The 117,020-nt window shown below is 46.8% G+C and overlaps 2 protein-coding genes across 4 annotated transcripts; one reads left to right on the top strand and one right to left on the bottom strand.

The window, feature by feature from the left end:
- Nucleotides 1-1,177: 1,177 nt before the first annotated feature.
- On the top strand, nt 1,178-16,880 carry RAB35 (RAB35, member RAS oncogene family). 2 transcript variants are annotated; one of them, XM_055405597.2, is made up of 6 exons: nt 1,178-1,412; nt 6,686-6,736; nt 9,844-9,967; nt 14,919-15,043; nt 15,136-15,260; nt 16,372-16,880. In XM_055405597.2, the coding sequence occupies exons 1-6, from the start codon at nt 1,361-1,363 to the stop codon at nt 16,498-16,500; spliced, it is 606 nt and encodes a 201-aa protein (XP_055261572.1). In that variant the 5' UTR covers nt 1,178-1,360; the 3' UTR covers nt 16,501-16,880. The 2 variants fall into 2 exon arrangements, with proteins under 2 accessions (XP_055261572.1, XP_088684368.1); XM_088828242.1 differs by lacking the exon at nt 15,136-15,260 and having other exon boundaries at nt 1,222-1,412.
- Nucleotides 16,881-19,413: 2,533 nt separating this feature from the next.
- On the bottom strand, nt 19,414-105,588 carry BICDL1 (BICD family like cargo adaptor 1). 2 transcript variants are annotated; one of them, XM_055405594.2, is made up of 10 exons: nt 104,404-105,588; nt 98,084-98,299; nt 46,927-47,043; nt 43,816-43,962; nt 37,355-37,534; nt 36,505-36,723; nt 35,403-35,546; nt 30,103-30,233; nt 23,282-23,402; nt 19,414-20,555 (listed from the first exon to the last, which is right to left on the bottom strand). In XM_055405594.2, the coding sequence occupies exons 1-10, from the start codon at nt 104,839-104,841 to the stop codon at nt 20,394-20,396; spliced, it is 1,875 nt and encodes a 624-aa protein (XP_055261569.2). In that variant the 5' UTR covers nt 104,842-105,588; the 3' UTR covers nt 19,414-20,393. The 2 variants fall into 2 exon arrangements, with proteins under 2 accessions (XP_055261569.2, XP_055261570.2); XM_055405595.2 differs by lacking the exon at nt 35,403-35,546 and having other exon boundaries at nt 104,404-105,586.
- Nucleotides 105,589-117,020: the final 11,432 nt, after the last annotated feature.

The raw sequence follows: 117,020 nt of genomic DNA, 5'->3' as shown, positions 1-117,020 counted from the left end.
GGGTGGGTCTGAGGGGGAAAATGGTGACTTGTACATTCTGGTAAGCTTCTGTACATTAAAAAAAAACAAACTCCACAGGCGTTACTTTGTATAAAGTCAAAATAAGTTTGGGAAAACAAGAAGAAATATCTAGCAAATCCTTGACTAGAAAGGGACAGAGCTATACAGAACTCATCAGTAACTGACATTTTCCCCCTGCAATTCTACAAACGAGGATGGCAGTAGGAGCAACCTATTTTTAGTGCAGGTAGGAATTTAAACCCGGAAAACACACACACACACACACACAAAACCCCCTAGGGCTGATGATAAACTGAACACCGCTTAACGTCGGCGGCCCAGGTCTTCCTACCACACAATCTGCAGAAGTTGGATCTGTAGGTGGGGTGCAACTGAAGCTGAGGGCGCTGCTGCTATCTCTCAAGGGTGCATCTTACACACGGGGGCATTCATCTCGCAGGCTCAGGGTCAAGTTGGAAAGCGACCCGGAATCTGGAACTTCTCGGCCCGCTTTACCAACGGGGCATCTCAGGCTCCAAGAGGTCGCGGGGCTGGGCTGTGACTCTGCCCCAGCGCTGCCGTCAAAGGCCACACTGCTCACACGGTAAACTCACACTGCTTACACGTCCGGTAAAACTCCCGCAGCCTCCAGCGGCCCTCGGCGTCCAGTCCACGGGCCCCGGGACACGGTGGGGGGCCCGGAGCCAGCACCTCGTAGGCGGCGTCCAGGCAGATGGGGGCGGAGTGTCCCGAGAAGCCTGGAGCTCGGCGTAAGCCCCGCCCCGCGGGGTCACTGCGTGCCAGTCGGTCCCTCTCCGCAGCGCCTGCGGGTCTTGAAGATGAAGCAGCAGCAGCAAGTCCACCGAGGGCCACGGCCCGCCTCGCCCGGCACTCCGGGATTCTTGAAGCTAGGGCCTGGCCGCAGCTGCGCTCTCAGAGCCCCCCGCGCAGCAGGCCGCGGACGGCGGGCGGGCGGCGGCGGCGGCGGCGGTCGCTGAAGAGCCACGGGCAAAAGCAGCCCGCGCCCGCGGGACCCCGACAGGGCGCAGGCGCCGCGCGAGAGCGCGGAGAGGGCGCGGCCGGCCGCCACTGCGGCTGCGCGGAGGCGGGGCCCGGCGCTGCGCCTGCGCAGTGGCGGGGCGGGGCGGGAAGGAGCGAGGCGGCGGCAGCGGCGGCCGCTGCCGAAGAGGAGGAGGAGGAGGGGGAGCGGAGGGAGGTGTTTCTGTCAGTTCCGGCTGTTTGTTCGGGAAGTGGATCCGCCGCTGCCGGAGCAGCCCGGAGGGAGCCGCGGATCCCGAGGCCAGCACCGACCCCGCCCGCCCGCCCTCGCGCGCGCGCGCGCGCGCCTCCCCCGCCCGCCATGGCCCGGGACTACGACCACCTCTTCAAGCTGCTCATCATCGGCGACAGCGGTGAGGGCCGCGGCGGCCGGAGGCGGCGTGGGCCCTGCCGGGCGCGGCCCGCAGGGGCCTCGGGGAGGGCAGGCGGCCGGGCGGGCGGGGAGGTGCCGGCCCGCGCCGGGCAGCCGGGCGGGGCGGCCGGGCGGCCCCAGGGGCGCGCGGAGGTGCTCCGGGGCGCGCCAGGGTGAGGCCGGGGCGCGGGGCCGCGGAGCGGAGGGGCCGGGCGCGCGGGGTTCGGGGCCGGGCTCCCGGTCCGCTCGCCGCGCCGGCCCCTCTGCCCCACGTGTGACCTTGGTCCAGTCGCGCGATCCTCTGGAGTTGGAGGGAGCCGGGTTCGAGTCTCGGGACTACCAGATTCCTCACCCTGACCTTGGGCGAATTGTTTCGCCTTTCCGAACCTCGGTTCTCTCATTTGTGAGGTGGGGACTTGCTTCTCTGGGTAGTGCGTGAGTCTTGGGTGAGATGAAGCTAGAAAAGTGCTTCGCACTGGACCTGGTGGAAAGGGAGCTCCTGGTGTATACTTGTCAGTAGCGTTTGTAAGCCTGGGTTTCTTCCTGGGGAAAGTGGGGCGGGGGGGATAATCTCAGAACCCGCCTCATGGGATTCCTGTGAAGTTTAAATGAAGTAAGACAGGTAAAGCACTCCGCGCCGGGTCTGGCACATTCCTGCTGAATTATTCTCTCTGTGGATCCTTGTCTTCATCTGTAAAATGGAGCAGTAGTGGGATCCGCCTCGCTGGGCTGATGGGAGTGTTCAAGGAGATAATGCACGCGCAGTGTGCAGAACCGGGCACATAGTGAGCGCTCCCTGTGTGTTTGCTCTTGCACACTGGTCTGCTGGACAGAGCTGGAGGTGGGTCAGCCAACATTACAAAAAGTGTATTCTCCTGGAGAGCTCCTAAGTCCCTCTCCAGTGCCTGGCACCCAGTGGGTGCCATATGTATGTATTGAATGAATGGATATCCAACATCTTCAGAACAGATAGGCTTGTTTCTGAGAAAGGGTGGAGGGTTGTAGAGGTGTTTGGAGTGTGGCAGGTAAGCAGGTTTATGGGGTGACCAAGAGGTCAGGGAGGCAGGCCCTGGGAGGTTTATAGGAGCATAGCTGAGGTGCGGGGGTTTTACGATGGGGAAGGAGGCTTGGGAACGTGCCAGATTTATAGACCAGACCTGAGTTGAGTGCTGACAACGGTATCATGTGACTGGAGGCAGAGGCCAGGTCGGAGGTGGAGCCTGTGGATTGTTAGGGAAAGCGGGGACCAAACCAAGGGGTTGTTAGACCCTGAAGTGGGAGCATTGTGTCAGCCCAGGCAGAAGCAGGCGAGTGGGTGGGTCGTGGTCTCACTGTGGAGATGGATTGCGACGTGGCTGGTGATTCGGATCAGGTGAAGGATGGCTGAGGTTTCTGTGGTTGCCCATGGAAGGGAAAAAAGTTTAAGGGCTAATGAGGGAGATGAAGTGTAACTGTGGCCACAGGAGCATGGATTTGTCCTGGTGTGAATGAGAGAAACCCAGACCAGCTGTGTAGCCTTGAGACCAGCATGGCCTTGGGCATTTCCCAGGGTCCTGGCACGCTTATGCCTTTCGAGCTTCGTTCTCAGCCCTCACCTCGGTTCTGGAGGGGCTGGCCCCAGGGTGATTTTCTGTCCTTTCGGAGTTAAGGTCAGCTTACCATGCTCAAGGTCCCTATCCCTTTGCAAGAGGCTTGGGGCCTGCGTGTAGCCCCACAAAAATGGAAGGCATAAGCTTAGCCAGAAGATGCACCTTCCCCCCAGTTCTTCCCCCCAGTGAAACCCAGGCCATGGTTTGGGCCTGCTTTTTCACCATATTTTCTGCCTGATGTATTGATTTTTCACTGTGAAGTTAGTTGTGGGAGAAGACTCACTGGGTCAAGGTTTATGGATCTGGCTCCCTGGTGAGTCTGAGCATGTAGACTGTTGGCTAGAGGAGATGTAGGCTTTGCAGTTTAACGTTCCCTGACAGTGGGCTGACACTCAAAGCCCAGTGGTTATGAGGCTGGGAGGTGGTAGCCTTGGAAGTTCAGGCTAAGCTCTGGCAGCTGAGCGAGGTAGACTGGCGTCTCGCCCTCCCCTGAATCTGGCTTCTTATGTGATGCTTCCTTAAGGGTTTTCAAACAGTTTCATAGACACTCATTTGGTTCTTACCCGTTGCTTGTGTGGTTTGTCAAATAAGGAAACTGAGGCTCAGGGTAGCTGACTAGTGGAATTGCCCCAAGTTGCACAGCTCCTCAGAGGTAAAGCCAGGAGGGTTTTTTTGTTCCAACAAAGAGCAAAATAGTTTAATAATAAACTTGTTTGTTGTTTAGTTGCTAAGTTGTGTCCGACTCTTTGCGACCCCATGGACTGTAGCCCACCAGGCTTCTCTGTCCATGGGATTCTTCAGGCAAGAACACTGGAGTGGGTTGCCATGCCCTCCTCCAGGGCAAAACCAGGAGTTAATGCACATGATGCGTTATGAGCAGCTGGTGTTGGGCCTGGCAAACAGTAGGCCCTCGGTGAATTTAGTCCCTTTCCCACTCTGCCACGTTGCACTTGCTTCCCTCAGCTTTTGCATCTCTTTTCCGTGCCTCAGGTTGCACGCTGTCTCTCAGGGGCTTCTGACGTTGGCTCTGTAACAGCATTTCGTCCGGTCCAGGGGGCCGACCAAACTCATTCTTAGAACCTGCAGGCTGTGTTGGAGATCAAGTTAAAGCCTCTGACTCCACAGCTGAGTGAACTGCGGCTCAGAGAGGGGAGTAACTTGTCTGAGGTTGTACAGCGAGTAAGTTACTGAGCCAGGATTAGAGCTGGGCACACTTTACTCAAAGATCTCGGGGTCTGCAACAGTCAAGAACTGAAGCGAGCAGTGAAGGTGCTGGAGCGCACGGGAGGAGCACGGCCAAGGCGGGGCCTGTGGTGGAGGCTTTTGAGGACAGAGCATCTGTGCAGGGCGAGGGGCAGAGGTGGGGAGGGCTGGGGTTTGTTGGAGATGGAGAGTAATGGGTCCGTTTTTTACAGAATGAGTCTATGTTTCCCCGCTTCCAGAAGGCATCAGGGGCCGGGCTTATACTCCCTGCGGGGTCGAGGGTGATGACACGGGGTGGCTGTGGGGAGGCTGTTGACTTCGGCTGAGGTGAAGGCCAGTTGGCACCCTGCGCTTTCCTGCTTCTGTGGGTGCTGCGTGTGTTCCCAAGGCTGCCTCTTCACGGACATTTAGGAAACGCGTTTCTCAGGGTGGGTTTCCCTTCCTTCCAGAGGGACCAGCCACGCCAGAGGTGGGTGTTGGCCTGAAGTAGCAGTTGACGGGGTGACTGTAGTGCTTTTGAGCAGTTCTGCAGATGAGCTTGGGGTGAATGAAGCCCCACCCTTCCCCCTCCCCCACCCTCCAAGGCCAGGCTGGGGGGGACGCTGCTGCTTTCCTGCTTCATGCAGAGGGCGTACCCCCATCCCTTAGGCTTCTGCTCCCCCCGGCCAAAGTTTGAACACCCGTGCCTGGGCTCCTCTTCCTGCTGCAGCTGTAGCATCAGGTGGCATGGCCGTCTGTGATCGGCCCTGGTTTAGTCACAAGTTCACCGAACAGTGTTCTGTTGGCGCCTACTAAATGCTTCCAGCCCCAGGGCCATGCAGGGCGAATGAGGCGGGATCCCCTTCCTGGAGGAACTTGTGGCCCAGACACAAGGTTTTCGCTGAGTAAGCGGGCCAGGAAGCTCTGGGAGGAAGCAGGGAGCCCGTGGGGCAGAGTGCCGCCACGAGGGGCCGGCCTAAGATCTGCTCTCCCCCGGCCCGGCCGGCAGGAAGCCTCGCGGGGGCAGCGATGAGGAAGTGGGCCCAGCGCACACAGGGGCTGAGCGGCGGGCCCGGGGCCGTGGCACCTGTCTGCTCAGAGCAGCGACGGTCTGAGCCCGGTTCGCTCGTGAGGCCGACCGGTTCTTCTGGGCATCGCTGGGTGACTCACCCAACTGGGAGAGGTCCCCAGAAGAGATGGTCAGAGGATGCCTGGGTCAGCTGGGGAAGGGGCAGAGGCCGCACGTTCTGCGGGTTTGGGGAACACGCGCACGTACTCACAATTAGCTCTGAGCTGGATGTGCAGGGGCGCCGTCTGAGACCCTGGGTGAGGAGCTTTTCACGTCTAGCTTTTAGCAGTGCTGATAAAACTCTTTAATCGGAATGAGACAGAAGAGGCTTTGGGTCCTTTAAATAAAGAGACTTTGGGTCTCTTTATTTAAAATATTATTTACTTGGCTGCACCAGGTCTTAGTTGGGGTATGTGGGATCCCCGACTAGGGATTGAACCTAAGGCCCTGTATTGGGATTGTGAAGTCTTAGCCCCTGGGTCACTAGGGAAATCCCAGGTCTTTTTATTATTCCACTTCCTGAAGCAAACTCAGGAAGACTCCCAGAGCAGCCTGTATCAGCAGGACTCAGGTTCAGCACCGTCCCCCCAGCCCTGCCGAGGCCTGAGACCAGCGTGTAGGTCTCAGAGCCTCAGGTGCCTCCTCTTAAGAGATGTAGCCGGGCTCGCGGGCATGTCTGCGCTGGCCGCACTTAGCGCACTGTGTGCGTGCGGGCTTCCTTCTGTGCTTGGCTGACCCCACGGGCCTCGGGGGTGGGAGAGGAGGGCACAGGACAGGTGTACCTGGGGGCTCATGCTGCCGGGGGTGGGTGTTGATGGGATTTCAACAATCCTTATGAGGATTCTGTCCATCCTTGGAACAGGAGAGGCTATGGTAAGTGAAACGGTCTGAGCACTGTGAGCTGTCGGACTGAGGAGTGTCAGGCGGACGCCCCCTCCCCGCCAGTGGCATCGGCCAGGGGGCAGAGTGGCCAGCAGTGGCTTTGAGTTGTCTGGGCCTCCCTTTCCTCGCCTGCAAAGCGGCCCTGATGGTCTCCAGGGTGCTTTGCAGCCGTGCAGCCCCCTGTCTCACCAAGCTGAAGGGCTGCATGTGCTGTGTTTTCTCTGGACGGTGTTCTGGACGCACCTCGGGGCCAGGAGCACTGGGTCGTCTTTCCTCGGCCCCATTCCTGTTGTCGGGTCTCCTCGAGGGGTTGCTGGACCTGGGCATGGGCCCCTTTCTCGTCTCTGGCTTGGGGGCAGCTTGGGGCTTGCCCTGAGTTGGAGGGCAAGATCAGAGGGGGAGAGGGAGAGGTGTTCCGGTGGGAGGCTGGCTGGGAGGGAGGTGGGTGCTGTCATGCGTCTGGGGAGCCGGGACCCGGACTGTCTCCCTGAAGCAGGGTTGGGCTTGGAGCGGGGACCCAGGCCGCCTCTCACCCCTGCTGTCTCCCTGCAGGTGTCGGCAAGAGCAGCTTGCTGTTGCGTTTCGCAGACAACACTTTCTCAGGTGAGTGTGCCCCTGGGGTGCTGCTGGGTGTTTTGGTTTTAAATCCTTTCCCCTGGCGCCAGTACACCCTGGTCTCTGCCTCACCAGACGGAAGCGGGGAGTGGCGACCAGGTTTGAAGTCTCCGTAGTCAGTCTCCAGCTATCTCCTTAAAAAAAGAAAAGCAGTTGCAGGCCCATCATTTTTCTACTCAGGGTCTTTTTTTGTGCCCCAACATTGAAAAAAAAAAAAAAATCTGACGCTTAGGACAGGCCCATATAAAAAGTCAAACAGGAAGACTGAACAGCATGGAAAGAGAAAGCTGCTCCTGGTCCCCTGCCCCGCACTGACGCTCGGGGTCTCCCCCTCACCCCCACCTGCGGTAGGCGGCCGCTGGCCTCCCCCCCAGCACGTCGGGGATTGTCCTTGCATGTCGACATGCAACCCTGTGGTTCTTTCAAGTGGCTGTTCAGCTTCCTGGGCTGTGCAGGGGTGCACGTGGTTCATCAACAGTGTTCTTGACACGCGCTTACTTGCTTTCTGGTAGCCTCTCTCAAATGGTGTCGCATTTCTCGGGACACTGTTTATTCCTGTATAAAAGCAGTTTCAAGGTCAGGTTTTCACAGGTCCTGCCAATTGGCCTTTCACACCTGTGTGAAGCTGAAGGGCTCAGAAGAGCTCCCTGTCGATGCTGATCACCGCAGGGTCTCAGTGGTCTCCATTTTTGTTCAGCTGATGGGTGGAAAGTGCCACCGTTTGATCTTGCTTCCCCGATCCCGGTGGGCCACGTTTTTATTGGTGGAGCTCATCGGTTCAGTGCAGAAGCTTCAGGTTGGCCTGGCCTCTCTGACCGAGGACTGAAGGAATGCCCTGCTTTGCTGTGAAGGGGAGTGGTTACGTGGCAAGCATCTCTCTCTCAGGGGAGAGGTGGGTTTCTCCTGACAGCGGTGGTGTGACATTGGAAAGAGTTGTCTTCTTCGCTTCACCTGAGCGTGACTGAGTCTCAGCTCATCTTTAAAAAGGAGCTGACGACCATCCCTGCCACGCAGAGTTATTGCGAGGATGGCCCGGGACTAAGTAATCTTTCAGTAAACATCGCTGGTTTGTCCTTTCTGTTCAGGAACGGTAGCCAGTGGGCACTTGCCATTGTGCTGGGAAACCTTTCCCTCCTCCCTGTCAACTCGGAGCTCTCAAAGGGCTCTCTGCTGCAGCCCGTCTCCTCCTGTCCACTCTTACTACCAGCTCAGACTGTGATTGGTTCTCACCTGAGGCATCCCAGCAGCTCCTGCCCACCCCATGCCAGGCTGCTGAATTCGTCTCGTCTCTGGCAGGGTCTCTTCTGTTTAAAACGTCAGCGGACCTCTCTTAAGTGAGTCGCGCTCATAGCAAGTTCTCTCCGCTTTAGGACCACGGACACTCTGGGCCCTGCAGTTCTTTGTTGTGGGGGCTGTTCTGTGCACAGAGGGGTGCTGAATACCCCCATCCGCCACCCCCCACCAGCTGTGACATGAAAATGTCTCCAGGCATCACTGGGCATCCTGGGGGCGGGGTTGGGGGGCCTCAACTAGCCCCTGCTGAAGGCCGCGGGCCTTCGTCCTCTGTCCTCGGCTCCCCATCCAGCTGCCTTCCTCCTGCTGCCTCGCGTCCTCCTGTGTGTCTGCCCCGCTCGCGCGCTCAGCCGTGTTTCAGGGCCCACGGCGCTGGGTGCTGGGCCGCTCTCCTTGGCAGGGCCAGAGGCCTCCTGGGTCTCCGTGCTGCTGCCCCTGCCCTTTCCTCTGGCGAGCATGCCCTTCCCCAGCCTGGCCGCAGCCTTGGAAACCGTACCTGCTCTTTCAGGCCAGGCCCAGACGTGACTTCTGCCGCAGAGCCCTCCCTGGGTTCCGCCGCTCCCCGCTCCCCACGCAGCCAGTGCGCGTGTCTTGTCTGCGGCCCGGGTTGCCCGCCAGCTCCAAGCGGGAGTGAGCGCGGGCCCCTCCCAGCAGCGGTCCTCGGCGTTCTGGGCACCAGGGGCCAGTCTTATGGAAGACGGTTTTCCCCCAGGCTGGGCGGGGTAGGGGTTAGGGTTTCAGGATGATTCAAGTACACTCCCTATATTGTACACTTCCGTCCTGTTATTAGGACATCGACTCCACCTCAGATCATCGGGCATTAGATCCCGGAGGCTGGGGACCCCTGCTTCCTAGCATTCGGGCCTTTGAAAGCCTGGACAAGACTGTTCTGTTGCCAGAAATTTTCTCCAGTGCCATCTTTCACACAGATGCCCCTGGAGAGCTGTTTACAATGCCACTCATGCTTGGGTTAAACCTTCAGTGCCTCCCTGTCACACACAAGAGAAAGTCCAAGCTCTTGAAAACGGCACAAAAGCCGAGAGCTGGCTTGGAACCCCCACCCCAACCTGCCTACCGACCTGTGCTCAACCTCACATCACCACCCCCTCCACACACACACACACCCCCGTTGCTATTTCTGCTGCTGTCTCTTCTGCTGCTTCTGCCTGGAGCAGTTTTTCAAATTGCAGGTCATGACTTGTTTGTGTGTATGTGTGTGTGTGTTTTAAATTGGGGTATAGTTGATTTACATTACTGTGTTAGTCTCAGGTGTCCAGCACAGTGAATCAGTCACACATATACATATATCCACTCTTCTGTAGGCTCTTTCCTAAGCCATTACAGAGTACTGAGTAGAATTCCCTGTGCTATACAGTAGGTCCTTACTAGTTATCTATTTTGTATACAACAGTGTGTGTATGATTTGTTTATGTTTTAGAAAGTTAATTTTGTGGGTCGTTTAAAATGTTTGGAATGGAGTAGAAAAGAGAAACCCAGAGTGTGTCGTGGTCCCCCACAGTTCCCGGGCCACTCTGGTGGAGCATTTCCCGCTGCAGTCATGGCCCCCTCTCTTATTTCCTTGCTGGCTTCATTGCTCTTGACATTGTCTTCTTTATCACTCTGTTTCATTGTATCCTGTCTCCTGCCCTCACCTTGGGGCTCACACTCTTTTTCATCAGGGGCTGTGTCCTCCATGCACTTGGAGTGAGCCAGGCGGGGTGGAGCCCAGGGTCACCTGGACTGTTGAGGATGCAGGCTGACTGGGGCAGCCCTGGGCCGTGCTAACGTCCCTGTGTGTGCAGGCAGTTACATCACCACGATCGGAGTGGATTTCAAGATTCGGACTGTGGAGATCAACGGGGAGAAAGTGAAGCTGCAGATCTGGGACACGGCCGGGCAGGAGCGCTTCCGCACCATCACCTCCACGTGAGTCAGGCCGGCCCAGCCCGCTCTGACCCCGTGCCCCCCTTAGACCACCCACCCCGACTCAGACTTCCGCCCCCCACCTCAGACCGCTGGCCCCCGACATTGGGAAATGGCTCTCGGCACCCCCAAGGCTGTGGGGAGGTGCGCTCCTGGCCGAGTGCAGCTCTCCCTCTTGAAGACCCGAGAGGACGGGGCGTGTGTGGTCCCTCCCGTGGCAGGCAGTGGCCTTGCGCCTCCCTCCAGGGCTGGCAGGGCAGCGTGCGTCAGTCAGCGGAGCCTCTGGCTCCTTTGTCTTTATTGTTATGTTTTAAAGGTTTCTGTATGTGTTTATTTTGCCTGTGCTGGGTCTTGGTTGCGGTCTGCAGGGCCCCCCTTCTGTGGAGCACGGGCTCAGTGCTTGGGGCTTCATGGAACATGGGATCTTAGTTCCCCAACCAGGGATTGGACCCGTGTCCCCAAGATTGGAAGGCAGAGCCTTAACCACTGGACCACCAGGGAAGCCCCTCCTTTTTCTTTAAAAACGGGGTCACAGTGGTGGTGCTGGCCTCACCAGGCGGTCAGACACTCGGGCAGCGAGGGTGCTCTTGTTCAGTGTCAGCTCGCCTGCTGGAGGTGCTGGCTCCGTCACCACCCTGCGTGGAGGGGGCGTCTCTCTGTTGGGGGTCTGGAAGGAGCACTGGTAGGTGGGAGGTCCCCTCCTCTGCCTCCCAAAGCTGTTGACTGGGGACCCAGCGCACCCTGGAGTCTTCCCTGGTGGCTTAGATGGTAAAGAATCCGCCTGCAATGCAGGAGACCTGGGTTCATGCAGTCCCTGGGTCGGGAAGACGCCCTGGAGGAGGAAATGGCAACCCACTCCTGTATTCTTGCCTGGGAAATCCCAGGGACAGAGGAGCCTGGCAGGTTATAGTCCATGGGGTCGCAAAGAGTCAGACACGACTGAATGACTAACAGACCCAGCTCACCCTGAGGGTCGCCCTCCTTTGCTGCCGTAGGACCTTTGTGTTCTCCGCTGTAAACGGGAGGAAACCTGGCTGGAGCACCAGACTGTGTGCTGGGTCCTGTGGAGTGGCTCTTGGTTCTTGGGCTGTTATTGGAACAGGTCCGGGAAAGAACAGGACTTCGAAGGCAGGCAGTTCAGAATTTACATTTCTGCTCCCTGTGTGACCTTGGGCAAGTTGCCTAAAGTCTCCGTTCTTTAGTTTCCTGGGGGGCTTGTCTTTGGGGTTTACATTAATGCGAGGTCCCGTGTGCTTGGGCTTCACGTAGACGCTTCCGTGGAGCTCCCTGCGGTTGGTGTTCTCATCACCCTGCTTTTATGGACGGGGGAGCTTCTGAGGGGTGTGTGCAGAGTAGGAGCCGGGCCCAGCCCGGAGCGGCTGCTGCTCCCCCTGGCCTCTCTTCTGCCTCCCCCAGTGGGTCCTGTGTGGGGGACTCTTGGGGAGGCGCCACAAAGTTCCCTCTCCTCCCTGCGGGGTGGAGGCAGGCGGCCCCCAGGCTGGCCACCCATCGGGGCTGCCGAGCATCCCAGGGGTGCGAAGTGTGGGACTGAAGAGCCCCCAGGGTGGTGGCTGGGAGTGCGGGACAACCCAGGGGGTGCCAGCTGAGGGGGTGGGGATGACAGACCGGTGGGTGGGTGACCCTGATGAAGGGGGCTCAGGGGCCAGAGCCTGAGCCACCCTGGAGCAGGAGGGGTTCTGGTCACAGGGCCAGCCCTGAGACGAGCACATGCGCCGTGGTCCATGCCTCCCTGAGAGCCCCAGGGTCCCCAGTCCTGGGGGCTTCTCAGGGCAGGTCTCTGCAGCTACCTCCCGATGAGCTGCCTGAGCCCCCTTGTGTCAGCGGCTGCCAGCAAGGCCCGAGCTGAGGGGCAGCTGGAGTCAAGGCTCCCAGGGTAGTCGGACGCTGTGAGCCTGGGCTGCCCAAGCTTCCAGGCCTGAATGAGACCAGGACCTCTTGTCGGAGTCGCGAGGTGTGGGCACTGACCAGGGGCCCTCCTCTAGGCCAAGACTGTCGCCGAGGACTGTGGCTGCTTCATCTCATTTAATCCTGGTAAAGAGTCCTGTGGTTCTCTCCAATGTACAGACAAGAAAACTGGGGCCCGCAGAGGGTGGAGGGACCTGGCTTGGTCAGTTAGGCAGGAGTTGAATTGAGGTCTGCCTGATGCCAAGACTCTTGCCTTTAACTCAGCTGTCCCCCAGTCATTTTGGCACCAGCAACCAATTTCGTGGAAGATGGTTCTTCCTTCTTCTGGGGGTAGGGGGGATGGCCTGGGGATGGTTCAAGCATGTGACATATGTTTTTTTAATTAATTTATTTATTTGGCTGTGTTGGGTCTTCACTGCGGCATTCGAACTCTCAATCGTGGCATGTGAGATCTAGTTCCCTGACCAGGGATTGAACCCGGGCCTCCTGCATGGGCGCAGTCTTAGCCACTGGACCAGCAGGGAAGTGCTGCACACGACATTTACTGTGCACTTTATTTCTAATCTAATGGCCGCTTCTGATCTGACAGGAGGTGCTGGTCCGTGACCTGGAGGTTGGGGACCCGCACTTTAATGGGTCCACGGCCCTGCCCTCTGCTGGCCCCTCACCCCCAGGGACCAGGGCTGAGCCAGCAACAGATGCTGTGGTGGCTCTTGTGGGTTAAAACAAGTCGAGGATGCTGGGCCTGTGGCCACAAGAGATGCTCCAGGCTGGGCAGCGGGCTGGGGTCGGCTCCCTCCAGGGCAGCAGGAAGGGGGTGAACTCCTCCTTCATCATTTGGGGGGACTGGAGTTCTTCGGCCACCTGAGGGCAAGCTGGGTTTGTCCCACGAGGCTGGAGGCGGGGTGCGCTGCACTGGGGGGGGGGCTGGGGGAGTGTTGCTGAGGGAAGGAGCTGGAAAGAGGTCAGGGGTGGGGCAGTCTGGGGGCAATAGCGTGGCCCTTTCTGATTCAGGGCTCTAGAAGAGAAACTAAAACTGCCCGCTGAGAACGAACACCCTGTCATCCCCTCACTGATTCTTGCCTGTGGCGGCTGGGGTTCGCTGACCCCGAGCGGTGGGGCTGCAGGCGCGGGTCGGGTGGTGGTGGGAGAGGCCGAGGCAGGGAAGGCCCGGGCCGTGGCTTGCAGCAGGTCCTTCACCCAGCCTCCCGTCCTTGCGGGGACGTGGCGGCCTCCTGTCTGTGGTACTGGGTGAGCGGAGAGCATCGCGGCTGTGTTGACAGAGCCAGGCTGTGGCACGTGGACGTGGTGCCTGATGGCGGAGGAGCGACAGGCCCAGCGCCCGAGCTCCGAGGCCCAGGCTGGTCCTCCCTCCACCGTTTCTCAGCATCTTCGGTTGTCTTCAACAAAGGAGGGTTGGGAAGCACAGTCCACTGTCCTCATGTGCGTTGCTGGCAGGGGACAATTGTCTCCCTCCTCTCCCCGTTTCCTGGCTTGCTCTTCTGCACTGCTGAGGTGGGCGACCCCCAGGTGGACCCAGGTGATGATCTGGGGTGGGGGCAGGGTGTGGACGGCTTGATTGTTCGGGCTGCCCAGGGCAGGGCTTTGTCCCCAGAAAGGCAGAGTTGTGGGCGGATGAAGCCCCGGGGGTTGTCAGCTGGGGTCTCAGGGTGGAGAGCGAGCCGCCCTGGTGGCCAGCCCGAGGGAGCTGCCCTCACCACCCTTGGTTTTCTTCTGCCTGTGTCTGGGGCCCGGAGTGTCACTGAAGGGCTGTTAATGGTGATGATAAAGAGCTGGCCCTCGTGAAAACGTATTATCGCCTTAGTCATACAGCCACCCCCAGAGTTACGTCCTGGTACCCCCGTTTTACAGTTGGGGGAACCAAGGTGCCATGAGGTGCGTGCAGTAACCTTCCCAGGTCCACACCACCTTTCAGAGATGGAGCTCGGTTGACTTTGTCGCGTGGTGGGGCTGTGAGGAGTCTGCCAGAGTGCTGCTGGGCGGGTGGCTGAGAACGCGGTGCACGTGCTGCCCGGCCGGCTCTGTCTTCGCAGGGCCTGTGTTGCTTCAGGACCGCCACCGGGGAGGGCCTGCTGTCCTGTGGGCCCAGGAGGTAGAGGTGCTTCGGGCTGGCTCGGGGAGGCCGCTGTCCACCTGTGAGCCCGTCTCTTGCGGGCAGTGGGTCTTCCCTTCCTTCTCAGAGGCTCCTGTGAGTGAGTGTCTCCATGTGCCGGGTGAGGTGACATGTTGGCCGCTGGGTCAGAGCTGGCTCTCTGGAGGAACATAAGGCCCGTGCTCCCCGTCTGTCCCCCTGAGCTTTTGAGGCAGCCCCTCCTGCCTGAAGCCCTTCCCGCTGACCTCAGGCCCAGCCTGGACATGCCTGGAATGGCAGGAGGGCAGGTGCCCACCCATCCCCTGGGGTGTGAACAGACCTTGGCAGGCCTCACAAGTGGCGCCTGTCCTTGAAATGGCATTTTACTAAGACAGATTTGAGGACAGAAAAACTTTCTTAGATGTTAAAGAGCACAGTGATAATCTGCTGTCGAATGTAAACCTTGCCTGAGTATTTTTTCGTGATTACTATGCCAGGTCTTGGTTGTGGCGCAGAAGACCTTTAGTTGTAGCAGTCGGGGTCATATTTGCGGCTGGTGGGATCTAGTTCCCTGACCAGGGATCGATCCCAGGTCCCCTGCACTGGGAGCTCGGGGTCTCAGGCGCTGAACCATCAGGAAAGGCGCCATTGCCTGAACTTGAAAAGGAAACACGAACTTAAGTTTCATGCCGTCGGCTGCCTTTGAACAATCTGGCTGACCCCGCAGGCTCGGGCGCTCCCTCCGCACTGTGCCCGGGGAGCGGGGTGAGCGGCAGTGCTGACCAGGCCCCGACCTCCAGCTTGAGGCCTCTGGGCTTGGGGGGACGCACCGGCCCCTCGCCCTCCCCACCCGCTGTCCGGGTGCGGGCCGGCGGGTCCTGCGAAGGAGCTGCCCTTGTTTACGTCCCAGCTCTGACGCCGACCCTGGTCCCACAGGTATTATCGGGGGACCCACGGGGTCATCGTGGTCTACGACGTCACCAGCGCCGAATCCTTCGTCAACGTGAAGCGGTGGCTTCATGAAATCAACCAGAACTGTGACGATGTGTGCCGGATCCTAGGTGAGGCGGGCTGGCCGGGGGCGGGGCGGGGCCGGTGGGCGGGGCCGGACGGTGGGCGGGGCGGGGCGGGCTGACTCTGCCCTGCCTTCCAGTGGGGAATAAGAACGACGACCCCGAGCGCAAGGTGGTGGAGACAGAAGACGCCTACAAGTTCGCCGGGCAGATGGGGATCCAGTTGTTTGAGACCAGCGCCAAGGAGAATGTTAACGTGGAAGAGGTGAGGCCCGCGCCGGAAGGGCTGGGAGCGCGGGCACGGCTTCCCCTCCCCCCCGCCCCCCACTCTGCCTTGGCTAGCCGGGGCGGGTAGCCGACAGCATCGTCGTAGCGGCCACTGATTGAGTGCCTGCTATGTGCGCCAGGCTCCGCGCCCGGGCATCCCCCTGCTGGGGCCACCCCGTACCTCAGCAGCCCTGAGGTAGAGGCTGCCTCAGATGTGGGCCTGCCCCCATAGCCGGGAGCGTGTCCGCTCGGTCCTCCGCGCCCCGCACTGTCCCCTCCCCCCGGGCCTTGGCCTGCAGAGCAGCTTGCTTTGCTATGGCCTCCAGAGCTCCGGTGGGTGTCCAGGCCGGCCCTGAGTACACCCCAGGCGGGCTGAGTACACCCGAGGCGGGCTGAGCGCCACATGTGCCAGGGCAGCTGGAAGTGCTTGGGAGCTTTCGGGAAGGTCCTGCCCGTGGGGTTGGAGCCCAGAGGTCCAGGGAGCTGATCACCCCCTGCATCCTGGGACACAAGCCGCCCAGCAGTGGGGACCCCGGGCCCCTGCGTTCGGCTGGGGTCACACCGTGGCCTTTTCCCCAGGGGCCCTGAGCCCTTTCCAGTCTCCCCCGTTCTCGTGTAGGTTGGGGTGGGGTGAGCCCTGCCCCCTAGGTTGTACTTGATTCCTTCCCCAGGAGTGGAAGGAGCTGGGGGTGGTCTTGGGTGGTCTGGGAAAGGTTCTCAGTGGGACGTGCGGTGAGGTAGCATGGAGAGGGCAGACTCTGGCTGCTTCTGGTTCATCACCAGTGCAGGGGCACCTTTATCTGTCGTCTGAGGTGTCAGCCGAAGGAAAGGAGCTCTTTATCCTTTCACAGAAAGGCTGGAAAATCCCTGAGGCTGACTTCCCTGAGACACAGCTCAGAGGTCTCTGATGCTTTTCCTTTCTGACCTCTGTAGTTCACAGCCTCCTTCTAGATGGGGCTTGAAGACAGATGTGCAGAAACAGCCCCCAGTGGACTGGAAGGCTGGGCCTGGGGAGGTGGGAGGGGCTGCGCTGACCAGCACTGGGGTGCGCAGCTGTGACAGGGCCTCCTCCCCGGTCTGAGGCCGCCCTGCATCCTTCACCCTCACAGATGTTCAACTGCATCACAGAGCTGGTCCTCCGGGCAAAGAAGGACAACCTAGCGAAACAGCAGCAGCAACAACAGAACGATGTGGTGAAGCTCACGAAGAACAGTAAACGGAAGAAACGCTGCTGCTAATGCCCCCAGCCCACTGCAGAGACTGTGCTGCTGCCGCGCCCCCCGCCCCGGGCCGGGGGCTCCTCTCCTGGGGGACAGTCTCAGTTCTGTGCCGTTATTTAAAGAATTCTCTCCACGTTTTTGTACCGGGAGGTGCCGTCGGGACTTCTGCCCCCCCCTCGAGTGCCAAGAAGGTGTGGGACGGCCTGCCCTTCCCTTCCGGCGCCCCTGTCCCCCGGCCGAGCGCCTGGGCTGGTGAGGACGCTGCCAGCCGAGCGGACTGATTAACCAGAGTCTGTACATAGTGTATATCGCTTTAACCAGCGCGCCGCCCTCGACCCGCTCCGGCTTTTGCCTCCTTCGTGCCAGCCTGCTGCGACACCCCCTCCCCACCTCACCCCTACTTAGCGCCAGCAGCTTCCGGAGGGGATAGGATCACGTTCTAGAACACGTACCTTTTGCCAACCTGGGCTGGTGCCGTGAGCGCCATGGGACTTATTCTCTCTCGCCGGTGTCAGCGTCTCCCCTGCGTGGAGGGCCGGCCCCCACCCCTCCCCATCCCGCCCTGTCACCGCTCCGGCAGCTGGGGGATTCCGCCTTGAGGTGGGCCCCGGGGTCCCCCCAGAGGTCTGGTCCTTCCCTTCCAGAGGAGGGATCATTCCTGTCCTTTGGCCCACAGATTTCTTGTCCTGCCTTCCAGACACCTCAGCTACAACCCAGGGGAGCCGTGGCTTCTGACATATATATACCAACCTGTTTGGGTTCCAACAGAAAGGTAGGGCTGTGTTTGTGCACAGATGGGCTTGCCGGTGGGGGGGCTGCTAAGGAGCGTCATTTTAACAGATAAAAGTGAAGCCAAATCAAATGAATTAAGTTCCTCATACTTTTTTTCCTCTTCCTGAGGCTTGGTTGGCACAGCAGCAAAAGTTGCAGCCTTCCCATTCTGGGTCCAGTGTTTTTAGAAAAAAATGAATGGCTTCCAGTCGCCATGGAGCTGGGCTCCTGGCCATTTGTTGGTGGGAAAGGAGGGGCCTCCCTTGGAGTCCCGGGTCTCCGATGAGCACCCGGCACCCCTCAGTGTGGGGGAGCGGATGTTGGGCCGCTGGGCCCTGGGGATGGTGCCTCTGAGCTGGATGCAGGCAGCCTTGGGTCCCGAACGGGACTGTTTTAGTACAAAGGCAGCATGAGAATTTCTTGGCGGGTGGTAAGGAATGGCTGCCTGGGCTGGGCACCAGCCGTGACTCGCCCTGGTGCCCTTGGAGGAACGACCAGGGTCTTCTGCACTTGATTACGGTCACCCCCTTTCCCCCTCGAGACACTTCACTCACCTTTCCCCTAAAAGATCATGTAACCTGGGAATAATTTATTTCAGTACCATAATGTGTTTTACTAGATTTCCTTTCCTAGGCAATTTCCAGGTCAAGCCTGATTGGACAATCACATCACAGATTCACCGCAGATTTCCCATGTCACTGTTGATGGGTTTTTAATCAATAAAAACTGGGGGTTTCGTCTGACCTGTCTCTCCACTTCCCCCTAGACTGCTGAAAGCCTACAGTTCTGGGTGACAGGCCTTCCTCAACTCTGGAGCCACGGGACGAGGTGGGGGTGCTCCGGGCCTGGGGAGGCGGGGCTGGGGGCTGGCAGTAGGCAGCTGTTGGGTTGGGTGCGCGGGGCCACAGCGCGGTCTCCGTCTTCAGGACTGTCCCAGCCACCCCGGTTCCCAGGAGGATGTGGAGAATCGGGGCTCGACCCTGAGCGTTCAGGTGACGCTGGTACGGCAGAGCTTGCAGATTTAGGCGATAAGGGGGGGTCCTGCAAGTTTCCAGCGTGGGTGAGAAGCCTCCGTGGCTTCCAGCTGCTGGACGCCCAGACCCAGGTGGGGGAAGATTCAGTGATGGCAGCGTGCCCGTCCACGGAGTGAGTGTCTCACGCATGAATGGGGGGTGGGGGGGGGACTCAGGGCTGGACCAGTGTCCTGGTGGACCTGATGTGAACTTCCTGTCAAACAACAACACTTTTAAATGGTTTGCTAGGATTATTTCTGTATTGAAAGTTTCTAATTATGCTTTTTAAAAAAACTACTAAAAATAAAGGTTCAAGCTGCCAAATTTTCTTGCAGGGTCTGTTTGCTCTCCTCCAGCTGTGTCCCCGGGTGCGCGTGGCTGTTCCCCACGCGTTGCATCCAGCCCTTGTCTGTTCTGAGTCCCGCACAGGTGTCCGTCGAGGCCCAGAGACACTCTCAGAAGCAAGGGTGGCTCTGTCTGCAAAAGGTGGGTCCAGGTTGAACTCCCCCTCTGACTGCAGCACACTCGGTAAGATGCCAGGGGAAGCGCCGTGTTTCTTCTGGAAGGATGTGCCTCTAGTGGCTTCTACCTGCCTCGAGGTTTCTGCTGAGCTGTTGGGCCTGCCTGGGGCTTGGTCAGCGGCACTGGCGGGCCTGGTGCCTGGAGCCGGGCAGCTGTAGTGCTGGTCGGGATCCCAGGGCCAGGATAGACGTGGCACCTTGGGTCACAGCTCACAAAACAGCTGTCACTGATGCCTGCCTACACCCTCCAGGTGGGGGTGTGTGTGCGCCTCTTCCTGGCTGAATCCACTGACTTGGTACCAACGTATGAGGTGACCTCCCAGGTGCGTGAGGGACTCTGCCTTTGCATAACCAGCCAGCAGACTGAAATTGTACCCTGCCTTCTGCCCAGACACCGCCCCAGGTACCCAGTGACTGAGGCAGGAAGCTCTGTAGAAATTCATTTTATTCTTAGACTATTTTTCAAAAGAAGCAGTGGTGTGCTGTTTTTCTAAAAATATGCCTTTATAGATTCATATATAATATGTATATTATAAAATCCATACATGTATGTACATGGTTGCTACATACAAAATTACAGCACTGTGTCTGCACAGCACTGTGTCTGTACATATCTGTAGGTACATTCTTTCCACTCATCCCTGCTGTGCTTTCCCCGCGAGGGAGGGAGATGATCCTTGTAAAGCAGCTTGAGGGCGGCCTCAGCCTGGTGCCTCTGAGTCCGAGTTGGGGCCTCAGCAGAGAAGGTGAAGCAGTTGCTGAGGACGAGCAGGAGTGGGAGGTCGCTGGGGTGACCTTCCGTGGGCCTGGTGGGCAGTTTCTGGAGGCGTCCACCCTGTGGAGCCGACGCTGCCTGGTGGCGTGGCTGAGCGCAGACCCCTTTGGAGCCATCCTGTGGCCTGGATGGAGTATGTGGGGAAGGGCCGGGGGGCTGGAGCGCCCTCTGACTGGCGCCAGGAAGGGGAGAGGGCTGAGCCCGCAGAGGGCCCTGCCGAGGAGGAAGGCCTGCAGCAGAGCACGGGGAGGCAGGCCCTGCTTCCTCTGAGGCTGGGGGCAGCCTCAGCCATGGCCGGGCCCGCTCTGGCCAGAAAAGCCAGCTGTCAGGCCCACAGGCCGGGGCTCCGGGCCCGGAAGTGCATGCACGCGGGTGAGGGGCCGCCTCCTGGGCCGGGGCTGTGGGAGGACGGGGTCCAGGCCCGGGCCTGGTGCCCAGCGGGATGAGGCCCCCGCAGCGGGCAGCCGGGGGCCTCAGGGGCACGCAGAGTGGGCCTCTGCTTCTCTCCCCGCTGCAGAGCAGAAGGGTAGCAGTGCCTAGAGCCGGGTACGGCAGCCGCTCGGGAAACAGCCTGAGCCCTGCTCTGCGGGGGTGGACCCCAGGACAGGCCCAGCAGTGGGGACACAGCTCGGGCCGCCCCGATGAGAACCGCCTTCAGAGGCGGCAGGGCCTCCTGTGGACGCGGCCCCCAGACGAGTGGGCAGTGCGGCCGCTGAGCCTGGCCCAGCGTGGCGGGACCAGCGGGCACATGTGCTGCCCTGGGCCCCAGCCCATGCCCCCATTTGAGTCGGCATCAGTATGCCCGTCCTCGCTGGCCTGACTCCTCCCGGTTTAAATCTTCCTGAAGAACGAGAAGAGCCGTTTGCCTTCAGTGGGGCTGGGCTCGTCCCCACGCCCCAGGCCTGGGGCCCGGGAAAGGGCGGCAGCAGGCCGGCTCCGTTCCTTGAGGTGCGTGTCCATCAGCTGCCGGTCAATGACCCTGTGCATGTCATCCTGCGGGCAGATGGGTGGGGTAAGGATGCTGACCCGGCGCGGGATGGGCTGGGGAGGCGGCAGATCAGGGCAGCACGAGAGGAGAGGATGGAGGGGGACATGAGTGAGCGGCTGCAGCCACGGCTGCCCTGACCCGAGACCAGGAAGCACTGAGCGGAGACGCGGCAGCCGCCCTCCTGGTCTCCCAGGGCTTGGCTGGCTGCGCGCTGTTACTCCTGGGTCGGCCCGGGAGTGTGGCCCTGTGGCCCTGGGAGCAGCCGCTTCTGGTCCCGTCTGTCCCCAGCCCTGCCCAGCCTGCGGGCAGTCCCCTCGACCCTGCTGCCTGTGTGTCTCGGGGCGAGTGCTCCCCGCTAACCTGGCCCCCCTCCCGCAGCCCCAGGGTGTCCTCGGCCGCCAGCCCTCCAGCCTCACAGCCTGGCCTCGGGGCTTTTCTCACCCCTCTGCTCCCTTCAGACTCCTACCAGCCCGACCCTCTGGTGCCCATGCGCCCCTGGGAGGCCCACGTGCAAGGTCAAGGCTCCCTGGTACATCCTCACCGACCACCATCCACGCTCGGCCCCCACGGATGGGGCCCCTGTTTGGTGCAGGCTGGGGCGTCGCCATGTTCAAGGCTTGTCGTGCTCCAGCCTGGGCGCTTCCTCAGTGAGGTCGCGCCTCTCCCTCCGGCGAGCTAACGCTGCAGAGGAGACGTTCCCTCCACCCCTGCTTCGCCTCACAGAACCAGCTCTTACCCCATGGCGGCTGCTGGACAGAGCGGCTCCGCTCTCCTTGCTGGACCAAGTCTGTGCAGGACAGAGCCGCTAATAGACCATGAAAAGTCCTGGTTTAGAAACAAGCAGCCCTGTCTAGTAACATCATCTGGAAACAAGCATCTGCCCAGCTGCTTTACCCTAAAGCCAGGGAGGGGTGGGCTCTGGGATGTCCTGGTGAAAAGACCCAGCTGCGGGCTGAATGCTGGAGGCGTCAGCTGCCGCGTCCATGCGCACAGACACGGAGGCCGTGCCGGGCGGGTGCTCCTGAGATGGGAGCAGCCGCTCCCTCAGTGAGCACAGGAAGTGGGCCTGCCGGGCTGCTGGCTGACCAGCTTGTCCATCACCTCCCACACTCTCACCTAAGCTCGCAGTCACTCAGATGTCTTTGCAAGTTTCAAGTGTGAAACTTGGGGACTTTCCTGAACGTGTCACCAGGTGGCGGCGGGCAGACCCCTCACTCACGTCCTGCTCTCCTGCCTTCCTCCCCGCCCCTCCCTTCTTCACATACAACTTCCTACCTACACCCCCTCCTCCTCAAGTGACACGGTCCTCACTTTGAAGGTCCCAGTGTCAAATCCTCGGCCCAGTGCTCTGTTCTTGGGACGTGTGCCATAAGATCTATGTTAAATGCAACTTTAGGAATGTCACAGGGTCCTTCAGAGAGAAACCCTTTCAAAGCTGCCAGTGTTTTTTCTGGTACACTGCAAACTGCATTTTTGTATACTGTAAGATTCAGCAACCATGAAATCTATCACGTCAAAACTTGATACACACACAAGCTGCTCCTAACTCCACGATGGGTCACGTCCATAAAACAACTCACTTGTGAGGAGGTGGAACCAAGAAGCCGGTGTCGGCCGGGCCAGCCTGTCAGGACCGGGCCGTGTGCTGCCGCGCTCGCGCTCACGGACGTGACGGTGGAGGGAGGGGGAGGCCAGGGCGCGATGGCATGGCACACTGGACGAGATGATGCCGGCACCGACACACACGACATGGTGACCACGAGGGAGGCAGTGGGGCGGGACCGTAATGGCGGGAGGGGAGCAGTGAGGAGATGAGGGCTTGATGAGCTCACCTCAAAGGCAGGAGGGGTGTACAACTAAAGCTGTTGATACGGGAACTGAGAAAGGCCACTAGATCAGAAACCAAAGGAGCCAGATAGTAAAAAGCCCTGAGGAAGCAAACTGTAGCCGAGAGAAAAGAGAAGAACAGACGCAGTGAGCCGGGACACGGCGGGTGGGGAGCAGCTCTGAGGGTGGGGGGCCCCGGTGCTCCTGCAGCCAGCTGGGCAGGGCCCTGGAGGAACAGTCACTTCTAAGCTGCCCCCTGCGAGGGGCTTGCCTGGGAAAGCTGCAGGGGCCTTTTCATCTGTCCAGTTAGGATTTCTTGGGGAGAAACATGAATGGTTACACCCATATCCTGAAATCATACTTCCCTAATCCCGTTAACAAAAAGCAAGTTGTGGCCCTGGCCCAGTGGGGAGTGCGTCGGGGCCTGGGACAGGGCAGGCTGACTGGACTCTGACACCCGTGGTGCTAGAGACGGACACACTGACTCACTTTCCCCAGACCTGTGCCAGGATGGTGCTCTGTGGAAGAAGGAAGCTGGCCTCTGAGAAAGGGAAGAGCAGCGGCCACTGACAACCCGAGGGTTCCTGAACGACATGCATCCAGTAACAAGTTTCCAGTCAGTCGTACAGGGCTTCCTGGGCCCTCAGCGTTGACAGCAGTATCTTTAGAGCTAATTTCAATAAAGCCAAGGCAAGCGGCTGAAGGAAGCCCCTGTTCAAGCCTGGAGGTCGGCACAGCCGGGTTCCTCTCTCTTGAGAGCGGCTTCCTCCAGGCACTCAGGGCTTGGGGCCTGGAGCCCCGACTCTCACCCAGTGAAGATGGATCACTGCTCACCCACACACATGGGACCCTCCAGTAACAAACCCATCCTTAAAACTCAGCCTGGATTCACAGACTCCTTTACCTGCCAAGCCTCAAGCTGCTGCGAGAGGTTCAGTTTCTGCTGAATGGCATCCAGCAGCTGGCTGTTGAGAGACATCATGTCCATCTTGCACTTGGCGAGTTCCAGCTCCACAGCGTTCTTCCTGGAAACACACAAGCTGGGGTGAGTGCCGACACCCTGTGCCAGAGCATCAGGTCCTCTGCCTGGGGCACCTGGCATCCATGGGATGAGGAAACAGTCTCTGACCCCAAACTCACAACAAACAGTAACTGTAACTACAGTGTTACTTCTAGAGGCCTGGAAAGTTGTGCAACATGCTTTCATACACATTTTCTCAACTTTCATAAAACAAGCTGTAGGTGAAAGGATTATGTGACATCGCCATCTTGAAGTGATTAAGAGAGGATACTTTAATCAGGACTGGGACCCAGAGATCAAAGACCTCTCATAGCACTAAGGGGCTGCTGCCTTCATCTTTCCCCGAAAAGGCCAGTCCCCATGGAAGTTGGGCTTAACCCGCTGGTGCCCCCTTTCCACTAGCAACCCCCTCTTTTGAGGGTGTGTGCAGTGGCAGCCACACGGTGCTGCACAGCTCAGTTCATCACTGTAGCCAACAATTAGGGGACCCGTGGCAAATTACATGATGGAATACAGTCACCTCCCAGGAGCAACCACAATGTTGAATATTTACTGACAGTGGGGAAACACTGGTGATTTATGCTGAGTGTAAAAAAAGAACCAAGAGACGAGGTCACATATGATACTAGCTTTGTACAAGAAAACCTGCCACTGTATATTTTAAGGTCACATCCAAAAATGCCTACTTGGTTCTCTTGGGATGATGACCATTGATGAGTAATTGCTCCCACACTTCTGCATTTTGTATTTTCACATTTTGATGTGTTTTACATACAACTTTGTTCACCTTCCCCAGAATTCCTAAACCATGGTGGTTCAATGCAAAAGGTTACTGCAGGGATGCCAGGTAATGGGAATAAAGTGGCAGAGCCTTAGCTGGGCAGCTTCTATAAGGTGGCAGTGGTTGTCTAGCTGCCAAATGAGTATTTAGCCCTTAACGGGCTGATACCTTTCATATTAAAAGGGCAAAACTAAGATGGCTCTCATCACCTAGGGCCGTCTTGTGAGGACCCACCCTCAGAGGTTGCCCAGCCCCCGTCAAAGCCAAGCTCGACCAGAAGGCAGTTGGGGTGAACTGTTCGGGCTACCGCGCGACCAGCACTTCCTCTGTGGCCTCAAGCCCACCGAGCAGTTGGTCACTTCCCTCGACACCCCGTGTCTCCAGGCCGGCGCCCCGCCTACCTACCCACCCCGGACTCTCCAGACCGCTCGCAGCAGGTCCGCCCACCCGCACTGCGGCTGCTGGGACAGGAGCCGAGTCTGGCCAATGAGCGCCGGTGTCTCAAGTGCAGCAAGCTGCTCCCGTCACGGCCGCTGCCACTGGCTGGTTGGAACGGCGGAAATCCTCGCCTGGCGCCGGTTGCCACGGACGCCCGGCTGGCCCACCCCACGGTCCTGGAAAGTCAGTGCAAACCGCCGGCGCCCCGCGGCAGGGAAGCCTCCTGAGCTTACAGGCGTCCCCCGGCAGGTGGTGCCACGAGCAACCCAAGACCCCAGAATGTGCTGACTAAGGCCACTGCCGGAGGGGCACAGATCCAGGGGCAGCTGCGGCCCACCGGGCACAGAGGGGAACCCTTTCCTTCCGGAAAGCCCTCGAGCTGGGCCCACCTTGGGGGCCGAGGTGTCAGTCACAGCCTGGGACGGCACCCTCGGAACATTTGCTCAGTAGGGCATCTTGGAGCTTATCATTCATGAGAAAGCACAAAACAAGGAAAACAAAGCTGCAGAAGCCCCCAATACATTAGTCAGTTTTAAAAAGGGATATTTCAAATGGTTAGGCGAATTCCTTGTATAAATGAAACCACTAGCAACTGAGCCCTCTGTCTGTGTAAGGCAGATGCCAGCCTGGGATTTGTTTTCACTGAGGACCTTTCACCTGCAAGGAGATAAAATCTGTTAACTTTTCTGAACACCTTAAGGTTTTTGCTGTCCAGTGAAGAGAGAGAAATTATTCTTCCTGGAGGAGAGTCTAACCTTATTGCATATTAGAATCATGGGGTGGGAGCTGCCCCAAACCCAGAGGTTCAGACTGAAGAATTGTTCTGGAGAGGGCTGGGGTTTGGGGCGGGGAAGATTCTACAATGCAGCCAAGATCAGAGATGATGTATATAAAACTCTTACAGCCCTACACAAATGTATGGTTGCCCCACACTTCAATGATTCCTTAGGTCTCGTCTGAATTCTGTATACCCAGAATTTCATTTGCAAGGGACAGGAAAAGAACCCTCCTGGAGTGATCTAACAGGAAGGACAGGGCCTCACTCCAAAACCCTTCCGACTCAGGAGGGAAAACTCACAAATCTGTTCAGTCAGGCCCCAGGAGGTTGACTCGGCCTCCGTGGGCAGCAGGCGAGGGCATGCATTTCAAGGTTTCATGGAGACTTGGTAATTTCCTGTCACCCAGGTGTTGGAGCTAGATGCACTCATTTGAATGGAGGGGACTGGACAGCTTGTTTCTTCTGCTCTCCTACACCCTGGCACTTTCTCTGGCTGCATCCCCCACTTCCTGTGCAGATGATAAAGGGTGGTCAGAGCCTGATGGCAAACTCTCTTCTGTTTCTCTAGCTGAGAGAAGCTGACAAACCAGACTCTACTTCTAACTTACTGGGCTTCCACAATTAGCACCCTAATTTTACCATTTTATTCCCTAATTGTCTGACACAGTTTCACCCTTTGTTATTCATAATAGTATGGTCTCACTCCAAAATACCACACTGCTATTCAACAACACAAGAGACGACTCTACACATGGATATCACCAGATGGTTAATACCAAAATCAGACTGATTACATTCTTTGCAGTCAAAGATGGAGAAACTATACAGTCAGCAAAAATAAGACTAGGAGCTGACTGTGGCTCAGATCATGAACTCCTTATTGCAAAATTCAGACTTAAATTGAAAAAAATAGGGAAAACCCCTGGGCCATTAAGGTACGACCTAAATCAAGTGCCTTACAGTGGAAGTGACAAACAGGTTCAAGGGATTAGATCTGATAAGACACAGAGCCTGAAGAACTATGGATAGAGGTTCATAACACTGTATAGGAGGCGGTGATGAAAACCATCCCCAAGAGGAAATGCAAAAAGGCAAATGGGCTGTCTGAGGAGGCCTTGCAAATAGCTGAGAAAAGAGAAGCGAAAGGCAATGGAGAAAAGGAAAGATACACCCATCCAAAGGCAAACTTGCAAAGAATAGCAAGGCGAGACAAAGAAAGCCTTCCTAAGTGAATGATACAAAGAAATGGAGGAAAATAATAGAGTGGGAAAGACTAGAGATCTCTTCAAGAAAATTAGAGACACCAAGGGAACATTTTATGCAAAGACGGGCACAATGGACAGAAATGGTATGGACCTAACAGAAGCAGAAGATATTAAGAAGAGGTGGGAAGAGTACAAAGAAGAACTACACAAAAAAGATCTTAATGACCCAGTTAATCACAATAGTGTGATCACTCACCTAGAGTCAGACAGACATCCTGGAATGTGAAGTCAAGTGGGCCTTAGGAAGCATCACTACGAACAAAGCTAATGGAGGTGATGGAATTCCAGTTGAGCTATTTCAAATCCTAAATGATGATGCTGTGAAAGTGTTGCACTCAATATGCCAGCAAATTTGGAAAACGCAGCAGTGGTCACAGGACTGGAAAAGGTCAGTTTTCATTTCAATCCCCCAAAAACGCAATGCCAAAGAATGTTCAAACTACCATACAATTGCGCTCATCTCACACACTAGCAAAATAATGCTCAAAATTCTCCAAAGCAGGCTTCAACAGTACATGAACTGAGAACTTCCAGATGTTGAAGCTGGATTTGCCAAAGGCAGAGGAACCAGAGATCAAATTGCCAACATCCGTTGGATCACAGAGAAAGCAAGAGAGTTCCAGAAAAACATCTACTTCTGCTTCACTGACTACACTAAAGCCTTTGACTGTATGGATAGCAGCAACCTGTGGAAAATTCTGAGAGATGGGAATACCAGACCACCTGACCTGCCTCCTGTGAAACCTGTATGCAGGTCAAGAAGCAACAGTTAGAACCGGACATGGAACAATGGACTGGTTCCAAATTAGGAAAGGAGTACATCAAGTCTGTATATTGTCACCCTGCTTATTTAACTTATATGCAGAGTACATCATGAGAAATGTCAGGCTGGATGAAGCTCAAGTTGGAATCAAGACTGCTGGGAGAAATACCAATAAACTCAGATGCAGATGACACCATCCTTATGGCAGAAAGTGAAGAGGAACTAAAGAGCCTCTTGATGAAGGTGAAAGAGGAGAGTGAAAAAGCTGGCTTAAAACTCAACATTCAAAAACCAAAGATTATGGCAGCCAGTCCCATCATTTCATGGCAAATAGTTGGGGAAACAATGGAAACAGTGATAGACTTAATTTTCTAGGGCTCCAAAATCACTGCAGATGGTGACTGAAGTCATGAAATTAAAAGACCCTTGCTCCTTGGAAGAAAAGCTATGACTAACCTAGACAGAGTATTAAAAAGCAGAGACATTCCTTTGCTGACAAAGGTCTATATAGTCAAAGCTATGGTTTTTCCAGTAGTCATGTATGGTTGTGAGAGTTGGACCATAAAGAAAGCTGAGTGCTGAAAGATCGATACTTTTGAACTGTGGTGTTGAAGAATCTTGAGAGTCCCTTGGACTGCAAGGAGATCAAACCAGTCCATCCTAAAGGAAATCAATCCTGAATATTCATTGGAAGGACTGATGCTGAAGTTCCAATACTCTGGAACTGATGCAAAGAGCCACCTCATTGGAAAAGACCCTGATGCTGGGGAAAGACTGAGGGCAGGAGAAGGGGACGACAGAGAATGAGATGGTTGGATGGCATCACATGACTTGATGGACAGGAGTTTGAGCAAACTCTGGGAGATGGTGATGGACAGGGAAGCCTGGCATGCTGCAGTCCATGGGTTGCAAAGAGTCAGACACGACTGAGCAACTGAACAACAATTCAAGTATTCAGTAATTACATCCATTGGAGAAAAGATTGTGGGGAGAAGGGGACAGCAGAGGATGAGATGGTTATATGGCATCACTGACTTAATGGACATGAATCTGAGTAAACTTGGGGAGTTGGTGATGGACAGGGAGGCCTGGTGTGCTGCAGTTCATGGGGCTGCAAAGAGTCGGACACGACTGAGTGACTGAACTGAACTACAATCATCAGGAATGGCAAAGATAGTGTAGGTTTGTGATTCTCACTGAGGGTAATTCCAAAATGAACTGGAAATTGAAAGACAACTTGACAGGGGATTCTGATCAGACAGAAAAGGGGACCCAAACGTAAAACCAAAATGGAAATGATGGAAATGACTGAAGAGAACAGAAGGGAGGGACAATAATATGAAAATGAAAAGGGGAAGATGTGGGAAATTTTAAAGTCAGAAATTAAAATGTCATATTACTTCTTTAAAAAGTCAAATAGTATCTGTTTACAAATTCTTTTAAATAAGCTCCTTTTAGCTTTCTGCCAAGTGGCCCTGAGGTAAAGGGAAAGGAGCCTGAGACTGAGGTGAAGGCCTGTGATCAGCACTGGCTGTGATCCTGGGGAAATGCCCTCATCTGTAAAATTGGGATTAAAAAGCTCTACTTCTTGCTGTGGCGAGGAGGATTACAGGATCCTTTGTAAGCAGTAAAGTGATGCACAAATGTTGTTATTACTGTGTTATAAAGCCTGCAAAGCAGACATAATTTTAGAACACTTTATCTCCTTAGACTCAATAAACAGGACAGATTGAATGTGTGACAAAGATAATTTTCAGGAGGATGGGAAATAAATATGGTCTTTGCCTTTGTACTGCCACATATTTTGAATGCACAAGAACGCATTTATACATTTCTTCTCTGCCAGAGAAAGCCCAAAACATGGACTTTGGTATCTGATTCTTATCAAGTATAAAAAGACATTTATGGGACAACTGGGGAAATTTGAACACTGGATACTAGATGATATTAAGAAATTGAAGTTTTTTCACATGTGATATTTCTGGCGTGTGTTTTACAATAGTCTTTCTCTGGTAGAGATTTCTGTGAAAATGTTTATGGACGAGATGATATGTCTCGTGATCCACCTTAACATGGTCCAGAAGGGAAGGGGGAAGAAATGGATGGCTACAGATGAAACCACGTAGGTCGGAATTCGTCTTATGTTTTCTACTTTCGTGTAGGCTTGAAAGTGTCTATGATGAATAGTAAAACAAAAACAACAACAAAAATTATGTGTGTGTGTATATATAAAATGAGATTGGCCCACTCCAGTATTCTTGCCTGGAGCATTCCATGGACAAAAGAGCCTGGTGGGCTACAGTCCATGGGGTTGAAAAGAGTCCAACACGACTGAAGCAACTGAGCACGCATCATGAAACTGGAATGCTAAGATATAAGTGAAAACAAAAACCAAAAAAACCCACGTAGAGAGCATCATCTCACTGATTTTTTTAAAAAGTCCTCAAAAACTGTATTGCATATACACCTGCATACACATATGTAAAAAATCTGCAGAAAATGCATACCCGACTTAACAGTAGTGTCTGTCCGGGAAGAAGAATGGGATGGGGAGTGAGAAATTCCCGAGTAGCAAGGAACTTTGAGTTTCATATTCTTCTGGATTTACCACCTAAGACTGAACACATTCTCGTGTTATTAACACCCGCAGTTAAAGTTAAACAAGTTGTGCCCACTCACTTTGCAATGGCCTCATCCCGGTCCCTGATGGCCTTCTGAAGCTGCTCCTTTGGTTCCTTGTCCTCAGATGTCACTCTGAGTCGGTCTCTCTCCTCCTTCAGGGCAGTCATCTCCACACTCAGAAGTGTCACCTAATGGGAGACGAAGGGGATGAACACAGCGCACCACTGCTGCCGGCCTGGGGTGTCTCCCCCACTGAGGGAGACGACCCAGGCGGGCTCAGGGCCTGTGTGCAGGGCAGGCTGGTGACTTCCTGCTGCCCCCTGCTCCAGAAGGGAGGGGACCACACCTGAAGCTGGAGCTTGGTGGACGGGGGTGCTCAGTCCTGAGCTGCAGCCGGGGGCCTGGTCCCCTTGTGCATACCACGGCGTCTCCTTCACCTGCAGGCACTCTGGGAGCTGCTGAGTGAAGGCCACGTGTGCGCCAGGGCCGCGGAACACATTTAGGGGGATAGGGACTTGAGTTTTGTTTCCAGTCATCTTCCACTCGACATGGAACACTGCCCTGTGCCCCACACGGGCCCTGGCTGACCCCAGAGCCTGGGACCTGTTCCCATTTCTGTGATAGCACTGGACACAGACTGGCTTTCCCATCTTCTTCCTTCAGCTCCCCAGGTCAAAGCCACAGGGAATTTAGGCAGAAAAACAACATCGTCACATTTCACTTCAAGCCTCTCACCTTCCCTGTGGTCCAGGCCTCTGTAAATGGCATCAGAGTCCACTCATAGGGAGTCAGCCTTCGGTGAGGCGCTCCTCCCAGTGGCTCCCTCGGCGACCAGTTTACCCCACCCTCTGCACACAGCGACCTCTCGCACACCTTGTGCTCTGCCGTGGCAAGAAGCATGTCCTATCCATCTGTGTGTCTCAGAGCCTGACCAGAAACAATGCTTAATCCCCAAGTGCCTGTGCAGTGGACAGTTGTCATTTTGGCCAAGCGCCCAGAATTCCTTCCCATCTGGGGCATTCCTAGTTGCATAAGCCTCAGCAGGAGACAGAGCATGCCCACCCACTAAGGAAGCCAAAGGAAGAGACTTCCTTTCCAAGGTTCCTGGGCCCCTACCTGGGGCTAGTTCTTGGGGGTACAGCAAAGCCACTGGCCAGAGGGAGATTACTGCATGGACAGCAAATGGTTTTGTCACCCCACTTCCCATGGCTCCTTCTTGTTTGGGAACTCAGTTCTCCAGCCTGCCTATTGATTCTGTGACGTTTCAGATTTAATTCCAGTATATTATTTTTCTGCTCAAGTTAAGCAGAGTGAGTTTCAGTTGTCTGCAACCAGAAACCCTGCCTGGTAGAGCTTTCAATAAATATTTGTTGAATGAATGGAAGGCAGGGACCCTCCTTCTCACAGTCGATAGGATCAGACTGGAGTCAGGATGCCTGACTGCCCTCTTATTAACTATTACTCATGCCTTTGACATTTTTCCAAGGAAGGATCCATCCATCCGTGTCTGTCCCTCCCACAAGGGGAAAGACATCACCCTTCTGCTCTTCGAGGCCCAGATCTGATCACCTTGACAGTGAAGCTGAGCAAAGGCCCCAGGACTGAGGCTGATGGTCAAGCTTCTCTTGAGATACCTTGGGCTCTATAAGCTGAGACAACAGAGTTGCCAGCTCGTGGGGCAGCAGCCACTCAGAAGCAAATCAGAGGACACACACCAGTGAAGAGGGATATGGGACAACCTGCCACTACATGCAGTGGACTCTGCACTCTCAGCTGCACGGGAGTGAACGTCAGGGCCTGGCGCTCTGTGCGTCCATGATGGGGACAGCTCCGGTGATGAGCCTCAGGGTGCTGCGCACCCGCAGAGGCCAGGGCATACAGGTGCAATGAGCTCTGAGGCAGACAAGACATCAGGTGAGAAACCCAGCCTCACCTTATTCTTAGCAGGTTCTGCAGTCTGGTAGGCCAGAACCCAAGACTCAGAAAACACCTGGCAGAGACAGCCAGCCTTCCTCAGACCAAATGAGCCCTGACATGGCCTCGAGCCAGCCAGGTGTTCTGCCAGCTGAGTCAGCAACAGATAAAACTACACGCTAGGCAGGAAATGTCAACATGTCATAGTTTCCAGATAAAACTCCACAAGAACTTTTTGCTGTGGCCTGGAAAACCTGACCAAGGTAAAGACTGCCAGCTTAGGAGTGACAAAGGATTTACCCTCTCTGAGCTGCAAGTGAATTTGATAAAAAGCAGGAATAAAAGGAACTATTCCCCGCCATCAAGTTGTTGTGAGGATCAAATGAAATAACATCAAGGGCCCAGCTCAGAGCGTAAGCGCCACCCCTTCTCTCCCCGCCACCGAGGACCTTCCAGCTAACAGCTGGTTTATCCGCTGACTTCGGTTACAGCCACCCCTAAATCCACTCTTCCCCTTGGGTGTCCTTGAAATTGAGCAGTGTCAAAAGAACATCCTGAGGTCATACATCCAGGGCTGACAATCATCTGAGTGCCTGCTCTAGGAAAGGCACTGCACACACTGGACGCTTCAAGAGAAGACAGAGGGGTGTCCGACCTGGAGCCAATCCGTGCAGATGGCCCACTAAGGCTGGACTGGGAAGGCGAGAAGGGAGTGAGGTAACCATGACAAAGGAGGCAAGGGAGGCAGAAGTGAAACCTGATCAGGAACTTGAAGGATGAGGAGGGCTGTATGTGCAGGGGAGAGTCTTCTAGGGAGAGAGAAAGACTGGGAGAAAAGACCCAGCTGTGGGATCGCAAGGGCAGCCCGTGCCACGCCCATCTGGAACCCACGTTCAAATCTGCTAAAGCAGAGGCGGTGAGAGGGAAACAATAGGAGCAGAGGCTGGACGGTGGGACGCAGCTAGACCGTGGGGCCATGAGGGTTTGAGAATATTGCAAGGGGTGTCCCACCTTAAAGTTGTGCTTCCAAAGATCACTCCAGACCATGTGAAGGGTGAGTGGCTGGGGAAGTGATGACCAAAGGTAAGGTGTAAAAGAATGAAGTTCTGAGGAGGACAGTGGCTGAGAGGATGGAGGAGACAACGTGCTGAGATTTCAGAGGAGGCGGCACCCACACCTCATCAGTGAGAGCCTCAACTGCTCCTGGCTCATGCTCCCTGAGTGTTCACATCCCTGGAGTAACTGGCATGTACTTCAGTCAAGCATAAAGGAGCCAAATGATGGGGTGCGGCTGCTTCTCTTACTGTGCCTCCCAGGACCTGGTGTACTGGCCTGGGAGAACTACTTGTCATGTTGCCCGGCAGGTCCTCCTGCCTCCGGGCAGCAGCTCCAGACCCCACGGCCAGCTTTCCTGGGGAGCTGCAGGGATGGGGCAGAGGGGGCCAGGCACAGCCAGCACGAGGGCAGGAGCAAGTCTGCAGGTCTGGCTATGGGGCTTTGCCTCAAACAGGTGATGATCAATTAAACCTGGGCTCTCTTATTTTAGAATTTGGGTAGGCTTCTGAGTGGTGGGGAACTGTGGGCACTTCACCGTCAAGGTCCCACACACCTTTTACCTCTGGCCTCGTTTCCAGGAGAGAAGAGAACACTCAGGCAGGAAAACAGCGGGAGTGGAGGTGGGACTGTCCGCTGGTGAGGCCAGATCTCAGTCCCACGCCACCTGTCTGAGCCGGGCTCAGGGTCTCAGGGCACAGGCACGTGCTGAGCCAACTGCAGGAGGCGCCCCCGCCTGCCCTGATGGCTGCCACTCTCACGGCCCCGGCAACTCCCCCTGCGCCACCCGCTGCTCTGGGAGTCAGCGTTCCTCCCAAGGGACGCTCCTGGAGGGCGCAACCTGGCTGAGAGGTCTGCGGCTCTGACCAAGCCTGTGGGGAGTGAGGAGCCCTGGCAGAGGCCCAGCTCTGTATCTTAAGTGGGAGTGAACGTAACCATCTGCTTGATGGGTTTTTTTTTTTGAAAGAGAATCCATAGAAATTGACCTAAAGCAGTTATCAGTTGAACTTTTAAGGAAAATTCTCTGGTAGAGATGGCTTCCTAAGTATTAATTGTTCCATAGTAGACTCTCAGCAACCTCTATCTTATGTTTCTGGGTCAAATAATGCCCTCTTGGGCTTCTAGAAGCAACAAAGCGGCTTTTATTAATCCAAATAACTTTAAGGCCCACTTTCTTTTGCATTTTATTCTTCCCGTTTGGAAGGTATGATCCTTCCTGCTGCCAACCCCTCTGGCCAAATGACCACCAGAGGGTCTTAGGTTTTAGGCACAAGAGTGTTGCTGGCTGCCCAAACCTCCTCCCCAGGGCTCGGTCAGGAACAAGATACAGCTTTCAGTAGCATCCTTCTGCCCTTCTTAGCTGGTCACTCACAAAAAGAAGAGAGCATGATGACTTGTCTCCCAGTATCTTCCAAGAGAATAATACCAGGAAGTCTAATGGCTACAACCCAAAGGCAGAAGTTTATTTCTATAAATTCCTTTACATTTAAGAAATACTGAATGAAATGAAAGCCCAGCTTAAATTCCATCTTTCAGCAACCTCTTCCTGTAGCAGGAAGGGAGGACTACCTTTGAACAAGGAAAGAAGGGGGCGGGGTTTAAAGGGGTACCTGTCTGGTGTCCCCCGCAAATGGGACAGAACCTCCATACAGGACTCTAGTCAAAAGGAAGAGCTTTTATTTATCTCCTAGGTAGATTTTAGAAGCTCCTTTTTGGGTGGGGCCGCTCCTAAGCCCCTTAAAACTTTTCAGATGAGAATACAGATGTCCTTCTCCAGTGTTCTCAGAGATGAGGTCACAATCAAACAGGAAGGGAACAGCGAGAGCAGCAGTAAGTGCCTCGAAAGCTGAAAAACAGGCTGGCAGAGGTGACAGCACTCACAAAGAGAGCTCAGGCCCTCAAGGATCAACTGTCCCCTGGTTTGCAAACTTCCTGCTCAGAAGCTGCTGGACACACATCTAAATATGTCTTAGGAGCTGTGGCACTCTAACTATCGGAGTCCACCCAGTTATTCAGGCTCTGTAGAGGGCCGGGAGTCCTGGAGGAAATGGAGGGCCAGCTATTCTCAGTTGTGGCGGGATCTTTTCAGTTGTGGCATAAGGGATCTAGTTCCCTGACCAGGGAGCAAACCCAGACCCCTTGCATTGGAGCAGAGTCTTAGCAACTGGACCACCAGGGAAGTCCCTCGGCTATTCTCATTCCTAATGATTTCACTGTGGTCTAAACCTGAGGACTGACTTCTCTTGAAGACACCCAGCTCATCTCAGCTTCAGGTCCGACCATCAGAGGAGAGCCCTTCTCAGAGAGACATGGAGAGGGGGACTCACGGGGGTCCCAGGGAGCAGGAGCCCCTTTACATCCTGCACTGGGCTGAGGACGGGGGTGCTCACCTGACTGTGCAGCCGCTGCAGCTCTTCCAGGCTTTGCCTCAGTTTACCCCTCTCTCCCTCCATGAGTTCCCTCAGGGCTCTCGAATCCTCACTGGTCTGCCTTATCTGTTCTTCTAAGGAGTCATCGTCAATTCTCCGGGTGCTCTGACAGCAGAAGAGTCAGCCGGCCAAGTAGAGAGGCGGTGAGAGTGGAGAGGAGAGGGGAGACGGTTAGTGGGAGAGATGAAGATGGGAGGGGAGCAGGGAGATGGTTAGTTTGGGGACGAGCAAGGTAGGGGGATGGGAGAAAAAAAGAGAAGCAGAAGAAGGAAGAAACAGAGGTTAGAGAAGAGAGGCTGTCTTGCTCAATTTCAACATGCAGACAATAACTAGAAGTTTATTTTGTTTCAGACTTTGGAGAAGGGAAACTGGCGCCAAGAGCACACCTCCCTCTGCCAGCTCGTTTTCCCATGCTGACCCGGCCTCCCCACTACAGTGTGTCCCACAAACCACCTGGGCAGGACAGCCACTCTTTCACCTAACTTCACCTAATACGGGGAGAGAGACGCAACCATCCTGCAGAAGGAACCTGAAGAGAAACAATAGCCCGCGAGTCTGGCAACAATCTGATACAAAGCTGGAAGAAAGGCCTGTCTGCCCATGGGAACGTTCCTCTCCTGCACCAGAGGAGCCACGTCTGGAATTCTACAAGGCCCAGCTGTTGATCATCTCAACTTTCTGTGCTCACATCTAGCCTTTGAGCAGAAGCTTCAGATCTTTTAAGTTTGCCTGTTCACCGTTACCTCCACCACCAGGACCAGTGGGCAACAAAAGAACAACTTGCAGTTTTTACCAGGATCCAAATTTCTACATTCATAGCCTCCCAGGAAAGCGCACACACTCAAGGCCCCAAGGCCTCATCCACAGCCTGAGCCTGCAGGGACTCTGGGGGCTGATCAGACCCTGTGCCTGCTCCCCTGTGGCAAGTGCACTCTGACAAGGGCTCAGAGGGCATTCTTGCAGACTTTATTAGGTTCCGGGTTCCAGGGCTAACCTCACCCTCTGGACTTGGTTTCAGCCTCCAGGCCCTGTGGAGCCCAGAGCGCTCAGTGCGGCCTCTTACCGTGGGCTCCATGCCGTCCACAATGCTCTGGATCAGTCTCTTGAGCTCATTCAAGGCAGTGCGCAAGCTGCCGGCTGGCACGTCCTTGGCCGACGACGTCTCTGAAGACTCGTCCATCGAGGAATCCGTGGAGACGGCCGAGTCAGCGCTGTCGTTTCCCCGCAGGTGGGAGCAGAGATAGCGGACCTGGCAGTAGGCTTCCCAGAGCTGCAGTCTCAGCTGTCCCACAAAGAATTATTCCTGGTTAGGGACTCTAGAGAAGATGGCCAGCAGCCGTCTTTTTCTAGTATACGAATCCAAGAATCTAGTTCTAGGAAAAGTTTTTTTTTTTTAATTACTTGTCCCAAGAAACATATACTTATCCTGGGCCCCGTACAATAGCATGTGCTTAGTTGCTCAGTCGTGTCCGACTCTTTGCGACCTTATGGACTGTAGCCTGCCAGACTCCTCGGTCCATGGGATTAATTCTCCAGGCAAGAACAGTGGAGTGGGTAGCCATTTCCTTCTCCCGCACAACTGCACAGACTCCCAGTTCTTATATCCCCTGTCCTCAGGTCCCTCCCAGTTGCACATAAAGTACTTCGTGATATGGTCAGTTACTTTTGGAGGAAGTCCCCGTATAATTAGGGGAATGAATGGTTATGGGTAATATGATAAGAAGCTAATTAGGTGGATCACGAATGCTCCAGAATCCTGTCAATATCAGAGTTCTGAGACTGATTAGTCAACAAGCATTCCCTAAGAGGCCACCTCAGGACATCTCTAGCCAGCAGGCCGAGGGGCTCGCACATGTGCAGACCATGGCACCCCAGGCATGGGGTGAGCGGGAGGGCCGGGGGCACGCCAGCACCTGCTCTCTCTCCTGCTCCAGCTCCTCAGCCTCCATGCTTTGCTCTATCTCGGACAGGAGGGACGTGCTGGTGGCGGCGGAGCTCTGCAGGCTCCTCTCCTCGGTCAGCTCCTCCACCTTCACCTGCAGCTGCCGGTAGCAGAGCCGCACCTCCTGCAGCTCTAGCTGGCTCTGGTGCAGCTTTCGGGGAGACAGCAAAGGGGGGTGAGGGGGCTGAGTCCAGCAGACAAACCCACCCCGAACCTGACCATGCTTCCGGAACCCACCACCAATTTACAGGAAAATACAGAGCGGGGAGTAACAAGCTAGATGGCATTCAGGGTATGCGGTCGGTAAAATCCAGATTTGGGAAACTACAGGACAAACAGTCCAGCTTCTTCAACAGATAAATTTCAAAAAGAAAAAGATAAAAGGGGAACCTACAGATTAAAAGAGACTTAAGAAACATATGACCCAACTGCCACATGCAGGCATATTTTAATTTGTATCTTGCCTCAAAATAAAAATGTGAAAAACAATTAGAATATTATTAAGATAACTGAAAACTTGAATGCTGACTAGATATCTGATGATATTAAAGAAATATGGCTAAATTTTCTAGGTGTACTAATCCTGTATTTGTTTTTTAAAGTTCTTATCTGTATTCTTTACTTACAGATGAAATTACAAAAATTCTGGGATTTATTTACTTCAAAATCATATGAGATGGGAGCAAGTGGATGTCATGAAGATAGGGTGGGGCTGGCCAGGGATGGATGGTGTGTAGATCTGGACAGTGGGGTACATGAGATGTCATTGTACTAGTCTGAGTTTGTCTGAAATTCTCCAGAATAAAAAGTTAGACACACAAACCTACAGGTATACAAAATAAGGCACCATTAGACTCTCACCAGAATGGCCAAGATAAATAACAGTAACAGAATAATAATATCAGGTTTTGATGACGATGTAAAATAACTAGGATTCTCACTGCTGGTGGGAGTGAAAGATGAAGTGCACCTCTGGAAAACTGTGCGGCAAGTTTCTAGTGAGTGAAATACACATGTATCCTTTGATGCAGGTGTTCCACTCTTAGGTGCAGACCCAGTAATAAATGACTGAAAATGTACATGAAAGACAAACAGGGTGTTCACAGCAGCATTATTCATCAAAGCCACACACAGGAACAACCTGAACACCAACAGAAACAGGATGGATATGTTCACACCCTGCAATACTGCGCAGCACGCCAGAGAACACAGAAGAGCGCACCGCTTCTCTCTGCCACAACGTGGATGGACTTTTTAGACACTGATGTTCAGCAAAAGCCAGACACAATGCAATTTATGATGTAACATTCTCTTTATAAAAGGTTCTAAAACTTGAGATAAAAGAGAGAAAAGTTACAAGAGAGGTTTGCTTTTGAGGAAGAAGCAGTGCGTTGACTGGGAGGGTGCAGGAGGAAGACTTGTGGGTGCTGACAATGGGTTGTCTTGACCTGGATGGTGGTTACACAGGTACCGATAAAAGCTTCAGTGGGCTATACACCTAAGGTCTGTATGCTTTACTATATGCACATTGTACTTTACTGAAAACGTGAAGGGGAAAAGGGTCGTTTGGAAAGAAGCTAGAGGTGGAATCTGAAGTCACATCTGGGCAGTAATACCAACAGTTCCCAAATTCACGAGAGAGGCAGTCTCACCCTACTCACAGATTATAGGTAAGACCCTTAGCGGGGAACAGATTTTAGGAGCACGCGTGTGACAGATTTCCACAGCACGTGCGGCTCAGAGGAGGAGAGCGATGCCAGTGTAGAGGGACGGCAACACAGGCATCACGATTCATGGGCCAGGGCTCCTTCCCTGTCTTTCGCTGCCACTACCTCACCCTTCTCTGCATTCTCTGCGGCCCCTTCCCTGTGGAGTCCAAACAGGGCATCTGCCACCCGATGAGGTTATTACTGCTGAATGTAAGAGGAGACTCCACCACGGCTGCTAAATGCCACACTCTTACTGGTACACTCCATCACTGACTTATTTCACCACAACAAACCTGAACTGCAGAATCAATCTTTTTGCTAACTGCTATGCACATGATGTGAGAGTTGGACTGTGAAGAAAGCTGATCGCCGAAGAATTGATGCTTTTGAACTGTGGTGCTGGAGAAGACTCTTGAGAGTCCCTTGGACTGCAAGGAGATCCAACCAGTCCATTCTAGAGGAGATCAATCCTGGGTGTTCCTTGGAAGGACTGATGCTAAAGCTGAAGCTCCAATACTTTGGCCACCTCATGTGACGAGTTGACTCACTGGAAAAGACTCTGATGCTGGGAGGGATTGGGGGTGGGAGGAGAAGGGGACGACAGAGAATGAGATGGCTGGATGGCATCCCCGACTCTGTGGACATGAGTTTGAGTGAACACCAGGAGTTGGTGATGGACAGGGAGGCCTGGCGTGCTGTGATTCATGGGGTCGCGGAGAGTCGGACACGACTGAGCGACTGAACTGAACTGAATGCACATGTCCACATAGTACGTACAGGAGTGATGTTTCCTACTCCTGTACTTGAGGACTTCTCACCCCCCTATTCCCTGACTGAAAATATATTTTGGGAGGTGGGGATGGGGAGAAGAAATTCCTGGGATTTAAATTTAGTTACTTTAATCCTTTAATAAAACAGCATCTTCGGTCACCCCTGTTCATTAAAAAGAGGGAACACCGTACTCTCTTTTCCAGACTGTCATCAAGGTAGGCCTGTGGCTCCTGCAGAGATGCGGAGCTCCAGGGGCAGCAGGCAGCAACTCGAAGCTCTGCGGTTCTCATGAATGGAACAAGCTGCCTTGCAGAGCCTTCAGCTATCCCTCTGGGTGCCCTAGGAGCCTCTCCTCTGCTGGTCAGTATCAGAGAACATTTGGCAAATGGCACTAGTGGTCTCAGTGTGCCTTAACTAGGAAGGGTTTGGAGCCTGGATGCTCACAGAATGATAAAGGACTTGGCAAGCCTGCCCTGCATGGTTTCAGTGGGAACTCCTCCAGCTCTGGTTTTGAAGAAACTCAGAAAGAAGAAATTAGGTTGATTTTTTTTCTTTTTTTTTAAGATATGCCAAGGAAGCCTTTGACACAATTACAAACGGCATATTAAATTGACAAAATGCTTTGCAATTATTTTCTAGACAACTTCCATATACGTCTCAGCAGGGGAAGTTCAGCACTGACAAGTACAAGTTCTTAGGCACTGGACAACATTAGTTCAATTACTCATGCACACTCAATGGTGCTTAATTAATTGTAACAGCAAGAGAACAAACACCAGGACAGGTCTGCCCTCCCTGGTCAATAACTGATCCATAAATAAATGCAGAAAAACCAAACCAAAGAGGAGTCTATTAAATACAAGAACCTTTTAACATAAGAAATATCACCCTTTATAGAACAAAGATGAAACTAAATGTGATTTATATGTGTGAGTGAGGAAGACACCAAATGCCTTGTGTTTGAAGAGTATGTGAAGTTCAACCTTACAACACTCATGCCCTTAAAGTGGGCAGAGGTGGGGGCACTCTCTCTGTCTTAGGCTGAGGGAACTGAGACGGCTGATATTAAGTGATGTGCCTAACGGCACATACCCAGAGTCAGTGAGGTCTAGACTACAGGTCATTTGCTTCCTGGGTCCCCACAGGGAGCAGGGCCTGCGTTCTCTGCTGATGAAAGCCACCTACTCCTTGGGACGAGGCCCTTATACACATCTGTAAGACGCTCACTGGGTATGAAACAGAGCAGTTAAGTGGCCCTCTTGAGGGACAAATCCTTTACTGGGTATTAAGAGTTTAGCAAAATGCCTGCTTTTTAAATTTCCTGGGCCCTCAATAGTCATTTTTATCCCTCTCAGACCGAAAAAAAAAAAAATCAGAGCTGGATTTGATCAGTGTTTTAAAAAATCTGTTTTTGACAGCAGAACCCCAATTACAGAGTGAGCCAGATCAAAGGGGGCTACTCTGTTTGTGGCAGCCTTGTTGCCCCGCCCGCTCAGCCCTTCTCTCATCCCATGTCTGAGGAAAAAGATTAAAACCAGGGGATTAGAAACATTCCAAGGCCACTAGCTCTACAGTCTACAAGTCTGATTTAGGACCATTCACCTTCTCCCTGAGTGAGCTGAAATTTCTATTTCTCTATCAGTACAGGTCCGTCTAGTCAAGGCTATGGTTTTTCCCGTGGTCATGTATGGATGTGAGAGTTGGACTGTGAAGAAAGCTGATCACTGAAGAATTGATGCTTTTGAACTGTGGTGCTAGAGAAGACTCTCGAGAGTCCCTTGGACTACAAGGAGAGCCAACCAGTCCATTCTAAAGGAGATCAACCCTGGGTGTTCACTGGAAGGACTGATGCTAAAGCTGAAACTCCAATACTTTGGCCACCTTATGTGATGAGCTGACTCACTGGAAAAGACTCTAATGCTGGGAGGGATTGGGGGCAGGAGGAGACAGGGACGACAGAGAATGAGATGGCTGGATGGCATCACCGACTCGATGGACATGAGTTTGAGTGAACTCCGGGAGTTGGTGATGGACAGGGAGGCCTGGCGTGCTGTGATTCATGGAGTCGCAAAGAGTCGGACACGACTGAGCGACTGAACTGAACAGGCCATTTCAGCAACAGAACTAATAAGCAACACCTTAAACAGAGTTTTATATGACTAGAGGAGGAAAAAAAATTACAAATAGTTGGGAAAGAAGAGATTTCAGTCCATAATGCAGCTTTTCCCAATGTAGAGGTCCCAAGGTGGGGCCTCCCTGACCTGATGCAGGCGCTGCACTCCCATTCTTGAAGGAGCCCAATCGGGAGGCAGTGCGTGCGTGGGGGGCAAGGATGTGAACGAGGTGTGGCTGGGGCCTCCGGCTGCCGGAGAACATGAGTTCCAGCCAAGCACTACATGGTCTACACTGGTCCTGGCTCTTCCTCACCTTGGGTCTCCAATTCTTGATCTGAAACAAGGACTTCTCACTTGTGAATTCATGTGGAACAGAAGTTTGGTTTTTTTTTTTAGGCAGGGCCATTTCCCCGTTTTTCTGTACTTCTTTCTCCTTCTCCTCTCCATACTCTAGCTCGGCAACCCTCAGGAGAGCACCTGATGGAGTAATAAATGCCGGTGCAACACTGACGTGGAGAGGCAAGTGACTCACAGGAAGTCATCGCTGAGAACCAAGTAAAGCAGGCAGCAGGGTCCCCTTCTGGATTCTACCCAGGACTTACTACACGACTTAGGACAGAGTTCACCTTTCTTAGCCTCAGTTTTAGAACATCTGCAAAAACACTCTGTTCTGTGCAAAGCAGCCGACAAATGTCCATGGCTGTATCACCATAAACTTTAAAATAAGAGCAAACTCCTTTCCATTTTGAAAACTGATGTGAGGCTTTAGCCAGCATCATTTTCTGTTCCACATTTACTGAGGCCCCGCTTTACACAAAGTTCCAAGCTGAAGGTATAAAACACAGAAAAAAATGTTAATTTGCCCTTAAAGAGGCTAATCACTCAGAGGGCTGTTTAACTGATGGTTATCACATGACCTTAGCCTAAGATGTCTCCTCATCCCACGACCCAGGACTTTCCTCAACAGCTGACTGCTGAGCCCACGGGGCCTTCTGCAGCCTGGTCTTTGGGCAGGGACCCACCTGGCACAGGAATATCCCCGGCTGGCCACCTGCACACGAACAGCACTGCTGCAATTGGCTCTGCTCCCTGGCACACTCAGAGGACACCCCAGGGAAGCAGGGCCCAGAGCCCCTGGCCCAGTGCTCCCAAGTCAGCAAGGCAAAGCTTTCTTGGTAGCAGATGCTGCACTGTTTCTGGGGAGGCTGAATGTTTAAGAGGTTGTTTCCTGTCAAGTGTGAGCTTTGGGATTCAGCTGAGGCCTGGTGGCAGTTCCCAAATAAGGACAAATATAGCCATGAAACAATTTCTTTTAGCAAGGAAGAAAAGGCTAATTAGGCTCATAGAGGGGTTGGCCTGTGCTTTTGCTAGCAACTGGCAGAATCAGGATATGTCCTGCTGCGTTCAGTGGGCAGCTTCTGGGCTTCAGCTCGGGGCCATCCCACTAAAGAAAGGGGCCTGGGGAAGCAGTAGCAGAGAGCACTGCGAGTCCAGGACACAGTCACGGGCTCCCTCTGAAGTCTCCCACAGATTCCACAAACCCCAGGAGGCAGAACAGCACTGCGGGTGCTCCAGTCATGGTAACAGCCCAGAAAGAACTCCGTGAAACTGCTCCTGGGGCCAGTGGCTCAGAACAAATTGGAAGGACGACCTGCTGGAGCAATGCACTTGTTCTTGCCAGTGAAAGACCAGCGAGTTAGCCACACCTGAGGAGACCCATATCTGGCCCGAGGAGAGACCTCAGCGTTACCCACTGCCCGTGTGCTAGCCTCTCCTCGAGGCAGGGCAGCCGAGCAGCCGAGTGCGCCTGGCCCTGAGCCCGTCCTCCGCCCCTGCACCTGGAGGTCCTTGTCGTGGCCCTGCCTCTCCAGGATCAACACGCGGTCCTGCAGCTCCTCCACTGTCCCCTGGAGCAGGTCGTTCTCCTCCAAGGTGGCGCTGAGACGGTGCTCCAGCTCCCGCTTCCGATCCGACAGCATCTTGATCTGAAAGCGGGGAGAGAGCCACAGGGCGGTGTGGGGTTACACCTGGGCTGACGAGTAAGGCGGGAGGGACCAGTCCCGGAACACGAAGGCAGGCGTCTCTCCAGAGCTCTGCCCTGGTGCCCCCACGCCGGAGAGAACAGCTGTGGACTCTCCAGCTGAGGAGGAAACCCCTCCCCTTCGCAAACCAGTCTGGGAAGGGGTGGGAGTTAAGCTTTGGGGAAGCTGGAATGTGGGGTGCCAGGCAGAGGCAAGGAAGGTTAGTGCTCTGGAAATTCCACAGATAACACAGAAAAGGGCTCCACCTTGCTGCCCACAACATTTTTTGTTTTTTGGCTATGTCATGCAGCATGCAGGATCTTAGTTCCCTGACCAGGGATCAAACCTGTGCCCCTCTGCAGTGGAAGCGTGCAGTCTTAACCACCAGACCGCCAGGGAAGTCCCCTGCCTACGACTTTACTCCAACCCAACAGCTGGTGGGGTAGTGGAACCTAACCTGTGGGACCCTTCTCTCTCAAGTCCTGAGCGTAAGACAAGGCCCAGGACAGCCCCTGGGGCCACTGCACTCTCATATTCTTATCTCTCTCCTCTGTCCTTCCCCACTGCTGGCAGGTCTGGCACTCGAGGTCATGGCTCAGACCCAGGGCCCCAGGTGAATGGGGGAGCCCCAGGATACAGAAAACACAGCACTGCCTGCATCAGCCCCTGCCCTGGGAGGGAACAGGACACTGACAAGTAAATAACTGATTTTACTCAAGGTATCTTCTGCTTCAGCGAGAAACTTGTGAATAGAAGCCATCTTTCTCCTTTTATTAAACAGGCTGATATGTTGGTATACCAAGTATCTAGCCAGCCGCAAGAGAGATAGACTTTCTTTTAGGAAGGTCTGTTCTGTCTCTTCTGTTTCAGTGAAAAAACAGAGGAAAAGAGGAAAGAGATGCCAAGTCTTTTGTGGCCTCAAGGTTTGCAAGGTGAGAGCCACCCAGCATGCCCCCAGGCCAGCGATGCTTCAGCCCAGGAACCCTGCCCTGCTCAGGGGGCTGCAGGAACCTTCCCGAGTCCCCTCGACTGCCAGTGGCCTTGGGGGACTTCTGGAGTCCTGCAGGTCCCCCGGCTCCTGCCATTATCAGTTCCCTGCTAGACTGATCTCTCACCCCATTTCTTGTGAGCATTCTGGCGTGGTTAAGATGTGCTCCACGCTCTCTAGTCTAGCATGATGACAGTTCACTAAGGGGACCAACCACAGACCGTTTCCAGGAGAGATCTGGAAATGAACGTCACAAGTCCTCTGAAACCTGCCTCCCCTCCGCTCTTTGGCTGTTCTCATACTGCACTAGAATTCTTGCTCAGAGGGCACGACTCTTCCCTGGCCACCTCCCCCTAGTTGGATGTGATGCCATCCCGGGGAAATGAAGTATGAGGCCTTTGTCCAGAGGGATCAGGTATCCAGCCAAACAAAGGAACACTGTCTCTCAGGTGTGCACCCGGGGAAGGACCGGCAGAGCAGCCCTGTGAATGGCCCACTCTTCTCCACACTGGAGCAACGCTGCCCACATGAAGGGAGCTCTTACTCTAGCTGCATTTCATTTAAGTACCCTCCGACCTTCACATTTTCCTTCCCGTGGATCCCTTTGGTTCCCAAGTTCCACTCAGTGAAGTCATGAGGTAATCTGGTTCTGATACACAATCCCGCCCCTTAATAGAAAACAAACAAACTCAGAAGTTCAGAGCTACGTGAAGTGACTTACTGGAAATAAACAATTTCATAGCTTGGCTTTTAAACGTAAAAGTGTTACTAGATGAAGCAGGGAATTGGCATTAGGTAGCCAACTCCCTCATCCAATCCAACACACCCTGAACCTGGGACCCAATCTGGCCACAAACGTTCCTGGGCATAACCCCGTGTCATGAGGATCTAGGCAGACAGGCAACTTGAGGGAGCCGGACCTTGGCAGAGGTGGCTGAACAAGCACATCATGCACACAGACCACCACAGACAGGCATGCCAAACCCACCAGAGCCAACTACTTACTTCAAGGACCTGCTGCTCAATACCCATAGGAATTCCGAGGGAAGGGAGGGAGGAAGGGAGTGAGAGCCAGGAGAAAAGAGAAGATATTGACATTCTTTAGGAAAAACATCGTTGCGTCATGCATGAAGCAGGGGAGCAGCCATCTTGGCCTCTTGGGTCTGGCCACGCGGGCTGGTTCCTTTACCATGGTGGTGGCACTGGACTGTCCCTCAAAATGTAACTGAGTCAAAGGGCTGTTGTTCAGACACTTGGCTGAGGGGTCTTGGGAGCAGAGGAGGCGGAAGCCGCCCCAGCACAGAGGCCCCATTCGGGCTGGGGATGTGCCCCTCCCCGCTCCTTGCCATCCCACCCTGCTTCTGACAGATCCGTCCCCTCAGTGCAGTTTCCTCCTCTGGCTAGCTCAGGGCCATGGACCCTGCCTGGCCTTTCATGTGCTTTCAATAGCACTACTTTCTGCTAAACACCACACAGTGCTTTCCATGTGTTAACTCATCAAAGCCTCTCATCAACACTATGAAGTAGATTACTTCAACCCGATGAAGTAGATATTACTCTAGGTTTATAGGTAAGAATAATAGGTCCTATTTAGAGGGACTGAACCGGACCCAAATGGAATGGAGAAAGGGAAGATTCTCTTTCCAATCTTCCATTTAGGATGTTTTTGGAGGATCAACATACTCAGTAAAAAGTAGGTCATTCCTAATTTCAGCACACTCAGCAGTAACTCTGAACAACCTTACTTTTATAGACAACAGGCTACCCAGAGGAACATGGTCAAGTGATCCCCATTCAGTTTCTCACAGACATAGAGCTCTCTCCAGAGATGTTAGACAGGGCAGGTTTTTGTTCAGAGGACTCTGTGTCTAAAAGGCGAGGCACAGCTCCCGCAATGAGAAAAGTCCTTCGGCCCAACATGGCTGCTCAGGGAGGCTGACCTCGGCCTGAAGGCTTTCAAGCCGGATGATGTGCTGGTTGGTTGACGAGTTTTTCTCCCGAAAGTCTTCTCTGAGGGCGTGTACTTGCATGGAGAGTTGTCTCTCAACTTCTGATGCCTGTAAGCAAAAGAGACCATGGGGCTGATTCAAAGGTTGTACAAAGGAAGGCCGTTCAGAATTTTGCCTTTCATTTCTCAAGCATCTCTTTGCAACTCTATTCTCCAGGAAGTACAGATGAGAAACAACCAGTTTCCTACCCCATTCACTTTGTTCTCTCATGCCCAAACAAGACTAACCCCTATCCCTACCTAAAGCATGAATGACTCTGTCTAGGACTAAGACCACTTCGCTGATCAGAGGAAACAGGCCTAGAAAATAGATAAGTTCTCAAATGTTAGTTATTATCATTATGACTCTGCACACAGCAGAAGCTCCACAAACATCTACAAAATTGAGAGACAGTCTCATTATTTTACAAGAAAGAATAAGACCAATATACCTAAACCTTAGAAATTCCTTTATCTCCCCCATCCATTTCCTTAGTGGGGGCCAGGCAAATAATCTGTCTATACCTCTTACTCCCAGTCAGTGTGGGCACTATTTAAAATACCCTGTCATGTCTGTTAAGATTTTTGCTGTTCATTTCTCAAGAATGTTTTCTGCACCTCTCGATTCTCTGGGGAATGCTGGCCGAGGGGCTTCTTTTATTCTCTAATGTGGAAACCCAGCAAACACCAAGTACCATTCAGTGTGTCAGCACCTTCTCTCGAAAGTGCAGGAGAATGTTTTGAAAGAATGTGCCCCTGGAAAGATCGGAGTCCTGTCATCCCCCTGAGGGTCCAGCCAGCCCAGCATGCAGAGGAGAGCCCTGAGTGCTGCCCTGGGGAGGGTGGCCAAAGGACAGGGCAACTCACTGCCTCAGTGCTTCTCGGAGGCCAAATGGGGTCAGTAAGCTTTATGGGTTCTCAGGGGAGATCACAGTGTGCAGAAATGGTGAGGGAAGGCTTTCAGAGGAGGCGGGTGGTAATAATCTTGAAATGGTAGGTGAGCTGTTCAATGAGGCTTTCACAGTAATGGTCACACGTTCAATAGTTCCTTTTATCTTCAAATGCTATGTAATCAATTGTCCATCTTTTTTTGGTCCCATAGATTCAACAAACACGCCCCCCTCCCCGCCCCCAGACTACAGAGAATCAACCCACAGTGCTAATTTTTAAACAATGACAAGACACACAGCAAAAGAAAAGTCAAACCATCTCTTTTTTCTTATTATTCTAAATTTTGTTTTAGACACTACCAGCTTATTTTCAAATCACTTAGAAACATATTAGTTGCTCCTGCCTAAAAATAACATGAGTATTATTTACCAAGTGCTTACTATGTGCCAAGAACTGTGCTAAATGCTTTATCTCAGTTGTCCCAACCAAAGTGGGGCCTATCATCCTCACCCAAGGCAACAAGCTCAGGGAGGTGAGAGAACCTGCCCTACATCTCAGTGAATGACAGCATCAGAATGGTCAATTTGGGGCTATCTTACTCTGAAATTAGGACTTCAATACTACCTTCTTATATAGTACCTTGAAGTAGTTTTTCCTCTTTCTGTCACTCACTATTGAAACCAACTTTATGAGTCCAATTTAGACTTTTTTCTTTCTTCTTTTTTTTAATACTAAGCAATTTTACTAATGATTCTTGAAATTTCTTTGAATAGAATTTAGGGCACATAAAGAAAATTTCCTCTTATAAATGTTGCAGTTTGGTCACCTACATCAAATTCAGTTGACTATCAGAGTTTCAAATATACTGGAGATTACAAAGCACTGGGTAATTTAGGCAGCTGGGACCTTATTCTGAGCATCACCATCTTGACATGAATCATGAGACAACCAAGCCTAAGAGATGCACTGGGGACTACAAATACAGCCCAGTTGTTATCAGAAAGGCTCCTGTAGACAGTCTCCTCTCAAAGCAACCTTCCTAGAAATAAAATTTGTCTCTTTCCTCCAGGAATCAGGACACTAGAGTCTCAGCTCTTAACCACTATGTTATAATGTCTCTTTAAAATGTCTGACTCCTCAGATGTGCCCAAGGATATACTGTTGACGAAGGCTTTTAATCTACAGCTCTCATTGAACCTCCAACAGCCCAAAGAAGCAGGAATTGCTGGCCTCATTTTGCAGACAAGGAGGTGGAGGCCGAGAGGGAGTGGCACTGCCCTGGCCTTCCTGGTTCTGCGCTCACCCACAACACCCTGGCCACCTCCAGCCAGGCGGCCAGTCACCAGCCTGTGATGGTGATGGAGGGGAACACATCGATCAGACACATATGCACCATTTGCAAGGAGCTAATGCACCTTCCAAAATATATTATTTCCTTCTCTTTCAGAGCTGGAAATTGGCACAGATATTTTAGATCTAACAGAATGAGTATTAGCTGTTTCTGCACATAAATGAAATAATGATGGCTGAAGTTTGTCCATAACTCTAATGTTCTAAATGCTTTCTAAATAAAGTATCAGAAAGATTATAAATCAGTTTTACTTTTATAATGAACACAGTACACTAGTCCTTGTCAGTGCTGGAGCTGGGATTTGTACCCAGATCTGCAGCTCCTACCCTCACATTCTCAGCGCCAACACACAGCACTCCCTTTCTACTCTCCTTTGCTCCCTTTCAAAAAAGCTTACAAAATGAAAGTGACATCAGAGCAACAACCTTGAATTTATTCTAATTTAAGACAAAGGGTGAACTATTAAAAACCATTTGTAATTTACTACAGTTGAAAACTGTTGCATTAGGACATGAATTTTAAAATAATTAAATTAATTTTAAATTTCCTATTTTTATTTATTTATATTTTTTGGCCACACCATGTGGGATCTTAGTTTCATGACCAGGGATCAAACCTGTGTTCCCTGCAGTGGAAGCGCATAGTCTTAACCACTGGACTGCCAGGGGAGTCCCTATTTTTCAATTTTCAATTTCTGTAACAGAACCCCATTGCAAAATATGGGTTTGTTTTCAAAGTACATTTTGTTTATTTCTCCCCAATCTTTCTGTGTGTATGTACGTGTGTGTACAATTACTCATGATCATATTGCTTATATAGGTTTTTCTTTTTTCACTTAGCATCAAAACATCTGATATCAAAAACAAACATCAGGTATCAAAAACATTTCCATGTTATTTATTATTGTGTGTGTGTGTGCACTAAGCTGCTTCAGTCATGTCCAATTCTTTGCGACCCTATGGACTGGAGCCTTCCAGGCTCCTCGTGTCCATGGGTTGCCATGCTCTTCTCCAGGGGATCTTCCTAACCCAGGGATCGAACCTGCGTCTATTGCATCGACCACATTGGCTGGTGGATTCTTTACCACTAGCGCCACCTGGGAAGTCCAATTATTTATTATTACACTTCTTAGTCATCACTTTAAGGGCTTCATAATATTCCCTCAAGAAGATAAGTTATGATTTCCTCTAGCACTCCCTTATTGTTAGGCATATGGGATTTTTCCAGATTGTGCAATTATATACATGTCACTGTGATGGTGGTAATAGAGCTTTCCTACTAATACAAGTAGAATGAAAAACCTGAGTTTTCCAGTGGAATGCAAAAACTGAAAAAAGTAGATGATTATAGTTTAGAGGAGGAAATCTACACCAATTTGAACCAAAAATGGGTTTATGATTAGCCTATGATTCATGGGGTTGCCGGAGAAGGCAATGGCAAGCCACTCCAGTACTCTTGCCTAGAAAATCCCATGGATGGAGGAGCCTGGTAGGCTGCAGTCCATGGGGTCGCTAAGGGTCGGACAAGACTGAGCGACTTCACTTTCGCTTTTCACTTTCACACATTGGAGAAGGAAATGGCAACCCACTCCAGTGTTCTTGCCTGGAGAATTCCAGGGATGGGGGAGCCTGGTGGGCTTCCGTCTCTGGGGTCACACAGAGTCGGACACAACTGAAGTGACTTAGCAGCAGCAGCAGCAGCATGGGGTCGCAGAGTCGGACACGACTGAGCAACTGAACTGAACTGAACTGAACTTATGCTTAACTGGAAATTTTAGTTAACCAAAAGTCTCTTATTTTCTTATTTTCAAGGTCTTATTGTTCTTGATAAAAACTTTCAAATTTGTAATGGGTGCCATCAGCCTATTGAGAGCATATTATATGATAAGTCTCCTTTTTACTGTCTTGGGTATTTATAGTGCTAAAAGCAATGGCCATTTACTCAACAGTAAGACCAGTCCATTCTAAAGGAGATCAATCCTGGGTGTTCATTGGAAGGACTGATGCTAAAGCTGAAACTGCAATACTTTGGCCACCTCATGCGATGAGTTGACTCACTGGAAAAGACTCTGATGCTGGGAAGGATTGGGGGTGGGAGGAGAAGGGGACGACGGAGAATGAGATGGCTGGATGGCATCACCGACTCTGTGGACATGAGTTTGAGTGAACTCCGGGAGTTGGTGATGGACAGGGAGGCCTGGCGTGCTGTGATTCATGGGGTCGTGGAGAGTCGGACAAGACTGAGCGACTGAACTGAACTGAACTGAAGTAAATGCAAAAATGTATGGTAGTCTTTTGTTCTCACTAGGCTTCAGTGTGCCAATTCCTCTCAAAGCCTTCCAAAAATAAAACTCAGAAGTTAAATTTGTTATGTATTTATATTTTATTTAATGTAAAAGATAGTTAGATTTTTACCAATACCTTTCCAAAGGGAAGGTTTCATTTCTGGTAATAGGTTAGGTTACTTGGACTGACCTTCCTACTGAAAACAGCTAAAAATATTAGATAAAATGGAAAAGACTTCTTAAAAGTGTCAAAGAGCTGACAAGATAGTGATGGAATCATAGGAATGCTTCACACAGGCACATTATTACAACAAGCCAATGGGACACAAACAGGAACAAATAAACCTAACTACACCGCAAATGAACAGCAACACCACACGCAAAGTGGGTGGAGAAGAAAATAACTCAGCTAAATGGCTTTGGAAAACAATCCTGTGACTGGGTATTATAAGGTTCAGGAAAAAAGAACTACACAGAGCTACTGCACTGTAGGTCATGACTTGTTTCTCACAGATCTATGGGTTAGCAATTCTAACATTACTGCGTTTAATAGAATTGAACAAATAAGTAAATGTTTCATGGATAATGAGAACCAGGTTCTCCTGTGGAAAAAGAAGTTACAAATAAGGAAAGAGGGAAGGCTAACATGAACCTTGTGGTACTAGATTAGAACTGAAGACATCAGAAGGAACTTAACGGTCTTTAACACACACACACACATATATAAGTGGAGGGATTGAGAAAATGATTATATGCATCTGTTAGGCCTCTTGATGAAAGTGAAAGAGGAGAGTGAAAAGTTTGGCTTGAAGCTCAACATTCAGAAAACGAAGATCATGGCATCTGGTCCCATCACTTCATGGGAAATAGATGGGGAAACAGTGGAAACAGTGTCAGACTTTATTTTTTTGGGCTCCAAAATCACTGCGGATGCTGATTGCAGCCAGGAAATTAAAAGACGCTTACTCCTTGGAAGGAAAGTTATGACCAGCCTAGATAGCATATTAAAAAGCAGAGACATTACTTTGCCAACAAAGGTCCATCTAGTCAAGGCTATGGTTTTTCCCATGGTCATGTATGGATGTGAGAGTTGGACTGTGAAGAAAGCTGATCGCCAAAGAATTGATGCTTTTGAACTGTAGTGCTGGAGAAGACTCTTGAGAGTCCCTTGGACTGCAAGGAGATCCAACCAGTCCATTCTAAAGGAGATCAATCCTGGGTGTTCATTGGAAGGACTGATGCTAAAGCTGAAACTCCAGGACTTTGGCCACCTCATGTGACGAGTTGACTCACTGGAAAAGACTCTGATGGTGGGAGGGATTGGGGGTGGGAGGAGACGGGGACAACAGAGAATGAGATGGCTGGATGGCATCACTGACTCGATGGACATGAGTTTGAGTGAACTCCGGGAGTTGGTGATGGACAGGGAGGCCTGGCGTGCTGTGATTCATGGGGTCGCAAAGAGTCAGACACGACTGAGCGACTGAACTGAACTGAACTGATGAATGAGGTAAGTTTTTACACACTCATTCCCTAATTCTGTCTTCTGAGAGGACCTAAAAGTAATGACATCTTAGTGCACACATCGGTTTCTATTAATCTCTAAGAAATGAACCAAACAAAGCTCCTTGGAGAAATGGCTTATTCCAGGGTCGGAGGAGGAAAAATACAAGATGAGCCTAAACCATCTTAGGATGCCAGAAAGAAAGGAAGTGCTCAAAAAATGAGAGCAGTACACTGAATGGACATAGAACTCAACTTGAAGGAGTTCCCAATGGCTAAGGCTGGGACCATTTGATCAATAAAACAAATAATGACGGTAATGGATTGAAATGCAGAGAATAAATATTCATGAGTCCACAATGGTAAGTAAATAATTGGATAAATTAGTTAATGAGGGAAAAGAAGCAGCTCTTCCTTACAGAGAATTCTGACTAATAAATGTAGAAGGAATGCTGGAAACAGAAAATCACCAGCAGGCAAGCATCACAGCAGCAACTGTTGCAGGCAAGAGCTAGAGGATGGATGCTAATAACTTGTGGCAAAAATTCGACAAGAAACAGGGTTATTTATACAGTCTCAAAGTATCTCCCTGTAAAGCTTACTAATCACAAAGAAGAAAAGAGTAACTTCACAGTGGAGAAGGCTGGTAGATACTACCTTAGAAGTTAATATGACGTGTCCTCAATATGAACACTGAGAAGGGCACAACTGCACTTCTGTGCTACCTTGCAAAATGGCATAAACTAATCATGACAAAACATTAGACAAACCCCAAATTGAGGGACTTTCTATAAAATAATCCATCATTACTCTTCAAAACTACCAACTTCAGGAAAAATAAACCAAGACTGAAGACTGAAGGAGACAAAATAAACATGACAATTAAATACAACATGGGAGGCTGAACTGGATCCTGGGCCAAAAAAAGGACAAAGGTGGGAAAGCTGGCAAAATCCCAGCAGGTATGTGGATTAGCTAATACTGCCTCAATGTTGGTTTCAATAACTACTATGGTTACATAAGATGTTAGCATTAGAGGAAACTAGAAGAAGGGTATGTGAGAATCTCTATTTTTTTCCTAACTTCCCTGTAAGGCTAACATTGTTTAACACAACAATAAAATACCTGATTGGTAGTGCCCCTAGACACTTGGCAGGAGAAAACGAGTTATCTCTGAAGGATGGTAACATCATTCAAGATCAAATAATCTCCATAAATAATGTTCTAATAAAAATAAGCAGATTATAGTAAAGCAAAACAAAAATACACATGGAAACAAAGATTCATGAGCAAGAACCAGCATAAGCAACAACAGAAACAGATTCACAATGACTTCAGATCCTAGAATTACCAGTTACAGATTATAGGACAACTGTGATTGTGTTTAGATAAATAAAAGGCATGATTAAAAATATCTCTATGGAACCAGAAAATATAAAATACAACCAACCAGTCTGAAAATGGCACAAGGTGTCTAGCGATAAAAAACAATCCTTTCAGTTCACATAGCACCCTGGACACATACCTCTAGCAGAACACATACTACACTTCATTACAGTTATTCATTTGCATCCTTCTCTCTCACCACATGTTAAGCTTTTTAAGACAGGGGTGATGGTGTCTAATTCATTTTTGTATTGCCAGTGGATAGCACAATGCCTGGCATATGATAAGTACTCAAAAAATGTCTGAACTAAGTATCTCTTTCATGGCTGTTAGAAATTGCCCTTGAGCAATGAAAAAAGAATCAAGTCTAAATGTATAGTAATATAGCTGCTGCTGCTACCATGGGATTAAAAAAAAAAAGTAAAAATCTCCAAAGAACCAGAGTAGACACACACATCCCCAAATTAAAGTCAAAATGTTAACAAAGTTTATTCAGCTTTTAGAGTGGCTAGACTTATGCTACAAACTAGGGATACAATAGTGAGGAAGACAGAAAGTGTTAGTTGCTCAGGCTCAGTCAGCGTCTGTTCTTTGCAACCCATGGACTGTAGCCCATGAGGCTTCTCTGTTCATGAAATTCTCCAGGCAAGAATACTGGAGTGGGCAGCCATTCTCTTCCTCCAGAGGATCTTCCAGACTGAGGGATTGAACCTGGGTCTCCTGCACTGCAGGCAGATTCTTTACTGTCTGAGCCAGATCTGGTCTCTAAAAATCTCAGAGCTGGAACCCTACTAGAAAAAAGAAACCAGTTACTGAACTCCTTCACTGCACACACGAGGAAACTGAGGCCCAGAAGGAATCCATAAGGATCACATAACACGTAACTGAAAGGTAAAACAAGTGAGATACCAATTTAGGGAGAATGACTTTTGAAAGGATGCAAAAACAAATCACAAGAAACAGGAACTTGAATTTTAATAGCAAGGCAGTTGACAGAGAAAGGTTAGAGAATGAGAAAACAAAACCAAACCTAATTCTGGCTAATATTCAAAGAAAAACATTTTCTTTTCCTGGTCTCTCATCTTGAATTTCAACTAGTTTGAAGTATAATTTACTATTTTAACCTCTCTTCTGCTAGACTTTGAGCCCTAGTATCCACAACATTATTTAGGACATCTGCTGCTGCTGCTAAGTCGCTTCAGTCGTGTCCGACTCTGTGTGACCCCATAGACGGCAGCCAACCAGGCTCCGTCGTCCCTGGGATTCTCCAGGCAAGAACACTGGAGTGGGTTGCCATTTCCTTCTCCAATGTGTGAAAGTGAAAAGTGAAAGTGAAGTCGCTCAGTCGTGATTTAGGACATCACTGGTTCTTAAAACATATTTGCACAATGAATGGTTCATATTTTATCAGAAAATCAGTTTTCCTATCAGGTTTTATTTTTCACTTTAGAATACAGAATATCCTCTCTAGACGAATATCCTCTCTAGACTATACAAACCACTACTTTTTTTTGTTATTGGCCAAAGCAAATACAGAAACAAATATCTAACAATTCTTTCAAGTGAAAAATTCAAGATTTTAACAAAATGAAGATAAATTTCACGTTGATCAAGCTTTTCTTTTTATTTTAGCTTAATGGGAATCTTAGTTTTCCTGAGCAACCCAAAGTTCCATACCCGTTGCTGCTGCTGCTGCTGCTGCTGCTAAGTCGCTTCAGTCGTGTCCGACTCAGCGACCCTATGGACTGCAGCCTACCAGGTTCCTCCATCCAGGAGATTTTCCAGGCAAGAGTACTGGAGTGGGTTGCCATTGCCTTCTCCATCCATACCCGTTACAGGTAGATATTTGCCCGTCTGATCATGCTGGGTTATTGGGTTCTTGCAAATTTATGGTATTACATGATAATGCTGTGGTTATACACATCTGCTGTACTATTTTGCTAATTAATACTATCTTAGTGCAAGTATGTGATGCAGACAGATGAGATTCACTTTGTACTCAAGACCTGTAGAACAATGTTCACTGCAGCATTGTTTGTAAAAGACTAGAGGCAACCAAAGTGTCCACCATTAGCAGACTGTATCAGTGCAATCGAATGCTATATAATCTACCTGCACCAATACAACAGGCAAGAATTCTACCAGTGAGTCGCCCATGTGTCGATTACTTTGCCTTAATGTGGAAAGATTTCAACAATGTGACATATTTTAAACAGCATATTTGATCCTATTTACAAGCAAGTATGTGTATATGTTTATTTAGGTGTGCACGTGCACAGAACGCCTGGAAGGCTGTTCATCAAAATACTGTCAGAGATCACCTCTAGGGCATGATATTCCCAGCAATGTCTGCCTTGGAAAGGAATTTTTTGTAAAGTTGAAATATTCAACAGTAGTATGTATTATCTTTAATAATGAGGGAAAATAAAGTTATTTATTTAAAAATAGATAAATTCATAAAATATCAACCTAGGGACAAAGGTGAAAGGAAAAAAGTGTATTATTAACATCAAATAAAGATCAGAAATTTTAGTAATAATGAGGCTGGGGAGAGTGATAACAAACCTCAGACAGCATAAGCTTAGAAAGCCTGAGGGGGAAGAGCATTTTATTTTTTAAACTTTTAAAGTTTGAAAATTTACAAAGTTTCATGTCCCTATGAAGTATACAAAAAATACAAGACACAATCTCCACCCTCAAGCAACTGAAGGAGAATGAGGTGAACGCTCATGAAGAAAGCCAATACAAGGTACAGAATACTGGCACGCACTGACAGGTGATATGCGATAAATGCACAAACAGCGCAAGGCAAAATGTGGTAGACGTCTTAAGGAAGACATCCTGGGGAAGGCAAAGCATACAGTTGAGTGATCTGGAGAAAACCACACAGCCACTGTACTCCATTTCTTCACCTGAAAAGTGGTGAGTAAAAGATCTACCTTAGCATTAAGATGAAATAATGTTAGGAAACCATGGACTGAAACCTACTGCCCTGACCAGGGATGAAAACAAACACTTGCACAAGTTGTCTCTCACGAGAAGGTTCCGATAAGGAACAAGGAAATGACAAGCTGCTGCCAACCCGAAGAATTTGGGAAGGGCCAAAAAGAGGGAGGAGATGCCAGGCCATAGTATGTCCTGCCAACCTCCCAGAAACTCTCATGCTGGAATCTGTCTTCACTGGGAGACTCGCATGCCACCAGGAAAAGCCCTGAGTCAGACCATATATGGACACAAGCCAAGGTGATGGGGCAGTGACAACCCAGAAATTAACCGCTCCTACGTAAAACCCGAGACCGTGAACCAAGAGGCAGAGCAGCCCTCCTGGGTTCCCTGACCTTGCTGCTCTCCACTCAAGTGGCCCCTTTTCAATAGTGTCTTGCTTCATCAGCAAGCATGTCTCCTTGGACAATTCATTTCCAAGTGTTAGACAAAGCCCCTCTTGGGGCCTGGAAGGCATCCCTCTCTAGTCACACTAATGTAGATAAAATGTTAGTTCAGTCAGTTCAGTTCAGTCGCTCAGTCGTGTCCGACTCTTTGCGACCCCATGAATCACAGCACGCAAGGCCTCCCTGTCCATCACCAACTCCCGGAGTTCACTCAAACTCATGTCCATCGAGTCGGTGATGCCATCCAGCCATCTCATTCTCTGTCGTCCCCATCTCCTCCCACCCCCAATCCCTCCTAGCATCAGACTCTTTTCCAGTGAGTCAACTCGTCACATGAGGTGGCCAAAGTATTGCAGTTTCAGCTTTAGAATCAGTCCTTCCAATGAACACCCAGGATTGATCTCCTTTAGAATGGACTGGTTGGATATCCTTGCAGTCCAAGGGACTCTCAAGAGTCTTCTCCAGCACCACAGTTCAAAAGCATCAATTCTTCAGCGATCAACTTTCTTCACAGTCCAACTCTCACATCCATACATGACCACGGGAAAAACCATAGCCTTGACTAGATGGACCTTTGTTGGCAAAGTAATGTCTCTGCTTTTTAATATGCTATCTAGGCTGGTCATAACTTTCCTTCCAAGGAGTAAGCGTCTTTTAATTTCCTGGCTGCAATCAGCATCCGCAGTGATTTTGGAGCCCAAAAAAATAAAGTCTGACACTGTTTCCACTGTTTCCCCATCTATTTCCCATGAAGTGATGGGACCAGATGCCATGATCTTCGTTTTCTGAATGTTGAGCTTCAAGCCAAACTTTTCACTCTCCTCTTTCACTTTCATCAAGAGGCCTTTGAGTTCTTCTTCACTTTCTGCCATAAGGGTGGTGTCATCGGCATATCTGAGGTTATTGATATTTCTCCCAGCAATCTTGATTCCAGCTTGTGCTTCTTCCAGCTCAGCGTTCCTCATGATGTACTCTGCATATAAGTTAAATAAGCAGGGTGACACTATACAGCCTTGACATACTCCTTTTCCTATTTAGAACCAGTCTATTGTTCCATGTCCAGTTCTAAGTGTTGCTTCCTGACCTGCATACAGGTTTTTCAACAGGCAGGTCAGGTGGTCTGGTATTCCCATCTCTTTCAGAATTTTCCACAGTTTATTGTGATCCACACAGTCAAAGGCTTTGGCATAGTCACTAAAGCAGAAATATATATTTTTCTGGAACTCTCTTGCTTTCTCCATGATCCAGTGGATGTTGGCAATTTGATCTCTGGTACCTCTGCCTTTTCTAAAACCTGCTTGAACATCTGGGAGTTCACGGTTCACATATTGCTGAAGCCTGGCTTGGAGAATTTTGAGCATGACTTTACTAGCGTGTGAGATGAGTGCAATCGTGCGGTAGTTTGAGCATTCTTTGGCATTGCTTTTCTTTGGGATTGGGATGAAGACTGACCTTTTCCAGTCCTGTGGCCACTGCTGAGTTTTCCAAATTTGCTGGCATATTGAGTGCAGCACTTTCACAGCATCATCTTTCAGGATTTGAAATAGCTCAATTGGAATTCCATCACTTCCACTAGCTTTGTTCGTCGTGATGCTCTCTAAGGCCCACTTGAATTCACATTCCAAGATGTCTGGTTCCAGGTGAGTGATCACGCCATTGTGATTATATTGGTTGTGAAGATCTTTTCTGTACAGTTCTTCTGTGTATTCTTGCCACCTCTTCTTAATATCTTCTGCTTCTGTTAGGTCCATACCATTTCTGTCCTTTATGGAGCCCATCTTTGCATGAAATGTTCCCTTGATATCTCTTAATTTTCTTGAAAAGATCTCTTTTTTTTTGCTATTCTGTTGTTTTCCTCTATTTTTTTGCATTGATCACTGAGGAAGGCTTTCTTATCTCTCCTGGCTATTCTTTGGAACTCTGCATTCAGATGCTTACATCTTTCCTTTTCTCCTTTGCTTTTCACTTCTCTTCTTTTCACAGCTATTTGTAAGGCCTCCTCAGACAGCCATTTTGCTTTTTTGAATTTCTATTCCATGGGGATGGTCTTGGTCCCTGTTTCCTGTACAATGTCACGAACCTCCATCCAGAGTTCATCAGGCACTCTATCTATCAGATCTAGACCCTTAAATCTATTTCTTACTTCCACTATATAATCATAAGGGATTTGATTTAGGTCATATCTGAATGGTCTAGTGGTTTTCCCTACTTTCTTCAATTTAAGTCTGATTTTGGCAATAAGGAGTTCATGATCTGAGCCACAGTCAGCTCCTGGTCTTGTTTTTGCTAACTGTATACAGCTTCTCCATCTTTGGCTGCAAAGAATATAATCAATCTGATTTCGGTGTTGACCATCTGGTGATGTCCATGTGTAGAGTCTTCTCTTGTGTTGTTGGAAGAGGGTGTTTGCTATGACCAGTGCGTTGTCTTGGCAAAACTCTATTAGCCTTTGCCCTGCTTCATTTCGTGCTCCAAGGCCAAATTTGCCTGTTACTCCAGGTGTTTCTTGACTTCCTACTTTTGCATTCCAGTACCCTATAATGAAAAGGACATCTTTTTGGGGTGTTCGTTCTAAAAGGTCTTGTAGGTCTTCATAGAACAGTTCAACTTCAGCTTCTTCAGCATTACTGGTTGGGGCATAGACTTGGATTACTGTAATATTGAATGGTTTGCCTTGGAAACGAACAGAAATCATTCTGTCGTTTTTAAGATCACATCCAAGTACTGCCTTTCGGACTCTTTTGTTGACTATGATGGCTACTCCATTTCTTCTAAGGGATTCCTGCCCACAGTAGTAGATATAATGGTCATCTGAGTTAAATTCACCCATTCCAGTCCACTTTAATTCACTGATTCCTAGAATGTCTATGTTCACTCTTGCCATCTCCTGTTTGACCACTTCCAATTTGCCTTGATTCATGGACCTAACATTCCAGGTTCCTATGCAATATTGCTCTTTACAGCATCGGACCTTGCTTCTATCATCAGTCACATCCACAACTGGGTATTTGTTTCGCTTTGGCTCCATCCCTTCATTCTTTCTGGAGTTATTTCTCCACTGATCTCCAGTAGCATAGTGGGCACCTACCAACCTGGGGAATTCCTCATTCAGTATCGTATCATTTTGCCTTTTGATACTGTTCATGGGGTTCTCAAGGCAAGTATACTGAAGTGGTTTGCCATTCCCTTCTCCAGTGGACCACATTCTGTCAGACCTCTCCACCATGACCCGTCCGTCTTGGGTGGCCCCACACGGCATGGCTTAGTTTCACTGAGTTAGACAGGGTTGTGGTCCATATGATCAGATAAACTAGTTTTTTGTGATTATGATTTCAGTGTGTCTGCCCTCTAATGCCCCCTCCCAATACCTACCGTCTTATTTGGGTTTCACTTACCTTGGTTGTGGAGTATCTCTTCATAGCTGCTCCAGCAAAGACTAAATATGTAGTAAGTTATACCTATTACTCTTATCTATGATTAAGTGAAAACTCCAAATAGAATACTGACATTTGCTTAAAGGAAAGCATGCAATTTCAAAGTTGAAACCTCAGAGACTACCTGGTCCTAACCCCTTATTTGGTGGTTGATGGAGGCCTGGGTCAACAGAGTGAGGCCTTTGATGTCATCTGAGTGAACCAAAGTAAGGTCTTGCCTAAGACCACACATGACTACCATTTTCAGTTTCTTTCCATTTCAATACCATTTTTTTCTTCTTTTAAACAATAACAAAGAGTCACATATTAGATGCTTTTCAAGGATGCCAAAAACTCATCCTCTAGAATGAAGAAAGTCTGATGGCACTACCAGTGTGTATTACTCATGAGAGGGAATGCCTTCTTACATGAGACACGTGGAAAGCTGCTCCTTGACATTTAGAAGGCGCACACCCACTAGATAGGGGCCACATCTAATTCTGTTTGAACTAACTTTAAAATTAGAGCACAATAACAGGTTTATTGTCATCCTTTTAATCACTGCCAAAACGTAATCCCTCGGTATCAAAAGCCAGCAACTCTGGCAGCACAGGCTTTTAATTGAAAAAGAGAAAAAGACAAACATCAGTCTGCTTTTGTTTCTGGAGGAAGGCCTTTACTCCATGTCAGATCCCTACTGCTCGTTAAGTAAAAAATATTTCAGCAGTCAGAGAAAAGGATTTTACATTTTAAAATGTCTTACGAGGACCCATACCATAAAACAAGCCCTGGGTATTCCCAACACACTGCACTCACAATCAGAGCTTTTGATTCACATAGAGCATTTTTTTTTTTATCTTTTTTTTTAAACCAAAATGACACAATCCTCTGTCTTCACTTAATGGCCTGGTGCTTTGCACTAACTCCAACATGGATGAAACACTTGCTTTCCATGCTTTTAATTGAGGATACAGAGATGAATAAGACTCAACTGTTGTGGAAAAACTGTCTTCCGAATTTAGGCTCTGAAAAGAAGTTTTTCTTCTCTACCAATTACAGTATTGTGTAACCTCAAGCAAAACTTCGCAATGCTTTGAGCCTCAGTTTCCTCACTTGTAAAATTAGGATAAAGTGTAGCTCTCCTAATTGCTGGTCACTTCCCACCAACATAAAAACAAAATTATCGGGTTTAAATGTAAAAGAGGGCGGGTCTCAACAGCCTAAGAAAATGCAGCAGAGACTGATGGCGAGAAGGACAGCCGGAATTGAGGCCGAGCTGCAGAGAATCCAGGCGCTCTCTTTTACCCATGGATGTGGTGTGGTGATCACAGAGAAACCTCAAAGGTCTCAGTGGTAAAAGGGGCGAGGACACGGACCTGAAGCTAAGCTAAAATAATTACTATCCAGCTAAACTGAACTGCATTGTCTGCAAGAACATGTCTATCCTGGAACAGGCTTCCCTGTTCCCTCAGAGTTGAAAACACCGTGAGCACTGCAGATTTCCCAGAATTTGAAATGTTTACACTTTCAAAAGATTACATGGAGGTACTTGGAAGAGAAACTGAGAACCTTTTCATAATAAACAGGAAGGCTGAGGGGGAAGACAGATACTTTGAATGACATTCTACTTAACAAACTTTAATTTAGGTCAGTGATGGGAATGGGCTGGGCTAAGTAAACACTAGGAGTCCTTCACAGAAGACCAGTGGTGTCCCAGGGTCACACTCAGGATTCCCTCAGAAAATAACTGTCATGGACAGCTAAAGAAAGAAAATTCTAGTATTTTTAATGTTTTTTATTTCTTTTGGTCATATGACCCACCAGGGGATTCATTTAGACCTTAAGAAAGGTTGGAATGTTCCAATGTTACTGTTTGGAGCTGGAGAAGGATTAAGGAAAATCTGCTCTCCTAATTGGTGATCACTTCCCACCAACATAAAAACAAAATTATCAGTCTTCCCCAGTAGCTCAGTGGTGAAGAATCGCCTGCCAATGCAGGAGACATGGGTTCGATCCCTGGTCCGGAAAGACCCCCATGCCACAGAGCAACTAAGCCTGTGCACAACTACTGTGTAGTCCACCTGCCTACAGCCCGTGCTCCGCAACAAGAGAAGCCATCATAATGTGAAACTCAAGCACTGCAACTAGCGAACAGCCCCCGCTCTCTGCAACTAAAGAAAGCCTGAACAGAAACGAAGATCCAACACAGACAAGAAATAAAATTATTTTTAAAATTATCAAACTATGTCTTTTCCTTTTTCCTCTGTACATGCCTCTATGGTTCTGCTTATGGCATGCTCCCTTTTCGGAATATCTTTCCCTGAAAATTTTCACCCGATAAATTCTTAACCTTAATGACTCAGTTCAAAGGTGACCCTTATATCACTTTCATAATCTTCTAGGTTAAAATGACTACATTATTTGCAGTTCTGTAATAATGTTCTTTTGAGTATTACATACTCTTTTTTGTTTGCTTACTGCATAGTCTGTTCATTTGTTTACATGTGTGTTTTCTTTCTTACACTGTGAAGGACTTAAAGACAGGAATTGTATCTCATATTCATCTTTGTTTGCCTACAAACATACACAGCACAGAGAAGGTACTCAAATGTTTACTGTATGAGATAAAATCTGAATACCTTAAGAGTGTACTTTTTGAGATGGTCAAGCTAAGGTTGGAGGAAATAGAAGTGGGATTAGGCTAAATCCCAGAAGTGTCCCTTTAGCAAATTCCCAGCAGGATCACCAGGTAATTAATAAGATAATTCCCTTGGATTTAAATAGTCCATCCTCAGGAAAGGGCACTCTTTTCCCCATAGGTCATCACCATGACTCAGGCGGATTTACTTCCACTTTGATGTAAATTACCCGTGACTGATCTGAGGATTTGCTGGTTGGTGCTTCTACCTATACCTTCAGTCTGCCTGTGTGTGTGGAATCTAATACTCAGAACCCACAACTTCTTCCCCTGTGCCTTCTATAAACCTCACAGAAGTCTTTTCTTTTATAAAGTTATTATTGATTGATAGGAAATAGGTTCGAATTAAGTCCTTTTCGGAGCTTGTCATTAAGTAGGCACTCCCAAGAGAACATCTGGGGGTTTCCCAGGTGGCACAGTGGTAAAGAACCTGCCTGCCAATGCAGGAGACACAAGAGATGTGGGTTCAGACACAACTAAGCACATACACACACTTGGGCTTTATATTAAAATTTATTTATTTATCCTGAAGAGAAGCTCATGTCCTGTTAGTTTGCATTGAATGCAACAAACTAAACCTGAAGAAAAGGAAGATAATGAGCATTTACTAAGCACTTTCCATGTCCAAGCACCGCTCCAGGTAATATACGTTATTTCAGGATATGTCCTGTTAACCCTTTTACAGAATGAAGAAAGTGAAGCTAAATGAGATTAAGTTACATACTTAGTCACTTAATTAGTAAATGACAGAGCTAGTATTCAAATGCAAGTCTGATGTGAAAATTAATAAAAATGTCACTCTATAGCCACACCCACAGGAAAAGGCCCCTCAGACCAACGACCTGGGGTTAGGTTTACCTACTCCACATGTCCAGCTAGATTACTGATTGCATCTCAAACTCAATGGGCATGAAAACTGAACCCCCGATTCTAGGGCCTCCACCAAACATGCCTCTCCTGCATCTCCCCTTTCTCAGCAGATGGCAACTCCATTCTTAGGAGTTTTAGCTCCAAAGGAATTAGCCCACACTCCTCCTTTTTTCACTTCATCCAATCCATGTACAAATCCTGTGGGCTGTACCTCTGAAGTTTACCTCAGAGGGTTGTTATGAGCATGAATGAGTTGATGTTTTTTAAAGCACTGTTAGAACAGTGCTCGGCATAAGCATCATGAGTACTTACGGAGCAGAAGAAACACCCAGCCTCCTACTGTTATACTCGCTGTCCCCTCCACCACTCTAGGTTTGGCCAGCATCATCGACCACCCGGACTACTGGCTGCAGGAAGTCATCACCTAAGCGGTCTCCTTGCTTCCAGCCTTGTCCTCCTTGAGCCTACTCTCCAAGCAGCAATCTTTTAAAAACCCAAGTCATATTATCTCACTGCTTAAAAGCATCTAGAAGTTTCCCATCTTACACAGAATAAAATGTAACAAAGTCCTTACCACAGCTTATAAGACTCTACCCTCTTCACAGATCACATCCTTGTGGCTAAGGGGCTTGTATAACTCAATGAAGCTACGAGTCATGCTGTGCAGGGCCACCCAAGATGGACGGGTCACAAGAGAAGAGTTCTGACAAAATGTGGTCCACTGGAGGAGCGAATGGAAACCCACTTGAGTATTCTTGCCACAAGAACCCCATGAACAGTATGAAAAAGTAAAAAGATATGACACCGGAAAATGAGTCAGAAAGTGTCCAATATGCTACTGGGGAAGAGGGGAGTGCAATTAGTAATCATTCCAGTAAGAATGAAGAGGCTGGGCCAAAGCAGGAACTTTTTTCTTGAGGCTCAGCTGTGGATAGGTGGTGGTGAAAGTAAAGGCTGATGCTGTAAAAAACAATATTGTATAGGAACCTGGAATGGTAGGTCTACAAATTAAGGTAAATTGGATGTGATCAAGCAGGAGATGGCAACAGTGAACACTGACATCTTAGGAATTAGTGAACTAAAATGGACGGGAATGGGCAAATTTAATTCCAATGACCATTGTATCTACTACTGTGGCCAAGAACCTTTTAGAAGGAATGGCGTAGCTCTCAGTCGGAGAAGGCAATGGCAAGCCACTCCAGTACTCCTGCCTAGAAAATCCCATGGATGGAGGAGACTGGTAGGCTGCAGTCTGTGGGGTCGCTAAGGGTCGGACACGACTGAGGGACTTCACTTTCACTTTTCACTTTCACACACTGGAGAAGGAAATGGCGGCCCGCTCCGGTGTTCTTGCCTGGAGAATCCCAGGGACGGGAGAGCCTGGTGGGCTTCCGTCTCTGGGGTCACACAGAGTCGGACACGACTGAAGTGACTTAGCAGCAGCAGTCAACAAAAGAGGATTAAATGCAGTACTTGGATGCAATCTCAAAAACAAAAGAATGATCTCAGTTCATTTCCAAGGCAAACCATTCAACATCATAGCAATCCAAGTCTATGCCTCAATCACTAACGCCAAAGAAGCTGAAGTTGAATGGTTGGTTCTATGAAGACCTAAAACAACTTCTAGAACTAACACCAAAAAAAAAGATGTCCGTTTCACATAGGGGATTGGTGCAAAAGTAGGAAATCAAGAGATACCTGAAGTAACAGGCAGGTTTGGTCTTACAGAGTACAAATGAAGCAGAGCAAACGCTAACAGAATTTTGCTAAGAGAACACACTGGTCACAGTAAACACTCTCTTCTGAGAACACCAGATACAACTTTACACATGGACATCACCATATGGTCAATACTGAAATCAGGTTGATTATCCTCTTCACAGCCAAAGATGGAGAAGCTCTAGACGATCAGGAAAACAAGACTGGGAGCTGACTGTGACCCAGATCATGAACTCCTTATTGCCAAATGCAGACTTAAATTGAAGAAAGTAGGGAAAACCACTAGACCATTCAGGTATGACCTAAATCAAATCTCTTACAATTATACAGTGTGAGAAATAGATTTAAGGGACTAGATCTGATAGACAGAGTACCTGATGAACTATGGACGGAGGTTCGTGACATTGCACAGGAGACAGAGACCAAGACCATCCCCCATGGAAAAGAAATGCTAAAAAGCAAAATGGCTATCTGAGGAGGCCTTACAAATAGCTGTGAAAAGAAGAGAAGTGAAAAGCAAAGGAGAAAAGGAAAGATATATCCATTTGAATGCAGAGTTCCAAAGAATAGCCAGGAGAGATAAGAAAGCCTTCCTCAGTTATCAGTGCAAAGAAATAGAGGAAAACAATAGAATGGAGATCTCTTCATGAAAATTAGAGATACCAAGGGAACATTTCATGCAAAGATGGGCTCAATAAAGGACAGAAATGGTATGGACCTAACAGAAGCAGAAGATATTAAGAAGAGGTGGCAAGAATACACAGAAGAACTGTACAAAAAAGATCTTCACGACGCAGATAATCACTCACCTAGAGCCAGACATCCTGGAATATGAAGTCAAGTGGGCCTTAGGAAGCATCACTATGAACAAAGCTAGTGAAGGTGATGGAATTCCAATTGAGCTATTTCAAATCCTAAAAGATGATGCTGTGCAAGTATTGCACTTAATATGCCAGCAAATTTGGAAAACTCAGCAGTGGCCACAGGACTGGAAAAGGTCAGTTTTCATTCCAATCCCAAAGAAAGGCAATGCCACAGAATGCTCAAACTATTGCACAATTGCACTCATCTCACAACGCTAGTAAAGTCATGCTCAAAATTCTCCAAGCCAGGCTTTAGCAATATGTGAACCGTGAACTTCCAGATGTTCAAACTGGTTGTAGAAAAGGTAGAGGCACCAGAGATCAAATTGCCAACATCTGCTGGATCATGGAGAAAGCAAGAGAGTTCCAGAAAAATATATATTTCTGCTTTAGTGACTATGCCAAAGCCTTTGACTGTGTGGATCACAATAAACTGTGGAACATTCTGAAAGAGATGGGAATACCAGACCACCTGACCTGCCTCTTGAGAAATCTGTATGTAGGTCAGGAAGCAACGGTTAGAACTGGACATGGAACAACAGACTGGTTCCAAACAGGAAAAGGAGTACATCAAGGCTATATATCATCACCCTGCTTGTTTAACTTATATGCAGAGTACATCATGAGAAATGCTGGGCTGGATGAAGCACAAGCTGGAATCAAGACTGCCAGGAGAAACATCAATAACCTCAGATATGCAGATGACACCACCCTTATGGCAGAAAGTGAAGAAGAACTAAAGAACCTTTTGATGAAAGTGAAAGAGGAGAGTGAAAAAGTTGGCTTAAAGCTCAACATTCAGAAAACTAAGATCATGGCATCTGGTCCCATCACTTCATGGGAAATAGATGGGGAAACAGCGGAAACAGTGGCAGACTTTATTTTTTTGGGTTCCAAAATCACTGCAGATGGTGACTGCAGCCATAAAATTAAAAGATGCTTACTCCTTGGAAAGAAAGTTTTGACCAATCTAGACAGCATATTAAAAAGCAGAGATACTACTCTGCCAACAAAGGTCCATCTAGTCAAGGCTATGGTTTTTCCCGTGGTCATGTATGGATATGAGAGTTGGACTATAAAGATAGCTGAGCACCAAAGAATTGATGCTTTTGACCTGTGGTGTTGGAGAAGACTCTTGAGAGTCCCTTGGACTGCAAGATCCAACCAGTCCATCCTAACGGTGATCAGTCCTGAGTGTTCATTAGAACAACTGATGTTGAAGCTGAAACTCCAATACTTTGGCCACCTGATGTGAAGAGCTGACTCATTTGAAAAGACCTTAAAGCTGGGAAAGACTGAAGGCAGGAGAAGAAGGGGATAACAGAGGATGAGATGGTTGGATGGCATCACCGACTCAATGGACATGAGTTTGGGTAAACTCCAAGAGTTGGTGATGGACAGGGAGGCCTGGCGTGTTACAGTCCATGGGGTCACAGAGAGCCGGACACGAACGAGCAACTGAACCAAACTGAACTAATCTGTGTGGGAGATCCTCTGTAACAGCACCCAGGAAAAGTGCTCTTGAGTGACCATGTAGGATGTTTCCTACCATTTGTCATTAGAAACAATGCTGCAAAGTATATCCTTGACTTGCTTGAGAAATTCACAGAAATGGAACTATCCAGCCAAGGAATCTTTACAATTTAAATACAGTTGTCACTATAATTATCCTCCAGACAGGTTTCATCAATTTATGCCCTATCCTTTGTCCTCTCTGAGTTTCCTCCTACCCTCAGTAATAATTTTTTTTAGCCTTTCTAATCCAGTAGGTGAAAAATAGTATTAATTTGCATTTCTCCTTTTAGGAATGAGCTTGAGTATCTTTTTTTGTATAAATTCAGGTGTTCTTCCTCTGCTACAAATTAACTGTTCACATCTCTTGCTTATTTTTCTCCCATCCAAGTACTAACCAGGCCCGACCCTGCTTAGCTTCCGAGATCAGACGAGATCGGGCGCGTTCAGGGTGGTATGGCCGTAGACTCTTGCTTATTTTTCTATTGGATTCGTTGTTAGTTTCTTTGAAATTGATTTACTTACATCAAAGCTGGAAACCTTTGCTCTGTCATATGTGGTGCAAACACTTTCTGTCAGTCCTCATTTATCTCTTCACTTAATCTATAGCTTGTTTTTCAACTTTATTGTAATTTAATTGACAGGTAACATTGTGTAAATTTAAGGTAAACAGCATGTTGACTTGATATCCTTATATAAAGCAAAATGACTACCACCTTCACATTAACTAACACCTCCATCCATGATTCTGGGAAAGATTGAAGACAAAAGGAGAAGGGAGAAGCAGAGGATGAGTTAGTTAGATAGCATCATCATCTCAATGGACATGAATCTGAGCAAACTCTGGGAGATACAGTGGAGGTGACAGATAGGTTCCAGGGATTAGATCTGGTAGACAGAGTGCCTGAAGAACTATGGACTGAGGTTCGTAACACTCTATAGGAGGCAGTGACCAAAACCATCTCCAAGAAAAAGAAATTCAAGAAGGCAAAATGGTTGTTTGAGAAGGCTTTACAGATAGCTGAGGAAAGAAGAGAAGTGAAAGGCAAGGGAGAAGGGGAAAGATATACCCATCTGAATGCAGAGTTAAAGAGAATAGCAAGGAGAGATAAAAAGGCCTTCCTCAATGAACAACACAAAGAAACAGAGAAAAACAATAGAATGGCAAAGACTAGAGATCTCTTTAATAAAATTGGAGACCTCAAGGGAACATTTCACATAAGGATGAACACGCTAAAGGACAAACAGTAAGGACTGAACAGAAGCAGAAGAGTACAAGAAGAGGTGGCAAGAATACAGAGATATACAAAATACACAAGAATACAAAAGTGGTCTTAATGACTCGGATAACCATGATGGTATGGTCACTCACCTAGAGCCACACATCCTGGAGAATGGAGCCAAGTGGGCCTTAGGAAGCATCACTATGAACAAAGCTAGTGGAGGTGATGGAATTCCAAATGAGCTATTTCAAATCCTAAAAGATGACGCTGTTAAAATGCTGCACTCAATATGCCAGCAAATTTGGAAAACTCGGCAGTGGCCACAGGACTGGAAAAGGTCAGTTTTCACTCCAATCCTCCAAAAAGGCAATGCCAAAGAATATTCAAACTACCACACAATTGTGCTCATTTCACATGCTAGTAAGGTTATGCTCAAAATCCTTTAAGCTAGGCTTCAGCAGTATGTGAACCGGAACTTCCAGATGTTCAAGCTGGGTTTAGAAAAGACAGAGGAACCAGAGATCAAATTGCCAATATTCATTGGATAATACAGAAAGGAAGCAAATTCCAGGAAAACATATACTGCTTCATTGACTATGCTAAAGCCCTTGACTGTGTGGATCACAACAAACTGTGGAAAATTCTTAAAGAGAGGAGAATATCTGTCTCCTGAGAAACCAATATGTGGGTCAAGAAGCAACAGTTGGAACCTAACATGAATCAACTGACTGGTTTAAAATTGGGAAAGGAGTACCTCAAGGCTGTACACCTTGCTTATTTAACTTCTATGCAGAGTACATCATGTGAAACACTGGGCTGGATGAATCACAAGCTGGAATCAAGGCTACCGGGAGAAGTATCAACAACCTCATATATGCAGATAATACCATTCTAACTGATGTTTTTGAACTGTGGTGCTGGAGAAGATTCTTGAGAGTCCCTTGGACTGCAAGGAGATCCAACCAGTCCATTCTAAAGGAGATCAATCCTGGGTGTTCACTGGAAGGACTGATGCTAAAGCTGAAGCTCCAATACTTTGGCCACCTCATACAATGAGTTGACTCACTGGAAAAGAGTCTGATGCTGGGAGGGATTGGGGGTGGGAGGAGACGGGGACAACAGAGAATGAGATGGCTGGATGGCAGCACCGACTCGATGGACATGAGTTTGAGTGAGCTCCGGGAGTTGGTGATGGACAGGGAGGCCTGGCGTGCTGTGATTCATGGGGTCGCAAAGAGTCGGACACGACTGAGCGACTGAACTGGACTGAACTGAACTGAACTGAATGACAGTAAGTGAAGAGGAATTAAAGAGATTCTCGATGAGGGCTAATGAGGAGAGTGAAAAGCTAACTTAAAACTTAACATTCAAAAAACTAAGATCATGGTATCCAGTCCCATCATTTCATGGCAAATAGATGAGGAAAAAGTGAAGACAGTAACTGACTTTATTTTCTTGGGCTCCAAAGTCACTGTGGACAGTGACTGCAGCCATGAAATCAAAGGACACTTGCCCCTTGGGAGGAAAGCTATGACAAACCTAGACAGTGTATTAAAAAAGCAGAGACATCACTCTGCCAATAAAGGTCAAAGCTATAGATTTTCTCGTCATCATGTACAGATGTGAGAGTTGGACCATAAAGAAGGATGAGTGCCAAAGAAATGATACTTTTGAATTGTGGTGCTGGAGAAGACTCTTGAGAGTCCCTTGGACAATAAGGAGATCAACCCAGTCAACTGTAAAGGAAATCAACCCTGAATATTGAATGGAAGGACTGATGCGGAAGCTAAAATGCCAGTACTTTGGCCACCTGATGCAAAGAGCAGAGTCACTGGAATAGACCCTGATGCTGGGAAAGAATGAAGGCAAAAGGAGAAGGGGCAGCAGAGGAGATGATTAGATAGCATCACCGACTCCAATGGACATGAATCTGAGCAAACCCTGGGGAGATAGTGAAGGATGGGGAGGCTGTTGTACTACAGTCCACGAGGTCACAAAGAGTTGGACATGACTGAGCGACTAAACACAGCAACAATGTAAGACTCTACGAGATTCCTTTCCCCACATGCCCTCTACTCTTTCACCCCCCATATTACAGGACGAGCTGTTTTCAGCAGGAAAATATTAAGAATTTTCTTTTAAACCTTTCATTTGAGCAAAATTGATGGAATATGAGTCAAGTCTATTTTACCCTTCTACATAATTACCTGCCAGTAGTCACAAACTATCAATAGTCACAAAAATATTTACAAATGAGATATAAAAGCCTTCTCCTCCCTCAGATTCATTTTATCAGTTATACCCATTTTGCAAAAACTATTCAAATGGAATTCTAGCATAATATGGGAAAAAATCGACAGCAAGATTAAAAAAAAAAATCTCCTACTAAATGTCAAGCATGGAAACATGGAAGAGCAGGGTTTAGATTTTGGAGACAGCAGCTAAGTGGTCGGGTAATCTCCCATGGGACATTCCACCAGTAAATTTGGACATCTGTTGATGAAAATACTTCTCACATCTTGCCTCACTAAGATTATATATCATCTGATGGTTGCCATGGAAATAGCAGTAATGCTAACAAGGATTAGCCCCATAGGGTTTTACCACTGGGTACAGGATTATTTTCTGTGAAGTCACTGGGGAAGCAATACAGATACTACATGGGGATAAAAAACTGGTGAAATTTAAGTAGGAAGCCTAAACCCTTCCTCCAAATTAGAGCCAATCCATTCCCTACCCGGATAATACCTACAGCTTCATCACCTAAGTTCTGAGCCTCTTTAGATCCTACATTCTCCACAGAGTCTTTCCTAATAAACCTCAGCTCTCAACTCTGTCTGTCTCTTAATTCACATTCTTTAATGGCCTACATACCATAATTTACTTATCTAATGACAGTGTTTTGCCCGGTTTCCCAGATGCAAACTGAATCAACAGTTCCTGAGTGTGTGCCCTCCACCAGGCAAGGTACTGTCATGTGAATGATTTCCTTAAGTCCTCATAATGATACCTGTTAGGCGCGTATCATTAACCCACTATTTAGATGAGGAAATCAAACTCTGGAGAGATTAAGTGATTTCCCCAGTACAAGTTTATTTCCTCAAAACAATCATTACTGTTTGACTATAGGCTCCTCAAGGAAAGGGAGGCTTGCCTCTCGCCACTTCTCCAGGATTCATCAAGGGCTTGGCTCACAACAGGCAATCAGTTGGCCAAAAGTGACTTAAAGAAAATGAATAGATTAAAAAAAAAAAGAAAATCAACAGAGAAAAAAATAAATAAAAAGGACTACCCTGGATATAAACAACTGGGGAGGCAGACATTGCTGGGGCTTTTGTTTGTTTTTTGTTTTAAGAAATCAAACATACTGGAAGATTTCTAACAATGTCCATTTACTATTTTGAAAAAAATAAAAGATCTTATATAAAGCTATATTCTATGAACATACTGTTTGGTCTTGATCAGTTGCGAGATATACTGCAAGACATTTGTTATCACTAACAGTGTAATGAAGTTAATATTTCATTTCTTCAAAAAAATTTCAATAGTAGCAAATTCAAAATGTTCACATATTTTCATGACTAGAAAAAAAAAGGTATTATAGCTAGAGCTTGTCCTCTGGACAAATTAAACATGCGTCCTGATGGAAAAAAGGTTAAGAACCAAAGAGCACTGGGACAGGGACTGGCTGTCACTGGACTCCTTTCCTAACTGGATGAACATAAGCAATTCAAGTAAGCAATCTGGCCTCTGTCTCCTCAGGCCTTCCAACACATGGGACAAACTAACTCTACCCACAGCCAAACCATCCTTCAGGGACAATTAGATGTTACTTTGTGTTCTGAGTTGGCATCTAGTCTATTTTCTTGTTTCTCCAAGTTGGTGAGAGAGCAAGAGGAGCTTACTGCTTCTGGAAACTGCCAAGGGTGTTGGCTTCATGAAAATGGAACCCATAAGCCTTAAAGTTGACTCAGTTGTCTCCTTCTGAGAAAAATAGGTCAGAGGATGAACCTCTTTCAAAAACTTCAGATTAAGAAAAATAGAAATTTATCATGGAAAGTTGGCTACAAAAAATGTCTATGATTTTAAACAAAGTAAGTTGTTTCAAGTGAATGTCCACTTCTCAGGAAGAGTTAAGAGATCAAAAGCACACCTCACTTTCTTAGCCATTAAATACATAACAAAAACCCATTTCCTACTTCTCCAATGTGTTGGAAAATCGATTAGTTAATGTTTGGTAAAGCTTTCAGGTATAAGGTGCTATCTCACAGCTAAGCACTATTCCGTTTAAACTTGTGTCTGTTTCTTTTCTGTCATCTCCCATGTCTATCTGGGATGGAATGATGGAGGTGATTAACTAACTGCAGTCTAATAAGCCTGAAAATTCTTCAGAGTGGGGAAGCTTAAAAATATAGAAATGAAAATTAGGGCCCATTCAGACAGAGGCTCATTTAAATGTCAGAATAATTATTCCAAACCGAAAACAATCCAAATAACCTGTCACCTGAGAGCTCCCAGATGGAGGAGAAGGTGCAATAAAAATTAAAATGATCATAATCACTAACACACCTATGAAGGAAGAGCAAAAATCCAAAACGGCAGTAATTCCAAACAACGTCGTAATCCAATACTATTCCAACACAGTTACTAAACATCCTCCACAGGAAAGGCAAGATGTTAGGCACTGATTAGGATGCAGCCCTACATTCAAGGAAGGACATGAAACAGGTAAATGAACAAACACATTTCACATTTGCTAAAGCGAAAACAACAACATAGCACATGTATTAAAACATTCAATTGATAGAACTTCAGTTCTGGAAAGGGAATCCTCAAAAAAAGCATATTAAATCAATGTATTTATACATTTGATCATGGATAATTACAATTTCTATACAATGAGATTCAACAGTTCTAGGTTTCCTTCCAATCAGCCACAACTACTACATAAACTCACATGAATGGGTATTTGGAAGCATGAGAGAAGTACACTTCTAGATGGACCTAGAGAGTATCATACTAAGTGAAGAAAGTCAGAGAAAGACAAATATTACATCACTTCTATGAAGAATCTAAATAATAGTTCAAATGAACTTATTTATTTATAAAAGAGAAATGGACTCACAGACAGAGAGAACAAATTTATGGTTACCAAAGGGGAAGCAGAGAATGGGGGAGGGGGGATAAATTAGAAAGAAGAAAAAGGAAAAATACATTACCATATTAACTCGAGGGAAAAACAAGTCTGATGCTCACAATACAAGGAACTGGTTGTAATCCTGATACTATAGTTTGCTGCCAACTGAACAAAAGTGTAGCTAGTTTACACTGTAGAATTAAGCTAGAATAAAGGCTAGTAAATTCATAAAAGTCCTGACATCATCTTCCATGATTACACTTTCTGATCCATTAATTTACTTCTAGGAATCTATCTTTAAGAATAATCAGAGAAGCCATCAAAGCTTTATGTACCGAGCAATTCCCTATGGGTATATCCTATAGGAATACGTGTTTCTGTCCACCAGAATGGATATCCAAGATTGCTTATAACAGCATTATCTGTTAACAGCTAAAACCCATATTAACCAGAAAAATAGGTATGTTATATATTCACAGTGGAATACAATACTCCAAAGCAAGTGAATTACCTAAGATACATGTATCAACATAGGTGAACTCTAAAAGCAAAATGTTAAACAAAAGAAGTTGGACACAAAATAATTCATGCTGTATGATTCCACTGGTGCAAAATCCCAAAACAGGCAAAACAAAACAGGATTATTTATGGATTCACATTTAGCAAGTAAAACTAACTAGAAAGCAAAGGTAAGGAACTATCACCACAAAAGTCTGGGGAGTAGTTGCTCTATACGGAGGGTGGGGTGTGCTTATGCTGGGGCTTGTAGGACCTAGAGCATGGGGCTCAGTTAAGTCAGGCTGACTCCTGATCACCAGCAATGATGAGATAATAAATAAAAAGTTTGCTGACCCCTGAATCCTTTCAAAGAAATTGGCATGTGAAGCCAAACTCTAGTTTGGGACTTTCATGGATGTCCTTCTTTGCCAACCAGAGTCACATGTCGTGGTCTCTCTAGGGATCAACTGCCCAGAACCAGAAACTTCTGTTCCAGCCCAGCACTGCCACTCCAGGGAAGGAGACCCACCACAAGGTTGCAGCTCTCAAACCCCTCTGTGTTTAGTTAATTCTAGTATCATAACTTAATGCCTTGATTGTATTTTGCATGTTCTCAAACCTGTACTCATTAAAACACAATTCTTGGTTTGTCAGGCAATCTTATTGATTATGTTTAAAGTCTTCCTAATCTCATTTTTAGAGATAAAATACAATTTATGTTAGTATAAAGGTAATATTGGTTCATTTTCCAACATCAGAACACTAGTTATATGAACCAAAACCGTATGACCACAGGAAACCACAGGAAACATGTGAAAATTTAGTTGGTGATATGCTATTTTTGTCAAAATGCTCAGTGACCACAAAGGATGAGAAACTGTGTTCCAGTATTTGGTGGAGTGGAAAGCAGAATCTTTCAAAAGTCAATGCCTGACTGTTTATAATAGACAAGACATGGAAGCAACCTAAATGTCCATCAACAGAGAAATAAAGAAGATGTGGTACATATATACAATGGAATATTACACAGACATTAAAAAGAATGAAATAATGTCATCTGCAGCAACATGAATGTACCTAGAGACTGTCATACTGAGTGAAGCCAGACAGAGAAGCAGAAACAACGTATGACATCCCTTACACACAGAATCTAAAAAGTCATGATATAAACGAACTTATTTACAAAACAGAAACAGACTCACAGACTTAGAGTACAAACTTATGGTTGCCAAGGGTAAGGATGGGGGGAAGGGATAATTAGGGAGTTTGGGATGGATATGTACACACTGCTATATTCAAAATTGATAACCAACAAGGTTCTACTATATAGCACAAGGAACTCTGCTCAATTGTTATGAGGCAGGTTGGATGGGAGGGGAGTTTGGGGGAGAATGGATACATGTATATGTATGGTTGAGTCCCTCTGCTATCCACCTGAAACTTTCACAACATTGTTAATCAGCTATACTCCATACAAATAAAAAGTTTAATAAAGAAAAAGTCAATGTGTGAAAACTCCACAGGTTACGTGTCTTGTCAAAAGTGAGACAACACAACGGAATAACAGGGGATCTCACATTATCATCATAAGTGCACATCTTCTAGTAAAAAATGTTTAATTTGAATCCAGCAAGCTGTAATACATAACCTCCAGTTAGTAGGATATGCCAGGGAATAGAAGAATGATTCAAATGTCATTATGAGGAAGCAACCGGACACATTCAGAGGCTGAAACTTTCTACAGGACAACTGGCCCAGTTTCTTCAACATGTCAATGAAAAAGAGGAATTGCACTAGAATAAATAATACTTAAGGGACCAGACATATTACAACAAACATAATGCACGATCCTGGATTGGATCCTGATTTGCAAACCAAGAGTAAAAGAACATCTTTGGAGATTAATTGGGAAAATCTGAATATGAGCTTGAAGTTAAGATAATGAAAAGTTACTGCAGCAAAAAGGCATAGGTCATTAATTTAAAAAGCAGGTTACAAAATAATACATGCAGCATATATTTGGTTTAAAAAAGTATAGATGAATTTACATATACCTAGGAAAAGGTTCCTAAAGATTTACACTAAGCTGTTACAATGGTGATCTCTGGAAGGTGGACATGTGATGTTTTTATTTTTTCATTATTCCATTTGTCTCTATTTTCTAATTTTCTTCAGGATATATGCACTGCTTTTGTAATAATTAAAAAATAAGTTAAATAAGAACTGCCAATGGCCAGGGGGAATTCCCTGGTCCAGTGGTTAAGACTCTGCCTGCCAATGCAGGGAATATGGGTTCAATCCCTGGTCCAGGAAGATTCCACACCTACTGAGCCCACGTACCCTAGAGCCCGTCCTCTGCAACAAGAGAAGCCACCACAGGAAGCGTGCACACCACAACTAAAGAAAGCCTGCACATAGCAGCACAATCACAAAAATAAATAAATCTTTAGGAAAAAAGCTGCCAATAGCCAAGAAGAATTCCCAGGATGACAAAGGAGTAAGACTGGAGCTCACCTCCTTTTATAAGCACACTAAAATTACAACTATTTAGAGAGAACTCATCAAACTTATTGATGAGAAAAAGACCTGAACCTTCCAGAAAAGACCTTTCACAGCTAAAGGTAAGAAGGACCCATAAGAAGGTGAGTAGGAGGGGCAGAGTGGTAATATAGTTAAGACCCAAACTGTTGAATGGGTGACCCACAAACGGGAGAGTAACTACAGTTTCAGAGGTTCTCCCCAAGAGCGAGGGGTCTGAGCCCCACATCAGGCTCTCCAGCCCGGGGGTCCTGAGCTAGGAAGATGAGTCCCCAGGATGTTTGGCTTTGAAGGCCGGTGGGGTTTACTTTTAGCGGACCCAGAGGGCTGTGGGAAATAGAGGTTCCAGTCTTAAAGGGTGCACATAGAATCCCACCTGCCCCAGGACCCAAGGCAGATGCAGCAATTTGAAAGGAGCCTCAGTCAGATGCACCTGCTGAACTTGTAGAGTCCCCCAAGAGGCAGGGAGCAACTGGAACTCACACTGGGGACAGAGACACTGGTGGCAGCCGTTTTGGGGAACTTGTTATACCCTGTGGACATTGGTGCTGGCAAGTACCATTCTGTCCATCAAAAGACTAACGGATAAAGAAGATGTGATAGATACACACATGCATGCGTGCACACAGCAATACTACTCAGTCAGAAAAAAGAATGAAATTTCCCCATTTGCAACAACATAAATGAACCTGGAGGGTATTATTCGCAAGTGAAGAGAGTGACAAGGGATTAAGCTCCAAAACATACAAACAGCTCATGCAAATCTAAGTTTAAAAACCTAACAACCCAATAAAAAAATGGGCAGAAGATCCAAATAGACATTTCTCCAAAGATATACAGACAGCCAAAAAGCACATGAAAAGAAGCGCAACATCACTAATTATCAAACAAAAGCAAATCAAAACTACAGTGAGGTAGTACAAGGTAGTACCAGAGGTATAACCTTACAATGGTCAGAAAGGTCATCATCAGAAACTCACAAACAACAAATGCTGGAGAGGATGTACAGAAAAGGGAACCCTCCTACACTGTTGGTGGGAATGTAAATTGGTGCAGTCACTCTGGAGAACAGTATGGAAATATAAGGAATCCAAAATGGAAAAGAAGTAAAGTTGTCACTGTTTGTAGACGACATGATACTGTACATAGAAATTCTAAAGATGCCACCAGAGAACTACTAGAGCTAATCAATGAATTTAGTAAAGTCACAGGATACAAAATTAATACACAGAAATCTCTTGCATTGCTATACAGTAAAAAAAAAAAAAAAAGATCAGAAAGAGAAATTAAGAAAACATTTACTACTGCAACAGCAACAACAACAAAAAATACCTAGGAGTAAACCTCAAGTCTCTTTTAATCTTCGTTTTTTTTCTCATGTTGGTTTTTTTAACTTAATTAATTTATTTTTTAAGTATTTATTTATTTGGCTGTGCTGGGCATGCGGGTTCTTCAATCTTTAGTTGCGGGATATGGGATCTAGTTCCCTGACCAGGGATCAAACCCGGGCCCCCTGCATTGGGAGTGCAGAGTCTTAGCCACTGGACCACCAGGGAATTCCCTATTTTTTATTTTATTTTTATTGGGTATAGTTGATTTTCAATGTTGTGTCCATTTCAGGTATACGGCAAAGTTAATCAGTTTGGATTTGTCTAATCACTTCCTTATAAAATCAATTAACTTGCTCCTTTAAAACAGGGTTGGCAAATTTTCCTTAAAGGTCCAGACAGGAAACAGTTTAGGCTTTGTGGGCCACTTACTGCCTCCGTCATATACTCTTTACGCTTCCTGGTTTATTTCTGTTTTGTTCTAACAATCCTTTAAAAATGAAATCCCTCTGTTGTAAAGCTGTGTTTTTCCCCTTGAAATAACCAAATAATCTGTGGGGTGATATTTCCAGTTTTCCATCGACCTTTCATCTAATAATTTTTATCATATGTAGATGGTTTTTGCCTGAATCGATACCTTATTAGGAGCTGAAATGGTGATTCTCTAATTATACCATTACTTCTCCAAATACTAGCTGGTATTCTTACATAAAAAAAGAGCATACCCTCTTTACCTAGAGTTATTCAGTTACCTTAAAACAGTTGCTACTAGAAAAATGGTCAATTATTTCCTTCTATCAGTATTTAGAGTAAGCAGCTGATATTAGAGTAATTTTTAAGATGGTCAATTGTGGGATGGGGGGAGCTTCTCTTTTCTGAGGACTCATGGATTTTTATATAGTCATGTGAATAAATCAACAGCAGCCGTTATTCTCCCTAATGCTCCAACTGTCGCAACTTCAGCCAGTGTAGGTCCTTTCAAACTGCCTTCAGTGTCCTTTGACACAACTCCATTAGCTTGTTTGATTTAAACTGAAGTACACATATAATTATTCCATTAGATTTTGCAAAGCTTTCTTGCTTCTAGCACAAAATGATTTCTCAGGCTTACCCTGTTGAGTTCCTACTCCAGACTTGGAATTTCTCTTTTTCTCCAAGGAGTCCTGGTTCCTTCTAGTGGGGAATGATATATGAAGTAAAATCTGTGCATTAGGGGTACTCATTTATACTACCAATGATTAATTTAGGTTCTTCTGTAGACAGAGCTAGGAAAAAAAAATACATGATGAACTTCACTTGTCTTGTATCTTCTGATTTATGCTTATCTATCTGTCCTAAAGTCTGATTTTTCTGATACTAACTTCTTGCTTGATTATTCTTCACAGCTGTCCTCATACCATTCTCTTGCTCATATCATGACTGCTGTAACTATTAAAGCCATCTCTTGCTAAATACTGAAGTGCTACTATTTTTGTCCCTGCATTATATGACTTTGCATGACTCTGATCATGAATCACATTAAGCAAAAATGAAGGGATATTGCCATTAAAATAATGGGTAGCAACATTTATTTGCTGAGCACTAATTATGGAATGTGAAGTCAAGTGGGCCTTAGAGAGCATCACTACGAACAAAGCTAGTGGAGGTGATGGAATTCCAATTGAGCTATTTCAAATCCTGAAAGATGATGCTGTGAAAGTGCTGCACTCAATATGCCAGCAAATTTGGAAAACTCAGCAGTGGCCACAGGACTGGAAAAGGTCAGTCTTCATTCCAATCCCAAAGAAATGCAATGCCAAAGAATCTCAAACTACCGCACAATTGCACTCATCTCACACGCTAGTCAAGTCATGCTCAAAATTCTCCAAGCCAGGCTTCAGCAATATGTGAACCGTGAACTCCCAGATGTTCAAGCAGGTTTTAGAAAAGGCAGAGGCACCAGAGATCAAATTGCCAACATCTTCTGGATCATGGAGAAAGCAAGAGAGTTCCAGAAAAACATCTATTTCTGCTTCACTGACTATGCCAAAGCCTTTGACTGTGTGGATCACAATAAACTGTGGAACATTCTGAAAGAGATGGGAATACCAGACCACCTGACCTGCCTCTTGAGAAACCTGTATGCAGGTCAGGAAGCAACAGTTAGAACTGGACATGGAACAACAGACTGGTTCCAAATAGGAAAAGGAGTACGTCAAGGCTGTATATTGTCACCCTGCTTATTTAATTTATATGCAGAGTACATCATGAGGAACGCTGGGCTGGAAGAAGCACAAGCTGGAATCAAGATTGCTGGGAAAAATATCAATAACCTCAGATATGCCGATGACACCACCCTTATGGCAGAAAGTGAAGAGGAACTCAAAGGCCTCTTGATGAAAGTGAAAGAGGGAGAGTGAAAAGTTTGGCTTGAAGCTCAACATTCAGAAAACGAAGATCATGGCATCTGGTCCCATCACTTCATGGGAAATAGATGGGGAAACAGTGGAAACAGTGTCAGACTTTATTTTTTGGGGCTCCAAAATCACTGCAGATGCTGATTGCAGCCATGAAATTAAAAGATGCTTACTCCTTGGAAGGAAAGTTATGACCAGCCTAGATAGCATATTAAAAAGCAGAGACATTACTTTGCCAACCAAGGTCCGTCTAGTCAAGGCTATGGTTTTTCCCGTGGGCATGTATGGATGTGAGAGTTGGACTGTGAAGAAAGCTGATCGCCGAAGAATTGATGCTTTTGAACTGTGGTGCTGGAGAAGACTCTTGAGAGTCCCTTGTACTGCAAGGAGATCCAACCAGTCCATTCTAAAGGAGATCAATCCAGGTGTTCATTGGAAGGACTGAGGCTAAAGCTGAAACTCCAATACTTCGGCCACCTCATGCAACGAGTTGACTCACTGGAAAAGAGTCTGATGCTGGGAGGGATTGGGGGTGGGAGGAGATGGGGACGACAGAGAATGAGATGGCTGGATGGCATCACCGACTCGATGGACATGAGTTTGAGTGAACTCCGGGAGTTGGTGATGGACAGGGAGGCCTGGCGTGCTGTGATTCATGGGGTCGCAAAGAGTTGGACACAACTGAGCGACTGAACTGAACTGAATTTTAGAATGCCACATCTCTCTTAATTATTTACCTGTGAAAGCAGATTGATTTATAAAACCAAATTTTGTTTTCTATATCATCATCAAATTTTACAGACTTCTGAGCTTTAAGAGCACTGTGATTGGCACCAGAGGTACAAATGAGTCAAAGACAGTCTTTAGCATGAGTTGTATCAACACATACAACTGCTCTTTAATAAGCCAGGAAGTATGATAAGAGCTATAGTCTACAATCCTAACAATCTTGTAAAGGTGTATAGTATGATTTTGGTTGTGTTTTTAATAATACCTATTTTTTGTCCACATGAGAAAAATGTGCAGTTGATTGAGAAATCAACACAGCCAGTAATCAACACAAACAAAGTAAACCCAGACTCATCTAGCACCAAAGCCTGAATCCACCCCACTATGCCACATTGCCTCCGAGAAGGAGTGATGATGGGTGAAACATGCCCTAACTTCAGCACGGCTTAGCTTTTGCTCTCGTTCCACACAACCTCTTTTCAGACACTGACCGTGCCACTGAGGTGGGAGAAAGTGCTTATCTGAGAGGCTCCCCCAGCGGCTCTGTGTCATTCTAACGGTATCCCAGAGACTCTATTCTGCTCAGTGCCTTCACTGACGAAGGAATTAAGAAACCTGTAACACTGGCTGCTGATACTCAAGTAGGCAAGAACAGCTGTTACCAATCCTAGTTTCACATTAGAAATAGTAATTCTCCTCCTTGGTTACACTTTATAATCACCTGCTTTAAAAAAAAAATAAACTCCTGATGTGCAGGTCACATCCCAGAGCAGCTAAATAAGAATCTCTGGAGGGTGAGATCCAAGAATCAGAATTCAGTGCAAAAGCTGCCTGGGTGATCCTTACGTGCAATCAGGGATGAGAATTAGCTTTAGAATACAAGAATAGCATTCACTAAGCGACTTTGATAAATGGAGGGTAGCGGGGAGGAGAAGGTTCCAATCCAAAAAAGATAAGACCAAACAAAATGGATAGACAACAGCATTTTGAAGTCAGCAAGGAATAAGCATGAAAAGCAGTGTTTCTAAGAATTTACACTGTCTCCATTCAAAGGCACTTTGACTAAAGGAGAGACTGCTATTCCTCTAGCCTGGTTCAGGAAAGGCAGAATTCTCACTTGTAAGGCTCCAAAGCCTATGCTCTACAAGCCACACTATCCCTAGCAGTAACAGCTGTCACTAATTGAGTATCTATTATGAGCCAAATATTTTAGTTTCTAAACAACTTTACGAAATAGGTCTCTATTTTACAGAAAATGGATAAAAAAGATAGCTGACATTTACTACTAAACAAGTCATCTGGACCAGTAACACCCAACTGTGATCCTGAGGGCACTGAATTGCTATTCCAGTGCACACAAAGCACTGCCTATAGACAAAATACATTATGTCATTAAATGCTGTTGTGATAAGAGAATATATATATCCTTCTAGAAGTATCACTAATTCTGTGTCATTTTTACTCTTTTTATCGACCTGCAGATACTAAAGTAACCTCCACTATCACATGAGAGCATACAATTTTTAAAAACATTAAGAAGGGGTCCTCCTGTGTCGAAACTGGAACTCTCAGGCACTGCTTGTGGGAATATAAAATTATACATGCCTCTTTGAAAAGCAGTTTGGCAATTACTTAAAAAGTTACACAGAGATATATCAGATAGCAATTCCACTCAAGAGAAATGAAACAAATGTCCACACAAAGACTTGTACATGAATCAAATTCATGATCAAAGCAGCACTATTCACAATAGCTGAAAACTAGAAACAATACAAAGATCTATCAACTGATGAGCCAATAAACAAAATATAGTATAATCACACAATTGAATACTATTCAGCAAAAAAAAGGAACTAACTACTGATATGTGCTACAATGTTAGTGAACCTCACAGACATTATGCTAAAGAAGCCAGACACAAAAACTACCTGCTGTCTGATTCTACTTATACAAAATATCCAGGAAAGGTAATCAATACAGATCAAAGCAGGTTAGTGTTTGCCTGGGGCTGAGGGTGGGAACGGGAGTGAGGATGGAAACCGACTGCAAAAGGTCAGGAGAGAACTTTCGCGGGGGTAGGGGTATAGACATGTTCTAAAACTGGATCACAGTGATGGCGGCACAATTCCGTAAATCTGCTAAAAATAACTGAATTTTACACTTACAGTGAGTGAATTTTATACTGTAAATTATACCTCAATGAAAGTGACAGTCGCTCAGTCATGTCCAACTCTTTGCGACCCCATGGACTATACAGTCCATGAAATTCTCCAGGCCAGAATACTAGAGTGTGTAGCCTTTCCCTTCTCCATGGTATCTTCCTAACCCAGGGATCAGAACCCAGGTCTCCCGCATTGCAGGTGGATTCTTTACCACTGAGCCACTAGGGAAGCCCAAGAACACTGGAGTGGGCAGCCTCTCCCTTCTCCAGCGAATCTTTCTGACCCAGGAATCGAACCAGGGTCTCTGCACTGCAGGCGAATTCTTTATCAACTGAGCTATCAGGGAAGCCCTGTATCTCAAAAAGGTTATTCAAAAATATTGTAGAAGGTCACTGAATTAGAGTTGTAAAAGAGGAGGGTCATCATACTGAAAGACTGGGAACCAGCTATATAGACAACAGTGAAGGAATTCAGCAAGAGTGAGGGTGCATAAACGAAGTAAAACAAATTCTCTGGGTAAAAAATTTTAGTAACAGTTGTATTTACCATACACTTGAACCAGAACTAAGAAGTATATGCCTATTTGACTTGTGAATGTCATCTTATACTCATTCTATTTTATCAAGGTGCTCAGCCTCCTGCAGGAGATGCCCTGAGCACACAGCCCTCGACTCAACGGAATCAAGGACATGAATTAACCGGAACAGGCGACAAAACCTAAGTGACAGAAGAAAAGTACCAAAGTGTTCTTGGTGGTCAGTAGGAGGAGAGACTAAAACAGGTGGGGGACGAACAGCAAAGACCTCATGAAGGAAGCAGTAACTCAGTTTGGCCTTAAGGCCTGGGGAAATTCCAAAAGGTGGCAACAGGAGGACAGGGTGAGGTGGGAAAGCACAGGGCATTCTCAGGAAACACGCTAGTCCGGTCAAAGCACAGGGCATAGAGAGGGAATGGGAGGTGAGGCTGGAAACGTGTAGGTCCAGAGGGTACAGGGCCTGAATGCCATGCCAAGGAGCCTCAACTTTATCTAGTTGGCAAAGGGGAGTCCCCAGAAGGCAATGAGTTGTTCAGAACTTCCATGGAAGAAGGTAATCTGACAAAAGGAAAAAATGAAGGGGCAGAGCATAAATGCAAGAAGATAAAGGTGTGATTATTGACTAAAGTTCAACCAAGGATGTGGCAGTGCAGAAAGGCGGGGGCAGATTCTTTGATCCCAGGAAGGAGGGGAGGTTCATGCTGAATTACAATTCGTCTCTTGAGAGCTTCTGCTTTGTCATTTTTTCCAATGCTTTTGGGATCTGTCTGTCTCTCCCACTGGCAGTTAGAGTCCATTACTAACATCTTTGGCAGTCTGTGTTTCAGAAGACACATTTTTCATTCACTTTGTTTTTCCCCAAAGGATTCTATTTGGCAAATAAATTCCTTTCACTTTAAGGAAGTACATGCAAGGAATGACTTTTTAATTCATTCCTGCCAGTTTCTAAATAGATGTTAATTTTGAAAAACTGGCCTCAATCCTATGCTATGTTCAACTTCAATCTGGTTTTTGAAGAATAAGTCAAATATTGAAATAGACTGCAAGGCTTTGAATCGACTCTAAATAAAAACTGGTATGCTTTTCGTGAGTTCCTATTAAACACTGAAGTCCCTTTTCAATAATCTGTCTGTATACAGACAGCATAAAGGAAAACACTACTGCTTAAGTGAAGAGAATTAATTTTACTGCAAAGGGTTTAAACTCTGTGTTTCACAGACTTTTTATAACACACATTTGCATAAACCACAGCTTTTCTTGCTCTGTGACCTTAGATGAGTCACATCCTCTTAAGGCCCTAATTGTTTCCTCAAGTGTAAGATCAAAGAATCATACGGTAGAAGTTAAGTAACAGGTTAAGCCTGACCTTCAAAATTGTAGTAAGAAGGAATTCTCACCATCTTAAAACATTATTCTAGAAATCTGAAGTCAAAGTGGTAATTATCTATGCTTTTAGTCTTCAGATCAATAAACCTTTTCAGGACTGTGGCCATGTGTGTGGCACTATACCAAGCATTGTTGGGATAAAAATCAGTTAAAGACACAGTCCCTGCCTTCATATTGTCTAAAGCCTAGCAGGAAAACAAACATCATCATTGTGAGATTAAATGGCAAGAAAATATAGACTTCAGGCTTTATCATTTAGATAAACTGAGTCTGAGAAAGAGCATGACGGGTCAGTGCCCCTAACCTTTGGACAAATTAATGTTCATCCTCTGTCGGAAGCCCTCCCTTCAGGAGGGAAGAGGCTGACTGTGTGGAGCATGAGTTGGATGGACAGAGAGTAGAAGGTCTTCTGTGCACAGTTTATAACTTTGTTAGTTTTATTTCTGTGAAATAATTATGGAATAAAGATCTTAAGTGATGAGGTATATCCCAAATTCAGTTAATACCTTGCTTCCTTAATTATATATATTATATATATATAATATATATTATTATATAATAATTATAATATATATTTATATTATTATATAATTATATAAAATAGAATATATATTATATTATACGTATATTATATATAATTATATAAAATATAATATATATTATTATTATATATAATATATATTATTATATAATTATATAATATTGGGAAACATGAAATTGACATCTATTACTTAAGTCTTATCATGAATCTAGAGGGAAGGCCATATGCTAAAACACCTCTGACATCATGGTTACGTCTTCCCTGCACTGAGCCTGACCACAGCAATGTCATAGCGGAAAGAATGACTGGTATCCATAGAAACATCACCAGACTGGGACCATGTAAAAAGCTGTAACCTAGCAACTGATGACGAGAGGTGTGTGTAGGGGGAATTCTTCCAGTTCAGCAAATGATAAACATGCAACACTGAATGTGACTAATAACTAGGGCAGTGTGGAAAGTCTGACTTATCTGTAGAGAACTGGGAATATCAGGCTTTTTTTTAAAAAAAAAAAAGCAGCTTATACCATGCTGCTTAATTTTAAACAGGAAAAGCCTGTAATCACCTCCTCACTGCCTCTAGTATCAGTTGTGTGCATGGAAAGTACCTTACACGTCATGACCAGAGTGGAAAATACATTGTGTAGTGGCACCAATCATTTCAACCTCTATCTCTCATTATACAGAGGCAATGAATTTTGTTGGGAGGAGAAACCATCCCTGGTCTCAGAGAAGGATGGGTATGTTCTATATGTAAAGAAGGCAACATTACAAAGCTACCAGATTCCCCATATATCACATAAATTTGAGAATGTTTCCCTTAAGCATTTTCTTTTCAATAGAGATCACATAAATATCTATGTACATGGACATTTAGAGAGTGGAAGAACCATCTAGTTCAATTCCCTCATTTAACAGTCACAGTCTGAGACCCACAGGGATTTTTTTAAGCTCAAAAAGTTAGTGACAGAGCATGGGCAAGAACTGAGGTCTTCGTCTTCCAGGCCAACCCTTTCCATTAAAGGAGAATTCCATTTTTCTTTCCTTCATGTCTAAAGAGGAACACCATTTGGATTTTATGAGAATGAAAAACAAAAACCACTGGGATCTTAGGGTTAAACTGTTATAACAGTTAATGTTACCCTACTTAATATAAAAATGAATGTGTGTCGTAGCTTAGTCAGTAAAGAATCTGCCTGCAATGCAGAAGACCTGTGTTCAATCCCTGGGTTGGGAAGATCCCCTCGAGAAGGAAATGGCAACCCACTCCTGTATTCTTACCTGGAGAATTCCATGGACAGAGGAGCCTGGCAGGCTATAGTCCATGGGGTCCCAAGAGTCCAATATGACTTAAAGACTAAACCACTACACTACCCTAGAGCAATTTGAAAAACATATCTTTTTTCTTTGGAAATTCTATTCCAGGTTATAGCTTCAAAGGAATTTATTCAAATATGTGATTATCAGAGCTATCCTGAGTACAAAAAGACCAACAGCTTCTCTATTTGGAACAAAATGGTATACATGGCACTGTTACAACGGTCTGCATCCCACTCAGCTTCCTTAACTACTTACTAATGGATTAGTAATTTACAAATCATGTTACAATATACAGGTGAAGAAACATTTTTTACAAATAAAATTTTAAGCAGAACTTTAATACATGAAACATAAAACTGCTCAGGTTGAAATGGAAAATGGGGAGCGCACAGGTATCCACCAGCGAAATGTCCCTTTCAGCTCTTCCTTCCTTGAAACTACTCTGAGGTACCTCTTGAAAACCTATGGCTTCTCTGATCACAGTTTGAGAACCACTGATCTAAACCAATGGCTGTCCAAGTTATGAGTGTGGTGGTGGGGGGTGGGTTTTCCCTCTCCATATGCTTTTCCATATATAATCTTATAAGATGCCTTGATAAACAGATACAGATAAGGGTAACCTTTTATTAATATTAAATATTTTATAAATGTAACTAACATTTATAAGATCATTAAAAATAACTAGGTCTTAAAAAGAATTGAAATTGGAGGATAAGGATGATAGTACTAGCTTTACTCAGTATCAATGTATTTGTGGATTCAGCTTTGATTTTAAAGCACTGAAGTAGTTACCAATGCGACCAGTTTCTACACAGTTCATCTTCCAACAGGGTCATACTATTTGGTTAACGGAGAGGGCACAAAGGCAAGGTAAGCTGGCAGCACAACCTGAGACACCGATGGTCTGTCACTCATTTAACTCGGCGCTCACCTCAAGAGAGCACATGATGTATATTTGGGTAATGACTCTTCAAAGTGCGACAAAATTGTAAAAACAGTCAAACTTGTGGATCTCGGAAAAGAAGACATTTTACAAACATTCTCTAGTCTAATCCAGCTAGACTGGAAGTTCTTTTTCAGTTCTAAAAATTATATGACAACATTGGATCATTGTCCTGGATGCCAATGAAGAACAATGGAGAAGACGCTGTCACGGTTAAAACATTATCAGCTTTTCTGCTCATTATGTTTACTCACTGAATACAGATACATTATTTTTCAAGGCAACAATATTTAGGGACCAGACCTGTGGGTCAGCCAGCATAGGTAACAAAACAGTGCATAATTTGTGGCCATTATTTGTTTTCTCCGCCAGTAAAGGCCAACCTTACTATCACCTGCAATCATTTGCCAGGTATAAAACTTAGAGGCCTCACCTCACACCAGGCAGGGGCAGCTCATTTAACTCTGTTTCCATCACTCCAACACAACACACTAATCTGTCTACAGAGACCAAGGGAACCCAGGTTAAAAAAAAGCTGACTACCAATGTACTAAGTCAAATCTAGCAGCATTAAGAAAACCTACTCCCACAGTGATTCATCTAAATCTTGGGCCTGGCAACCCCCCAAACTTAGACTTAATGTGCCAGAACCTCTGGCTCTCCTCTTTTGAAAAAGATAATCAAAACACGATATAGTTGTAACTAACAGAACCAACCTAAGATTCCTGAATCAGGCACAGTTCTCTCTGGGTAAATAATTAAAATCAGTCTCAAATAATCAAGATACGAATCTACCCATAAAAACACCCATATGCTGAAGGAACAAGCAATTACCACCTTAATGTGTTTAACTAATTAGCAACAGTACCAATCTGGAAAAAGCTGAAAATGCTGTCTTCACAGACAGCTCCTATAGGCAAAAACCCCTTTTATCTTCTAGCTGAAGTGAGCCTCTTAACAAAAACTTCTCAATCTTCACAGCACCTCCTTGATAAAACAAATATAAGCTGCTGAAAGTGGACCCTAAACCTCTGGATTCATTTTACTCAGTGACTCTGAAGTTAAGGGGCATCCAAAACAACATGCAGCAAATATCAACAACAACAAAAACAAGCCAGTGAGATGGAAAAACACATGCGGTTTTTGTTTCTCATTGACCACCTCTCTTAGAAAAGTTATAAAAACCAATCTTAACATCACTAGTTAATCCATAACCACTTTAAAGCTTTGAGCAATTCACTGAATTTCTGATGATCAGTTTTCTTATCTGTCAAATAAAGAATAATTGCCATCAGTTTCATCACAGAGTGGTAATGAGATCCGAGGAGGTTCCATATGTGTCCTTTTGGAAGTCTGAATTACTGTTGTCTGGTTGGGAAATAATCTTGTCTTCAAAACTTCTTTCAAGGATTAGCTGACTAAAAACGGCCATGTCTTTTTTTCTACAACACAAAACCGGTAAATGAAACAGACTTTAAGGGGAAGACAAGTAAAATACAGGCCCCTGCCCCCAAAAGCCCATTCGGTAATTAAAACTACTTTTGATGAGCAGCTGTTGTTCACTGTAAAGTGTTCTAGAAACAAGGATGGTTGTGTGGCACCAGCCAGAGCCACAACAGTCATAATTTTAAAGCCTTTAACCCTGAGAAAGAAACCTGGGAGAAATTTGCTTCAAAAAGTACACGGATGCAGAGCTGCTAATCCCAAACGCGCTGTTTAAAGAACAGGGATCTGTTTACTCTTCAGGGGAAAATTAGTCTTTTCAGGAAGATTAGCTCCAGCTAGTGTGCATCCTACCTTCTTTGTGTGTGGATAAGACATTAGAGGCAGACTGAGGAATACAGCTTAGAACAGGCAGAAGACAGACAAAGCACCTGTTTGCACCAACTTCCTCCTACTCATGTCATCCCACAGACACCAACTCAGCAGAGGGGTTCTCCTAGCGGCTGACAGTGTGGGGGACAAACAAGAAGAGGGGGGGTCATAGAGGGTAGAATTCAGGGCTAGACGGAATGAGAACTCATCTGAATACAGCTTCAGTTCAGTTCAGTTGCTCAGTCGTGTCCGACTCTGCGACCCTATGAATCACAGCACGCCAGGCCTCCCTGTCAATCACCAACTCCTGGAGTTCACTCAAACTCATGTCCATCGAGTTGGTGATGCCATCCAGCCGTCTTCAGTCACTCTGAATAAATTCTTGGGGACAATCAACAGAAGGCACTATAAACAGAGCCTCAGGCACTGAGAGTGCTCAGATGACTGTGGGAAATTTAACGCAGTATTTCACCTCAGTACAACAGAATTCTCACTGTTCTACTTATATGAAACCAACATGGATATTTAAAGGGTAGCTCAAACTTTGTCCAACAGTAATTATTTGATTTTATATTCCAACCTTTCCTCTAGCCTTTGGTCTCTAAAGTTAATGATGCCACCATTCCCTAGGGAGCCCAAGATGAAAATCCAGGAGTCACTTTTTATGATTCTTTTCTTAACTCCCTTTCTCACATCCACCCAATCCATTCAAAACTCTTGGTTGGTTCTCCCTTCAGAACATATACCCCATCTAACCCTTCTCATCACCTCTATAACCAAAGTGACCATCAACTCTCCACTGAAGAGTGGCTTCTTCCCTGACCTCTAGCCTTCCACTGCTGGCCCCTATAATCCATTCTCCCATGGCAGCTAGAAAAAAATTTTAAAATAGTTATTGATCAGGTCTTGATGCTCCTTTGCCAAAAGCAGATCACTGGCTTTGCAGCACACTGAATAAAACCCCAAATGTGTATCATGGCAGGAAAGGGCCTACGTCATCTGGCCACTGACTACGCCCGTTTGACCTCATCTTCCTAAGCCAAAGGCACCATGGTCACATCAGCCCGCTTTCCATTCATTCCTAGGCTGGAGAAGGTGTGGAGAAAAGGGAACCTTCGACACCACTGGCAGGAATGTAAACTGGTGCAGCTGCTAAGGAAAACAATTGCAGAAGTTCCTTAAAACTGGAATTATCAACCCCACTCCTGGATATATATCTGGACAAAACTGTTTAATTAAAAAAGATAACGTACCTCTATGTTCACAGCAGCCTTATTCACAATAGCCAAGACATGGAAGCAGCTTAAATGTCCATCAACAGATGAATAGATAAAGAAGATGTGGTACAGCCCAGAAATAAACCCATGTACCTACGGTCAATTAATCTTCGACAAACAAGGCAAGAATATAGAATGGGAAAAAACAGTCTCTTCAGCAAGCGGTGTTGGGAAAGCTGGCCACTTGCCAGTAAATCACTGAAGTTACAACATATCCTATCAACATACATAAAAATAAAGACCTAAACATAAGACATGACACCATAAAACTCCTACAAGAGATCATAGGCAAAACATTCTCTCACATAAATTGTAGCAATGTTTTTCTTAGGTCAGTCTCCCAAGGCAACAGAAATAAAAACAAACAAATTTGCACAGCAATGGAAACATACCATAAACAAAATGGAAAGACAGCCTACAGAATGGGGGAAAATATTTGCAAATGATGTGACCAACAGGGGCTTAATTTCCAAAATATACAAATAGCTTATACAACTCAATGACAAAAAACCAAACAACCCAACTGGGGAGCAGACCTAACTAGACATTTCTACAAAGAAGAAACAAAGGCTGCAATGCAGGAGACACAGGTTCAATCTCTGGATTGGGAAGATCCCCTGGAGAAGGAATGGCAACCCACTCTAGTATTCTCGCCTGGGAAATCCCAGGACAGAGGAGCCTGGTGGGCTACAGTCCATGAAAGGGTCACAAAGAATCAGACATGACTTAGTGACTGAACAACAACAAAGGTATCCGCAGGATATATGCAGCAATATCAATACCAGGTGCTACAGGATAAACCTAACTCAACTCCCAGGAGGGTCAATTTTACACAAATAGTTTTGAAAAGAGATTTGACTACTAGACAAAACAGTTTTAACATGCTGATAAGTTCTGGGGATACTTCAGATTCTTCCATGCTCTCAAATTAGAGAATCAACATTGGACTAGATGCAGAAATCTCATCTTCATGATGAGGATATGATGGTTACCATTTATTGAGCACTCACTATATGCTAGACATCATAGTTAGAGTTTCCATACATTAACTCATTCAGTCCTCATAACAACATCAGATAATAGTAATAATACTATTGTTTCCATTATACACAGGACGAAACTAAGATTTTAAAAAGTGGAAAAACTTTCCCATACTCGCCCAGCTAGTAAATAGCATAGTTGGTGTCTGGTCCCAGGGCTGTCTGGGCTCCAAAGCCTGTGACCTTGATTGCTACCTCAGAAATCTGAAACTGAGGCAAAGGAATCCTCATCAGTCTTGAACTGGAAGAGCCTTAAGTCAGTCACATATCTTTTGGTCCCTCCAGTTTTTCTCAGCTATAAAATTAGGACAATTCCCTTCCCTTCCATTATCATAATGTGGATCCGAAAGCTTATGAGATATATATCGTAGCTTTCTATTTTAGAGATGAAAAGAATCTTGGTCATACAAACACCTGAATATGAATGTTTATGGCAGCCTTATTTATAAAAGCCAAAAAGTGGAAAAAACCCAAATGTCCATGTATTAATTAATCGATAAACAAAATGTATTGTATCCATGCAATGGAATATTCTTCAGCCATAAAAATGAGGTTTTGATATACACTACAACAGGGGTGTGCCTTGGAAACATTATCCTAAGGGAAGGAAGCCACAGAAGGCCATATATGTATGATTCGACTTACATGAATTGTCTAGAAGAGACAAACCCATCGGGATAAAAAGTAGATTAATGGTTTTCAGGTGTCAGGGTGTGGGATTGGAGTTAGGAGGAATGAAGAATGACTGCTAATGGGCACAGGCTTCCTTTTTTGAGAGGTGTGAGATGTTCTATAATTAGATAGTGGTGATGGTGAAACTGTACACTGTTAAAAAGTAAATATTATGGTATATGAATCCTATCTCAACAAACAAACATTAAAAAAAAAAAAAACCATGGAGGTCATGACAGCAAAGGAAATACATTTAAAAATACTTTGGACAGATAAATCAACTATACTTCAATTAAAAAAAATACTCTGGACAAAAGCATCATGGAAATATCAACACATTTTAGATATCATACATTTCATGCTTATAAAAACATATTCACTCTGTAAGAAAAGCATGGCCTTCTACTACTTTTGCTGGTTGTTAACTTGTCCTAAGAGAATCTTAATTCACACTTCAAAGTACTCCACTCCTCTAGTTCCTGAATATTCAGTTAATAAAGTGATAATAAAATGCAATCTAAACTGGCTGCTGATGGAAACCCAAGGGGCTTGGCCTGCTTAAAGAGAGAAAGGAAAAAAGCCACAAAACTCACCAAGGGCCTACATTCAAGGCCAGAGAAAATAACAAGAATCTAGATCTAGTGGAAATGTTATCCTCCCATATTCTTCTGGGAACCACTTATCAGAATTTTCTACAGAAAAATTAGGCAGAGGAACCTCAACTATAAAAATACTACCTTAGTAAAATAACCATCAGAACTGAAACAAACTCTTAACTTCACATTCTGCTTAACATAAACACATTATCTCATTTCTATTTCAACAGTACTTGCATCAGGTACAACTTTTTACCCCCATTTCAAAGATAAGAAGAGGGAGTCATAAACAAGGTCACCCAGTAAAGAAGCAGAGTCAAGATTCAACACGTGTCCGAATTCTAAGTTCAGGGCTCTCCTCCTATGTTATGTTAAAACTTGCTTTCTCCCACCACCTCCCACCACCTATCTTTCACCGGATCAAAAAGCAGAGTTGAGGCGGCTTCTGCTCATGTCACTTTGTAACATGAACTCAGCTCCCAATAAATAATTTCCTCTTAAATTGTTCTGGTTTGTTGTGTTCCTTTCATAAGTCTCCATAAGAAACATTAATTCAGAATAAGTATTAAATGTGTTTGAACACATAAATCAATCTGGACAGGCCGACCTGGTCAATCTTTAATGAAAGGACTTCCCTGGTTGTGCAGAGGTCCCAGCCAATGCCGGGAACACCGGTTCAATTTCTGGTCCAAGAACTAAGATCACACATGCTGCAGAGCAACCAAGTCCTCACACCATAACGACTACAGTCTGCACACCCTAGAGCCCACACCCCGCACAAGAGAAGCCACCACAATGAGAACCCCGCTCGCTGCAACTAGAGAAAGACCATGCAGCAACGAAGACCCAGCACAGCCATAAATCAATAATTTAAAAAATTTTCTCATGAATGATGGATGAAGTCTCAAAAATCTATAAAATCTAAAAGGATAGAGATTCCCTTCCCAGTTGCTGAAAAAGGTTTTAGAACTGACTCTAAAAGGCTCCTGAGCTGGCCCTGTAATGACTTCCTGAAGAACTGTCCATCCCTTCCTTTCCAGCCAATCAAATGGCGATCTGATTCCCCAGCGAGAAACCTGCAGGCAGCTCCACCACCACCTAAATTCTCACCTTCACATACATTCTGAGAGCTCCTGTGACTAGCTCTTTCCCAAGCTTTTGGCATCTCTCTCCTTCGGTCTCTCCCCTCCCCACTCTATCCCCCAGCACCCTTGGTTCCATCCTCTCCTCCTGTTACCTCTCCTCCTTCCTCTCCCTGTCTCTGCTGCTGCTGCTGCTGCTAAGTCGCTTCAGTCGTGTCCGACTCTGTGCGACCCCATAGACGGAAGCCCACCAGGCTCCCCCGTCCCTGGGATTCTCCAGGCAAGAATGCTGGAGTGGGTTGCCATTTCCTTCTCCAACGCATGAAAGTGAAAAGTGAAAGTGAAGTTGCTCAGTTATGTCTGACTCTTTGCGACCCCATGGACTGCAGCCCACCAGGCTCCTCCATCCATGGGCTTTTCCAGGCAAGAGTACTGGAGTGGGGTGCCACTGCCTTCTCTGCTCCCTTTCTCTAGTGGTAGCATTTACTTTGTACTTCCTGGTGAGGCACGAGGTTCAGACCAATCTCAGGGTCCCCATGCACCTGGAGGAGGGCGTGGCAACCTTCCAGTATTCTTGCCTGGAGAATCCCCATGGACAGAGGAGCCTGGTGGGCTACAGCCCACAGGGTTTTGAAGAGTTGGACATGACTGAGCAACTAAGCACAGCACAAGGTCCCCATGAGAAGCAACTAAGACACAACCTAGTGAAATAACTTCACATTCTGCTCGAGCTGAGCCTTTCCCAGAGACCTAAGCACCAAACGCTAACCATGTGGACAAGGGCAGTACTCTCCTAAGAACATCTGTGCTTAGGGATGTGATCAGAGTAGAAGTTCTTTTTTCCTCTAAAATGAGTAACTGAACTCATTTTATCTTCAATACATAAGAAGGCACGAGGTATAAAAGTAAATCCAGCTCTTAAAATTTTCAAAAGTAAGTGGCTTTAGAGACCAGGGCATTAACAACACTCCTGCATTTGTTAAAAGGTGTGCTCGAATTTAAGTTAGATTTCCACCTACTCAGCTCTCATACTCCTTCTTTGCATTGATTTTACAATCTTGACTTTGGTTAATTAATACTTCTATGACACCACACTATAAAGGTACAAGTAAAGAACTTCTACTTATTGTGGAAATAAAGAGAACACATTCTACATATATAGCTACACATACCTCCTTTCATATTTAAATAATAAGAAATGTACATTCACAATGAAAATCATTTGCTCTAGAAATTTTCCCTAAACTTTCAGTTTGAAGATGGCACCATTTGGACCTCCCTGGTGATCCAGTGGTTAAGAATCCACCTGCCAATTCAGAGTACACGGGTTCAATCCCTGGTCCAGGAGATCACACATGCCATGGAGCAACTAAGCCCGAATGTCATGACTACTGAGCCCATGGGTTGCAACTACTGAAGCCTGTGCAACCAGAGCCTGTGCTCCACAACAAGAGAAACCTGCACATTGCAGCGAGAGACTAGAGCCTGCTCGCTGGAACTAGAGAAAGTCCAAGCACAGCAACCAAGACCCAGGGAAGCCAAAAATAAATGAATTAATTTTTAAAAAAAGAAAAGAAAAACAGCAAATTTATTTTCTTTAAAAAGATGGCACCATTTAATATCTGAACTAAATGCATTAACATAATTTTACCAGTGACAGACTTCCTATAGGTAAAAGAATCAGACTTGCAGAGCTATAAGGAACATCAAATCAGTAAGCAAACTCTTAGATTTTAAAAATGAGAAGACTCCCAAGTTAAATGATTGCCAAAAGCTCACAGTTGGCCGGTGACAAGCAAGGGTCTTTGCTCCTGGCGCCTAGTTCACCCCAGTCGAAATTCTTAGAGGTGAAAAATACTTGATTTACTGGTATCAATACCAAAGGCAACAAAAACGGGAACTACTCTTACCATATATATGTTTACATCAAACAGAAGCTCTGGTTCAACTTTTAGTATTTCATACCATAAATTCTTTTTTTCTAATACCATAAGTTCTTAACTCGTGACTCACCCTGCTGAGTTGGTCCAATAACCTTTGGTTCTGTTCTGATAACTCCTGGACGGCCCGTGTTTTCTCTCGATCTGCTTCCCGTAGATGAACCTGCTGCCTCTCCAACTCATCCTGAAGCTGCTTCACATCACTCTCCAGCTCAGACACACGCCCTTCCCACTCGCCTTCTCGGTTCTCAAATCGTCTTCTTAGTTCATGTTTCTCTTGTTCTAAGTGCTGGGTGAAAATGAAGAGGATTTTTAAACTGTTAATTCCAGAGTCGTTAATTTCTTTTTCTCTTTTCACACTCTTCTAACTTTTCTTTTTCCTAGTCAGTCAGCACAACAAAACACTCTGCCACGTAGGACAAGTTGCCCATTTCACAGCTGCAAAAATATCCCTTTCTGCCAGAGTTCAGTTCAGTTCAGTCGCTGAGTCGTGTCCGACTCTCCGCGACCCCACCAGAGTAGGGAAGGCTAAATTCACAAAGAGAACGCCATTCCTACTGAAATACTTAATATTATTATGTTTATTCCTGTCCTTGGGCATGGGGGTTCTAGACTTAGGATCTCACCCGAAATTTAGTAAGTCATCTATTAATTGGTGAAATATACATTTAAGCAACTTAAAACAAGCCCTTGAGAAAGCTTCTTTTGCTGTCATCTGTTATGCCTGGCATAATACCAGACACTTAGAATTTTCAGAGACAGAAAGGACTTCAGAGATCCTCCAGATCAACCACATCTTCTTAAAATGAAGCAACAGAAGAGATTCTGCAACCAGCTTAAGGTCTGTTCTAGCAAATAGGAGAGCTGGGATTGGGGTCTCCCTCACTTGACTGTTTAATGCTCTAAATCACAACTCAATAAATATTTGCTGCTATATATAGCACTGAATTTCAAAATCATTAAGGCAAGTTCAGGCCTACTTTTATTAAATCATGGTCCACGATCCTTGCATATTTATTTCTGATTCATTCATTCTTGAGTGCCTGTTATAGGTTAGCCATTGAAATAATGTTGAGCAAAAGAGACTTGGTCTTTCCCTTTATGGAATATCCACTCTAGTGAGAGGTTGATAAAAGTGTTATGTTGTACAGTGTGACAAATGGTATACAGGAAAAGTACAGATGGTTTGAAGGAGCAACAACAGAAAAGAACTCTTTTGGGATTGAAGGAAATAAGAACATCTTTTTGTTTCTGTAAGATAAATACGAACGCCTCTTTTCAGAGGCAAGGATATTTTCTTACTTAAAAAGCATAGTATGAGCACTTCACTGGTGGTCCAGTGGTTAAGAATCCACCGTGCAATACAGGTGGATGTGGGTTCAATCCCTGGTCCAGGAACTAAGATCCCACATGCCTCAGAACGGAGCAACTAAGCCTCCATGACACACTGACTGACCTGTCCCACAACTAGAGAGCCCATGCAACACAACACAACAAAAGATCCCACTTGCTGCAACTAAGGCCTGATGCAGCCAAATAAATAAATAGATTTAAAAAACAAACAATAAAAAAAGCATAGCAAGTACAAAAAAACCAAGGAAACACCTCAGAGTATACGAGATGCATATGAGAAGTAAAGCAATGGTCCTCAACTTTTGCTGTCAGAAGATCTCTGGTATAATTGTTCAAAATATATCCACCTAAACACTAATTCCAGACTGTGATTCAGTAAAGAATGGGATGATGCCTAGGAAGGCATCTGTCTATCTACCCATTCATCTATTTAGGTTCTACTGGAAATCCTGATGCACCAAAGGCTAACTATCAAGCACTGAAATTGTTTCAACAAGTTAAGATGGGCAATTGCATCTTCTCCTTCAACGTACTCAGACATCTTTTCACCTTGTGAATCTACACTCTTATTCTATCCAAGTTCTCGCCTTTCAAATGTTTTTAGGATGTCTCTTTTGGAAAGCCTTAAGGGGCAGTGTACAGCTACACAAGAAAATCAGTCTCATTATTTCACATCTGAGATGTGCCTAAAAAAAGATTTTCCCTCTCAAGAGAGGGACTTGTACTTCTCAGCATGAAAATTTTGTTCTATGCTTCCCTCATTTTGCCAAACTTCCAAAAATGAGGATGTTTTAGTCACTATACAAACTTCAGAAAGATGAGATGCAGAAGTAAATGGTAATTACAATTCTAAAATTGTGATACTTGGTTTTATTGAGTTTTTCCAAAATGGAAAAGACTGAGCAGAAGGCAACAGCAAGAACTCAGTAATCACAGTATTACTGAGAGGCCAGATAAATTAGGCTTGTGTTCTAAAAGAACAGAGAGACTTAAAAATATTCAGCAAACAGCTGTTAGTGAACAGCCCAACTAAGTGACTAAAACAATCTAATCCATGTGCAAGGAGTGAGGCAGAGTTGAGGACAAGTGGTGCTGATCAATCTATTCTGTCCTTACATTTATTCCTAATTCAGGTTTCCCAACACTCTGGGGGAAAAAATCAAGACTTTCCTATTAATGAACACACAGAACTTAGCCTTCTGTCTATTCTGAGAAAAGAAAGGTTTCTCCTAGAATTACATTTTCAATGAAGTGCTAAATTAACCAGTAAACTCTAGGAAGAATATCAGAAAGTGTAGCGGTCAGGCTCTGTCCATGCTACTCCCTGCTTCTTGGGGTTACATTATACTTTAAAAGGTAATATCTACACCTGAAACTAACATAATGCTGTATGTCAATTATACCTCAATAAGAAAAAGAAAAAAGTTAATGTCAAAACTGTCAAGGTCATCAAAAACAAGAGAAGTCTAAGAAATTGATACAGGAAAAAAGAGACTAAGAAGATACAGAAACTAAATGTAAGGGTATCACGAAACAGAACAAGACATTTGGCAAAGGCTAAAGAAATCTACACGCTAAGTCGTGTCTGACTCTTTGCGACCCCATGGACTATACAGTCCGTGGAATTCTCTAGGCCAGAATACTAGAGTGGGTAGCCTTTCCCTTCTCCAGGGGATCTTCCCAACCCAGGGATTGAACCCACGTCTCCCGCATTGCAGGCAGATTCTTTACCAGCTGAGCCACAGGAGAAGCCCAAAGAAATGTAATTAAACTAAATGAAAAAGTTGAAGTGTTAGTCGCTCAGTCGTGCTGGACTCTTTGCAAGCCCAGGGACTGTAACCTGCCAGGCTCCTGTGTCCATGGAATTCTCCAGGCAAGAATACTGGGCTGGGTAGCCATTTCCTTCTCCAGGGGATCTTCCCTACCCAGGGATGGAACCTGGGTTCCTGCATTGCAGGCAGAGTCTTCAACATCTAAGCCACCAAGAAAGCCTCATAGCTAATAATAATGTATTAGTATTGGTTTACTAATTATGGCAAGTACTGGGGGCAGGGCATATGGAAACACTGTCCCATCTTTCCAATTTTTCTGTAAATCTAAAACCATCCTAAAAACAGTTTATTTAAAACTCTGAAGAAGTTAGTATCATTAGCTCACCTAAAATTGGTTGTTACAGAAATGGACTTCTGCCACGAACCAAAAAAGCCTATTATTCTCCTAAGTCCAGGATATGGTTTTTGAAAAATACAAAGAAAAAAAATACTATTTATGTGGATCAAGCACTAAATGCAAATAAGGACACCTGCATTTGCTTACTTAAATCTACTACCCAATTATGTAATCATTTTCACCTTACTTTTTTTAACAAAAAAGTTTAACATTTATTCTTTTCTGGGGGGGGCCATATTGAACAGTATGTGGAACTTCCCCAGTTCAGTTCAGTTCACTCAGTCATATCTGACTCTTTGCGACCCCATGAATCACCAGGCCTCCCCATCACCAACTCCTGGAGTTCACCCAAACTCATGTGCATCGAGTCAGTGATGCCATCCAGCCATCTCATCCTCTGTTGTCCCCTTCTCCTCCTGCCCCCAATCCCTCCCAGCATCATCAAACCTGGACCCCTACATTGGCAGACAGATTCTTAACCACTGGGCCACCAGGGAAGTCCCACCATACTTGTTTTGCCTCTTAAAAAAAAAAAAGTAGTGCTAGAATCATTAGAATTGGCCAAGGGAAGAGGGAAGAAAATGTAACCTAGGGAAGAGACTACCTCTGCATTGAGAGAGAATTCACTCTCACCTGGAATGGGGGAAAAAGAGAATCCTGGACTTTAAAAATATATTTTTTACAAACTAAATAAAGATTAAATCTCTGAAGAAAAAAGTGTATAAATGTAAGTTAGTGCCTTAGATCATAGCATACATAACATAAAATTTATCACCTTAGCCATTTTTAAGTGTACTGTTAGTTCAGTAGCCCTAAGTCCATTCGTACTGTTGTGCAACCAACTTCCAGAAATTAAAAATAAACCTTTAACACTTGAGTTCATATGCTGACCTGAGAGGAGTGAAGATTTTTTAAAATAATTTAATAAGAGTTTTAAACTATTTTAATATTGTCTATCAAGTCAATAGCAAAAAGTCAAATGCAATTTATTCTTCTACAATATAACCTTCCTTGTTACAGAATTTGAAGATCTTTTTCCTTTGGTGAAGACATGTATAAAGGTTCCAAGTAGAACCCAGGATGTGTTTAACTACATATTCAGGATTACCCTTGAAAACTATCACTCATCAAACCAACTGATATGATGTTCTTTCAAGACAGCTGTCTCTTTAATCAAGTCTCTCACTGAAGGGATTTCAAATCACAAGCATACATCTCTGCAGTAGTACTTCCATTTAGAGTCTGTAATCTAATCTCTTTTTCAAAAAAAGACACTCTTTTAGTCTGAAATGTCTACTTCAAGTGAAAATCAAACAATTCAATTCATTGGGTTGCTTTTTGGCAATCTACATATAGGTTTCACAAACCACTTTTCACAGAGGTATCTCAGGAGTTCATCGACTGGCAGACCTAGTTAACAAGCCAACTGAACCACAGGGCACTCACTGGTTTCCTTTTTTTCCTCTCTTATTTATTTTTGATATGTTGTTGGACTACAGACATACTTACTAGAGAAAAGTTTCTGAATCTACACTCTGACCATTTGACCAGTAGCAGTGATATGGAACCAGACAATGGTCAATTTCAAACCTTATTCAGGGCTGTACTATTCTCTTGTAACAGGAGTAAACAGAACTCACTGCCACCAAACTGGGAGACAATATTAAATGCATAGACAGAAAAAGGTAAGCTCATCGCCACTGCCACAGATGCACCTCCCCATCTTCACTTAAGAAAAAAAGGCTCTCTCGAAAAATTTTTTTAGAAGTGGTGGCCACCTGTATCAGTTTCAAGGCCCTTTTCTAGTTAAGGGCAAGAAAACAGAAGCAAAAAGACTTTGCTCCAGAGAATTAGCAGAAACCTTACAGATATTTTAAGGGGTATTTATAACAATAGTTAAAGTTATATGGTTCTCACAAGTTGCATTTGGCCATCCAAATGCATGTGTGAGACCCAGAACAGAAACAAAGTGAAGTGAAGTCGCTCAGTCGTGTCCGACTCTTTGCGACCCCATGGACTGTAGCTTACAAGGCTCCTCTGTCCATGGAATTTTCAAGGCAAGAGTACTGGAGTGGGTTGCCATTTCCTTCTCCAGGGGATCTTCCCGACTCAGGGATCGAACCCAGGTCTCCCGTACTGCAGGCAGATGCTTTACCGACTGAGCCACCAGGGAAGCCCGAACAGAAACAAAAGTACTGTTTAAATACATATGTACACTGAAGTCCAAATCAAATCACAACCAACTGTCACATGTTGAGCCCAGGCTCACCTGATTTCTGCAGTGGAACCATATTTCCTAATCTGTGAGTATTTGAAGGCTATATAAAGCTCCTTTAGGGGCACTTGTTTCCCATCATTCTGAGCTGCGGGGAAGTGAAGACAAGGGCATGTGGAAGACCTTAACTCCAAAGCTAAAAAGCTTTAGGCTAACACCCTGATTAGCGATTAACTACCTCTCTGAAAACCTGGAGCATATTTTAAATGTTTCCCGACTCTGTAATTTCTCTGTGTGCAGACATCACCTCAGTGCTGTATAAATTAAGTCATACTGTAAGCTCTATTTTAGATGCTGTGTACAGTACATATATAGAACGGCCCACAGCGTTTGCGGCCGCGCATGGACCCATTTGCTGTGAGCAGGGTAGGAAAGCCAGGTGTGTTCAAAGAATGCCCTCGTCTGATAACCCCAAACCCTCCATGCTACCCACCTACCCACCTCCCAGGTGGTTTTCTGTTAAGACAGGATAAGCAAGAAAGGAGTGGGGTGAGGTGAGTGAGTGCCTGGCTCCCGAAGCTACCCAGGGCCGGCAAGCGGGTACCTGGGCTCCCCCCACCCGCTCTTCCCACCTATCCCAGGAGGGACGTCCTCACCTCCAGCTTATCAGTCAGTTCCTTGTGCATCTGTTCGTACTGCCGGCTCATGTCCTGATTCCTCTCGAGCAATGCCTTGCCCAGTCGGGCCGCCAAGACCAGATCCTTCTCCTTCTGCCGGATCACTGACAGCAGCTCGGGATCTTGGGCGGGCGGCGGCTGCAGTCCGGCCGCCTCGGCTGGAGGCCCGGGCTCGGCCTGAGGATGCTCCCCGGGCTCGGACGGCCGTTCCCCAGCCGCCAGCAGCGCCAGCTCCTCCTCTAACGCCAGTTCCAACTCCCCGGGGCCCCCGGGGAAGGAGATGAGGGCAGCGGCGGTGGCGGTGGCTGGATTCCCGACTGCGTCCGCGGCCGCGGCGGGCAGCTCCATGCAGCAGGCGCTGTCCGGCTCGGCGGGTGCTGAAGCGCGGCCGGCCAAGCCCAGGCAGAAGGCGGACATGGCCCGCGCGCGCCGAGCCCGCAGCGGTGCGGCCCGGCCGGCGCGCGCCAGGCTGCAGGGGGGAGGGGCCCCGCCGCGCCGCCCCGCGCCTCGCCTCACGCCGCGGCACGCGCCCCTCCGGTCTCCGCGAGCCCTGGGCGCGGCGCGCGCCGGCCCGCCCCTCCCCCGCGCCGGCGGCACGCGCCCCCTCCCCCCGCCCCCGGGCTCAGCTGCTCGGCGCGCGCCGGGGAGGAGGAGGCGGGGGGGGCGGCAAAGGGGAGGCTGAGGAAGGGAAGACTGCGGGGACGCGAAGCGGGAGGGGAGGGTGCGGGGAGGAAAGCCGCCGCCGCCGGGTTTTCAGCCACCCTGTTGCTGCTGCTCCCGCTGCCGCCGCCGGCCGGGCAGCGCCTCACGGGGCGGGCTGCGCTCCGCTGTCGCTGCGACGCTCGCTGCTGCTGCCGGCGGCCGCTCTCTGCAGCCGCGCTCCATGTCCCTCGGCTCGGCGGCAGCCCCAGCAGCAGCAGCGGCGGCGACGGCGGCTGCTGCAGGCGCCGAGGCGGCGGCTCCACATCGCGCACCGCGCGGCCTGGCGAGCTCCTTCCTGCCTGCCTCAGCTCTCTCCAGGTCCACCGGGCCGGCCGCGCCGCGCCCCGCCCCGGGCTTCCGGCCGCGCCCCCTCTCCCCGCCCCTTGCCGGCGCCTGACGCGCACGGGCACCTGTTAGCCGCGCCCGCGCGCGATTCGCCGGTTCGCGGGTCTCCTCAGCGGCGCCCAGGTGGCGCCGGCAGCCTTAACCCCTGCGCTGCCTCACGCCCGGGGGCGGCTGCGTGCGCAGCCCGAGGAGACGGCCGACTCATCCGTAACGGTCCGGGCGGCTCCTGAGCGCGGCCACGCCCCCGGCCTCGCGTCCACCTCGCGGTGTGGCTCCGCCCCCGGCACGCTCACCTCGGGGTGTGGCCTCGCGCGCACCTCGGAGCACGGCCCCGCCCCCAGCCTCGTTCTTATCTCAAGGCCGGGCCCCGCCCTCCACCTCTCTCGGGATTCTGGGCTGGGGAGCTGCTCTGGGTGCGATGGGTGTCAGGTGGTTGGTCTCCAAAGGGGACTGAGGACGTTTCTCCAAGACGGGTGGTCAAGCTCGACGGAGACTTGCAGCCACGGACTGTGGGTCTGAGCCCCCGCGAGAGCTAAGCAGTCAGGAGAGGGAGCCCTAGAAAGCAGCAGAAGGGACTACTTCAGAAATCCAGCATCTCAATGATGATGACTCAGGGATTTAAGGAAGTAGAAGCCTCGGAGATCAGCAGCCCCGAAAGAAAGGGGTGCTGTTGAGAAATAACGGGGGAAAAATGCTCACAAATGGGAATGAGAAGCAAAGACCCTCCCTAATAGCTTCTGTTTGTTAGGCACTTTGGAGAAGGAAATGGCAACCCACTCCAGTGTTCTTGCCTGGAGAATCTCAGGGAAGGGGGAGCCTGGTGGGCTTCCGTCTATGGGGTCACACAGAGTCGGACACGACTGAAGTGACTTAGCAGCAGCAGCAGCAGCATTAGTCACTTAGTGTGTGCCATGTCTCGTGCTTTATAGGCATTATTTTAGATAATCCTCACAAGAATCTTAAAAGTCAGTACTGTCACTCTTCTCATTTTACAGAGAAGGAAACTGGGCCCTGAGATACAGAATCAGATCTAGGCAGGCTGACTCCAGGGTTCACGTACATACTTTCCTCACATACAAGTCTTGAGGAAGATAAGTAGTAATGTGTGACGAAGATGGCCTGGGTCAGTATCCACGGTTCTATCAGAAAAGCTTCCTTCAATGATCAAGGACTGAAGAGCCTAATGGGTGATTCCAGTCAGTTCTTGCTTTGACCTCATTGGTGATGCTCTGTCTCCTGTTTTCAGAAACAACCCCATCTGAGGCTAGAATTTGTCCTTGTTCTTTCCCTTTTCTTATGGACAACAATCCACTTTTGAGTTAGATCACGGTTTGATCCTTTTCATCACAGTGAGATGGAATATTTCAGGACACCAATTGGCTGAAATGAGTCAAATGGTTGGTTTCTCATGGCTTTTTCCTCCTTATTAAAGTCAAAGCCTAAACAAAACTCTGGTCCATACATCACTTTTTACCTTCCGACTGAAGGTGTGAATCCTGAAGGTCCTGAGCCTCCGGGATGACTCTGTTCTCTAGTTAATTGAAAAGGAGACAGACAATAGAGGGGTTCACACATCTTAGAACCAAGTTTTGAAAGTTGACAGTGGTATCATTCCAACAATGCATTGTTCTAGCACTTTTTATTATGCCCCCTTGAGCAGAAATCGTGGCTCCATGGTGAGACTCAACTGCAAATCCCCTTTGTCTTTTTTGATAAGGAAAGAAGTTACTCCTGTAAATAGATTAGGGTCACACATATCAAGAGCAAACAAAATCCTAATCAAAAGGGGTTTCAGCTATTTACTTTTCCTTGAAGCAGACTTGCAGCCTATCTCTCCCAGGTCTTTACCTTCCTTAAGCTCGGTGGTCCTACTCTATTAGACTTGCCTGTTACTGTGAGAATGAACTTTTACAATGCTATCTCTCATTTCTGAAGAAACTTCCTCACAATGTTCCCCTGCCTAACCTGACTGGGAAGCAATCATTTTCTACTACAATTCTGGCCCTAAAGTACTATCTTCCTGTGAATAGTCAAAGGAGACCAGCCCAAGTTTGGAGAACTATTTAGAATAGTGGTTCTTACCCTTTTCACTCTCAGTACCTCTTTACACTCTTATAGTTTATATTGGTTTAGATATTGATATTTACTGTAGTAAAATTAAAACTGAAAAATTTTAATTCTTAAATACTTATAATAAACCTATTAAATGTTAACATAATATAGTTAATAAAAGATATATATTCCCAAGTTTTTTTTTTAAGCTTTTTATTTTGTATTGGGGTATAGCCAGTTAACAAACAATGTTGTGATAGTTTCAAGTGAAGAGCAAAGGGACTTCAGTTCAGTTCAGTCGCTCAGTTGTGTCCGACTCTTTGCGACCCCATGAATCACAGCACGCCAGGCCTCCCTGTCCATCACCGACTCCCGGAGTTCACTCAAACTCATGTCCATCAAGTCAGTGATGCCATCCAGCCATCTCATTCTCTGTCGTCCCTGTCTCCTCCCACCCCCAATCCCTCCCAGCATCAGACTCTTTTCCAGTGAGTCAACTCGTCGCATGAGGTGGCCAAAGTAATGCAGTTTCAGCTTCAGCATCAGTCCTTCCAATGAACACCCAGGATTGATCTCCTTTAGAATGGACTGGTTGGATCTCCTTGCAGTCCAAGGGACTCTCAAGAGTCTTCTCCAGCACCACAGTTCAAAAGCATCAATTCTTCGGCGATCAACTTTCTTCACAGTCCAACTCTCACATCCATACATGCCCATGGGAAAAACCATAGCCTTGACTAGACGGACCTTGGTTGGCAAAGTAATGTCTCTGCTTTTTAATATGCTATCTAGGCTGGTCATAACTTTCCTTCCAAGGAGCAAGCGTCTTTTAATTTCATAGCTGCAGTCAGCATCCGCAGTGATTTTGCAGCCCAAAAAAATAAAGTCTGACACTGTTTCCACTGTTTCCCCATCTATTTCCCATGAAGTGATGGGACCAGATGCCATGATCTTCATTTTCTGAATGTTGAGCTTCCAGCCAACCTTTTCACTCTCCTCTTTCACTTTCATCAAGAGGCCTTTGAGTTCCTCTTCACTTTCTGCCATAAGGGTGGTGTCATCTGCATATCTGAGGTTATTGATATTTCTCCCAGCAATCTTGATTCCAGCTTGTGCTTCTTCCAGCCCAGCGTTCCTCATGATGTACTCTGCATATAAGTTAAATAAGCAGGGTGACAATATACAACCTTGACGTACTCTTTTTCCTATTTGGAACCAGTCTGTTGTTCCATGTCCAGTTCTAACTGTTGCTTCCTGACCTGCATACAGGTTTCTCAAGAGGCAGGTCAGGTGGTCTGGGATTCCCATCTCTTTCAGAATGTTCCACAGTTTATTGTGATCCACACAGTCAAAGGCCTTGGCATAGTCAATGAAGCAGAAATAGATGTTTTTCTGGAACTCTCTTGCTTTCTCCATGAACCGGCGGATGTTGGCAATTTGATCTCTGGTGCCTCTGCCTTTTCTAAAACCTGCTCGAACATCTGGAAGTTCACGGTTCACATATTGCTGAAGCCTGGCTTGGAGAATTTTGAGCATGACTTGACTAGCATGTGAGATGAGTGCAATTGTGCGGTAGTTTGAGCATTCTTTGGCATTGCATTTCTTTGGGATTGGAATGAAGACTGACCTTTTCCAGTCCTGTGGCCACTGCTGAGTTTTCCAAATTTGCTGGCATATTGAGTGCAGCACTTTCACAGCATCATCTTTCAGGATTTGAAATAGCTCAATTGGAATTCCATCTCCTCCACTAGCTTTGTTCGTAGTGATGCTCTCTAAGGCCCACTTGAATTCACATTCCAAGATGTCTGGTTCCAGGTGAGTGGTCACGCCATCGTGATTATCTTCATCGTGAAGATCTTTTTTGTACAGTTCTTCTGTGTATTCTTGCCACCTCTTCTTAATATCTTCTGCTTCTGTTAGGTCCATACCTTTTCTGTCCTTTATGGAGCCCATCTTTGCATGAAATGTTCCCTTGATATCTCTAATTTTCTTGAAAAGATCTCTTGTTTTTCCTATTCTGTTGTTTTCCTCTATTTCTTTGCATTGATCATTGAGGAAGGCTTTCTTATCTCTCCTGGCTATTCTTTGGAACTCTGTATTCAGATGCTTATATCTTTCCTTTTCTCCTTTGCTTTTCTCTTCTCTTCTTTTCACAGCTATTTGTAAGGCCTCATGAGACAGCCTTTTTGCTTTTCTGCATTTCTTTTCCATGGGAATGGTCTTGGTCCCTGTCTCCTGTACAATGTCACGAACCTCCGTCCAGAGTTCATCAGGCATTCTATCAGATCTAGTCCCTTAAATCTATTTCTTACTTCCCCTGTATAATCATAAGGGATTTGATTTAGGTCATATCTGAATCATCTAGTGGTTTTCCCTTCTTTCTTCAATTTCAGTCTAAATTTGGCAATAAGGAGTTCATGATCTGAGCCCCAGCGGCGCAGACGCGAGAGACGCCGGCCCCGGCGGCGCAGACGCGAGAGTCGCCGGCCCCGGCGGCGCAGACGCGAGAGACGCCGGCCCCGGCGGCGCAGACGCGAGAGACGCCGGCCCCGGCGGCGCAGACGCGAGAGACGCCGGCCCCGACGCAACTGACCAGGCGCAGAAGCGCGGCCGACAGGAGCTACCCCCACACCCAAGGTCAGGGCGGCGGCCGAGAGGAGCTGTCCCACGACCAAAGGCGGTGGCTGTGCGGGCACAGGAGGGCCGAGAGGAGCTACTCCACATTCAAGGTCAGGAGGGGCGGCCTTGAAGAGATACCCCTCATACAAGGTAAGGTACAGCAGCTGCACTTTGCTGGAGCAGCTGTGAAGAGATATTCCACGACCAAGGTAAGAGAAACCCAAATAAGACGGTAGGTATTGGGAGGGGGCATACTGAAATCATAATCACAAAAAACTAGTTGATCTGATCATATGGACCACAGCCCTGTCTAACTCAGTGAAACTAAGCCATGCTGTGTGGGGCCACCCAAGACAGAGGGGTCATGGTGGAGAGGTCTGACAGAATGTGGTCCACTGGAGAAGGGAATGGCAAATCACTTCAGTATACTTGCCTTGAGAACCCCATGAACAAAGTCAAAGGGACTTGCCATACATATATGTGTATCCATTCTCACCCAAACTTTACTCCCATCAAGGCAATTGCCAAATTTAAAAAATGAGCAAAGAGGAATGGCATTATTTTTCATTTTTATAAAATCTCTTTAATGTTTGACTTAACAGTAGAAAATGGATTTTTATATCTGCCTCTCCATTGAATGTAGTGATGTTTGTTTTGGTTGAAATATATGGAGAATTGCTCTTGGTTACTAAGGCTTGCATTTTTATCATTTTTATATTTCTTTATAATATATTTGCATCACTGTTGCTTTTGGTACATGGATATTCTGGTGAACTTAGGTAAGATCCTTCTTAAGCTGCCATGGATGGATTTCCACATTAAAGTGCTGCCACACCCCTAAGAGCAAAGCATGAAATATTCTTTCTTAGGAATCCTGATATTTCCAAATGTGATAACACTCATCGAATTTCCTCAAGTTATTTATTTTTATTAGCCTCCTGATCTGCAAAAACTGGAAAGTATAGAAGACAAAACATTCCAGAAAATTTGTTTTTGAAAAGTCAAGTGTGGAAGAAATATGAGGAGCTGGCAAAATATGTGATAAAGCAGTTCTACACTTGGTATTTTCATTCAGCAATTATAAGTGTGTATGCATTTTTTTAAGTTTTATATTTTATTTATGAACTAGTAGTGGGAACATAAAATTCTCAAAAATTCCTAAAATGTTACCCAAAAGCTTTTTATATTTTTTGGAGATGAACTGACTCAACATTTTGCAAAATGTGGTTTGTGTACCTCTAGGGATTCTCAACTTGATTCTTAAGGGAAAAACATTTAGTGGCTGATGCTCAGTAGCATCAGTTTTGAGCAGGTGCCATGCCCTGCCTGGTGTAGGAGTGAGCTTTCTCTGCTACCTGTCACTGTGCCCCAGCTCACCTTCCTGGGACCTCCTACCTAGCCTCTTTCATTTCTGGGTTCTTATCTTGGCAGCCCCTTCACATGTTTCCCTTCACCCTCCGAGGGTCCTCTCGGGGGCCTCAACCCCACCTCAGACTCCCTTCCCCCTTTTCCCTCAGCTTGTTACTAAAAAGATTTCATAAATGTACAGCACTTAAAGTGGTGCCTGGCACATGGTAGGCACAGTGTGGGTGCTTGATAAATAAATGCATAAAATAACTGAGTGTAGGGAATTCCCTGGTAATCCACTGGTTAGGATTCTGTGCTTCCACTGCAGGGAGCGTTGGTTCGAACCCCTCTTTGGGGAACTAAGATCCTGCATGTTGTGTGGTGAGGCCAAAAAAAAAGTCTGTGTGCTTTTATATATTTATTTATTTACTTAAGTGGCTGTGCCAAGTCTTAGTTGCAGCATGAGGGATCTTTTAGTAGTGGCACGTAGGATCCAGTTCCCAGACAACGGATCTAACCCTGGTTCCCTGCTCTGGGAGTGAGGAGTCTTAGCCACTGGACTACCAGGGAAGTCCCTGTATGCCTTTTATTATCACTATGAGATGGTAATTCTAAACAGTGTCAGTGGAGACACACTCTGACCTCCCCCTTGGCATCCCACTGACAGTATTTGACAAAACTGATCAAAGAACACTTCATGACTTTGGCCCTTAAAGGACATAGGGGACTCTATGGGCAAGGGTGAAAGGCAAGTAGAGAGAACCGCTTCTCCAAAGACACAGGAGGCAGGAAGTTGTGCTGGAGAAGAACCAAGGAGGGAGAATGAAGTTGTAAAGACAGGCTCGCATTGACTTGCAGAAGAAGGAAAGATGCCATTTACTGAGTGCCTACTGTGGGAAGCCAAAGGGTTAGCTTACGTTAGCTTGCCTAAACTTTAGTCACCTTTCCAGATGGGTATTATATTCTCCATTTTATAGATGTGGAAACAGGTTCTGAGAGGATCAGGGTCTTGCCCTGAAACTAGTAAAGGGCAGAGTTGGTATGTGAGCAGAGTCAGATTGCTTATAAAACCTGTGGTCTTTCCACCTATGTAGCCTTGAATGCTAACCCCAAGACAACAGAGGGCTATTGGTGATTTTAAAATTGTGAAGTGTCCTGAATAAAGCTGTAGCTTAGGAAGACCCACCTGGTGCTGGTATTAAGGACGAGCTCATGGTGGGAGCTGGGAACCAGCGAGAACAGTTCAGATGCAGCTAGAAGAGTCTAGATGAAAGGGATGAAAGAAATAGGGAAATACGCAGTCAGAGAGGTTATAAAGAAAGAACTGTTAGGGGGGCTTCCCTGGTGGTTCAGTGGTAAAGAATCCACTTGCCAATGCAGGAGACACGGGTTCGATCCCTGGTGAAGAAAGACCCCACATGCTGCAGAGCTACTAAGCCCATGTGCCACTACTGTTGAGCCTGGGCCCTAGAGCCCATGCTCCGTAACAAGAGAAGCCACCACAATGAGAAGCCTGCGCACTGCAGCTAGAGAGTAACCCACGGTTGCCACAACTAGAGAAAAGCCCACACAGCAGTAGAAACCCAGCACAGCCAAAAATAAATACAGTTTAAAAAATAATAACAAAAAAGAACTGCTAGGATTTGGAGACTGGTTGGAGATTAGAGAGTGCACGTGAGGAAAAAGGTGGGTGCAGAAATGCTTCTGAGGTTACTAACTGGGGCAGTCGAATGATGGTGCTATTGCCAGAAACAAGAAAGCCAGAAAAAAGAGAATTCCACGATCAGGCCCTTGGATTTGGCTGTGGCCGAGGACGTCTGGCCTTTAAAGGGAAATAAGACAAGCACGTAATCAGCATAAACACAGCAGTTTTGAGAGTGAGTTGTGGAGATGTTGGTCAGGAATTATATCAGTAGGCTTCAAAAGGAAAAGAGATCACTCAACTGAAAGAAACCTTCTTAAAGAAAGCTACACTGGACAGAAGAGAAGGGCTAGAGTACTTGACAGGAGGAAAAAGCTTGTTCCCTGTGGTTGGAAAAGCATTAGTCAAGGCCAGGTGACAGCTAACAGCTGATCATGGCTCCATGCCTGTGACAATGGAAGTGCCTCTCATTTACTGGACCACTATGGCCACAGGTAGAGAGACCCTCTTCCCCATCTTCCCCAATTCCCATCTGGAAGCAAAGAGCACTCCACCCATCCAGCCCCAATCTAGTAAGGAAAGGATCAGGGATAGAAGAAGGCCTCCTGATGGGTTTAGAAAATAATTGCATAGAAGAAAGCCATATGCAGGTTTCAGTATACATTTGCATTTAGAAAAATCAAGAATCTGCAAAGGCTTATATTCAAGAAGGCATATAAAATCACCCAATTAAAATAAAAGAAGATGGCAAGGACTCAAAAACTGGTTACAGAATTTAAGTTAATTGAAGAAAAACCAAGTAATACGTCAAAGGTATAAATCTGCATTTCCCTGGGGTCTCAATTGAGTGATTCGGCTTTTTTTTAGTAAGTGGGTCAGAAAACTGCTAATCCTATAACGATTTTCTTGAGCGGCATTCAGCTGGTACATATGTTTCTTGCAGATCTTTAAAAAAAAAAGCAAGTTTGTTAAGATTGCTAAAGTTGTTGTTAACCCAATATAAAATTTCCTTATTTATCCACCATGAATACTGTATTTATTTTCTTGATTGAAAGTCGGTCCTTTTAATTGGCTAGTAGTGACAGTATTGTTTGTGACTTTACTTTGAAGTGTGTTTTGTGTTGCACAACTCTACCATATAGCTGATATACCACTATTATATAATAGTCTCAAACAGAATGAAAGTTAACAAGACAAACCACTGCACTGCATGAAGACAGATACAGAAGCTGATACACTGGTTTTGTGGAGACAGCTCAGGTTTAAAAACATAAGTCATGAGTCAGCATGAAAGAGGTTGTTTTTTTTTTCCAGTTCTGGTAAAATTCACATAACATAAAAATTACCATTTGACCATGTTTAAGTGTATAGTTCAAAAGCATTTAATACATCATAGCACTGTGCAACCATCACTACCATCCAACCACAGAACTCTCTTCATATTGCAAAACTGAAACTCTGTAGCCATTAAAAACTAACTCCCCATCCCCTTCTCTCCTCAGCCTCTTGGGAACTGCCACTGCACCTTCTGTCGCTATGAATTTGACAATTCTAGGTAACTCACACAAGTGGAGTCAGACAGTGTATGTCTCTTTTGTGAGCACCTTCTTTCACTTCAGCATTATGTCCTCGAGGTTCATCCATGTGGTAGCAAAGACCAAATAACATTGCATCGTTTGTGTATGCCACATTTTGTTTACCCCTTTCTTCATTAGTTGACAGATGGGTTGCTTCCACCTTTGAGCTATCGTGAATAATTCTGCTATGGACATGAGTGTGCAAACATCTCTTCGAGTTCCTGCTTTCATTTCTTTAGAGCATTATCCAGAAGTGGAATTGCCAGATCATATGGTAATCCTATTTTTAATTTTTTGAGGAAGTGTTATACTGTTTTTCACATTGATGGGAGAGCTATTTTTAAGTCATCTGTCATTGAGATGTACTTATTCATTCTTTCACTCTCCTTTCAACAAATATTACTGAGGACTTGCCTCATATAATGATTGAGCTAGACTCTGTGAAGTTTATAAATAAGACTTATCCGGTGGTATAAAAGAGATCTATGAAATAAATATGGAGCTTTCCAGGTGGCTCAGTGGTAAAGAATCTGCCTGCCAAGCAGGAAACACAAATTACGATCCCTGGGTCTGGAAGATCCCCTGGTAAAGGAAATGGCAGCCCACTCCGATATTCTTGCCTGGGAAATCCCATGGACAGAGGAGCTTGGCAGGCTACAGTCCATGGGGCCACAAAGAGACGGACACACAGCTTAAGAGACTGAACAACAACAATATGAAATAAGTATACCAAGTGTACCGAAATAGAGAGATACGGTGACTTCTAAGCCAGAGCAAGCCTTGAATTCAGAGTTTCAACACAATTTCAAAAAATGCCTAACAGAAGATAAGTTGGTCTGTTTGAAAGCACAAAAAAAAAACAGCATCACAGAAATAAATATGGGGCATCCTAGGCGCGAGAGACGCCGGCCCCGGCACAACCGACCACGCAAAGAGGCGCGACGGTGAGGAGCTACCCCATGCCTGAGGCCAGGGCCGGCAGCCGAGAGGAGCTACCCCACATCCAATAGGCAGTGGCTGCGCGAGAGGAGCTACTCCACGTTCAAGGTCAGGAGGGGCGGCCTTGAGGAGATACCCCTCATCCAAGGTAAGGTGCAGCGGCTGGGCTTTCTCGGAGCAGCTGTGAAGAGATATCCCACGCCCAAGGTAAGAGAAACCCAAATAAGACGGTAGGTATTGCGAGGGGGCATCAGAGGGCAGACACACTGAAATCATAATCACAGGAAACTAGTCGATCTGATCACATGGACCACAGCCGAATGTGGTCCACTGGGGAGGGGAATGGCAAACCACTTCAGTATACTTGCCTTGAGAACCCCATGAACAGTATCAAAGGGCAAAATGATAGGATACTGAATGAGGAATTCCCCAGGTCAGTAGGTGCCCAGTATGCTACTGGAGATCAGTGGAGAAGTAACTCTAGAAGGAATGAAGGGATGGAGCAAAAGCAAAACCAAAACCCAGTTGTGCATGTGGATGGTGATAGAACCAAGGTCCGGTGCTATAAAGAGCAATATTGCATAGGAACCTGGAATGTTAGGTCCATGAATCAAGGCAAATTAGAAGTGGTCAAACAGGAGATGGCAAGAGTGAACATAGACATTCTAGGAATCAGTGAATTAAAATGGACTGGAATGGGTGAATTTGACTCAGATGACCATTATATCTGCTACTGTGGGCAGGAATCCCTTAGAAGAAATGGAGTAGCCATCGTGGTCAACAAAAGAGTCCGAAATGCAGTACTTGGATGCAATCTTAAAAACGACAGAATGATTTCTGTTCGTTTCCAAGGCAAACCATTCAATATTACAGTAATCCAGGCCTATGCCCCAACCAGTAACGCTGAAGAAGCCGAAGTTGAACGGTTCTATGAAGACCTACAAGACCTTTTAGAACTAACCCAAAAAAGATGTCCTTTTCATTATAGGAGACTGGAATGCAAAAGTAGGAAGTCAGGAAACACCTGGAGTAACAGGTAAATTTGGCCTTGGAGCACGAAATGAAGCAGGGCAAAGGCTAATAGAGTTTTGCCAAGACAACGCACTGGTCATAGAAAACACCCTCTTCCAACAACACAAGAGAAGACTCTACACATGGACATCACCAGATGGTCAACACCGAAATCAGATTGATTATATTCTTTGCAGCCAAATATGGAGAAGCTCTATACAGTTAGCAAAAACAAGACCAGGAGCTGACTGTGGCTCAGATCATAAACTCCTTATTGCCAAATTCAGAATTAAATTGAAGAAAGTAGGGAAAACCACTAGACCATTCAGATATGACCTAAATAAAATTCCTTATGATTATACAGT

The sequence above is a fragment of the Moschus berezovskii genome, chromosome 19, assembly GCF_049115385.1.
Source record: "Moschus berezovskii isolate FMDL1 chromosome 19, NW_MosBer_1.0, whole genome shotgun sequence".
Lineage (NCBI taxonomy): Eukaryota > Metazoa > Chordata > Mammalia > Artiodactyla > Moschidae > Moschus > Moschus berezovskii.
Note: the sequence above shows the minus strand (reverse complement) of the source record. Positions and strands in the feature narration are given on the sequence as shown.

Excerpts from the sequence above, each read along its gene's own strand:
- RAB35 (XM_055405597.2), top strand. The coding sequence starts at position 1,361 with ATGGCCCGGGACTACGACCACCTCTTCAAGCTGCTCATCATCGGCGAC. Across the intron at positions 1,413-6,685 it reads GCTCATCATCGGCGACAGCG|GTGTCGGCAAGAGCAGCTTG; the intron begins GTGAGGGCCGCG and ends GTCTCCCTGCAG. Across the intron at positions 15,044-15,135 it reads CGATGTGTGCCGGATCCTAG|TGGGGAATAAGAACGACGAC; the intron begins GTGAGGCGGGCT and ends CCTGCCTTCCAG.
- BICDL1 (XM_055405594.2), bottom strand. The coding sequence starts at position 104,841 with ATGTCCGCCTTCTGCCTGGGCTTGGCCGGCCGCGCTTCAGCACCCGCC. Across the intron at positions 43,963-46,926 it reads TTGAAAGCCTTCAGGCCGAG|ATCAAGATGCTGTCGGATCG; the intron begins GTCAGCCTCCCT and ends CCCCGCTTTCAG. Across the intron at positions 37,535-43,815 it reads GCCACGACAAGGACCTCCAG|CTGCACCAGAGCCAGCTAGA; the intron begins GTGCAGGGGCGG and ends TCTCCCCGAAAG.